The sequence below is a fragment of the Gouania willdenowi genome, chromosome 7 (genome assembly GCF_900634775.1).
Source record: "Gouania willdenowi chromosome 7, fGouWil2.1, whole genome shotgun sequence".
Classification (NCBI taxonomy): domain Eukaryota; kingdom Metazoa; phylum Chordata; class Actinopteri; order Blenniiformes; family Gobiesocidae; genus Gouania; species Gouania willdenowi.
Window position 1 is genome coordinate 26,380,779 of NC_041050.1, and position 144,179 is coordinate 26,524,957.

General features: G+C 38.1%; 4 protein-coding genes across 6 annotated transcripts; 2 read left to right on the forward strand and 2 right to left on the reverse strand.

The window, feature by feature from the left end:
• The first annotated feature begins 2,182 nt into the window (after positions 1-2,182).
• On the forward strand, positions 2,183-12,538 carry slc66a1 (solute carrier family 66 member 1). Of its 2 annotated transcripts, XM_028452431.1 has the most exons (8): positions 2,183-2,319; positions 2,844-3,037; positions 6,489-6,618; positions 7,342-7,429; positions 7,774-7,928; positions 9,954-10,046; positions 10,181-10,366; positions 11,883-12,538. In XM_028452431.1, exons 2-8 carry the CDS (start codon positions 2,847-2,849, stop codon positions 11,955-11,957), a joined length of 918 nt encoding a protein of 305 aa, XP_028308232.1. In that variant the 5' UTR covers positions 2,183-2,319; positions 2,844-2,846; the 3' UTR covers positions 11,958-12,538. The 2 variants fall into 2 exon arrangements, with proteins under 2 accessions (XP_028308232.1, XP_028308231.1); XM_028452430.1 differs by lacking the exon at positions 11,883-12,538 and having other exon boundaries at positions 10,181-10,650.
• A 17,576-nt stretch (positions 12,539-30,114) lies between these two features.
• On the forward strand, positions 30,115-43,439 carry nr1h5 (nuclear receptor subfamily 1, group H, member 5). Its single transcript, XM_028452703.1, has 10 exons — positions 30,115-30,424; positions 34,980-35,378; positions 35,449-35,589; positions 35,685-35,809; positions 38,777-38,875; positions 38,952-39,045; positions 39,305-39,421; positions 40,560-40,649; positions 41,802-41,915; positions 43,192-43,439. Exons 1-10 carry the CDS (start codon positions 30,328-30,330, stop codon positions 43,398-43,400), a joined length of 1,485 nt encoding a protein of 494 aa, XP_028308504.1. The 5' UTR covers positions 30,115-30,327; the 3' UTR covers positions 43,401-43,439.
• Positions 43,440-46,512: 3,073 nt separating this feature from the next.
• On the reverse strand, positions 46,513-68,970 carry brpf3b (bromodomain and PHD finger containing, 3b). Of its 2 annotated transcripts, XM_028452702.1 has the most exons (13): positions 68,645-68,970; positions 65,947-67,511; positions 63,938-64,094; positions 63,640-63,771; positions 59,344-59,472; positions 57,782-58,094; positions 56,133-56,435; positions 53,769-54,371; positions 52,803-52,887; positions 52,625-52,713; positions 51,464-51,558; positions 50,169-50,323; positions 46,513-47,648 (listed from the first exon to the last, which is right to left on the reverse strand). In XM_028452702.1, the coding sequence occupies exons 2-13, from the start codon at positions 67,485-67,487 to the stop codon at positions 47,465-47,467; spliced, it is 3,786 nt and encodes a 1,261-aa protein (XP_028308503.1). In that variant the 5' UTR covers positions 67,488-67,511; positions 68,645-68,970; the 3' UTR covers positions 46,513-47,464. The 2 variants fall into 2 exon arrangements, 1 of the variants encoding a protein (XP_028308503.1); XR_003674477.1 differs by lacking the exons at positions 46,513-47,648; positions 50,169-50,323; positions 51,464-51,558 and having other exon boundaries at positions 52,803-52,972.
• A 3,276-nt stretch (positions 68,971-72,246) lies between these two features.
• Positions 72,247-98,710, reverse strand: mapk13 (mitogen-activated protein kinase 13). The gene is made up of 12 exons (XM_028452733.1): positions 98,444-98,710; positions 90,874-91,003; positions 88,302-88,360; positions 84,163-84,268; positions 82,075-82,104; positions 78,739-78,786; positions 77,579-77,693; positions 76,354-76,425; positions 75,876-75,955; positions 74,294-74,372; positions 72,941-73,114; positions 72,247-72,614 (listed from the first exon to the last, which is right to left on the reverse strand). The coding sequence occupies exons 1-12, from the start codon at positions 98,554-98,556 to the stop codon at positions 72,529-72,531; spliced, it is 1,092 nt and encodes a 363-aa protein (XP_028308534.1). The 5' UTR covers positions 98,557-98,710; the 3' UTR covers positions 72,247-72,528.
• Positions 98,711-144,179: the final 45,469 nt, after the last annotated feature.

The following is a 144,179-nucleotide window of genomic DNA, read 5'->3' on the forward strand; positions in this document are numbered from 1 at the left end:
CGACAGTCTCTACTGTCAGCTGACCCTTTACTTCTGTAACACAGAAGAATAAAAAAAGATTATTCCTTTGCTTTGTGCTTCATTCATTCATCGTCTGTTGCCTATCAGGTAAGAACCAACATTCACATTAAAGATGAACTGATATGATCAACAGAGACTAACTTTATTACTGCTCATTGATCATAGAATAGATCAATATGTGTGTTTGCCTGATGATGTGATCTATAAGATTGTCTGCCACTACATTACATAACAAACAACATCAACCCTTGTTTCCTGCATGAGACTCTGATCGGCTTCTGTGTTGTTTTTCACGTCTGCGTTCTAAAAAGCCAAATTACCAGGAAGAAGGTCAGAGGCCTCCAGCTTCAGACTAATGTTTGGATTACTACCATGTGCTGCCACACAATGCACTCTAACAAGGCTTGTTGATATGTGACGGATGGGTGTGAAGAGGGTGAGACCTACTGCAGATTGGCTGCAATTACTCGAAAGCCTGCCCTGTCTTTGTTCCACTGATTTGATCTTAAACCAAGCAGCTGGTTCTCAACCTGTGGGTTAGAGCATAACTCTAGTCTTTTTTTTTTTTTTTTTTTTAATATAATTAGACTTTAACTAACATAACAAATACATGTGAACAAAAACTATCTCAAAAATATATTGATATTTTTGTTGACTAATAAAAACTAAACTTTAATGTTCACATGGGACATAATCCAATCAGAACTAAGTTTCTTTTTCTGGAAAGTATCCAATCAAAACTACTTTTGTTACATGAAGCCTTGAAACTATGCAGATCAGGTGGATAAATGGTAATTAAAGCTTTATAAATAAGCATACACTTTTGTGTTTTATGTTTTAGTCGACTATATCTGCACAGATTTAGTTCATTTAGTTGACTAAAACTAGACTATGACTGAAATAGTCCTGATGCTGACATCATTTTGACTCAAATGTAATCATCAGGATTTTATTTTAGTCTTTTGACTATAATGCTGCTTAAAACTAAGCTCTATTTTAGTCAGAAGACTTCGACTAAAACTAAAGTAATGCTCTAAATCTAAAGAGCATTACAAAAAAAAAATACAGTTTTTGTATTTTCATTTTTCAAACACCGTGATTGTGATTTTTTTTTTTTTTTTTTTTTTAAATTTCAAGAAGAAAAAAGTTTCAGAATGTTAAAGGCAACCTGTCCTCACCTAGGCAACAGTCATCACAGTCAGGGACAAATACATTATCAGCATTCATGTTAGCACTGAGAAAAATGACCAATCTGAGCATTAACACAGGAAACAACAAATAGTTTGTGGCTCTTTTGTTTGTTTTCTTTATATTTTAAATCAAGTTAAACTTTATTTAACCCTAACCCTCACAGATGCACACAAACACACACAGCCCCCCATTCACTACTGGGGGGCGCAGTTCACAGCCCCCAGTGCAGAGGGCACTACCTGAGGAAACATTGGGATACACAATTAAAACAAACATCATAAATAACAATCCTAAAACTATAAAAGCAGCATAAAAATAAAGTCAAACTACTACCTGTAAAAATGGGCGGAGTAGAATACAAAACAATAAAATGAATAAGTGATTCGTTAAACGCTAAGTTGAACAGGTGGGTCTTGAGCCTGTTCTTAAAAATATGAACATTCTTTTCAGTCTTGAGGTGCTTGGACAGACAGTTCGACAGCCAGGGCCACAAAACTGGAATGATGGGGCCTTGGAAGGCTCATATGGTAAAAGCAGTTCTGACCGATAAGAAGGCCCAAGACCAGAAAGCAGGGCATTACAGGCTCGAGAGATAATGTGGATTTTTCTTGTCATTTCTTTATTTTCCTGTCATTTTGTGTGTTTTCTGAGTCTTTTGTTGTCTTTTTCCACATCGTTGTTTTGTGTATTTTTGTGATTTATTTATTTATTTATTTATTTATTTTTAAAAGGTCATTTTAGATTTTTTTGTTCATTTTGTGTATTTCTGTAGTTCTGTGTGTATTTGGAAGCATTTTGTGCATTTACTTTGGGGGCCGCACAAAATTAGAACAAGGGCCATCAGTTCACTGAAGTCCACATTATTCAACTTTTATTTTGAAGTCTGCTTAATTTGTTACGAGCACGAGCAACGGATCACGTGAATCGTCATCTGACGCAATCATTGCTCTGACCAATCACTGCACAGCTCGAGCAAGCAGTGGTTTTCTGACCAATGGGCTGCCGTGTAGGGGCTGTTGTTTATGAGCTACTTCCGTGTGGTCGCGGCTCAGTCTGAGACACTTTGCTGTTCTTCGGACACTTTCGGACTGTGTCGGACTCACAAAGGCAAGAAACCTTTAATTTGTCTTTATTCTCTGTTATTCACAATCTTTGTCTTCATTTTGCTGCTCATTTCTCAACGTTTTAGATACAAAGGCGTTTTTTTTGGCCTGTTTACGTTGCCTTTGTGTTGCAAAAAAGCTTCTTTTACTTTTACCTTGTTTCTCTTAGTGAAAACATTTTCGTAATACCATAAGTTTTTTTTTTTTTTAAATTAGAGTCAACCTTTAAATGGTATTATTTGTTGGTTTTTATTCTATTGTTTGTGTGTAATTGTTAAATGTTCTTAACTGTACTGTATGAAAGTAGGAAATATTTTAGATGTATTACCAACAAAGTAAAAGGTGGTTGTTGTTTTTTTTAAAGTGGCTTCATGTTTGCAGTGACCTTTGAACTTATTTGTGTTTGTTGATTTGTGTTGATTGTGTGTGAACCACATCCTTCCCCTATAGCTGGATATTTGTGCTTATGATGTGAAATCTAGCTTCCTTAGTGCTGATCATTATGTTTACTGAACATGTGTCCCACAGAATATGTGGAAGGACGGTGTTTTAACAAGGAACTCCTTAGGATGGACCACTGAGGGAGACTTTAACTCCTCGTGTCCCAATGGGACCTACTGGGTGTGGGAAGTCCTTAAGGAATGTGCCCAGGATGCCAGGGACATGGCCAGTGTGTACCTGGGCCTTCTGTCTATTCTCTGCTTCATGGTGTCCTCGCTTCCGTAAGTGCTTCATCCTTTAATATTCATGGGTTCTTAACCTTGGGTTCAGGACCCCATTTGGGGTCGTGAGACACTAGGAGGGGGTCGCCAGAGGCCTTCAAGAAACAAATGATATTTATTTAAACACATTTTTGCTTATTTTTACCCTTTTTTTGCTACTACAACAAACTTGCCAGAATTTAGCCTATTTTCTCAACCTTTTCTTGCCATGTTTTTGCTCCTTTTAATGCATTTTTGCTACATTGCTCCCATTTCTGCCCCTTTTCCATCAAATATTAATGGGCGTGGCTATTGATATGGAAACGTATCCATAAACTGCTTGTCTATTCATATGTAGCACCCCTCATTGGCCAGTTTAGATCACGTGATAGGTGCACCACATGCAGGGCTTTAAATTAACTTTTTAGATCACCAGCCAGCATGGCTAGTAGATTCTTAAAGTTACCAGTCAACCAGATTTTCCACCAGCCACATTCTTTCTCAGTGTAAATAAACTACATTATGAGTACCACGGAATAGATTTAAGCATTCATGTTTCTTTATATAGTTTTTATTTTAGTTGATTGCAGAAATACATTCAAATGGTAATAATATAAACATTTAATTTAAAAACAATGTTGTAACAATGTGTAATGTGGACCTTTGGGTGTGTCGGAGAAGTTAACTTTTTATAAGGTATAGTCACATAACTTAATAAACAAACCTAACTCAAATGAAAATTGGATCCCTGGAACACTGAAGTTAGAAAGAATAGAAGTAATCACTAATCAGTCTGTAGAGAAAAAATGTTTTACTAGCATGCATACTTAATGTAAACAAATCCCACTCCCCACAAACTGTATATAGTGCACATTTTAAAGGTGAACAAATGGTTGAATACCAGCCACTCATGACCTGATGTCCATTTAGTAATAAAACTCCTCAATTTCTTCTTCTTTTCAGATCCTCTTTCATCTTAATCTTTCCCTGTGTCGGCAGCAGCCTTCCTTTTGTTGTAGTTCAGGTTTTTCAACACCCTATAATAGGGCTGGGCGATATATCGAATATACTCGATATATCGCAGCTTGTAGTCTGTGCGGTGTTGAAAATGACCATACCGTTAAACTCGCGGACTTTTTTTTTTTTTTTTTTTTTTTTTTTTTAAATATCTTAGTGGCATTATGCACAAAAGGTGCACTTAAATTTAGTGTTGTTTTGAAATGTCATCTTAATGACAACATGCACAAAAGGGCACTATTTGTTTTAAAATATTGTAGTGGCATTATGTACAAAAAGTGCACTTTAATTTTGTGTTTTGAAATGCCATGTGAGTTGCATCCTGCACTAATGTCTTGTTTTGAAATGTCTCTGTGACAATTTTGCACAGAACGTGCACTTTCTGTTGACAATTTTATGTTTGAGCCACTCACTGTTTAATAAATACAGTTATGTCAACTTTGACTTAGTTGTGATATCCCCTTTTTTGCATGAAAGTTTAAAATTGGCATATATTAATGCAGTATGATCAAGAATGTTTTAATGTAGACATATAGAATCATCATACTGGTGTGATTTTGTGCATCAAAGTGTTAATTCAAGGGTAATGCAAAATATCGAGATATATATCGTGTATCGTGACATGGCCTAAAAATATCGCGGTATTTATAAAAGGCCATATCGCCCAGCCCTACCCTATAATTATCTTCACGTTTGTTTGTTTTTCCTAACTAATTTTACTACTTAATTTCAGATCCTTTTGTTTGTTTTCTAACGTAAGCACGTAGCCAATTGTTGAATGACACGTCATGACGTGTTCATGGGAAATGTTGGATTAGTAAAACAAACAGTGTTGCCAGATACACATTACGTTTTAAAGTCTAAACACAAACAAAAACCTACAAATTTCTTGGCAGTGGTGTTTGTTTCATTCTTCACCAGCCAAAATGGCTAGTAACGCTACAGTGTTACCTGCCAAAGTCAATTTTTACCCACATTTGGCGGGTGTTAATTTAAAGCCCTGACCAAGTGACTTAAAGTTTTATTTTAGCTCAAAATTGTTTTTAGCTACCCCGCTAGCCCTTTTATTTTAGCTCTAACCCAGGAAATACCCTGAAATGTTTGTTTTTGTATATGTGTTTTTAAAGGTAGGATTTGAACCCACAGAAACGGAAGGAAGAATACTTGAGTCAGGCGCCTTAGACTTAAACGTACCTATAGTTTCTGGGGCTATTGATTAGTTTCTGTATCAATAGACTTCCAGTTTTAATGCCTTTCCTGTAAATTTTTTCAGACCGACATTTTCGGCTTTTCTGCCACTTTTAGGCCAATATTGACACTTTGAACCCTGTCTGTTTTTGGCCACTTTAATTTGCAACTTTTAACCAATTTCTGGTGGTTTTGAAAATCCAATTTTACTACCTTTGAGCCAATTTTTGCTTATTTTTACACTTTTTTTGCAACTACACCAAACTTGCCATATTATAACCTATTTTCATCACTTTTTCAAGCCACATTTTTGCTCCTTTTAATGCATTTTTGCTACATTACTCCCATTTCTGCCACTTCCCCATCAAATTTAAATGCCTTTTCTGCACATTTTTTCCACTTTCAAGACATTTTCGATGCTTATAAAACCTTCCTTTCCACCTAATGTCGCATACTGTATGTTGACCAATTTTTGTCCCTTTTAACCTCTTTACACTATATACTTATTTTTGGCCACTTTTAACTACATTCATGATTTGTCATGCCCATTATTTGCCAATTTAAACTAATTGTTCCACTATTGACATTTTGAACCCTTTTTACCACTTTTTCTGTCTTTTTTTTTGGCCACTCTAATTTGTAACTTTTAATCATTTTCTGTGGTTTTTAAACTCCCATTTCACCACCATCTTTTTTTGTCACTTTTAACCCATTTTATTTCTGATTAAAACAAGAATTTACATCTTTAAGATGACTATATACTATGGCACAAATAATAATGAACTTCCTGGATAACAGTGGATATTATTCAGATAATTACATAAATGTGATTATCATTCATAGCACAGTTTTATGTTCAATTTCAAAAATCCATATCTCTCATCTTTGTCAAAACTTCAAAAATGTGTATCTCTCTCTCTCTGAATTCTCATGCTGAAATACATGCTTTTTGGAACCTTCTCACAGGTGGAACAAAATTAAAGTATGCGTAAATAACATGATAATCTTACTTAAATTTGAAATGAAAATGAACGTAAGCAACACAATGACATGTCTGTTCTTCGCAGAATAGAAAATTGTATCCCCAAATGACTGAGAAGTAAATGTTCAAATATCCTAGTCAGCTGTTCAAAGCACCTGCTATTAGCGAGCTTATGATTAATAACTTACCCTACATCAGCCTTGGGTATTCTCAGCAGCCTTTTGTCATTAATTGTGCTGTTCTTGTGTTTATTTGCTGATTGTGGGAGTTTTCTCCGTCTTGCAGGCAGTACTACAGCTCGTGCAAAACAGGGAACATGGACAGCGCCCTCTCCATTTGGTTCCTGCTGCTGTGGCTCGGGGGTGACTCCTGTAACTTGATAGGCTCCTTTTTGGCTGACCAGCTTCCACTTCAGGTGATTTATATCACTCAATCTGTGCATGTGTTTAATAGACAAACACCAATTATATTAATGGAATTTTTTTAGCCAAATGTGCAGACTAGGAGTGTGACGATATCTTGATATGGCGATATATCGCGATATTTTACCACACGACCGATTATCGATATGCTCCCGCTAAGTATCGATTTTTTTTTTTTTAGCTTTTTCTGCTTTTTCACCAAAATGTGCAGGTACGTCTTCACAGAAAATTTGTCACTGTTTGTTGAAGGAACCAATATATAATTTACTGGAATATTGCACTATAATGGTGTCACTGGTAAGAAAGACCCTATTTTTTGTTTACAGAAAGCACTATTGTAGATAGTTATTTGTTTACATTAGTATGTCTCTTATTTACAGAAATGTTTCACTAAAATAGTGTCACTGTTCATAGGACACTTTTTCAATTTATTGTCTTTCAGAGATATAAAATAAAAATTGTATTTTTTCACATAAACTTTTTTTTCTCGTTGTGTCATAGATTATCTTAGATTGATTTCTGATCAATATATCGATAATTGCAGTATCGTCATATCGTGAGATAATCGTTATCGTGAGCCCTTCTATCGTATCGTGAGGTTCCCACCCCGAGTGCAGACTATGTGTTTCCTTCTTCTGTCAACTTTTCCTCAAGTGAAATAGTTTATTTTAAGTGAGAGAATAAAACCGACTGTAATCGTTCTGCTTCTCACACAGAAATACACAGCGATCTACTACGTGATCGCTGACCTGCTGATGTTGGCCTTGTACATGTATTACAAGTTAAGGAACAGAGCAGCAGAAAGTGAGTGTTGGCTCTTTATTTAGTTTCTAGAGATGTATGTAAAGACTAATGTTCTTTAACTGATTTCTAAGTTCTAAGCTGTTCCCTCATTTCTGCCTGATAACTTGTCATAGTAGTTTTCATCTTATCTGATCACGTTTGTCTGACACCTTTGCCTTTTATCTTTCCTTAATGTGAGGAACAATAACCCCCTGCTTGTCCACAATAATAATCCCTTCATTATGTCAGTACGTCTTCATTTATTGACTGTTTCTTCGTCGTTGCTCTTTGACCCACTGCTTTGTTTGAGGAGATGACGTGAGAAGTTGATGTTCACCCCAGGTGTTATGCCTTTTTTTTCCCAGGACAGGGGGTTTTACATTTGGGGGCTGTGCTCTGCGTCCTGGGCATCACCACAGGTTTTGTGCAGCTCCCGAGCCAAGGCTCCCAACAGGAGGGGATGATGGGAGGAGTCAGGGGTCGCTCGTTGCTTTCAGTCTCAGCAAACAATGCCATCAAGGTGAGCAAAACGCATTTTAGCATCAATCAGTTCATAGCCCATCACAAGTTTTCCCACATGCATTCAGGTTTTTGTCACATCACATTGACCTGCTTATATCTGTTTAGTGTAGTTTAGTGTTTCTCAAATGGGGGTATGTGTACCCCTAGGGGTACGCAATGGCACCTCAGAGGGTTCCTGAATGAGAGAGAGGAAATTTTAATAAATAAAAACATTAAAAATATGGGGTTTTATGCTTATTTTTAGTAAAAAATGATAATCATACAGAATATTATCAGCAACTGACAAAACTACAACAAAAACACTCAAAATAAGAGAAAAATATACTGAATATGGAAAAGAATAGACAAACAACAATAAAATACACAAAATGACACCAGAAACACACATTACGAGAGAAAAATACTTTTACCATTTCCTGCAACAAAGACACACTAAATGAGAGAAAAATACACAACATCACAACAAAATACACAAAATTAACAGAGAAACATACAAAACGACACAATAAACAACAAACAATGCCAAAAACACACACTGATAGGGAATAATTTAAATACTACCAACAACACACAAAAATGACAACAAAAACGCACAAAATAAGAGAGAAATGCACTGATTAATAAAACAAACAGCAAAACAATGATTATAGAAATTATTTTGATTAGAATATGAACTGAACCCTCACTTCCTCTTCCCTGTTCCCTTCCCCCTCACCTAGGTGTAACACTGCCCTCTCTTTTTACATCTTCCCTATAATAAAGTGTTTCTTGCCCTTCCTTAGGGAGGGCTGGTGATGGTCACGATTATGCAATAAAATGAATGCATTTATTTAATTGCAAAACATGCATTTCTGTCTTAAAAAGATTGATCTTCTTGCAGTTTTGACCTTTGACAGCATGTGCAGACAAAGAAAAAATGAAAGTAGAAATAAAAAGAACATGAACTGAAAATACAAGGGTCAGTCTTTGTCCCACATCAGGAGGGAGATGACCAGAAATAGTAAAAACTATAGAAATAAATCTATTCAGGAGTCACTAAATACTGTTTCATTCCACCTATTTACAAAATGACATTCTTTAAAATGTGTTTTATCACTCATTCATTCAATCATTATGCTCTGTAGTTGTTTTTTCACGGAATGAAGTCTGACATAAGGGGGTACTTGCATTCAGAAATAAGAGAAAGGGTTACTAGAGCCAAAAATGTTTGAGAACCACTGGTCTAGTTTATACAGTTTCAAAAATTATAGTAATAATAATAATAATAATATTTTTTATTATACAGTGCTATGAGAAAGTATTTGCCCTCTTCCTGATTCCTGATTTGTATCTTTTTTGCATATTCATCATGCTTAGATGTTTCAGATCATTCAACTCATTTTAAAATCTGAGAAAGAAAACCCAAGTTAAATTATGATTTTATTTGTTCAGAGAAAATAAAATACAAACTTATTTGATATAATATGAAAAAGTAATTGCCTGCTGAACCTAATAACTATGGTGCCCCCAATGGCATAAATAACTGAAATCAAACACTGCGGAGGAATTTTAGCCACTCTTCTTCACAGAATAGATTTATTTGAGGATTTTCTAGCATAAACTGCCTGTTTAAGGTCACATCACAACATCTCATTTGGGTTTATGTCCATTTTTTGACTTTTTCACTTTAAAACCTTAATTATTATGATTTATTAGCCATTCAGAGATGGGTTTGCCGACATGTTTTGGGTCGATGACCTGCTGCATAAGCCTTGAGTGTTTGAGTTTTAAGGCATAAACTGATGGGCGGGACTTAATGGTAGACGGTAGAATTAATTGTTCCATTAATCACAGGAAGTGCTTGACTGTTGCTATCATGTTCTCAATGAACTTCTAAAAATGTACATTTTAGTCTCGTCGGTTCACAAAATATTTATCCAAAAGTTCACATTGGGTCACAGAGGTTTGGATTTTTTCCAAAATCATTATGCAGTACGTAATGAATAAATAATGTGTTTATGATGTTTTGTCTTTGTTCCTTCAGGCTTTCACTGAAAGAGAGATCATTGGTTTCTGCATCGGCTCCATTTCCTCGGTGCTCTACCTCTTTTCTAGACTTCCACAGATGTACACCAATGTAAGTATCAGCATTTATTATTATACAGTATACACTGGATTATACTTCAGGCTCATGCTAATGCTGTCACTGAACCTTCGTTGGTTTGTTTTACTCATTTTTTAAATTCCCCGCTTGATTTTGTCTCCACTCAGTTTAAGAGGAAATCCACAGAGGGAGTCTCCTACTTTCTGTTTGCACTGGTTATACTGGGAAACACTACGTACGGTCTGAGTGTGCTGCTGAAGGAGCCCGACAAGGACCAGGCTGAAGGCAGCTACCTGATCCATCACCTGCCCTGGCTCATCGGCAGCCTGGGAACTCTCACCTTCGACCTCATCGTATCCTTTGAAAGCAGAGCCGAGCTGCTGGGCCTCAGCTCTCTCCCACTTCACACACACACGCTACATTTTAGACAAGTAATTGCGGTCAGATCATCAGAGCTCTGTACACGCACATAACATCCAATAACAAAGCTCTAAATACTGGCAGGAGTGTGGGGGGCTCCAGGGATCACTTACAGTCAAAATATTTATTTTTTTAATTTTAATTCAATTTAATTTAATTTAATTGTTTTATTTATTTTACTCATTTATTTAGTTATTTTTTTTTTTTGTTTCCTTTTTTCCATTTTTTTCCTTTTTTCTCTTTTTTCTTCTTTCTCTTTTTTGTTTCTTCTTTTTTACTCTCTTTTTTCATTCATTCATTCATTTATTTTCAATAACAGAAAAAAGAAGTAGAAGAAGAGAAGAAAAAAACAAACATTCAAAAGATGTTAATGTGACCGTAGAATCTTACTAGTACGACTCGGGACACTTCACTAGTTTAGTATGCTTCTAATGTAAACTAGTAGAGTTGAACTATGGGTAATAACTAGGGATGTAACGATTAATCGTAAGGCAGTTAAAAATCGATTCATAGGTATCAAGGTTCACATCGATGCTGTGAAAATTGAATCGCAGTACTTTTTTTAACCAGCAGTCATGGCGGCGGGCGAAATCTGCTAATACTTTCTTTCTGGCCGCCTTCTACTCTTAAACATATTCATAAATGATTCATTACCCCTTTAGCACCAAAAGAATGTCTGTAATATTAAGTGAATATCTGTAAAAGTCACATTTTTCTATTAACTCTGTCTGCTAGCATAGCATCTCTTCTTCACTGCACTTAGCTGCATGCCAACCGAGCACTGGGTTAGCATCGCCCTCTGCTGGTTCAAACAAATATCTGACGCAAATATAGTGCAGACTGTTTTTGTTTTTTTTTTTAAGGTCCAATTGTTAAGTCACAAAATACATTTTCAGTTGCACTTTAAAAAAAAAAGAAAAAAAACTGTTATGCAGTTTTGTATTGTTTACTATGGAACCAGAATTTAAATGAATAGGCTTCTTCATTTGTATTATTCCTTTATTTATTTCATTCAAGATTTATTTTTAGTTAAATTGCATTGTTTGAATAGTTCATCAAGGGATTCTTTTGACAATGAAAAATAAAAGGAAAATAGTAGTATTTTCTAGTTTTTTCCCCCCCAAACAAATAAAGGAATATTTTTCAGTCATTTAAGTACAGTCCCATTTTGTAAAATGAATCGTGAGAGAATCGTATCGTGAACCCAGTATCGTAATTCGAATCGTATCGGGAGTTGAGTGAATCGTTACATCCCTAGTAATAACATCACATTCATGCTCTATAACAACTTTCCGTTCTCAACCACAGACACAGACTTTTCAAAATTCAATGATGATCTCTGTTTTGTGCACAATGAGCAGCATTTATGTTTGATATAAAAATCTACTGTTGAGCACTGTATTGTTCTTTTTCAGCGTTTTTATGCTTTTCCTGAGCAGGCCTGTTCAGATCTCCGTCCAGTTCATCATTTACCGCAAGTCACACGAGCAGACCAGCGAGACGACGCCACTAATCCGAGGCTGAAGCTGCACAGCGGGAACACGAGAGCAAGCAGCACCTCCTCTCAGTGCAGATCACAGATCAATTCCTTTATTTTATTGCCTTTGTTTTTTATGTTTACAAATGAATCTGATTCCATGCTTCAGAGGTACTGTATTTAAATGGTCGGAGCTTTTAATGTGAACTTTCTTAAAGGGACGGTTGCAGCGCTCAGGTGTCGGACATGTGCATGGACTGTCACAATGATGTTAGACAACGTGCGGATGTCAGACACACACACACAGAGTTCTGGGAAAGGCCTGTGATACTGAGAAAGCTGATGAACATGCTGCTCACACACACACACACACGTGTCACATCTTTGAGAAGTAATATTTGTCTTTAATGTATTTTTGATTGATTTGATCTCGTGCCATGATATCAGAAACTGTGTTTTACATTTTTAGTTTATACTTGGTTTTTATTTAATTGTGCACTGGTGATGAGTCACATCCAAGTAACCGCTGCTTTTATTTCCATATTTTATTCTCTTTAATTTGCACATTTTAAAGCAAAAGTTTTATATTTTGTATAAATGTGTACTTGATTGTATTCAGTGGGTCAGTGACCTTAAAATAAATGAATGATGGAATCATGAATTGTCAGTTTTATTGTTTTGTGTTGAATGATAATATGCGTTTATTAATGCCAATGGAAATGCTGGCTTCACTCAAAAAAACTTGTCATGAAAAAACAACTAATTAATGTTGACTTAGATTACTGTAATTAGATGTGATTAAAGTCCATCAAATTAATTGATCTCAGTAAACATTAACGTAAACTCATTTTTACAGTGGGTAAAAATGACCCATTCTCTTTCATTCTATTGATGTTTGGTTTTGAAAATGTTTAAATAAAGTTAAGCTTTTTTAAACCTTTTGGGGTTTGGGTGCAACACGGGTTCGAATCCCACCTTCAAGTCAAAGTGACCTTAAGTTTTTTAAACTAAATCCAATCACTTTTTTGGTGTGTAATTAAATCACTTTTACATTGTAATGCATTTTCTGTGAGAATAACTGGTTATTGTGAGATGCAAAGAGTTTATTAGCCCAGAAAAGTAAAGCTTATTGTTTAGAGGTTAACAGAAAAGAACACGATTTTTACATTAAGAAAAAAAGAGATGTGATAAAACCTAAAAACCTGTGGGAAAAACAAAAACACCAGTGTTTAGAGCTACATTTAACTGACTATTTCATATTTACACACAATAAAACTGCTCATACTGGAGGCCTGCTCTTCTATTCAAACCTGTAGAAAATACATCAGCCTTTATCTAAAATCTACAATACATATTCTGTTTTTATTGGATTTAAGTTCTTTTTAAGGGTCTTTTAATTTTTTTTGTTTTATTCAATTGTTGAATATTCAGGATAAAATGCATGTAACCAATTGGTTTATAATAAATAGGTCAGTTTTTCTAATACCTACTGAGTAATATCACTTGATCATTTCTTTTCTAACATTCCACAATACGAAATAAATACCGTAATAAAAGTATGTATGATTAGCACTGATATCGGAATCTGCCATGTTTCAGCCAGCAGGACACACCTACTTTCATTTTTTTTCCCCTTGTGGCTTAGGTTTTCCTTTCTTTCTTTTTTCCTGCACTCTGCTTGCTAATGTGTGAACTTTGACCCACAAATACACAATATTGTAACACAGTTTCATCTGTATTTTTACAGTTTCCTGTATTTTTGGAGCTATGTTGTACATTTTTTTCTCATTTCATGTTTTTTTTTGTATGTTTTTGCTTATTTTGGTTGTAATTTTGAGAATTTTTCAGTACTTTTGTATGTGGAGGCATTTTTTTTTGTCTTTTTTCCATTATCATTTTGTATATTGTTCTGTTATTTTTGTGTGTTTTTCTCGTAGTTTTATAAAACACACCACTATTGTGTTTGGGAGGGAATTCTGTGTATTTTTTGCTGTTTTGTACATTTATGTTGAGGACCACAGTTGTTCACAGTTGTCTGTTATACAATATTGTAACACTTACACTTACAATAACATGATAATGTCTATGGCTGTCATAACCCAACACATAGCCAGTGTGTCTCTACCTGTTGGCTACAATCATGTATTACAGAGAGTTTGCCTGAATGAATAGAGAATGGTTGAATAAAAGCTAATGTGTTTATTATAATGGGATAAAAGGGGGTTAACCTTTATTTTCAGGCAGTTATGTGAGTTTATATCAGGCGTGTTCAATTTAAGGACCTTGGGCTGAATCTGGCCTACCTCGGAATCCAATTACAAATGGCAGTGGCTATCCGTACGGTTGCTGTATCAATATTTATTTGGCCAGTTTAGGCCATGTAATAGGTCAGTCATTGGCCAGTTTAGGTCATGTGACTAACTAAATCTTACCCTAAACCCTAAACCTAAACCTAAGCCTAACCCTAAAAAATATTGCAATATTGGGTTATAACCTAACCCTAAACCTTAATCCTAATCCCTAACCCCTAAAAATATCTAATCTTCCTTTTATTTCAAAGATTCTTGAGAAAGTTGTGGCAGCTCAGCTCTGTGAATTTCTTCAAAACAACAGCCTGTTCGAGGACTTCCAGTCAGGTTTTAGAGCTCAACACAGCACAGAGACTGCTTTAGTTAAAGTAAATAATGATCTACTCTGGGCTTCAGATGAAGGACGACTCTCAGTGCTGGTTTTATTAGATCTTAGTGCAGCTTTTGACACTATAGATCACTATATTCTACTAGAGAGATTAGAGAAATTACTTGGAATCACAGGGACTGCCCTAAACTGGTTTAAGTCCTACCTATCTGATAGGTACCAGTTTGTACACGTGAATAATAAGTCTTCTGTGTACACTAAAGTAAGCTACGGGGTTCCTCAGGGCTCTGTGCTAGGTCCAATCCTCTTCTGTATCTATATGATCCCCCTTGGTAATGTTATGAGAAAATACTCTGTTAACTTCCACTGCTATGCTGATGATACCCAACTGTATGTATCAATGAAGCCAGGTGAGACAAATCAGCTATCTAAACTTGAGGCCTGTCTAAAGGACATTAGGGCCTGGATGGACCAAAATTTTCTTCTTCTCAACTCAGACAAGACTGAGGTCATTGTACTGGGCCCACGACACCTTAGAGAAACCTATGCTAGCCTAACTGCCCTAGATGGCATTACTCTGGCACAAAGCACAACTGTTAGAAACCTTGGGGTTCTATTTGATCAGGACTTATCCTTCAACTCTCACATAAAACAAACTTCAAGAACTGCCTTCTTTCATCTCCGTAACATTGCTAAAATCAGATCTATCCTGTCTCAGGGCGACGCCGAAAAACTAGTCCATGCTTTTGTTACCTCTAGACTGGATTATTGTAATTCTCTTTTAGCAGGCTGCCCGAGCAAGTCGCTTAAGACACTTCAGCTGGTTCAAAATGCTGCAGCACGTGTACTGACTAAAACTAGGAGAAGAGATCACATTACTCCTGTATTAGCCTCTCTGCATTGGCTTCCCATAAAATATAGAATAGAATTCAAGATTCTTCTTCTCACTTATAAAGCCCTAAATGGACAGGCACCAGTCTATCTCAAGGAGCTTGTAGTGCCATACAATCCCCCCAGAACACTACGCTCTCAAAATGCTGGACTACTCGTTGTTCCATTTGTCTCTAAAAGTAGTATAGGAGGAAGAGCTTTCAGTTATCAGGCCCCACTTCTCTGGAACCATCTACCAACCACGGTTCGGGGGGCAGACACCCTCTCTACCTTTAAGGTTAGGCTCAAAACATTCCTCTTTGATAAAGCTTTTAGTTAGGAACCAGCTCATAGCTCATAATTAAGATGCAATAGGCATAGACTGCCGGGGGGGGGGGTCTGGCATGCTCGGTTGGAGAGAGGTTGGAGAGGGCGTTAAGAGAGAGGTCATTTAGGTTAGAGAGGGACCGGAGAGGGTCCCATTCCTCTCTCTAACACTCCCTCTATGTCTGCTTCTTCCCTTGTGTGTTTGCTCCTGTACTCCTTCTGGCTTTTGGCTTGCAGGTCCGTGGGATCCTCAGTGTGGAGTTACAGAGACTCAGCGGCTCTGTCTCCACCCTTTTCTCTGCACACACCCAACACAGCATAACGTGGATGGCTGTTCATCATAGGAATGGGATCCACACAAGGTTCCTGCTGCTTAACAGAAGGTTTTCCTTGCCGCCATGATGAATTCATGTTGGGTGTGGGATACATATGTATGTGTATATACGTATATATGCATATGTGTGTATCCATAAAATGAAGAGTCCGTCCCTAAGACTGCTCTACTGTAAAGTGTCTTGAGATACCATTGGTTATGATTTGGCGCTATACAAATAAAGATTGATTGATTGATTGATTGATAAAACGCTACGTACTTGTACTTTGGTAACCATACCAAAAGCACCAGGGGTTGTCCGTATGGCAACCATACAAATAGACACTTTAATTTCAAATCTGAGTCATTGGACTAATCTGCATACTCCAGATTGTGTGTACTCTGATTCAATGTCCAAAGTTCAAACTGATAGAGGTCCAGCGTAAAGGGGGGTGAATGAAGTCCATTTAGGAGCTGTTTCCCTCTGCTGATGAGGTTTATGGTGACACTCTTTTATGTCTTTCCAAAATGACATAAAAATACACTAAATCATTCCCAAAAACACACAACTACAAATATACACAAAAAATGGTGGCACTTTATAAAGGGAAAACAAATACACACACAATGACCCGAGAAACAAATAAAACAAACACAAAAATACACAAAATGAACCCAAAACAAAAAAAGACGGCAAAAATAAACCCCGAAATACAAGACAACTACAAATATACACATAAATAACAGAAACACTCCAAAACCGCACAAAATGAGCAAGAAATGTACAAAGCGACAACAAACGCACACAATGACTCCAAAAACAAAACGCAATGACTCAAACACACAAAACAAACACAAAAATGCAGAAAATGAATTCAAAACCCAGAAACACAACTAAAATACACATAAAACAAACACAAAATGAGCAAAAAATATATAAAACAACAACAAACATACACAAAAATAACAGAGAAACACAAAATTACAATTAAAACACAAATGCATTGTTATTTCCCATATTAAAGATCAGATTGCTCATCTCTGGTGTAGTGTATGTGTGTGTGTGTGTGTGTGTGTTTTAGTTTTGCTTTTGTAAAACAGGACACATATTAAGCATGGCTTGGCTGCTGTTTATCTTGTGCTCTAAATATAGTTGTAGTTTCCTTCTAGAGAGAAAAAGAGATGAATGTCACTGTTCCTCTCCTCCCACGTGGTTTGGTGTCCAGTGGAGGTCGAGCTCTGCTCCTGCCCTCGTGTTCTCCCTCAGCGACCGTTGCAGCGCCTTGTGTTTGACCTGCTCCCAGGAGGCCTTCCAGCCACTCTTGTTTTTCTTCATTAACAGATTATCGCTGTCCTCTCAGCTGAGTAGCCAATGTTTTCCCAATCACACACACACACACGCTAATGGTCGAAAGCGCCCACCCACTAAGGAAGGCATGTAACAGAGATTGACTAAGTGTGTGGTTGTGAAACAGTGGCAGGATGGGAGTTGGAAGAGCCTCAGTGATAGGGTGAATCCATCCATCACTAGGAATGAACAAGAGCCTGTTTATAAACATCTTATACTGGGAATGTCTTAATGAGCCCAGTGCAGCTCCTCTAAGCGGTGAAGTGTTGGCTTTGTTCAAAACAACTTCTTCAGTCCCACTTAACACACACTTTAGCACATGTATGTCCAAAGTCTGGCCCGGACATGCAATTGACAATCGAACCGGGTTGTAAATCGATTGATATGGCCCTCAGTGTTTTGTACTTCTGAATAAGATAACTTTTAGTGTTACTTTCCTGTTCACATGTTTGAATATTGAAGTTAGGATAATATGTAACGTTGCACATGAACGGACAGTTAAACTTTTTTCCAGGCAGTCTTTTTCTTCATTTATTTTGTTTATGAAAGTGTCTATTCGTATGGTAGCCGTATGGACAAGCCCCAGTGGTGTTTATACGTTTACTGAAGTACACGTACGTAGCGTCTTAGGGTTAGGGGTTAGGTTTAGGTTATAACCCTATATCGTAATAATTTCTAGTGTTCGGGTTAGAGTTAGGTTTACGGTTAGGTTTAGACTTAGTCGTATAGCCTTTTCTTTCATTTTGAGGCGTTTGAATATTTTCCTCCTATTTTCATGCCTTACTATAGCCTTTCCTTCGTTTTGGGGCATTCAATTTTTTTTTTTTTTTACTTCTTTTTATGCCTTATTATAGCCTTTCGTTTTGTTTTCAGACGTTTTAATTTTTTCACCTGTTTTTATGCCTTATTATAGCCTTTCCTCCCAGTTGGGGCGTTTAAAAATGTTTCGCCCGTTTTTATGCTTTATTATTACCTTTCCTCCATTTTGAGGCATTTGAAATTTTTCCACCCGGTTTTATGCCTTACTGTAGCCTTACCTCCGTTTCGAGGTGTTTGAAATTTTTTCGCCCATGTTTATGTCTTACCATAGCCTTTCCTCCGTTTTGGAGCGTTTGCAACTTTCTCGACTTTTTTATGCCTTACTATAGGCGTTCCTCTGTTTTGCGGCGTTTAAATGTTTTTCGCCCGTGTTTATGCCTTACTATAGCCTTACCTCCGTTTTGGGGTGTTTAAAATTTTTTCGACTTCTTTTTTGCCTTACTATAGCCTTTTCTTTCATTTTGAGGCATTTGAACATTTTCCTCCCATTTTTACACCTTACTATAGCCTTTCCTCCGTTTTGGGGCGTTTAAACTTTTTTCGCCCGTTTTTATGCCTTACTATAGTCTTACCTCAGTTTTGAGGCGTTTAAAATTTTTTCGGCCGTTTTTATGCCTTACTATAACCTTACCTCTGTTTTGGGGTGTTAACATTTTTTTTGACTTTTTTATGCCTTACTATAGCCTTCTCTTTCGTTTTGAGGCGTTTGAATATTTTCCTCCTGTTTTTATGCCTTACTATGGCCTTTCCTCTGTTTTGGGGTGTTTGCAACTTTCTCGACTTTTTTATGCCTTTCCTCCGTTTTGGGGCGTTTAAACATTTTTCACCCGTTTTTATGCCTCATTATATTTTTCCTCCGTTTTGAGGCGTTTTAATTTTTTCACTTGTTTTTATGCCTTACTATAGCCTTACCTTCTTTTTGGGGCGTTTAAAATGTTTACGCCCGTTTTTATGCCTTACTATACTCTTTCCTCTGTTTTGAAGCGGTTAAATTTTTTCCGCCCGTTTTTCCGCCTTACTATAGCCATACCTCCGTTTTGGGGTGTTTAAACATTTTTCGCCCTTTTTTATGCCTTACCATTACCTTTTTTTCATTTTGGGGCGTTTAAAATTTTTCGCCTTTTTTATGCCTTAAATAGCCTTTCCTCCCAGTTGGGGTGTTTAAAATTTTTTCGCCCGTTTTTATGCCTCATTATTACCTTTACTCCATTTTGAGGCGTTTGAAAATTTCCCCCCGGTTTTATGCCTTACTATAGCCTTACCTCCGTTTCGAGGCGTTTGAAATTTTTTTGCCCGTTTATATGCCTTACCATAGCCTTCCTTCGTTTTGGGGCGTTTGCAACTTTCTTGACTTTTTTATGCCTTACTATAGCCTTACCTCCGTTTTGGGGCGTTTTAAAATTTTTCTATATTTTTGATGCCTTACGCCTTTCCTCCATTTTGAGGCATTTAAATTTTTTCTGCCTTTTTTATGCCTTATTATAGCCTTTCCTGGGGCGTTTCAAATTTTTTCGCCCAGTTTTATGCCTTACTATATCCTTACCTCCGTTTTGGGGTGTTTTAATTTTTTCACCCGTTTTTATGCCTTATCATAGCCTTTCCTCTGTTTTGGGGCATCTGCAACTTTCTCGACTTTTTTATGTCTTACTATAGCCTTACCTCCGTTTTGGGGTGTTTGAATATTTTCCTCCCGTTTTCATGCCTTACTATAGCCTTTCCTCTGTTTTGAGGCGGTTGAATTTTTTTCGCCTGTTTTTACTTCTTACTATAGCCTTTCCTCCGTTTTGGGGCGTTTTAAAATTTTTCTATTTTTTTTATGCCTTACTATAGCCTTTCCTCCATTTTGAGGCGTTTAAATTTTTTTTGCCTGTTTTATGTTTTATTATCGCATCTCCTGGGCGTTTGAATTTTTTCCGCCCGGTTTTATGCCTTACCATAGCCTTTCCTTCGTTTTGGGGCGTTTGCAACTTTCTTGACTTTTTTTAGCCTTACCTCTGTTTTGGGGTGTTTGAATATTTTCCTCTTGTTTTCATGCCTTACTATAGCCTTTCCTTCGTTTTGAGGCTTTTTAATTTTTTCACCCGTTTTTATGCCTTACCATAGCTTTTTCTCCATTTTGGGGCGTTTAAAATTTTTTCGCCCGTTTTTATGCCTTACTATAGCCTTTTCTCCGTTTTGGGGCGTTTAAAATTTTTCGCCTTTTTTATGCTTATTAAAGCCTTTCCTCCCAGTTGGGGTGTTAAAAATTTTTTCGCCCGTTTTTATGCTTCATTATTACCTTTACTCCATTTTGAGGCGTTTGAAAATTTCCCCCCCCGGTTTAATGCCTTACTATAGCCTTACCTCCGTTTCGAGGCGTTTGAAATTTTTTTGCCCACTTCTATGCCTTTTTTATGCCTTATTAAAGGCATAAAACTGGCCCAACTGGCCTTTCCTCCCAGTTGGGGTGTTTAAATTTTTTTCGCCCGTTTTTATGCCTCATTATTACCTTTACTCCATTTTGAGGCATTTGAAAATTTCCCCCTGGTTTTATGCCTTACTATATCCTTACCTCCGTTTCGAGGCGTTCCAAATTTTTTCGTTCGTTTTCATGCCTTACCATAGCCTTTTCTCCGTTTTGAGATGTTTAAAAAAATTTCGCCCGTTTTTATGCCTTACTATAACCTTACCTCTGTTTTGGGGTGTTAAATTTTTTTTTGACTTTTTTATGCCTTACTATAGCCTTTTCTTTCGTTTTGAGACGTTTGAATATTTTCCTCCTGTTTTTATGCCTTCCTATAGCCTTTCTTTTGTTTTGCGGCGTTTACATTGTTTTTGCCCGTTTTTCAATGCCTTACTATAGCCTTTCCTCTGTTTTGAGGCGGTTGAATTTTTCTCTCCTGTTTTTGCGCCTTATTATAGCAAATCCTCTGTTTTGGGGTCGGTTAAAAATTTTTCACCCGTTTTTACGCCTTATTATTTTTTTCCTCCATTTTGAGGCGTTTTAATTTTTTCACCTGTTTTTATGCCTTACTATAGCCTTACCTTCGTTTTGGGGTGTTTAAAGTTTTTTCGCCCGTTTTTACGCCTTACTATAGCCTTTTCTTCATTTTGAGGCGTTTTAAAATTTTTCAATATTTTTTATGCCTTTCTATAGCCTTTCCTCCATTTTGAGGCATTTAAATTTTTTTCGCCTTTTTTATGCCTCATTATTGCCTTTCCTGGGGCGTTTCAAATTTTTTCGCCCGTTTTTTTGCCTTGTTATAACCTTACCTCTGTTTTGGGGTGTTAAATTTTTTTTTGACTTTTTTATGCCTTACTATAGCCTTTTCTTTCGTTTTGAGGCGTTTGAATATTTTCCTCCCGTTTTTATGCCTTACGATAGCCTTTCCTCCGTTTTGGGGCGTTTGCAACTTTCTTGACTTTTTTATGCCTTACTATAGCCTTTCCTCCGTTTTGGGGTGTTTGAATATTTTCCTCCCGTTTTCATGCCTTATTAAAGCTCTTCCTCCCAGTTGGGGTGTTTAAATTTTTTTCGCCCGTTTTTATGCCTCATTATTACCTTTCCTCCATTTTGAGCTGTTTAAAAATTTCCCCCCGGTTTTATGCCTTACTATAGCCTTACCTCCGTTTCGAGGCATTTGAAAATGTTTTGCCCGTTTATATGCCTTACCATAGCCTTACCTTCGTTTTGGGGTGTTCCTCCCGTTTTCATGCCTAATGACCTAAATTGGCAAACGAGGGACACTGTGTACGGACAGAATGTCGGTATATTGATACGGCAACCATACGGATAACCACTGCCTTTATTTATTTAAGATGTATTTGTGTTATGTGAAGAAATGAGTAGTGTGCCATTTGAAATAAAAATGTTATAAAATGGTTTGTATTTGATGTTAATGGTTCAAAGAATTTCAGGGTGAATGTATGGCCCCCACTCTTTTACGCCTTGCCAAATCTGGCCCTCTTTGCTAAAAGTTTGGACACTTCTACTTTAGCAGCTTTTCATTGGATTGTGCTGACTAATGCTTCTTCCCTGCTTTGTGATGCATGTCTGTTGTCTGTTCTGCAAGAGTAGAAAGTTAAACAGACTTTTTGTCCATGGCTCGTCTCCTTTCCACAGTGACAGTGAACATCTGTCCAGACCAGATCAGGTTCCTCATCACCAATCTGTGTGTTGTTTGGTTTCGTGGTGGGTCGGGAGGGACCCAGTCCACAGACATTTGGGTGGGAAAAGATGTTTTAAAAAGGATTCTTCTGTGTTATGTATTTGAAGAGGACTTGTTTTTAAAGGAGGGTGTCATCAGAGGAGTACTGATATATCCTACTCAAGTAGAAGTACTGTTCCTTGTTTGAAATTGTACTCAAGTATAAGTAAGTCATACATAAAATACTCAAGTACAAGTAAAACATAGCTCAATTAAATAGTACTCAAGGTAAAAAGTTCCTTGTTACTTTATCCCCTTATGTTTATTTTTGGTAATAAAAATTGCCACAGTTCCCTTGCATACAGTAAACATTTCATGTATAAACTTAAAAATGAAGAGACCAAATCTTGCTCAATTGGAACTTAATTTATTTTCCTACACAGGCATCTGTATGAAATAAAAAGTTTGTCAAAATGTACAATTATTTTTTAAATAAAATAACATCAATGAATTCAATTCAAAATTTAAAAAAAATATCAGACTCTAAGTAGAGCTACTTTTATTAACTCTAAAACTGAGAAAATAACCATCTATTTTGGCGTGGTACATTACGTTTTATCTGATTGGTCGGCTCTGATGTGATGCATTTGATTGTCTGATCATTTCATTTTTTTGTAGTTTAACAATGTCCGATGATCATTAAAAAAAAAAATAAAATTACACAGTAACAGTTGGGTGTAGAAATGTAACAAATTACTTATTTTAAAACATACTTAAGTGCAAGAAAAATTACAGATATAGAAATATACTAAAAATTACACATAAAAGCAACTCAATTACAGTAAAATGAGTACTTGTAATAAGTTACTTTCAACTCTGGGTGTCATCACTCCTAGTCCTACTTCCAACAATAGTTAGCAGTAAATTTATACTCCTCTGCAAATAGTTTAAAGGGTGAAGGTGGGTCCTAAATCCAGACCACAAAGCACTCTCTCACATGTCCAACCTAAGGCGTGCTGACCTAATCTGACCCATCATAGCCCCCCAGTGCTGTAGTATTCACAGCAGGGGTGTCTATACGCAAAATGGATTTTCCTGGTGTTCACAAACACCAGAATCCATCTTATGCTTTTCCAGCCTTTGCCTTTCGAACCCGTACCGAACCGGTTCAAACCAATCATGAGGCAGTGTTGTGGTTTAGGGCGGGATATCTGGGTGTGACAAAGGCAGAAGCGCTGAAGCAAAACTGGTGCATGCGCAGTTGAGAGGAGAGTGACTAGCCGGGCTACCGCTATTAGCATAACTCTGAATCAAAATAGAAAGATGTCGACGCAGGAGGATGAACGTGTGGAAGATGCTATAAACTCAGTTTTAGAAGAATCCAGGATTTCCCTTTTGAAAGAGCAACAGCAAGAGGCACTATGTGCATTTTTGGACGGTAAAGACTAAAACAAATCATAGTAGACAAGCGCTTCACCCAATCAGCTTCAAGCATTCTGTTCATGTCCCTCCCTGGTTCCAAAATGATTTGCCAGACACAGACCCAGATCGATGTGGAGAACTGGAGTTAGAGGGAGGGCTACACGTCAATCTGGCTCTTGCCAGGTTAGTCAATACGTCAATTAACACCTCAATCACAGAGGCATTGGTTGTCGAGCAGCTTTAAGAGCCAATCCTGTATAGCTTGTAAATTACAGCACGAATAGTTACACAATTGCTCGTCTACACCCACCCAGTGCTGGCCTCTTTGGCGCCCTAGGTGAGATTTTCATTTGCCGCCCCTTATCTGGCATTCTGTTATATACCAAATAAACATGCTATTACATGGTGTAAAATGAACAGCATAAGGATATGATGTGACCGGACGGGACTCGTTTTTATGTTACATGTTCTTTCAGAAGTAAGCCAGCAGTCGAGCAACGGATGTGTTATTTTTAGCAGGTTGAACTAATTAAGTTAGCACGATACAGTCGCTGCCTCCTGATCATTCTACATAACACTACATGGTGTCAGAAGACGTCCAGGTACAGCTAAGTTCCCATCTCCAGAGTGTTTTAACTTCTCACGGCCTGAGCAGTGGCCGGAGTAACGCCAGCGCTTTCAACGCTACAGGATAGCAACAAAGCTAAACAAGGAGGATGGGGAGGTGTAGGTTTGCACGCTGCTCTACTCGCTCAGGAAAGAAGCTGACCAGGTATTTAAGACTTTCACCTTTTCGGAAGAGGATGAAGGGGATGAAGATGCTTATGAGACTGTTATAGCTAAACTTGATAACTACTTTGTGCCGAAAGTGAATACAATTGCCCGTTTCCATCAGCGCACACAAAGGCCAGAAGAGATGGCGTAGGAATACATTAGGAGCCTGCACAAACTAGCAAACATCTGTACATTTGTACATGTCAAAGATGAAAATATCTGTGACAGGTTAGTCGTCGGGATATTAGACAATGAGTTAATTGAAATGCCTGACTTGACACTCAATAAAGCTGTTGAGTTGGTGAGACAATCAGAGCAAGTGAAACAACACGTCAGTGAGCAAGGAGCCAATGCAAACTGTACACAAGTGAGTGAAGTGGCCCATAAGCATCCACCAAACAGAGAAACAGTGGCACAATAATGTCAAAGAGCGGTTTAAAGAAGCCAAAGTAAAACAAGTCACACATGTAAACAAAGGATGTAAATGTTCCAGATGTGGTCGTATGCACGCAGGGCCGGCCTTGCCGACAGGCAACACAGGCGGCCGCCTAGGGCGCTATCTGCTGGAGGGGCACCAAACTGCACCCCCCAATTTAAAAAAAAAATTATAATAATTGAAAAAATGTATAATACACGTGGAAGACACCCTTTACAATCACTGTACATGTTTTCTCTTAACTGAATACCAATATTAAAAATCTGTACCTATATCTGCTAATCTTCTGCCCATATATTTTTTTATTTGAATTGTTCTATTCATTAGACAAGTGGGAGGTTAAGTAGCTTTTTCATGGATGGCCAAATGAGGTTGTGTTTGAAGGTGAGACATCAGGGACATTTAGGTTTGTTGTGAACTGTGTAGTGATAACTATTGTGTTATTTTGGCTTTTAGCAAAGACACTGTAGGGAGTTAAACAGTTTGTTTGATTCCAGTTTGTTGTTCTCGATTCCAGGTTTTTGTCAGCCTTATCCTGATCTGCAGAAATATTTGAGGAACACACACACACCGACAGACAGAAATTCCTTGCTTTTATAGATTTGCTGAGAGTTGATTAATTTGTCTGCTGTCATTGATGTCGAACTTCACCACTATTATCATTAGGAACTATCTAAACTGGTAATTATAGAAGCTGATCTCTCTCTCTCACACGCACACATGCACACATGCACACACACACACACACACACACACACACACACACACACACAGTGTTGGAATATTGGAATGTTAAAACATTTGAACATTGGACTGATGACATCATCACTGTAGAGGTACAACCTAATTGATGACATCATCACTGTAGAGCTAGGACTGATGACATCATCACTGAGTTTGTCGACTCAGGAGGTGGGGCGTGGGGGTGGGGCTTCCAAAGAAATCAGACATTGCACACTCTTGAACCAAGCAGCAGCCATGTTGAAACTCTCAGGTCAGTCTGGTCCTGATTTGCAGAGATATTTGAGGAACACACAGACAGACAGACAGAGTTTCCTTGCTTTTATAGAGAGATGTGTTTTAAATATCAGCGAGCAATGGACACTGTCAAGGGTGATTTTCCCTCTTTTAAAGTGACTTATTTGAACCTGCTGGTTTGTCTGACTTTGAATGAACACTAAATTTTGACATTAAGCCTTTTTTGTTCACTGTTTTATCTCGGTGTTAAATTCTCTTACACTGACATTAATTCACATTTAAATAAAAACTCATACTCTGCACTGTTATGAATGCTTTTTATTGTGTGATTTTCTTGCCGGCGGGAGTAAAGCCAATTTGGCGCCCCCTGGATGTATGGAGCCTTTAGCATTTGCCAGTATTGCCTATATAACAGGCCGGCCCTGCACCTCCCAAATGTGAGGCCACCTTTGATTTAGAATTATTATAGAAGAGATTGGCAACTTTTATCACAGCGGGGGTCACAAAACTATGATTGTCTGATCCAAGGGTCACATGTCAACATTCATGTCAGCATTTGGAAAAGTTAGTTTTAAGCATTAATGCAGGAACGATTCAAGGTTTCTGTGTATTTTTGTTGTTGTTTTGAAATATTTTCTGGATTTTTAGTGTATCTTTGTACTCGTCTTGTGTGTTTTTGGTGTAATTTTGTGGATTTTTATTGTCGACTTCTGTAATTTTATCATTTTGTGTGTAATGAGTCATTTTGTGGATTTTTGCTGTCGTTTTGACTTTATTTTTTGTAATTTTGTATGTTTCTTGCAGTCACTTTTTTGTATATTTGCTGTTGTTCTTTGTTTTTTTCTGTAATATTGTTCATTTACTTTGGGGGCCACACAAAATGAAACAGAGGACCACATATTGGGCCCCAGGCTTCCAGTTGCCTACATCTCCCTAAAGGTTTCTTCCATGTGTTTGGTGTCTTTCCCTCACAGTCCATTGAACATGGATCAGTATGTGATCGATTCTTTCAAACCTTCTCAGCCATTCATCATTACTGATATGAAAAGGCACAGATTATTGTTGCGTCACATTCCCGTTTGTTCTCCTAAAACACACATGGTTCCTCTCCTTTCCTCTCTTCTGTTTACTCTGAAGTTGTGTGTGTTTGAGATCAGGACTGCTGTCCACTGCAAAAAGCTAAAGCTGAACAAAGTGAGGCGAAGCTGGGACGCTAAAGGCAGCGAAGACCTTCAGCGGTGAGTTCAGAATTAGAAACATTATTAACTTAATAATCATCGTGCTATCACCTGAAACTCAACTAACAGCAGAGCCGTTACACATAACGTAGACAATAAGTCAGAGAAAGGCCACCTCTATCACAGTGGGGGCCACAAAAATGTGACTATCTGATCTGAGGGCCACATTATCAACGTTTACAATGAAGGCCAATCTGAGCAGTAATACAGGTTTTTGTTGTTGTTTTGTTCCATATTTTTTGTATCTTTTTGTTATTTTGAGTAATTTTTTGTTATTTATATATTTTTGAGTTATTTTTGTAGCCGTCTTTTGTGTTTTCAGAGGTTTTTTTTGTGTGTTTTGTTGTGTTGTATGTCTTTGCAGTCATTTTACATGTTTTTGTAGTCACCTTATGTTTTTTTGGAGTCCCATTTATGTGTTTGGAGTCTTTCTAAGTATTCATTTTGTGTATTTTTGTAGTATTCTTGTGTATTTTAGTTGTAATTTGTATATGTTTGTGTCATTTTTGTAGTTTTCTGTGTCTTTGGAGGGATTTTGTTGTCATTCGTATATTTTTGTGTCATTTTTGTAGCCGATGTGTTTGTTTTTAGTATTATTTTGTGTATTTTTACTGTCCTTGTGTGTGTTTTGTTTCGTATGTAGTATGAGTAATTTTGTGTCATGTTTGTAGTCATCGTCTGTGTTTTTGGAGTGATTTTGTGTATTTTTGTTGTCAATTGTATATTTTGTGTCAGTTTTGTTGTCCTTGTGTGTGTGTGTTTTTTGTCTAGTATGTTTTGTGTATTTCTGTTGTTTTGTATAGTTTTGCAAGTCATTTTGTGTATTTTCTTTGTCATTCTGTGTGTTTATGGAGTCATATTTTGGGCATGAACTATTCCTCAGTCGTTTCCATATCCATCCCTGATCTGTCAGAGCTGAGGACTTGTGTCTCTGAATCCTGGGGATCAGTAAACGCTGAGGGTGGTTATCGAGTTGCAGCTTTCCTGATAACCACAGCAGCACAGCACAGCTGGATTTATGGCCTGCTGGATTTATCTGCAGCCTTATTCTGGGAGTGAGTCAGGACTAATGAGTGCTTCGAAAGACGCCCTCCTCTCCAGCTCACGGTTCTTGAAGGGCTAGGTTAGGGGGAAACCTAGTTAGATCTAATGTGTGACACCTTGAGAAGATCCATGGTGGCCCTCAGGTGCTCCCAGTTCTGTGGAACAAAACTACTCTGGTTACATTCAGTCCTCTGTGCTTACGCGTGTGGATATGTTAATGTTGCTGCAGAGCACAGATTAACCATGTGTCCGTAGTATCCATCCATCCATTTTCTGACCCGCTTCTTAATGTTTTCAGGGCGTCTGCTGGTGCCTATGTGTTGTAATAAGAGTGGAATATTTCGTCTTTCTGTGGAAATGTCTTGATATCAAAATGGGGTCAGGATTCAAAAAAGGTTGGGAACCACTGCACTAAATACTGTTTATTTCCACTTATTTACAAAATGAGATTCTTTAAAATTTGTCTTATTACTCGTTCATTACATCATTATGCTCTATAGTTGTTTTAAAATAGTTTTCTGAACAAAATGTTGTAAGCCTGCACTCATTGGAAATATTGGAAATAAAACTAAATCTGTACTAAATGTTTGATCACTGAAGGCTGGTAAGTATATGGAATCCAACCTGTTGCTCCAGACATGAAATAAATAGAGAATAACTTTAATACACAGAGCTCCATCTATCATTTTCTTTTTTTATTTATTTTTTTTAAAAACATTTTTGCACAGTGTGTACAGTCTCACCATTTGGAGGAGCTTTTTTTCAGTGAATTCCTCTTTTGTTCTCACTGAGATTGATGTGATCCCACCGAGCGAGGCGACGCGTTCAGTGGGAATGCTCCCTGAGCAGGATCAGGGTAAGGGATGATAGGCGGGTGGGAGGACCCCATCCATCCGGGATAAGCATGCAGCCTGTCAAACATTCTGCTCAGAGGTCTGCGGCCCACGTCGGGGTCACCACGCTGTCACCTCTGGGTGGTTCAGACCTTGACCCCGTTCACTGTCTGTGTGGGGGGGGTGAAGGTCTCAGTCAGCAGTGAGTCAAACCACTGTCCAATATTAACTGCAGCACAAACAGAGCGGCGGTAAACAAAAGCCAGTGTCAACACACTCTCAGAGCCCAAAGAACAAACATGGGGTGATACATCAACGAATACATGCAGACAAATCTAAGCAGATGGATTATTTAAAACAACAGAAAAGGATCTACAGTGAGACGACTAAACCTTAGAAAACTGATTTTAAAATCATGGACTTCAAGCAGGTTTTTTTTTCTGATCTTCTTTGAAGAAAAACTTTAAAAATCTTTCAAACCTGTAGCTGCTCAAATATTAGAGTGTAAAGTCTTTTCATATGCACCAATACATGTATAAAAACCTTTTATACTAATAATAACACTAATACCAATACTATTACTACTACTACTACAACAATAATAATAATAATAATAATAATAATAATAATAATAATAATAATAATAATAATAATAATAATAATAATAATAATATCATTACAGATGCAAAATAATAATTCAAATTGGAATTTTAAACCATAAAAGACTAAATACATAAATGAATGAATAAATAAATACATTTGTTGATAATAAAATAATACAATTTAAATTAATTAAAAAGTTATAATTATTTTTTCTTCACCCTAATACGAATAGCAGACTATCAGATTATATTAATAATATCTCAGATAATGAAAGCCTGACGCTCCATCTCATCCCGTGGAGTTGTTTGGACACACTGTCCTTCCTTCAGTTAGTTGCCCTCTGACCCCATCCTCCCCTCCTCCTCTTGGGACATTAAAGACCTCCCCCATGTCATCATCATCATCACCATCATCATCATCCCAAAATGTCTCAGCTGCACTCGTCATGCTCTTTAAACCAGCCTTGGTCAGCTCAGAGACCTTTGGGTTTGAGCAATCAGCGTTTCCCACATCTCTTCATATCTGAGTGAATCCTCTGTGTAATCATCAGTGTGTGTTTGTTTATTCCTTTGCATGTGTGTGTGTGTGTGTGTTTGTGCGTGAAGGCTGATCTTGTTTTAGTAGCCGGACAGAGTGTTTCCCGTCCAGATGAGAGAGTGGACAGAGTTGGAGATGAGCTTTTCAGCCGGAGGGTTTCTCTCCACCTCGGACACTTACTGCTCCTCAGAGCAGCTCCAGTTTTATGGTGAGTTCATGAACATCAGAATCACACATCCTTCACTTCTTAACTCTCACTGCATACGTCTTCATTTTTGTCCTGTAAATAACTCATTACATTGGAATGTTATAAGAAGACTTTCTGAAAACTCAGTTGAACTTATCGCTGAAGTTCAATAAATGTATACAACGAATGAGTAAATGTGTCATAATTTAGCAGCATCACTTGGAGTGCTTTACATTCTTACAGTATTAATAATTATTAAAGCCGCAGGCGGCATCATAGGGTCCGAAGAAGTGGCCGGGGTCGGTAACCCAAAGTTGCGTATCCCAATGTTGGGGATCAGGGTTCAGTCTGATGGAATTTGGTGAAAATTGGTGGAAAAACAGCTAAGATATTGCATTTAAAATGTTTTAGCATTAGCCTAGCAATAGAATTAACCTAGCAATAGCTTTAGCCTAACAACAGCATTAGCTAGCAATAGCTCAGCATTAGCATAAATCTTGCATTAACATTAATGTGGCATTAGCATTAACCTAGTACTAACATTAACCTAGCATTAGAATTGACCTAGCATTAGCATGAAGCAAATATTAGCATTAACCTAGTATTAGCTTTAACCTAGCAATAGAATTTGCCTAGCATTAGTATTAAGCAAACATTAGCATTAACCTAGCAATAGCATTAAAGTAGCAATAACCTACCATTAGTCTAGCAAAAGCAATGATATTGCAGTAGAACAGGAAAAACCAGTATAACCAGTAAAACCAGTTAGTAGGCCTGTTTACACAGTATCAGTTTAAAACCCAGTATAAAGGAAAAAAAATGTTAAAAATCACTCAGTGAATTTGATGCAAATCCATTGAAAAATAGCCAAGATACAGCTTTTAGAATGTGATGGCGAGAATCTTCTACATATCAGTCAAACCTGCAGTTCGTGCGGTTCATCGCATTTCTTGGTTTTGTAATGCCGTCAGGTGTGTTTTCCATTCAGATTTTGGTTGTTGTTTTATGTGTTTTTATTGTCATTTTGTACATGTTTCTGATATTTTTGTGCTTCTACATTTGAGGGCCGCTCAAAGTTAGACTATAGGCACCCGGGGCCGCTAGTTGCTCATGGCTGACATACAGCATACGCTGATGACGCATTGAAAGGCTTTAGTCACGGTGATGCTTTTTATACCTACAACTTTTTGTGTTATTGTAATAGCTGATCAGAGGGGGGCGCTCTCCTGTCTGAAACATTGTTGCAGTGGTTTTACAGGCCTGTGCATTGGATTACACTTACCATGTTGTCGCCCCTTAATTTGTCCTTCAGGTGAACATTTTATCTTCCTCTATCGTTTCTTCAGAAAAAGTAGTAGCTCATGCCATTTGGCTGGTGTGTGACTGTGTAAGACAGAGGACAGTCTGGGGTGTCTTTAGACAGCGTTACCCCCCCGTCACACACCACAATTACAACAACCCACCTCAAAGTCCTATGCAGCCATGTCTGGCAGAGAGACAGGATACATCTGGGGAGAGAGTGAAGGAAAGGAGACAAACATCTGCTCTAGCTTTATATTAAAAAAAATAAAATAAACAAATAACCCTATATTTAGTGTCAGCTTTGGTTTGGCTTTTCAACTCTTTCCATTCAAGTCAAGTCAAATTGTCAAATAAGTTCATCCAATTAGTACTTGATGTGAGTTATTGATATGAGTCAGTTTTGATCACCAGCTTGTTGGTTGCAAACTAAAGAATTGTGTCTTTAAAACGATGTCAGAGGAGAAAGTTTCAGTAGCTTTTCCTTAAAAAAAAAAAAAAAAAAAAAACCTGCCAGTTTTTGAATCCTCAATTTGAGCAGCTAGTTGCTACCTCATGCTCATTTATTTTTCATAGCCTTCGTTATGTGAAGTGCAAAATCTGATGTAAACTAGTAGGTAAACATGTTGAAACGTCTGAGGAGCAGTTCTGCACTAATGTGTATACAGTGAAAAATGAGCTTTTACTTGATGAAGAAATAATGCTTTTCTCTTCACGCCCCCTGCTCTCATTAGCGACTTGTAGGCAGAAAAATACACAGTAGACCATTTACCTTCCACAAATAGAATTGTCTTCGGTTTGAACAACAGATATATACATATATATATATATTTGTCCTTTTTTTTTTTTAGAAGGAAAACGTGACATCAAAAGTGCTAGTTTACGCTATTGTATCCTCATGGAGGGAAAATTTAATTTGTTAGCATTCAGTTTGTGATTTCGATATTTTTTATCCTCATTTTGTGTGTTTTTGGAGTCGCTTTGTGTGTTTTTGTTGCCATTTTATGTGTTCTTGTTGTTGTTTTGGTATTTGGAGTTCTTTTTCTAGAGTCTCCTCACATACTGTATGTTTGCGCTCTGCCTGATCAAAGCCATCAAGTAATCCCACAGCAGTCCTGATCAACCGAGTCCAGCTGCTAGTGAAACATGTTTTCTCAGTGGAAACCAAAGCTTTATAACTCCAGCATCTGATCCAAACGCAGATATTTCAGTCAGTTCTAACACTTGACAGCCATCACAGACACTGACACTGGGAGCAGCTGCTTCCTGTTCCTCTAGTCTGGATAAATTCACAGGATCTCTCTCAGTATTTGCATAAATATTACCCCAGAGCGTCACGTGACATCCTATCCAATGGATGATCTTTGACTTTCCGACCCTTAAAATGTTCACTGTTGCAGTGCAATGGGTCAAAACAGTCTTGAGACTCTGTGTCCCACACAGAAAAACAGTCTTTGGACAAAATGATCTTTCTGTGAAGGCCAGTAAGACTTGAACCAGTTTTCCACACTCCATAAGGAAGTGTCCCATTTAAAAATGAGTATTAACCTTTAACTTCTTTGTGTACTGTTTTATCATTTGTTTTCCTGTGATTTATTGTCCTATTAATTGTCTTATTGGTATCTTTTTACTACCTGGGCAGGGACAGATGCAAATTAGCATTATTGCTATAATTTGGCATATTTGCGTCTATTGCTGTCTGATTGGAAACAAGACCATGAGCTTTGTAGCAGCTGTGAATTATTAGCAACTAAAGATTGGCCTTTGTTTTATTGTTTTTTTTATTTTTTCAGCATTCAGGGTCCTAAACAGTAATAATAAGAAGGTACACTGGGGCCATATGTAGAATTATTGTGAATTTTCAACTTTTAAATCTGTCTGAAATACCTAAAATCAAATTTTGAGTGTAAAGAAACATGCCCTTAGCTGTCATGCCGTATGTGATTTTTTTTAAATTACATAGTTATATTCACATTAAAGCTGCTATCGGGAGTTTCTGAGAAAAGTCTCAATGTCCCGCCCTAAACAGCCTCACTTCCTCCCACTGCCTCTCCCAATCTACCAGAAGCCACGCCTGCATGTGCATGGCGGAACATAACAAGTGTGCATTAGGTCACATTGATATAGGTCTATGGGTTAGATAAGAGCCAAAATCATATTTACCTGTTTGCTGTTGTGACGTGCGGCCTTGTTTCCGTGCACAGTTCCGTATTCACTTTGATTGACAGTCTCAAAAACAGGAAGTCGAAGCCTATTGGCTGGGCTCACTCGGCGATCATTTCCATTTGTATAAGGGTCTATAGGATGAAGGAGGGACTTATATACGTTAATGTATATGAATGACCACCGGCAGTAGACCATAGTAAAATACTAGTTACGTATTTTTTGCATTTCAAAAGAATTATACATAAACATAGATTTCTCAGAAACTCCGGATATCAGCTTAAATAACTTTTCCACCAGTTGGGTGAGTATAAGCCTATCTACAGCAGAGTAGTCCCTGGACTAGGCCATTTCGGGCGTGAACTCATTTTTATCAGCCTCTGCTGGGAGCAGGGTTACTTACTGGTTCACTTGGAGGTGAAACACTTGAAGATTTCATCTTCTGAGATAACTATAGACTTGTATTCGCCCCGTTGACGCCTTGAGAGCTTGAGAGTGGAGGATTCTTCTTCTTCTTTTTAATTTCCGGCAGCCTAGATCCCTCAATGGCGTATTGCTTCCTGGTATTGGCAGAAATTGCTTGCAAATGGCCCCTTTAATGGCTGAGTGTCATTGTTCATGTTGCTTCACCAATATTTTAAATCCGAAAGACTGTATAAAAATCTTTCACAGTCTATAACAATGTTAAAGATAGCTTGACAAAGATGAGCAGACTTCCCCAGACAGATGAATATGGTTTCAAATAGTTTTTCCTGTGCTAAGAACATTTTAATCTAGCCTATCTCTTTTGACCAATACTGTTTTTTGAAAGTGCATTAGAAAAACTAAAAAGCCAACACTTTAGTGCCTTTAGCTGCATGCTTGTACCCCCAGTTTTGAGCAGAACAACCCACCCTGGCCTTTAGGCCTATTCCTTTGGTTTGACTCCGTCTTTACACAACAGTTTAGATGACCCACTTTCCCTTTTTAGATCTTGGTGCCACCAACAGAAACAAACAAAACTTTGCATTTATTTGTATGTGTGAACACAGTGTGATCTGTTGTTTGATTCTGAACATTTAAAGCTGTCATAGGTGGATATATACAAGATCTGTCTTTGAATCTTCTGTTTCAGACGTGCTCGCAGACCCTCTGGGCTATCCTTTGCAGGACCCTGACCTCCAGCTGATCCCTTACAACCATCAGCAGTACAGCACTACCAACCTGCCTTTTTCCCTCTTCAACTCTCCACCGCCATCTTCCCCTTCCCCTTCCTCCTCCTCTTCCTCCACACCCCTTTGCCACCCTCAGTTCCCCTACGGCCCTCACTGTCTGGGGGCTCCCTGCGATCCCGGCCCTGAACATGACTGTGGGGGTCTCGCTCAGGGGTTTGGAGCAGTGGGGCTTTCTCTTGGGCGAAGATCCCGAGTGGGCTCGGGAGGGAAAATCCGAGGTCAGGAAGAGCTGTGTATGGTGTGTGGGGATAAAGCATCTGGATACCACTACAACGCTCTCACCTGTGAGGGATGCAAAGGTTGGAGCATCCACACCCATCACTTCTATCTGACCCACATTCTCTGAGGCTCCTCCGTTTTCCATTGCAGGGTTCTTCAGGCGAAGTGTGACTAAAAAGGCAGTGTATCACTGTAAGAGTGGAGGGGGCTGTGAGATGGACATGTACATGAGGAGGAAGTGCCAGGACTGTCGGCTGAGGAAGTGCCGTGCTGTGGGAATGCTTGCAGAGTGTAGGATGCAACAGCCTCACTTCACACATATTTAATTACTTCATAACCGTAAAGATCCCAACAATCATCATTATGTCTCATGGGATTCGTTCCAGGTCTTCTGACTGAGGTACAGTGCCAGTCCAAACGTTTGAGAAAGGGAGGAAAAGGCCGAGGGCAAGAAGAGGAAGAGAGCGCTGACAGTGGGAGCGTCACCTCTACCAGCAGACTTCCTGCACAGGTACAACACTGTGGATCTATATTCACCATGCTACATACAGATATACAGAGATAGTGATCTACCTCCATAGATCTACCTCTGATCCATTAAAGGCCAAACCAGAATGTGTCATTTTAAACGAGCCCATGGATGATGTGACCAGTGTAATAACATTAAATCTTGTGGCATTAAAAGCATGGTTACTTGGTTGTCGTTGAAAACTAAAAAAGTAGGAACTTTAATGTTGTGGTAGTCAAAACCGGTCTTAGTCTCGAGACCAAATTTTAAAGGTCTATTCATTCTTTAATCCACCCTGTATAATGACCGCAACCTTCCTTAATGTGACTGCGTGACGTGTGTGTGTGTGCGTGTGCGTGTGTGTGTGTGTGGCTACGGTGTCAGTTTGGACCGTAGAGCACAAAGGAGAAATGAACTAATCACCGGTAAAAATCCCAGTAAAACTCCAGAAAACAATCACAGTAATAAATATTATCTCTCTGGTAAAGACAGTAGCTCTAACAACTGGTAAAATGATAAACTGGTGATATTACAGCCTGTGAATGCAGTACGGGGGACGCACTTACTCCATCTCTGGGTCCTAGTGCCCGCCGTCCGATAAAGCCTGTTCCGTTTACCGTGTTTACCGAGGTCCGTGTGTGTTTAATAAGTCCGTGTGTGTCCGTGTGTGTCAGCATGTTTATGCCTCTGTCCATCCACTCTTTTCATTATATCCATGTCTCTTAAGGCTTTTATTACATAGTATCGGCTGTAGTCTGGGCCGCCGCCATCTTGGCTTATGTCGTCACCAGAGCGTCATCACCACAAGTTGCACAAGCCAGAATGAGTCAAATAACTGTAAAGAGGTCTTATATTAGTCTATTTTATTTTTAAAGTGGTGTTTTTTGTGGCTTTAGACTCCAATTACATTTATGTATATAATATGTTCCCTACAATATAAACAGGTTCACAATATATTTATTTTTAATAGTTTATGTTTCCACTGTATCCAGAATAATAATAATAATTCTCAACAAGAACTATTGATTGATTTGTCACATGACTGTTCCAGGGTTTGAGTTTGTTTTATTTAGTTTCACATCTACCTGTAGCTCTATGTTTTTTAGACTGATGACAACTTGTTTTTAGTTTTATTTCAGAAAGTTTCACTTTTACAGTTACAGCTGGAAACCTTTGTTAATTGAATATCCTAGTTACATTACAGCAACCAAATTAAACTATATCAACTCAGTGAATTAATAAAAATAACCTGTGTAAAGGCTTTTTCTAACTAAAAAATTATCTTTTGAACTCTGTGACCTGTTGACCTGCACAACTCAAAGAATCAGAATCAGAATCATTATTTCTTGGCAGAAATGCTTTTAAACACTTGCTGTACATTCAGCTGACATAAAAATATTGTTTTCAAATATGTAGAATAACTGTGAATTTATCAGTAGCAGTAGTAGTTTTAATATTTTAGTAAATTTTTTGCAGGCACCTTTTTTGTCCATCAAATGTATTTAAAATAAACTAAAATTAAAGAGAGAATGTTATTTAACTGTTGAACCTTGTCATAATTTTATTTATTTATATATTTTTTTAAATTGAAAAAAAAAAATGTTTATGGTCTCGACTTGTCTCGGTCTTGGTTTTGACTCGGTCTCGGCTCCCGAAAGTCTTAGTCTTGTCTTGGTCTCGGTGCATTCTGGTCTCGGGCAAGTCTTGGTCTCAGATAGTGTGGTCTTGAACACAACACTACGGCGCTTAAACAGATCTAGTTTTACACATTTAGCCATCGTGGTCCAGTATATTTGACCAATTAAAGGGTGTTGTTACATCAGGTGTCCTTCAACTAAGAAATATAATGAACTAAAGAGATGGGCAACGTTTACCACTGCGAGGGCCACAATAATGTGATTACCTGAACCGAGGGCCACATTATCAATATTCATGTTATAATTTAGAACAAAGACTAATCTGAGTATTATTACAGTAAAGAAGAAATTGTTTTTGTTTTTGTATATTTTTCTCCTATTTTGTGTATTTTTCTTGTTGTTTTGTGTATTTTTAGAGTCATTTTGCTCATTTTTGTTGTCATTCTGTATATTTTTCTCTCATTTTGTGGGAAGTTTTTTTCTTTTTTTCTTCTGTTTTTTTGGAGTTATAAAGTTTGTTTTAGTTGCTATTTGTTTTGTGCGTTTTGCGAGTAATTTTGTGTATTTTGGTTGCCATAATGTGTTTTCTGATTTATTATGCGTATTTTTGTTGTTGTGTTGTATATTTATTTTGTGTACTTAGTTGTCGTAATGGGTGTTTTTGGCCAAACAAGCTCAAAGCAGGCATAAAGCAACACATAACAAACACATGCTCAACAAACACAGTGGGAATGACTGTGGCTCAGTGGTAGAGTTGGTCGTCCAATAACAGTTTGGGGTTCAAATCTTGCTCTATCCAAGTCATTGTTGCTGTGTCCTTGGGCAAGGCACTTTACTCACATTGCCTTCAATGAATGGGTAGGAATTGTGCATGAATGTTGGTAGTGGTCAGAGGAACCGTAGGCGCAAAATGGTAGCCACGCTTCTGTCAGTATGTCCAGGGAAGCTGTGGCTACAATGTAGCTTACCACCACCGTATGATTGGTGTGAATGAATAAGGATTTCTGTGAAGTGCTTTGAGTTTCCTTGAAAAAAATCCAATCATTATTATTATTATCATTCATTCAAACTGGCAATAAACACAATTCAATCAACCTACCTTGCTTTTGGGTTGTGGAAGGGAAAAAGCCACATGGGGAGAACATGCAAACTACTGTACAGACAGAAAGATCCCAGGTCTCCAACCCAGAGAGCAAAAATGAATGCTTTTTGCTGTGAAAAAGAAGTGCTAACCCTGTTTGGGAGGCTCCCAGTGTCACTGGCTGCAGATCTTGTTCGAATCAAATCATGAAAATAAAGAAACTAATCAGCTTTCACATTTGTTGTGTATCAGGCTTCGTCGGCCGGGCTAACCCGAGAGCAGAAATGCATTGTGGACCGGCTGGTGGAAGCTCATCGACTGTACAGAGCTGCTGAAGGCACTACTTGCAGGGTGGGTGGGGATCATGAGTGAATAACCAGTGAGACAGCAACGTTCACGTGGCCATGATGATGTCATATGTCATCAGGTGTCGGATTGGCCCTGTCATGATGAGGGCGAGGAGCCTGCTGATGTTTCCCCACAGCTGCAAAGGCTACATCAGTTTGCTCAGACTGTTCCAGGTGAGACAGAAAAACTCTTCTCTCAACTTCCCCCCAACAGTAGATTGGTGATCGTCAAATCGTTCGTTTGATGACAAATCAGGATTTTTCTCTCTATCATTGTTTGTTTGGAGCACACATTTGTTCAGAGGATGTACTTTCTTAGAAACTCAGGTGTTTATCAGTTTTGTAGTAGATGTTCACTCTGTACTATTTGTAGAAACAACTTGTATTCCCTTCATATTTTAGTGCAGACAAGTGAAGGTTTTTTCTCTCACAGGTTTTGACCTCCTGGATTTCTCAGACCAAAGTTCTCTCTTGTCAGTCTCAGTTCTGGAGGTCATGTTCCTGCTGTCAGCTCAGCAGTTCTCCCACACGCCGACGGGCTGCAGTCCAGGTGAGCTGTAGCATCAGCCTACATCAGAGGGGGGCAACATCTATCAGCAGGGGCCACGAAAATGTGATTGTCAGATTTAAGGGCCCCATAATCAGAATAATGATCAATCTGAATCTGCAGGAAAGTGTTTTAATGTCATTTTGTATAGTTTTTTGTTTGTATATTTGTTGTTGATGAATTCATTAGGGGCCAGGTAGGCTAAGCTTCTGCCTCCACTTTCGAGGAAATCCTACTTCCCCTGGCGTGAAAAGTCACCAAATTTTGCAAAAAGGTCCAGTGCCAGAATGCCTCAGCTGCAAAAAAACAGACCAATCTTCCTAAAGGTGGAGGTACAGCCTACAAGCCTACAACTAAAGTTAAACATTTTTTAAATACACAACAAATCAATATAAGTGCTACAAACTTGCAAGCTTAACCCAAATGTGCCCCAACACTGAGAAACGTTTTGTGCACCTAAACCTTCCGTAAATTATGAAGCCCTTCATTCTGTTTTTATCAAAAATGGTAAAAGTTTCAGCCTATAACTTATCTTCTTCCACAATTATTGCTGAATTGACACTAAACTTGCTAAAGCACATCTTCACTACACAAACCATCCACACATATTTTAGATTTTTTAAATATTGAGCCTACAGTGCAACAAAATGTTTGATTATAATTGGTATTGCTAACACATAAGCTATACGTTTAAATTCATAATGTTCATTAAAAAAAAATTACTAAATTGTGGCATCATTGTAGATGAGGTTTGGAAATTATCAGAATTTTATCTCAAAAGCAGATTTTTTCTTTACCAAATTTTAAATTTAAAATTCTCTTTTTTTTGTGCGTGTATTCTTGGCAGATTTTTGTTTGTCTGTTTGTGTGTGTGTGTGTGTGTATGTGTGTGTGTTTGGAATCATTTTTTAATATATTTATTGTCCATGTGTGTTTTTTTTCTTTAAAAATGTAAATTAATGGACTCATTTTGTGCATGTGTTCATTACATTCATTGCTACATTATGTTTAAAGCAACAGTTATCAACAATGTTTGACTTCTCATGCTGCGATTCAAACTTGAGATTGATAAATCCTGTTTCTACCAGGGAGGTGTGATTAGAAAGAGCATGACAACCCTTTGTTTTCCTTCTGTTCTCAGCTATGCAGCTTTTCAGTACGTCACCACACGCATGGTTCAGAAACACAGAGTCCAAGGAGAACTCCCACTACAGGACGTTCATCAGTTCAGGTCAATCACTAACACGTACGAGTCCGTACACACATCTACTGTATGTAAAGTCACACTGCTAACTTCATTTCCATATGCTCCATTCCATGCTTCTGTTTAATAAATAAGGCCAGGAATCTATAAACAGATTCAGTTTGTAGTGTTTGTATACAGCCTACAAACACATTAGGAAAAGATCTGCAAGATAAGAAGATATTTGATTGGCAAATAAGAGACTTTTTTCCCTCCAAAACAGCATTTTTTTCCTGACTTTATAAAAACACAATTAAAGCCAAAATTCTCAACTGTCAAGATTTTTTTTTAAAATAACATTACAACAACTATAAGAAAGTACTTAGAATTACTATTGCAACAACACATCACCAGTAGGGTAAAACTAACCTGTCTCACGACGGTCTAGTCCCAGCTCACGTTCCCTGTTAGACAAAAAAATCAACTATTATTAGGGCTGGGATGAGATGCTTTTCAGTGTAATCACACGATACTTGGATGCAGATTCGATAGTAACGATTATGGCAATTTAAATTTCATGTTTTTCTTATCCAAAAACAAAAGTGGAATCGTGCACTTGTAAAAACAATATCTCAGTCATAGATCCTAAAGATAATACACAGCACAAATCAGTCAGTCGCTCTGACATTTGTTGCACATGAATCTGAACTGCACTACTGTACATGTGGTGTTAACCAATGACCACACATGATAGAAATTCAAAATTCAAAATTCAAATGAAAAAATGTATTGTGTGAACAAATGTTGATTTTGAACTTCGCCACAAAAAAATTGAGACATACTGTAAATCAATCACTTTTCCCACCACTACTTTTTCTACAACAACAGTTAATTTTTTCTGTCTTTATGAACACACAATAAAAGCAAAAATGCTCAAATGTTAAGAAAACATGAATAAATATCTTAAATATTTTTGCTTATGTTGCTTTTAACTCAGAACAGAGGTAAGCAGAACCTGCTGACACATGAGAAAATATAAGGGAGTACCTGTGATGTGACAAAATCTCTATTTATTACCTAAAGTAACAACACTAGTGTAGACAGTGTAAATGTGTGTGTAATATTTGGGTAGGGTGTGAATTCTTCACTGATCTGCTGTGAGGACTGAAATCAATGTCTTTTGTTTGTTGCTGTGATCAGGAAGTAATGAGGATCTGTTGGGACCAGTGCTGAATTTCTTCCACAGCATGGAGTCTCTGCGAGTGAGCGACGCTGAGTATGCACTCCTCACTGCAACAGCTCTGCTCTGCTCAGGTCAGACAAGCACGCTCCAATCAGAAAGCACACGGTAGCGGCAGATGATCAATCACCTCGTACTTATGTCCGTTTCAGCATGAATGTATCAATCAACCATAGATAAGTTCCACTAGTGCTCAAATTTGGAGCACATGTACTTAATTATTGGTTTAATAGTGAAGCAAAACATGTCACACATGAGTAAACCCTACATGCTCATAAGGGGGAGGGGGAAAACAAATTCAGCCTTGCTATTGGCTTTCAAAAATGTTACAACCAATCAGGGAGCTAGATTTGGTTCCTCCTACTTCATTAGCATTTGGTCTTCCAGCACGACGAGCGAATCTTTTGGCTTTTTGAAAAGCATAAATCAGTGACATCAGTGATATCAACCACTATTTAGCAGCTCTACTAGTGCTCACCTTTGTTTTACTAATGCACAAGTCGACTTTACTAGTGAAGTAAACAGTGTCACTAGCACTACTTTTTCATCACTAGTGAAGCTAAAGGTGCCACTAGTAAGCATCATTTGTTAATAAGGGGGAGGGGAAACTCAAATTCAGGCTTGCCATTGGCTTTCAAAAGTATTTCAACCAATCAGTGAGCTGGATCTTGTTATAATCCCTCCTACCTCATTTGCATTAGATCTACTAATACTACTAGTTAATCTTTTGGCTTTACCAGTACGACTAGTAGACTAAAAACATGATAATTGCTCTACTAGTGAGATATTGTATGTGTACTAGTAGACAAAAGAAAGTTTTACTCGTAAAGTTTTTGGTGCACTTGTGAGCAAATAGAGCTTACTAGTAAAGCAAAATAATCTACTAGTGAACAATTTTGTGACACACAACTAGTGATACTTTTTTATTATAGTGACATTTTTTGCTTCACTAGTAAAGTCTACTCACACACTAGTAAACCAAAATAGAGTACAAGTACTCCAAAATTTTACTTAACTAGTAACGTCTACTTGTGCATTAGTAAACCAAAATTGAGTACATGTGCTCCAAATGTGAGCACTAGTAGAGTTAAATAAAGGTTGATATCACATTTATGCTTTTCAAAAAGCCAAAAGATTCACTGGTTGTGCTGGTAGAGCTGCTTTGCTATACAAATCTACTAGTGACACTTTTTGCTTGACTTGTTAATGTATTTGTGCACAAGTAGCCAAATGTGAGCACTAGTAGAGCTTAACTAGGCCCATATGATGCACCAGGATCTTCTGAGACAAGCTTTCATTGTGCTCCACATGGCACAGACCTGAGCGGTGTTTTTCTCTCATCGTCTGCAGATCGAGCATCGTTGCAGGCGGCCTTCTGTGTGGAGAAAATGCAGGAGCTGGTCCTGGAGCTCCTGTCCCAGGTGTGTGAGGCCCAGACAGGAGCAGGAGCTTCCAGAGGAGGTGCGCAGAGGTTTGGACGCCTGCTGGGCCGTCTGACGGAGCTACGGACACTTCGTCACAACTACTACCTCTTCATCCAACAGCAGCACGGATGCTGAAGGACAGGACGAGTTGGTGGGCAAGAACGTTTTCATCCATCCTGACCCTGCACCTGGTGCTGGATCAGAAGGTTCAGGTCTCTGGTCTGAATTCTTCCATCCTGAGAGACTGAACTGGGCTTCTTCATCTCTTCTATTTTTTTTTTTAGTAAATGTATTTTTTTGTAATCACACATGCACTCTTAAACATTGCATATTGCTGAGTAATGACAGAATCAAGAAAGTGATCAAACCAGGATCCAAACTAAGATCATCATTTTCTGAAGCACCAAACAATAAAAACTATTCACTGCCTTCTAAAGCGCATTCATTCTTTACAGCAAAGTCTCAAGATGCTGAAAAACATCCTCAGTGATTCACGTTCATATTAGTCATGATAGCATTAAACAGCTGCTGTAAACAAGCTACTGTATATTTCCACACAGTGGCCGACACAGCGGAAAAAGAGCAAATCTGCTTTTGGAAAGTAAGTTTGTATGAGCGATGCGACACCAACTTGTAAACAGAGCTGTGCACGAGGAAAACTGGGCTTGTGCACGCTCTCTCTCACACGTTTAATGGGCGTTTCCTCTTGGGAGCAGGTACTGTGTTGCACATGTGCATTTTTTCAAAAAGTGGAGAGGGTGTTTCTTTTGTAAACTTGGGGAAAATCCTCATCCATACCTTTAAGTGAGTAATGCTCAACATGTGGATCTTTGTCTTAATTTTAATTATTTCCCCAGAAAACCAACTTTTTGACACTTTTATTCAATTTTTGTCCTTTCTTAAAGAAAATTTTCAGCCACTTTTTATTCAAATAACCTGTAAATACCACTTCTTTTTGTTTTTCCTTTCATTTTGCCTCTTTTTGTTCCACATTTTGCCTTTTTTCACTATTGTTTGCCACATTTTGCCCATTTAAGATACCCTCTGGTACATACTTCCTGGTTCCTCTTTATTTGGCCACCACCAGTTTTAACAGTTTTTTCTTGCCACTTTTGGGACCATTTTTGGCCACTTGTTACCATATCTGCCTCCACTCGCTCGTCATAAACATAGTAGACCGGACAGGCCCACTTTGGGTCGACGGCCCACCGAGACAATGTCCAGTATGCCAGATGGCCAGTCCACCCCTGCAGACAGATTTCGGGTCATCTGAGAATATGTCCCGCCTCTTTTACTCTAACTAGCTTTGCCTGCTTTTCAAGAACTTTTTATTACTAGTAAGTTTTTCTGTTTTGACAAACATGTCATGCATTTTATTCGTAGAGGTAATCATAGCTTGCATTTAGTTTTAGTCATGTTTTAATCAGGTTAAACAAAATTAAATGTTTCCAACCGTTGTGGCGGTTTAGATGAATGAAACGGAGTCAAGCTTTAGGGTTGCTGGTCAGATGCCGACACAGGGTGTGTCAGAGGGTTTTTGAGGAAACAGACCGGTGTGGGATTCAGTAAAAATAACCATGTGAAGATTTATTACTAAAACTTTATCACGTGCAGCAGTATTTAACGCTACTAAGTACTGGTACTAACTACATCTGTCATATGTATTTATCTTTACGAGTTCAAATCCTGGAAAGTAAATAATATTTTTTGATGGAGCTCATGGTGACAAGAGCCCCCGAGGGCACCTCACATGGTTTATGTGGGCTACCTGGTGCCTGCCTTAACCCTTTATTATCCTAACCCCAAAACCTAACCTTAACCCTAACTCGACCTAACCCCACAATATCCCTCCACCTAACCAAAAAATGCATACATAGCCAAAAGATGTCATAATTTAACAAATGACATTTAATGACAGCCTTCATGACACCTTATTCATGCTAATGACATAATAATAATGACAGTGTAATGTCGGCCTTATGTATGCAACTTCAAGTGAAGTGTTACCAGGCAGTCTGACCAGAACTGACCAGAACAGGGTTATGTAATTAAATATCACCAACATTTGCAGCATGACCAAATGTGCCTAAGATGAGCTAACTTTGGGTGTCAAAGTTAAAAAGCTAAATATGTGAAATAAACTGAGGCGGTCGTCTGAGCTGAGGTTAAATGTGTACTGAAGTCAAACCTATTAGATTTAGCAAATACACTCACTAACTTTTATTGCGACAACTAGAAATTCTTTAAAAATGACATTTTTAAAGTAAATATATACGTTTAAAGTCTGAATAAAGCAAAAATAAACGTGTTTTATGAGTTTGTCACACCACAGAATAATGTGTCACTGACCACTGGGACCAAATTTGAAAGATGAAAAAAAAAAAAATCGCATATGAAATTAGGTCTCAAACTCATGGAAAAAAAAAAGCACTTCTCTCTTTTCTGAGACGCTGGGGGCGTGTCAGTTAGAGCCGCCTCCGTGTACTGTGTCTATGGGAGAGAGCAGTGTGAAAGCGGCTCCAGCGTCGATAGTGCTTCTCCCATTGGTTTTCCAAAAGTACTCGGATCGGGTCAAACAAAAAATCTGCTACGCCCGAGTCCGAATATGTGCATCCCTCTCGGGTAGAGTCAGAACTGTGCTCGCTAGGAGTGAAACACACAATTGCGGTGCAAAAAAAGTTAGAATTTCATGGAAAATGTGGCGCCAGCGGATGCGTTTTATTCCCCCTAGTCCAAATATGTTGTTTGTTTTCGGCTACGGACCGAATTGGGTCTGCTGGAGGCCGCAGAAGTTTGGTGTGCTTCAGTAGCAGGGTTGGGTTTATGCTAATGATGGCTCCGTTATGTAACGCGGCTATGATTTCTGATCCGCCCATTAAATCCCGAACACAGAAATTTGAAACACAGTTTGTGAAGCCCAGTTCCACAACTAAATTCTAAATGGTTGAATGGCTTTTTACATGTTTTAAGGAATACATTTATGACCTATTTAATGTGTTTAGAAGAAAATGGCTGACTTTGCTTTACACGGTCTTTAAGAGGAAGAAGTAGGGATGATACATGAAAAATAAAGAAGAAAACAAGATATTAAAAGACACCTAATGCTTAATATTTTGGAAAAATCCTCTGAAAATGTAAAATAGGAAGAAACAGTGAGCGTTAATCCCTGGTCAAATACGCAGATTAATCTAATGGAACTTCTTTACAGCAACCTGCGATTTGCCTAAAATAGGAAGACTCCGATAAGTTTCTTTAAAAGATTTTAATAGAGCATTTGATTCCTGACAAAGGAAACTGGTTATAGACAAAATATTTGATGAGCAGGTAGAATACACAGGTATTAGAAGCTTATGAAGGTGTTTGTCCATCTAATGAAAGAGCCTTCGTCACAATAAATAAGTGAGTGTGGGGGTGGGGTGGGGTAAAATCGATGAATAAGTACATGAATTAAAACTGAGCTTTTCAAAGCTTTCTCACTCCATTCCTTTTAAATAAACACAATTATCTGCTTTACTCCATATAAATCTACCTTTAGAATTCTGTATTTCATAAATATTTTTTCTGTATCAAAAAGAGATTTCAAATATCAAATATAAAGAATCATCAAGGCTCCTTGTGCTGATTGCTCTGAATGCGCGCGCACACGCACAATGAAATATCGCCACGGATGAGCTCTCGAAGATTCTCACAAATGTACACAGCCTGGCTCCGCCCCCTAGTGGGCTGATTGAAATGCGCATTTTAAGAACAGCTCTGACGTTAAATTAAAGGGTCGTTGGTTAGGTCACACAAACATATGTACACAGTGATGCAGTGGCGTGAACGAGCGTCTCTGTAAAAAGCTGTGCTATAAAACATGGCAGTGATCCATACGTTAGTCTCATATAAATATCTTGAATCTCCCAAATCTTTGATTCCTTGGCAGCAGCATTAGAGAAAATAGAGGGTTCTTCTACGTGTGTTCCCTGCTTCATCCAGGGGGTGGGGGGGCACCAGACACCCCATTACATCCTTGAACGTGGCTGCAGCAAATAAAGGGAACAACGAAGGCCAACAGCACAGCTCCGCCTAGTGGTTAAATGAAGAGCTGCTTTCAACGGCCACTTTGAACCTTCGGTGGTGAGTATTGGACTTGCTGGTCTGACTCCGCCCACGTGCTCCTTTGTATTGAACGAGAAGATAAAGCCTCACTGCTACCCCTACAGGTAGTTGGAGGTCACAAAGCCGTGGTTGTGGCTGACTCGGCTCTGGTGGGTCATGGCCCGATCGTACGCCACCTGGACGGACTTGCGGATGCTCGACTTGCGGCCCTCCATGATGCGCAGCTTGTCGGCCGTGTCATCCACACCCAGGGGTGTCAACTTGTCGCGCGGGAGCCACTGCCTGCAGCACAACAGACAGAGAGGGAGTCAGTAGAACTCGGGTGTAGACTGTTCAACATGTTAGGAATTTTGTTCAAAAATAAGGCAAAATTATTATTTTTCTCTTGATGCCGTTTAATGTCAATAGGTAGAAAAACTGACTTATGGACACATACAGTGTCTGAAATAGGATATAAATGTAGTCATTATGTTACAAATTAATTCAGAAATGTTTCCAAGTACCCCCAGCAACATCCTAGTGGTACTCATACCTAGTGTTGTAGTCGTCGAGACCGGTCTTGGACTCGAGACCAAATTTTAAAGGTCTCGTCTCGGAAGCATTTTGACTCGGTCTTGTCTCGGACTCGGGCTGCCCGGACTCGGGATTTTCCCTCCAGACCGTTCGAGACCAGCACTAATTCCTGCTATTTTTAAACTTTTTTATAATGTGATAATAACACAGAGAAGAAAGGGATAAAACAATCCTTTATTCATTCTTTAACCCACCCTGTATAATGACCGCAACCTTCTTTAATGTGACTGAGTGACGTGTGTGCGCGCGCGGCTACGGTTTCAGTTTGGACCGCGGAGCGGAAGGGAGATAGAAACTTATCACCGGTAAAAAAGCCCAGTAAAAGTCCGGAAAACAATCACCAGGAATAAATATTATCTCCCTGGTAAAGATAGTAACTCTAACAACAGGTAAAATGATAAACTACGAGGACGCACTTACTCCGCTTCTGGGTTCCTAGTGCTTGCCACACGGTGAAGCCTGTTCCGTTTACCGAGGTCCGTGTGTGTTTAATAAGTCCATGTGAAAGTCAGCATGTTTATACCTCTGTACATCCACTCTTTTCATTATATCCATGTCTCTTAAGGCTTTTATTAAATAGTGTCGGCTGTAGTCCGGGCCGCCGCCATCTTGGATTATGTCGTCACCAGCGCATCATCGCCGCAAGTGACTCAAATAACTGTAAAGAGGTCTTATATTAGTCTATTATCTTTTTAAAGTGGTGTTTTTTGTGGCTTTAGACTCCAATTACATATTTCTATATATTATGTTCCCTACAATATAAACAGGTTCACAATATAACTATTTTTTAGAGTTTCTGTTTCCACTGTATCCAGAATAATAATAATATTTCTCAACAAGAACTATTGATTGATTTGTCACATGACTGTTCCAGGGTTTGAGTTTGTTTTTTTTAGTTTCACCATGTTATGTCTTGGCAGAAATGCTTTTAAACACTTGCTGTACATTCAGCTGACATAAAAATCTTGTTTTCAAATATGTACAATAATTCTGAATTTATCAGTAGTAGTTTTAATATTTTAGTTAATTTTTTTGCAGGCACCTTTTTTTCTCCGTCAAATGTATTTAAAAGAAACTAAAATTAAAGAGAGAATGTTATTTAACTGTCAAATCTTGTCAAAATTGTATTTATCTATATATTTTTTTTAATTTAAAAAAAAAATGTTTATGGTCTTGGTCTCGGCTCCCTGAAGTCTTGGTCTTGTTTTGGTCTCGGTGCATTCTGCTCTCGGGCAAGTCTTGGTCTCGGATAGTGTGGTCTTGAACACAACACTAAAGTACCAAAACTGTCCTGATAATCCTTTAACAGCCTGACTCCTCATGGGAATAAACTAAAATAAAATAGTTCACTTTTCTATTGTAGTTTGATGGCTTTTTTCTGAGTTGGTAACGTTTGTCATCATTGATTTTCTGTTTAAATACTTGAGCTTTGACTCAAACATTATTTATTGACTCTTAAACGCTGGACCCCATGCAGTTTGCATAGCGGCCATACATTGGTGTGGAGGATGCCATCACCCACCGGTCCCTGTCCCACCTGGAGAAGCAGGGAAGCACAAGCATTGTGAGAGTTTCCAGTGCTTTTAATGCCATCCAACCCTGCCTTTGTGAGGAACATGCTGCTGCAGATGCAGCTGCACTCTGACACCATGGACTGGATCCTGGATTACCTCACAGGGCATCCACAATACGTCAGAATGGATGGCTGCACCTCTGAGGCGGTCAAATACTGTTTTGGCCTCATTTCACTCTGGTTCCTGTCACCTCCAGATGTTCTCCAATGACTCTTCCATCGTCAGTTAGCAATGATGATGAAGAAGGAGTAAAGAGGTCTGATCGAGAACTTCACTACGTGGTGCAACATACGCATGTAACAATTCTCAATAATATACAGGTATTGAACCGTTTGGTATGGTATCCAGTATCCACGCTTCAATACTGACTTGTAAACCACGGTTTTTATGGTTTGCTATATATGCTCCACGATCCTCTGTCTCTCTATATTGACTTTGATTGTGTGTCTGTGAGTCAGCGCACAGGAATTATGAGGTCCCACCTCGTGAGTTAATAAGCCAATCACAACGCGCTAAAGTTTGTTGACGCTGACAACAACGGTATTAACTTTTAGCATGTCAGCAGAAATCAAACACCACTGTTAATTGATTCAATGACTGTTTGAAATTGATTTTGGGTGGATGTGATGGAATGACGTGTCCAAATGAAGCTTACCACGTGCGCTTGTTGTCGAAGAAGAGCACGAGGTAGAGTCGCTCTCCGGCTTCCTCCTGCCTTTGATCTCCTAGACGGAGGACATCTTTGGGGGGGACGGGGATCGGCACCCCGTTGTGCAGCAGGCCTTCCTCAGGCATCTCTGGGTCGATGATCTGAAACAAACATACAACTAGGATTGGGTACCAAAACCTGATACCAATATGGCACCGGTTTCGACGTAAACGGCACTAACCAGACCGAATAAGAACAAACATTTTGGTGCCTGGCTATTCTGACGACAACTGGTGTCACATGGAGTATTCTTAAAAGCCAAACAATGCACCGAGTTTGATAACCAATGTGACCCGGAGCCAAGCACGTCAACAGCAGCAGCCAGTGTCGGCCTCCCCGGACAAATTGAAGTGAGTCCCGCTCCCAGCCCTGCCAGTGTGGTGGACATCACAGTCTAGTAATTTAATGCCAACCGCAAATGTTGCATATCAAGTAGACAAGCTAGCAAACACCATTGCCATTCAACGTGTGACAACATATGAGCTATGTCCTATATTACAACTCAGTGTCCGCTGACCTTTAGCTTAATGTTAAGCTCATAACAAGTCGTGTTTGTAGACAAAGTGTTGAACCTAAGTTTTAACACCAGATTCAGAAGGCACAATTTTGCATTTACACAGGAACGTGTTACGTGTGCCGGGCATGCTACAAGTCAGGAAAGATGCCGTATATTACCAGAAAAAGCCAATATGGTGATATTCCTACAGAAAAACTGTTGAAACTGATGTAAAGTGCCCACTACACACCAGTCACAAAAGCTTATTTAAAAGGGCAATACTGGATTTCATTTTATGTTTTATATTTGTATCTATTTTAATATTTAAGGTGTTGTATTGTTCAGGTCATTTAAGATAGAGAATACGTTACCCTGGTAGTAATCTTCATATTCATCTCCAATATTATTATATTGTTTAATACAGTATTTTTATTTCATATTATTTAAATGTTGATGTTTATTTATTATTACCATATGTTTCTTGTATATATATTATTTAAGTTAATATTGTGTTCAATTTGGCATTTGGTGTGTACGGTTTCATTTTTTTTAAGTACCGGTTCAAGCAGCGGAACTTAAAAAAAAAAATAAAATACAGAGTAGGCACCGGTATCAGATTAAACCCAAACAATACACAACACTACATACAACAGCATTTAATTAACTCATTCATCAAAAATATAAAAACACACAAAAGTGCGACAGGTTTGTAAATGGAGAGCCGAGGCTGGTTTAAGGACATTACCAAAGCAGGATAGGATGGATATCCCCGACACTTGGCCCAGACCAGGTCCAAAGGATCCAACTCTGTCTCATCCTCTGATGTTTGGCTCATGTTACCTTTAACACAAACAATAGACAGATGAGTGACTTAGTGCCAATGAACAAACAGCAAGAGAATGGAATTCAACTCAAAGCCGACGATCATTTTTTATCAGATAAAGACACAGTGTAGGCCGCATTGCATTGTGGGATGTGGAGTCCCATAAACATCACTGAATCACTGTTCTCCTTGTCTGGCAAAGAAACAAGTAATCAAAGTAAGAATGAAGTAAACACACGTCTATGCATCGTCTAAACGAGGAGTGTCAAACTCATTTTAGTTCAGGGGCCAAATACGAACCACTTTGATCTCAAGTGGGCCGGAGATTTTAGGTGGGGTGAAAAAAGAAGGTATTTTAACAACCCTGTGGGATCTTCACTTAAAAAATTATCAATTTTGTAAACAATTCTTGTGTAATTCACGTGGGAAAACTTTGAGCCCCTAAATATACTGTGGAGTTTCATGTATTCTCTACCATTTTTACTGTGGGATCTCAAGGGCCGGTTTTGGCCCCCAGGCCTCGAGTTTGATACATGTTGTCTAAGCCAGGGGTTCTCAACTGGTCTCACGCCGGGACCCACATTTTGCCATGGTCATTAAATCGTGACCCACTTTTTTTTTTTTTTTTTTGGGAATTCAACCAACCAAATTTAGTTTTTCAAAAATAGCTGTTGAAAACATACATGTAATCTTTTTAAAAGCATAAATCTATGTATTTTAATGTGCAACACGCATTTCACAGCATGCCTGTCGAAAGAAAAGTTTCTTTTAAAATTAAAATAAAAGATAGTTAAAGGCACTTTTTTTCTCTACTGCATATGATTGAGAGGGAGATTTTTGGTCATGTTGATGTAATGTGATTGTTGATGATTTTAACTGATTTTACTGATGATTTTAAATGTTCTTATTGATTTTAAGCTGTTGATTGTTTTATCGTGTAAAGCACATTGAGTTGCCTTGTGTATGAAATGCACTATACAAATAACTTTGCCTTGCCTTTATCTGATAAATTAAAAAAAAAAAAAGATTGTCCTGAGCAGCTTTGAGGTTTACTTGTTGGGGAATAACGGTAAAACATTGTACCAGTGTAGTCTGAGTCTCCATTAATGATATCCAGGAAGGGAACTTTGGAAAGAGCAGGTTTCCCAAGGCTTCGTTTGGGTGGAGAGCTTCTGTAAGACAGGAATGAAAATGAAATAATCTCTCAGGTTTGATTGAAACCTGAGCAGCATCAACATGGACATCGCAGAGCATGGCTTACATTTCTTTATGAAGGACGGGGCAGGAGGGGCTGTGCTCTGAGTCTGAGCCTCCGTCTTTATGTTTGTTGAAACCATTGGTCAGCCCTGAGAGAATGAGACACACTGTGGAACTCATGTGGTGACCAAGCATGTGACAAGACGACACAAACCTGGCTCAACCTTTTCAACCCTAAATAAAGCAGTAACACAAAATGAAGCAGTAATACTAAATGAACGCATGCATTCATTTTCTGACATTGGTGTTATCGACAACTGATTCATTCATTTATGAGAGTTTATTTCTCTGTCAACAACTTGTTAAAAGCCACTTTGGAAATTCCCATTATGGTTAGAGGTTACAAATATTAATTAACAAGGAAACATAAAAAGGTTTTCAGCTAAATACTGTAAATCTAAGGCTGTGTTCACAGTCCAAGTTTACCAAGATGCATTTCAAACATACGACCAAAACCTGAGACTAAAAATTTGTTGATTCGCCATCTCTGACAGTTCTGAAAGCATTTTAAGTAAGAAAGTGACCAAGTAGAATATCAACATGAGGTCATTTGATCCATAAAACACACACACATTTCATTCCGACATTTCTGAGATTTTCAGAGTCCAGCCATTGTGCAACTGACTAAACTTCCAGTTAACTTTAAAACAAGAGCCCAGTTTAAAAAAGCGTTACAAAAAACTAATGGAAGACAAGAAGAGATGCTTTTGTTTTGAAAAGGGGATGTTTGATTTTTAGCTTAAAGCCAGTCCACGATTTTACACTCCATTCGCAATGCATCATGGGGAGGTTGAGTATGACTAGTGTGCCCACAGTGCATGCTTAAAAAAATGTCCCCATATAGTATATATCTGGGTATTTCTCTATCTAATGTGAATGCACTACATGCTAAATTTGACATCAGACTTAGTATGAGTAGTACGTTAGTATACCATTTACAACACAGCCTAAATGGATTTAATAATCTCACCACTTTCCAGTGTGTGGTTTGTTGTCTTCTCCAGCTCAATGTCTGAGCCTGTATCTCTGCTGCGGTGTGACATTTCCTGCAGGGCTGGGGCTTCGTGGCTGTTCTGGGGGGTCTTAACAGGGGTGGATGAAGGGGTGGCGGTTGGCGTGCTGCTTGAGGAGGTTGGCGCTGATGGGTTGTTGGCTGAGTTCTCGTCCTGCGGTCCCTTTCCGTTCAGCAGAGGATTTTCTCTCTCTCTGAACAGCTTAGCTCCATTTTTCGCCTTCTTGAACAACACGGAGGTTCGGCGTCCCACTCCCCCTGTGGTGGGTTTAGTGGGGACGCTGGGAAGTGCTGCGCCATTGGTTGCCGCTTGTCCTTCACTGTGCAAAATTGGGGGCGGAGTCACAGGCTGCTTCTGCGTTTTAGTGCAATCCAAAGTGTTGGCAGTGCTGTTTGAGGGATCGATGTTCATCTTAAGGCGCTTGCAAGGCCAGCTGGGAGACTGGCGCTCCCCTGTCATTGGTCTCAGGGTGGGGGGCTCCAAAGGTGAGTCCCCTCGGCGGGGAGGCGGCCCTGGCTCCGTGGGCTCCAGTGTTGGAGGTGAAGTAGATTTCAGGTCGTCTGAAAAGGGGATGATTAATCAAAGTCAGCAGCTCTCCACTTACATTGAAACAAAAGGCCAATTAATGTGATGCAGTGCAATGTGGTGGTGTAGTATTAACACTGGAGAATGGCTTCACTTGGTAATGGTTTACACTTCTGACAAGAACCACAGCCCAAAAGAAGAAGACATAGTGGCCCTAATTTATCAACCTTGCTTGAAAACAGGTGCAAATTTGTCATACGATAGGACAAAGTGTGATTTATGAAACATTCATATCTGACTAATCCCAGCATTCAAATGATTGAGTGTTAATAAATCCGGCGGCTAAATTTGATCGTCATTAACATGTTACGCTCTCAAATGTTCCTGATTCTCGATGGCCCCGCCCACTGACGTCCAACAAACAATGGCAAGAAAAGAAAGGAAATCCTCACATCTGACGTGGAACAAAACAAATATGTGCTTTTTGACAGTGTGAAAACTGGACTTAAACACATAGTTTTGCAGAATTCCTCTATTTGCAGCGATTTTCTTTTTGCTGCGCTTTTGACCCTATCGGCCACCATAAAAAGGAGCTCATGAAAACGCTCTGTGAAGGACTAGCTACCAAGCAGGTGATGTCTGCCCCCCTGTGCGCACTGCGAACAAAACTCACAGCAGAGATCCTGGAGACACACACGGAAATATGACGTTTATATTGACCTCAGTTGTCTGCAAGCTGGGGGCAATAAATAACACATTAAAAGAAATTAAGAAAACCCATAATAAAAGCCTTAAAAATTACTAAATGTTGTCCCTTGTCTGTGTTTATTATGCCTTTAACCAATTTCATCTATACTTCATAACTAATACTAATTAAATACAGCAGCACTCCGTACACTCCTGCTCAAACGGTAGCTTAGTTTACCAGAGGGGTTATAAGGTATCCTGTGGAATATCCTAGTGTTTTTTTGGTTTTTCTTTAGAAAACCAAAAAAGTGGCATCAGAATAAGATGGGCTTTTTGAATTTTGTTTTGTTTTGTTTAATTTGTTAATATAATCCATTTTGATCTGTTCTGAATGTGTCCGCTTATGCTGAAAATGAAAGCTGAGGCTAGTTTAGACTTCATTTTCAGTCTCAGTCAGGTTCCACAAATGTACGCCCAGATATGTGTACACAAGGTCAGACCTGATATCAGATCTGATCGTAGCGTATACGATCACGTCAAAAATAATAAATACCAAAGCTTGCGTGAATATGATCGTACGCCTGTCATTTGCTCAGATCTGATCGTACGAACGGTTGATAAATGAGGACCATTGTGTATCGAAGAGTAACATTATCCATTAATGTAGAAAAAGTTTTGCTCTCACGACCGCACATCAGAGACATGGTGTCATGGTGACAGGGGACGACTCTGCTGCTCTCGACTGTTTGCCTGAGCTGGCCTAAGCTGGCCTGGTGCTGACATGACATGGCATGAGTGTGCGTTGCCGATGGAAACAGGTGAGTCGATGAGTGACGTGTAGAAGGAGTGTAGACATAGAAGTGCACTGGGATAGAGGAGTAGTGAGGCAACCATGGCTAAGGAGACTGTGGGCCCCTACTTACTAGACTGGAGACAGTGGGGTGGTTGGGGTTGGTGCGTGGGGGGGGCCCTGGCTCAATAACCTGAGGACAATGTTCCGTTAGCTCATGTTCATCACGGCTCTCATTGAAAACACTTCGTGGCTTTTTAAGGTTCATGCATTCGCTCACTTTTTAACGGCTGAAACAAAACAGCTCATCATCACCCACCTTTTTCCGAGGACGAGAGCCCGTTCTCAGCCTTCATCTCTTTGTCATCATGTTCTACATCATCCTCCTCCTCGTCTTCATCGTCGTCCTCCTCTTTCGTGTGTCCATTGAGAAAGCTGTGGCGGTGTGGTTGGCCTTGCCTGTATCGGATGCTGTTGATCTCACGGCGAAGCAGGCGGATACGTCGCGTTCTGGCGCCGCTGCAACGCATGGAAGTGACCATATCCAACTTTTCCAGGAGCTCCTTCAGCTGCTCCTCCACCGTCATGTGAAGCCGGTTGTTTGGGTCCAACACACTGTCCACTAAACACAGCAAGCAGGAAACCACAGTTAGAACACATTTTACCAATCGGCATCAATCACCTGCTAATAATTCAGTATTTCCTGAATATATGCACAGACAAAGCTGCTGTCTGTACCTACTGACCCCCCAGGACAGATTATAAGAAAAGGAAAAGTCAATTTCAGCTGTTTTGGATTTTGTACTTGACAGAAGTCAGTGTTCTTTCCTTTCCTCTGCTCTCAGGAGACAATACTGAAGAAGCTGTCTTGATTTTTAGTTTCAGCTGGTTTTGTGTTGATACGTTAACTAAAAGCTGCTGAGGACAATAGGCAACTCTTTTTTTTGTTTTTTTAACACCAATAAAGATGAAGTGTAGGCCTCAGATCAATAAATAAAAGGCATTTCTTCTGAAAAGATTTTATTCACAAGTCTATCAAAACTGCAGAAATGCCACTTGGGCAGAATGAATGTGAGAGTGATTGGGTGAATGAGCTGATATGTAAAGCGCTTTGGGACTGCTTCAGAGTGGTTTTTAAAGTCTTTACACTGGCTCCCAGTCAGCCTCAGAATAGACTTTAAAGTTCTGCTGCTGGTGTATAAATCTGTGAATGGGTTTGGTCCAGAATACATCAGTGACATGATAGTCAGGTATGAACCCAGCAGGTCTCTCAGATCTATGGACACAGATCAGATAGTGGAGCCCAGAGCTCACAGTAAACATGGTGATGCTGCTTTTAGTTGTTATGCTGCAAAGAAGTGGAACAAACTGCCAGCAGAGCTGAAGTCAGCATCCAATGTGAACATTTTTAAATCAAAGTTAAAGGCACTTTTATTCTCTACTGCATATGATTGAGAGAGCGATTTTTTGTCATGTTGTTGATGTAATGATGATTTTACTGATGATTTTAATTGATTTTACTGATGATTTTAATTGATTTTACTGATGATTTTAAATGTTCTTATTGATTTTAAACAATTGAATGTTTTATCATGTAAAGCACATTGAGTTGCCTTGAGTATGAAATGCGCTATACAAATAAATTTGCCTTGCCTTGCCTTGCCTTATAATGCGCTACATAAATCAAGTCCATTTTCCATTGACCATCTTCGAAATAAACATTAACACAACATAAAATGTAGCAATCTGGCCTAAATTAAACTGGCAGATCCCTCTGATTGTAAACAGCTGTTGCGATCGGTCTACAGACAGGATGCAGAGAGATGTGAGTGCATCTATGAGTACAAATGAAAGCATGCCATTATATCAATTCTCATATATACTGTATGTTCACCCACATTAATTCACCTTCACAAATGAACACAAAGAAGGGAAAGGCAGAAGTGGCACTCTATTCCTGTGACCTACCGTCCTCCCAGGTGCAGTTGTAGAAGTCTCTTTTCTGGGGAAACTCCTGGAGGTGCATGCCTGTTTCCAGGTCCAGCCCGATGTTAGAGGCTAGTCGTTGAGCATGGCGCAGTACGGCCCCGCCTAAGTCCCGCAGTCGTAGTCCTGCCCGGTGAAACACGGTGTCTTTGGAGTTGTAGAGGAGGCAGTTTGAGACCATTAAGTTAAAGTCGACCTCTAGGTCAGCCACTGAGCGGTAGGTGTGGTTTTCCAGCTTGGATGACATTGTGGAAAAGTCCATTGGCTGGCTGATAAACTCCAGGTAGTCTGGAACCTAAGAAAACTCACAACGATTAATAAGAAGCCTCAAAGGAAATGCTTACCTTAGAATTTTTTTTTACTGAACTCTTACTTTACTTTAATTATCAAAAAAGAATAAACATATACTTCTATATTTAGTCCTTTTTTCCCCAACAGGTTTATTTTTACTCATTGCTTTTTTTCGTATTTTTTACATGACTGAGTATAATTAAAAGGCACCTGTACTTGTCATACATCAGTCAGATTTATCCCTTTCCAAAAAACAAAAAAAAAGTATGTTAAGTTTTCATTTATTCAACTTTTTTTCAGGAAGTTTACTTTGATCTCATGACATGTTTCAACAAAACTGTGAGACATCAAAGCAATCAGCAGACGCCACTGAAGAAGACTGGCAGTTGAAGAAAAAAAATTATAGCAGCTTTAAGTGAAAATATGTTTTAACTCAGTGGTTCTTTTTTTGGTTGTGACTCTTCTTTGGGATCAAAAATTTATTGAAACCCTAAAGTCATGTTTGTTATCTTGTGTTACGAGTGGCCAGGATTAGTGCACAAAGTGAAAAAATGTACCAGCTCAGATATTTTATTACTGCCTTATATTAACTAGAATTATATTTGAGAAAGTAAAGAATACAGTTGTTTGAGATTGTGTGTGGTGTTTTAATTTGAATAATAATAATATTTTTAATTAACTTATCAGTCCTTTTATTTTATCAATAACTAGACATTTCAGTCAACCCCATTTGAATTCTGGGTGACCCCACATGGGGTCATGACCCAAAGGTTGAAAAACACTTTTAGCTAGATATTATTGAGATTGATTATTTATTTATTTATTTTAATATTACACTGGGCTCTTTTTTAAGTTAATATGTTGGGTCAGAGAAACGCTGGAGGATATGTTTCTTATCTGATAGATCCTTGTTGATGACACACTCAAACGTTATTATCTGCCTGCATTGGATGTGCTATTGTGCACATGAACAGCTTTAAATTATGAGAAGATTATTTTTCTCATGTAATCAGAGGTAAATAAGTTACGGTAATATTAATCAAGTAAAGAGCTTAATAATGTGTTGAGAAGTTACTTTTTAGCTACCATCTCCAAGCAGTAATACCAGCACTTTAAACTCCCTGATTGGCTCCGAATATTCATAAATTTTTTTAAGGCATGTGTGTCCACAGAAGTGAGCAAACAAAACAACTCAACTAAGAGCTAAGATCAGAAAGATGAACATTGTTTTGAAAGAGTAACAAATGTCTGACCTCCTTAATGTCAACTGGCTGTGCAAAAATGTGAGCTGTGTCCTTCTCCAGCAGTTGCTCCAGAGTAGAGCGTAGCAATATCAACATCGGGGTCAGCTGCATCTCCAGAGCTGCCTGCTGAACTTTGACCTGCAGTTGTCAGAGAAAACATCCATAAACACCATTTTCCACAGAATGCTTACAAAAGGCGTCAGACAATATAAAAGATAAACATAGGTGGGTAGTAACGAGTTACATTTACTCCGTTACATGTACTTGAGTACCTTTTTGAAAAAAAATTACTAACAAGAGTACATTTTTGAGGCATACTTCTACTTTTACTTGAGTAAATTTGTGATTACAACCAGTTAAGTGTTGACAATCAAATGTGTGACTTTCGCCTGTGGCGAAACTTCCAGCGTATCTGTGACAATGGTGGACATTGAGCAGCACTCAACAACTTTGGAGGAAACAGTCCACCCCTGGCCTCATATAGAGTCCACGTTTTCTTTCACAGTGTGCAAGAACAACAGTTATGTTATACGTTGCTGCCTTTGCCAGCCGAAACAAGTCGACATTTCTGCATACAAGAACAAAGAACTCTCACTTTTAATCTACAGAAGCATGTCGCTGTAAGTTAAACTTTTTTCCCAAGCTAACGCTAGCATCAGTCAGTCTTTTGCCATTGGCTAAATATAAACTAACTGAGAGATGGAATAATTGATAGGCCTTGTATGTTTGATGTTGAAACAAAAATGGCTTGACCTTAATACCATACTGTTCACTTTAGGTAAGAATGAAACCATACACATCATTGCACTGACTTCAAACTAACAAAGTCTACACACTTGAACACCGGAGCTCAGGCTCCACCTTCGATAAGCATAGAAAGAGTGAGAATCCATTTCTTGGAAGATAATGGTGAAAAACAATTAAACATGTATAATTTTAACAATTTTACTGTTATGTTTGCCTCTATTATTAAATTATCTTTTAAATCAGAACTGCCAACTTTGGTAGAAAAATAACCTTAATGTGACACCTACAAATGTATGGTCACAATTTTTGTTTTTTGTAAGTTTTTTTTAAGTAGTAGGGCCACATTTATTGCAGTTTAAACAGCCTACACCAGAAGGTGCAGTTTTCCAATTCAGCCTCAAGGAGGAAGTGTTGTCCCAGGGGAGCATTGCTTAATATTCAACTATTTACCAGGATACACATACAAGATGTTACTGCGGTGTGTTGTGTGTCCCTTGGCATGTGAGTGTGATAGGATAATTGGGATAACAGTCAGACCATTGGGAGAAGAGATATCAGATATAACAGTTTCAGATCTGGATTTAATTGATTTATTTTGTGATTTGAACAGTAAACAAATGTCGGTGGTTTCGCCAGTTTCATTCTTTTATGAACTACTACGGATAGTAGGTCAAATTTCCTAAAGGCCTTCCAAGAGAACGGGGAGAAAGAAGAGGATGTCATTGAAGAGCAGGTTGACTCTGAGGACACAGGCATGGAATACCATCTTCCAAGACATCAAAAATCTGCATACCATCTTCTCAATTTAATGACAACTGTTGATGTGGAGACAGTGGGGGCTGGGAATGAGCAATGCAAGAGGCTGTTGCGTTCTTTTATGGCAAAATGTAATGCCCTGTGGAACAAAACCAGTCGGTTAACTGTGGCCTTTGAAACAGTTGATTGCAAGTCCAAACTGCAGTTCCTTTGACCGAATCAAACCCGTTGGAGCTCGCTGTATCTTGCTGTAGACCGAGTTGTATATATCCACAACAAACAAGGAGAAAGTGCCATTCGCAATATGTGCTCAGCATTAAAAATCAAAATCTAAGTTTGCCAAGCACTTTGTCACCACCACCCTTATGATGTTGTTGGACGATTTCTAATATAAATTGATTTCTGTTTGTTGCTGGACGATTTCTAATATAAATTGATTTCTGTTTGTGTTGTAACATCGCTAAATGGAAAAGTGCCACAGTTGTTATATGTTGATATAATGGGATGTCAATGCACATGATATTCCAGTTATTGAGAATAGCCAGCTACCAGGCTCCTCGTCTTTGGAACCAGCTACCAGTCTTAGTACGGGAGGCTGCTACTCTCTTCACCTTTAAGGCTAAACTCAAAACCTACTTATTTGCTAAAGTGTATACCGTATAATAGCATTAACCTAACTATCAGGAACAAAGCCCTAAAGCTGAAAATAGGAAATAAAAACTAAGATTATATAGTAGAACACCAACATTATATTCAACTTTGATATGTATTTTGCGCTATAAAAATAAAGTTTAATTAAATTGAATCACCTGATTATGGTTACAGTCCCACAGATCGCAGACCTGTTTATTTGGCAGGCCTAACATATCTTCATCCTGCATCTCATGCTATGCAGCTGCTACACTCATCAGCTATTTGAATCTTTCTTGTCATAACACTAGAGCTGTATTCTAGATCTTAATTTGTCTATTCACCTTTCAAAAAGTCTTAGCTACTTTTTATTTATTTTTTTCAATGGTGATGACCATTTATGTTGCTCATGCGCACAATTGGGGTCATTGAGGTCAATTAATATGTTTACATCAGCCATAACAGTATCAAGGAATAAAAATACCTAGATCAGAAACTGGAATATTAATAATTATATCAATGATGAGTAACAAGTGTCAAAATAGTTATTTATTCCTGTACAATCTTCTGAGATTTTTGGCTGAGTATGCTGCTGTAATGAAGGCTGTAGCGGCAGCTCTCAACATTCTTCAAGGGGAGACACAGTCCATATGGGGTTGCTTCTTCCAACCCTGTTCCACTTGCGAGATAAGCTGAAGAAGCTGGAGCCCATTTGCAAAGTGTGTAAACCTTTTCTTGATGGCCTGCAGCATGGAATCAGTAGGTGCTTTGAGGACACCATGAAAGAACCTGAGCTCATCGATGCAGCTGTGCTACTCCCCAGATTCAGGACTTGCTGAACCTTTGATGAGAGCATCATCAAATCGATTGCATTAACTTGCACTGATATTATTCTCCTTGAGTTTTAGTTTGTCTGACATAAAGTAGGCCTATAGCTAGATATGCCAACCATGTTGGAGTAGAACCAAATGAATTCAGGTAATTTACAATAGTACCGGCAGTTGGAGGATCCTCAGTAGAAGACTTCAATGTGTAGTCATTGAACTCTTTACACTTTCAATTCAAAGCATATTTAGAGGTAAACCAGAAATAAAAACGTAGTTTGGTCACATTAACTTGGCCTCCAAACCTGACTCTGATTCTTTTTACCATGCAACAGGCCTTAGCTACATCAAAGACCACCTTGCTAGTGTTACCAATGAGGCAAGCAGCAGCCAATCAGTTGAGTATTACTTTTTTGCTTCTATGAAGTCAGCAAAGTCACAGGTGGGAGAGCTGGAAGTATACCTTTCATGCCCACCAACGAAAGGCATGGCGCTTTTACACTTGTTCCCTCAAGTGACGCAGTTGTCAGTCAAGCTCAACACCGGTCTGCCTGCCTCTACAGCATGCAAGAGACTTTTTAGTCATGCTGGGATCCTGCTTGGGACAAATCTTGAGAATCAATTCCTGTTGAAATTTAACCGACACTTCAAAAAGTGACTCATGCCTAAAAAAATGCAGGTTACCCTGGAAAGCCTGAACTTATGTCACTCTTAGGTTTTAACAGCTATTTTTATTTTTTCAGTACATTTATCAATATACAATTAATATTGATACAAAGTAAATAGGAATATTAGGTACAGCATCAAGAGGAGGGGAAGGCTTGAAGAGGGGATGGAGTGGTATAGAGATGGGTGACGAGGAAAGATGTGCAGGAGGGAGAGAAGGGGGAGGGTGATGTACAGGAGGGAGGCAGAAAGGGTGATATAAGGAAATTATGTAAAGGAGAGGAGGTGAAATTGCTTTAATTTGTCACAATTTCCTTACAAAGCATTTCAATGTTTAAGTTCTAAGAATAGATTTTGTGATTTTGATGTTTTTGAATACATGTTATTCAGTACCTGAGTACTTTTTTACTCTTACTCAAGGAAGTATTTGGGATGACTACATCTACTTTTACTTGAGCAAATTTCATTTACATGTAACAGTCCTCATACTCAACTCAAGTACCGTTTTTGGCTACTCTACCCACCTCTGGAGATACAGCAAAATCAAACCATAAAAGTGCTGTCAGTATAAATTGTAGGATATGCTGTCAATTTTTGTTAATACTTCCAGATCAGGACAAATCTGAAACCATGGAAGCATGACTAGTTCAAGCCAAACAGCAAACTCCTCTTCATAGTTTACCTGCTCTCGTTTGAGCTTCTCCCTCTTGCGAATGAGCTCCACCAGCAGTCTGGCCTTCTCTAGATCGTGTCGAAGCTTCTGCCAATATCTCAGAGCTTCTCTTGCAGCAGAAACCTTCTCATCCACTTCAGGCTACAAAGAAAAGTTAATTTAAAAGCTGAAACACCCAATAAGTACAGGTATGTATGTGTAGAGATGTACATGCAGGTAGGCCAAACATTATTTCACAGAAGATTATTAAAAAGCTGAATTTAAAAAAGAAATTGAGGAAATGTCGAGCTTTGTGTCCTGTTCTGACCTTCTCAGTATTCCTTTGGGGTTGGTTGTTGGAGTGTAAAAGCCGAACCAGCGGCACTCCGTTCCTGGACTGACGCTTCAGTAACCAGTAGCTATGCAGCCGCTGCATGAACTTGTTTTTTCTTTGCAAAATGACTCCCTTACAGATGATATTAAGTCTGTAACACAAAGGAAGAGGAATATTATCAACTAAAGGAACAATTACAATACAGAGCCGTTGGAACATCTAACATTCTTTACTAAAACTAACCAAACTTCTGAAAAATCTTCAGTGACAAGTATAGAAATTATGTTGTTTGTAAAGCCATTCAACTGTTTTACCAGACAAAGCATGAAATTATTTGTAAATAGTACAAGCAGAGTATGTGATTGAGGGTAAATGGGTCATTTTTTGGATGAAATGATTAAATTCATGATGACAATGCTCACATCCTCTTTCACACCAAGAGTAGAACCTTCAATTATCCAGGGTTTACCCATTTTCCACGTCACTTTACACTTTTACGTTTCGGTTCCATTTCATCATCTTTCCCCATGACTTTACTGGCTATTAAACTTTCTGAAATCGTTCCAAACATGCAAAATAGATTTAATAGAGCCAACTTATAATTGTAATTTGAAAAATCTGTTGCTATCGTAATCATAATTAAATGGTAATTGACTTTAGATAATTGACTTTGTAATTGTAATTGCCATGAAAATTCTATAAAAATTGTCACTTTAAATTTTTAACACAAAACTGGTTAACCACGCTACAGTTCTCTGTACAGTTCTACACATATGTAGTGAACAATAATTAAAATATGTTTCATATCAAGCTTTCACACATTTTACTGTTTAAAACATTGAAATCGAGGGGTATACTGACACAAAAAAGGCTCAGACGCTCACACCAAAAATATTAAAACCTAGTTTTCATTGATTAGGAAGCCTAACAGGGTAACCAATAGATTGGAAAGAAATTAGATGACAGATACTTGTTTTTAGTGTATTTTTCAGCTGATTTAAGACATGGGTTAAAACTGAGCCATTATAAGAAATGCTAACAGAAAGCTTAGACAAGAGGAAGGTTACATTTTATTACGTTATTTATTTCAGGCTCAGTAACTGTGATTGATAGTAATTGAACTTTAGTGCTGGTCATTGTAGTCGTAACTGAATTGTAATTGAACATGAATAATTGAAAACAAAATTGCAACTAGACAATGTAATTGACCCTGACTACTGGTATTAATAGTTTTATATTTTATATGCTGAAGATGATTTTCAAAAATAGAATGGTTCTGCTGAAATCACGCAAGATTTCATGGTAAAACAGCGACATTGGGCACACTGCTAATCCTCAGCCACACGTTTAATGGGTAAAATAGCATTGAAATGTGTGATATGATCCCAAAATATTATTTGTAAAACCTTTGATTACCGCCCACCAGAGAATCACCCTCACGTTTTGTATGAAACCTTGCACAGTTGTGTGTTTGGATATGCTTCTGCCTTGACGTGTCTCCAGTTCAGCTAATACACCAACAGCTAAACCTGTCTTTGTACCAGAGTCTTTAATCTAAAAACATACTTAAGATGAAGCTCATACACCATCGCTATGTAACTCATTACACATAGTGAGAGATTTTAAATGGGATTATCGTTGGAATTGGGCAAACTGATCACCTGTTTTCCAGTGAAAAATAGAGTGAAAATGTGTGAAATTGTCCAAAAACATACATGTGATACATTTCTGTCTCATTTTGGTGCCTTTATGAGAGAGAGAGAGAGAGAGAGAGAGAGAGAGAGAGAGAGAGAGAGAGAGAGAGAGAGAGAGAGGTCTTATCGCTTTTTCTATTTTAGTACATGAATTCCATTTTCCCCATCCATTCTCCGTGATCATGGAAAATTGGAAGTACAAGTGTAGCATTTGATAACATTATTCAATGTCTTGCTGTGATCCCTTTCAAAATAAATGTAAAATGCAACAAAAAAAAGTAATGTACTGAATAGGAAAGACAGCCTGACCTGCTTTTGGGTATCTGAGGCACTATTACTTGTGGTGAAGCAGTGAGTTCAGATGTTGATTCATTTGTTTTCTTCCCTTTCTTTGAATCCTCAGTAGATTTTCTGCCTTTTTTTGGTGTTGTTGGTCCCTCTTTGTATGCGCTACGTCCTCTGCTAGCCCGGCCTCTGCTGCCCACCACTCGGCCCTCGCTCTCGTCATCAGACCCAGTGTCTTGCCCGAGTGGAGAATGAGCCTCACAGAACGCCGTCTTCTTCACTGAGAACGTGGTCCCGTTAATGTTTGTTTCTCGCACAGGATCTATCTTCATAAACAGGCCGGCACGCTGTGCACATGTGACGTGAAATGCTGTGTAACAGTTAGCTTTGTGACACTGAATTGATGCTCCTCGGCCTTTCTGCTTGCAGAGGTAGCACGTTAGTTTCCAACGAGCTGGGGGAATGTTAGCGACTCCTTCCACTGGTTCTAGAAACACCGTGTTAGCGAAGCAAACTTCAGGAATCCATATTGCACACACGACGTGCGCCCAGCGGCCGTCGCTGGTTTGCTTGAATGCGCCGCCACGATTTGGACACAGAACACAGTCAACAGGTCTTTGTGGAGACTGAAGGCAGCAGCGACATAGCCACTGGCCCTCGGGGATGTAGGGGACTCCGTAACACTCCTGGTGCACAGCCAGGTTGCAGGAGTCACAGAAAAGAATGACGTTGCTGTTGAGGCACTCGTCATCCAGGCACACACAGCAGAAGGCATCGTCGTCAATACTGCTTTGAGAAGGCGCCCTGCTACGGGCTTCTCTGTACGCTTCCTCCTCTAAGCGGTCCACCAGCAGCTCAAACGTGTTGGGCGCCACAGTGGAGCGGCCCTCCGATGTCCGGCCAGCATTAATCATCTCCAGCCAGGCGGTGTCCTCATCGTCCATGTCATATTCTGCCTCTGCTCCGCGCTCCTCAGGAGAGCGCTCAATGTAACGATAATAACCTGCGGGCAGAGGATCCGTCTCCACTGGCATGAAGGTTTCCAGCACGCGAAACTTAGGTTCAGGGAGGCTCATTTGCTGATGATGCAGTGTTTGGGATTTGTCAGGTGTTTGTGGGTGAACATTGGGGCAACGTTTTTTTGGAGGTGGAGAGGTCTTGATGGAGGTGGTTTTGGAGTCCTTCCGACGGCCTCGAGGCGTGACCGGTTTGATGGCAACGCTCACCGGAGACAATGGCCGCTCACTGTTCTCCTTGTTGCTGTTACACTCACTAATGTCCTGTGCCATCATCTCATTGTCACTTATCACCTCTAGAGGCTCCAAAATAGAAATACGGTGAAGTCTTCCCTCGAGCTCCACCTCCACAACCTTCTGGGCCTGTGCATACGTCAGAGTTTCTCTGTTGGGAGACGCTTTGAGGCCGTATGGAGACGGCGATCTCTGGCGAGAAACCAGATGGCCAGCAAGGGCCCCGTTGGACTTTCTAGCCTCAGATCCATCTCCTCCTCCTCCTCCTCTTCCTCTTCCTCCAGCCACAGGACCTTTTCGACGTGGTTTCCTCATCAGCCACTGGTCACACTTTCCTTCCTAGAGGTTAGAAAGTAAAAACAATGATCAATTAGAAAGTCTCTATTGGAAATTCCTTGTTTATATCTTAAAATATTTTTACATTATTATGACTATATTCAGATATGGTAAAAAAAAAAATAAAAAAAACACACGGAAAAAAATGTACTGTACAAAAGTTATTGCTTAAAAAATGTAATTTTAAGCTATTTTGTATTAAAGCTATTAACAAAATGCAGGATCACATTGATACTTTGTTGCTCTTTTGTTCACTTGGTACTTTAGGATTGATCCAGAATTTGCTGATACTTTCTATCTATATGCAAAGGAATACTGAACTTCCACCTTAAGATGTAGGTGAATTAATTTCATTATTCTAGTTAGTAGGCCTGACCTGGGATACAATCCAGTCTACTGTGCATTTCTAAACAGGAGGATAAAAAAATAAATATCTGCAGTGTTAGAAAATCAGGGCCAGGACCACCTGTTATCAACACATTATAACCTCTATAACTTTGAGGGGGGGAAAAAAACTTTAATAAACTAAAAATCAACCGTAGGCATTTGCAGTGCTTCTAAAGCTAAGCGTTAACCTGTTCTTTAAAAATTCATCAACAATCTGTAAATTGTTCTCGACTTTGTCCATATAACTCACGGCAAATAAAGAGAGTCACAACAACCCTAGAGTTCTATCCAATCAGCGTTCAAAAAGCTTTGACTGATTCACAGTACAGCCAATCAGCTTTCGAGAAGCGTTGACCGATCTACAGTACAGCCAATCAGAATGGAGAATAGCGCGGCCCAAACAGATCGGTGTCCTTATTTCAGCAGTGAGATGTCAGCCATATTTACAGTTTAAAACACTTTAACGCCTCTACTGCGGAATGACATTTAGCAAAAGTTTGTTGATGTTGGAGTTCTCAGTTACATACCGTCTCGATCTGTCAACAACTCCCCATAAATATGACGAAGCTTTTACCAGCAAGGCTCCGAGAAAAATAAATTTCTCCTTCAGCTAACCTGCTAACTTTAGAGATGGACTATTATTAAATCGAGTAGAAACACATCCAGAATGATCCCGTAAAGGTATAATAATGGGACTGATGAGCTCAGAGTTGTGTTAGCGCAAACTGTCCAAGTGTGAGTCGCCTTACCTTTTATGACAACAGTCTGACAGCAGCGCGACAGCCGGGGCTGCCTGAAGCCGCTTACAGTAATGGTTGCACCGCTGTCTCGATGCTAACCACCACGGCTAGCCTGACAGAGTTTTGTGGAGCAGCCGGTTAATTTAGCTTTATTTTAAATCCCCCCCTTCAACACCGCACAGCGTTTGGAAGTCTAGAGATTGATGTTAAGCCTTTAAGAGAACAACACACATCTGTTTGATCGGCGAGGCGGCGACAAAACTCGCTGTCGACCTAATTTTGATAGGAGAAAAACACTAGCCTGCTTCGGCTAGTTGACTAGCTGTTTGGAATTCAGGGAGCTAACAGTTAGCAATAGAAACACTAACAGAGAGCTTCCTCTGATAGATTTCAAAATAATGTGCGTTCGAGGCAAGAGTTTTTGCACAAAAAACAAATAAATAAATAAAAACACCAAACCAACACAACTGACGGCCCGAGGGCTAATTTTGTTTGCCCTCCCTATCCCCTCAAAGAAAAATAAATAAATAAAAATAAACAAATAAACGCAAATGTCAAATCAATAAAGAAACAAATTATCAATAAAACATACATTAAATTTCATAAAAATGTAAGTTGGCAACAAATTTACGTACAAAACATAGTAAAATATACAAAACAACAAAAATTCAGAGAATGATTTATAATACACCATGTTGCCATACAGTGTATGTCTTATATGCTTTATTACAACCTTTTTACACACAAAACAAGAACAAAAATGCACAAAAATAACAGAGAAACATTCGGGCTGGGCGATATGGACCAAAACTCATATCTCAATATTTTTTCCTCAAAATAGCGATATACGATATAAATCTTGATAATTTTAAAATGAAGTCTGACCAGAAAGACAATTCTGGCTTCTTTTGCTGATAAAAATGCCTCACAGGCACATTTATTAACAAACAGTTGCGCAAAATATTTTTTTTTTTTGCTCAGGCCCTGAAGTCAATGCACACATTGTCCTCAAAAGCACACAAGATAACGAAAAAATATACAGGACAACAAAACAACAATAGAAATGCACAAAAAAACTCCACAAACCCACAAGATTACAGAAAAATACACAAAAATGACTTGAAAAACACACAACAACAAATTGACTTCCAAAAGACACAAACCCTTTCTTATTTGATGAAAATTTAAGATTCCAAAACATCAAGACATTTTACATTTGAGTTGCTACAACCTAGAACAATACTGTGGCTTATCTTGGTACTTGTTTAAGAATATTTCTCAATTAGAGTTAACTTTAACACCAGTTAAAACATTGTTTAGCACAGGTTCAAATATCGTTTTAGGTTAGCATTTTATTCTGAAGGTAGAGGTATTCAGTTCCGCTTAGTTGGCCGCTCGCGGGGCTTCTTGACCACACCAGATTGAAGCAAGTTTAGCGTGTCCTTCTGACGTCACTTGGCCATGATTTTCGCGCGCAAGCTACTTCACACTATCAACAACAGCTCAGTCTGACCTCAGAGCAGCTACATGTTAATGACACATTAACAGTACTATAGTGAAATCTGATGCTAACCAAAAAAGAGTTTTAAATATTTAATTCTGCCAAACATGAAAATCATCTGCACTGTACACTCCACTGAAACGGCTACATGCCTTTTTATTGAGAAAATAAAATTTTCTCTTGACAAGGGTGGAGTAGTAGGGGCAGTATTCTTAGATCTCAGGAAAGCTTTCGACACAGTAAACCACTCTGTTCTACTTTCTAAGCTCTCACAATTTAACTTCTCTCGTGACACTGTGAGCTGGTTTGAATCATACCTGTATGATCGTACTGTATCTGTATTAATTAACAACAGCAAGTCTGAGTCTCATAGGCTAACCACCGGGGTTCCTCAGGGCTCAATATTAGGGCCCCTCTTATTTAGCCTTTATATTAATGATTTGCCGACTGTCTGCTCTGAAGTTGAATGTTTGATGTATGCAGATGACACCGTTGTATTTGGTCACGGTCGCTCCAAGGACATTGTTGCAGATAAACTTACCAAAGCAATGACTCTTGTCACTTCCTGGCTGCAGGAGAACTGCCTGCAGCTAAATACTTCAAAAACTGTAGATATGTTTTTTAGTAAAACCAATAGAGCCTCATCTAATCCTGACATACTAGTTGCTGGAGAAAAATTACAAATTGTAAATCAATACAAATACCTTGGGTTAGTTATAGATTCTCACCTCTCCTTTAAAGCCCATATTGACAAATTATGTAAAAATATCAAGTTTAATCTAGCAAATTTCCGCTCAATCCGAAATGAAATGTCAACTAAAGCTGCAATAATTTTTCTACATTCCATGATCTTCAGCCACTTTAACTACTGCCTAACAAGTTGGTCTCAGGCAAGTCAGAGTGCAAAAAGACCTTTGGAAACATTATACAAACGAGCCATTAAAGTCTTGGATAGAAAACCAAGGCAATATCATCACTGTGCAATCCTAAAAAAGTACCACCTTTTAAATTGGGACAGTCTCCATAGATTTGCGGATTTGAGTCTCATATACAAAATAACACATGATTTGGCCCCAGCTCCTCTGGCCAAAGAAACAGCTCTGAGCGCGTCACTCGAGGCTCTGTAAGAGGCGATTGTGTCATCCCTCTGCGCAGGAGTGCTTTCAGTCGCTCGGCCTGGTCAGTTAGGAGCGCTGCTGAGTGGAACTCAATACCTGAGGAGGTTAAACAGCTAACCACTTACAAGGCCTTTATAAAAAAAATTGAAAATTTGTCTTATTAACATGTACGTCTGCCAACATTAAAAGTCGAGCATGTTGCACTGCATTGTATTGTACTAGATAACGTAGCCTTTTGAACACGTGCTTTTTGTGTGTTTTAATATTGTAACAGGTTTTTTGTGTGTTTTAATATTGTAACTGGTAATAACAAGAAATATTTATTTTATACACTTCTTATTTTGCTGCTCCTTTTTAAATTGAAGTTTTGTTTAGTGTATCTGGAATTTGGAGCTAAAAACTGCCTTTTTTCTTTTGTTTACAGGAGTTATTCTTTGTCATAAATTGAGGAAAATGATACCTTATTTTCTGTTACACTGCTGTGATATTCTGTTATCTTGTGTAAAAACTGCTCAATATTTTAATTTTAAAATGTTCTTTAATTTAGGTCATTGTTCAATGTGGTATTGCAGAAAAACTCACTATAGAAGGTATTTACTCCAATATATGAGTTATTTAACATTTACCTATATATAAATAAAATTAAATATATAAATATAGAACAAACATTATATTAAAGTATATATATATAAATAACATAATATGTAAACCCATGTAAATTTGCGATGGTAAAACAGGGGACGGGACCCGGATAAGCAAACTGCTTCTCTCGTCTCCTTTTTCGGCATGTACAAAAAAGAAAAAAATGAAAAAAAAAAAAAGTGAATGTAACCATGTCGGAAATAAACTGAATAAATAAATAATAAATAAAAAAATAATAAATATAATTTTTACAATATATAAACAAACCTTCCGCCGCTAAACATCAACAGGACTCAATATTTGAATTTTCTTTTTTTAGAAACTTGCAACACACACAAATGAAAAAAAAATGTTGTCTCATCCTTTTTTATTTGCAAAACAATAATACAGTACATTTTTGCACATTTATTTACTCACAAATTATAGGCAGCACATATTAGTGATAGAGAATATGTGACACATAGACATTTACATTTAGGATGCAGTTGCACACGCCAAAAAAAGTGATGACACTGTTTTAAGAGAATGCAATCACTCTCTTCTAAAGAGTTATTTGAAATATAAAAGTATCAGCAGTAAAAGGGAAAAGGTCTCTTGGAGGACCAGAGGTTTGAGTGTGTACATTCAACAGATCATGGAGACATAGTCAGAGTGTTTTTCCTCTTGGAATCCCGTCGTGGGAATGGCACAAAGCTGTCCACCTCCTTATAACACAACCCTGTGAACAAAAAAAAAAGAAAGCTCTGTGTCCATAGCTACAATCCCTGTCATCACTGGAAGCATTTATGTCATTTTGATATGAATTATTTAGCATCACATTAACAGGCCCTGTAACAGTGTGTTTGTGCAGCTGTTAATCAACATCCCACTGTTAACCTTGTCTGCTGTAAGCCCTGTGTTTGGTTTTTTTTTTTGTTTTTTTTAATTAAATCTGTCTATTCACAGTGAAAGGCCTCATACTGTGATACATTTTGGATTGCACAAGTCTATTCTCTGATTAAATGAGCAGATTTCACAGCTTTCTTTGCTTTATTTTTAACTTACGCCTCCACTCCTCCAGGGCCAATGTGGCGTTGTCACGGCTGTCATCGTATGGCGTCGGCTCGGGGAAATCTTCAGGGTCTCTTAAGCTGTCAAAGTAAGAGTGCTCCAAAGCAAGTTCAGCCGTCGGCCTCTCGTCTCCATCGAGAACCAGCATCTTCTCCAGCAGATCAATACCTACAGGGAAATGTGGTGCCAATCAATGTATGGGCTCAGATTTGTGCAACTAGAAACTGAATTTGAATAGTTGGTATTGAATTTGAAAGTAACAACTTGAAATTGAATTTACTGTTTTGAAACTGAATTAGTAACTTGAAATTGTTTTTTTTCCTGTTGATAAAAAAATCATCTTAGTACATTCCACAAATTCTATATATTTCTGCTTCTCAAATTCAGATTCACTGCAGCAATTAAATTTCATTACGTGGAGACACGTCATGTCCGCGAGGTTGAGCAATCAATCACTGATTCATGGAACTCCTGTTTACATCTGCAAAAACTCCTTTACGGCCCATTGAGGGTGTGACCATATACATATATACACATACACTACCAGTCAAAACCTTTAGAACACCCTCATTTTTCCAAATATTTATTGAAATTCAAGTCGTGCAAGTTGATCTAAACAATCTAAAACTGTTCCACAGCAATGAAGGTTGAATCAGCCTTGAAAGCTGGTGCTACACATTTCTACAGGTGTTCCAACTTTTCTTGGTTACTTACAACTTCTAGCTTCTTCAAAAGCAAAGAACAAAAAACAAAACAAAAGGGGTACATTAAAGGAAAATAAAAACAAAACATTGCAAATCAACAAATGAGGTGCATCAGGGCTCCCATATGAGTTGGGCATACAAATTATATATATATATATTATATATGGTCACACCTTCAACAGGCTGTAAAGGAGTTCTTGTAGACGTGAACAGGAGTTCCATGAATCAGTGATTGATTGCTCAACCTCGCAGACATGACGTGTGTCTCCACGTAGTGAAATTGAATTGGGTGCAGTGAATCTGAATTTTAGAAGCAGAAATATATCGAATTTTTGTAATGTACCAAGAAGAATTATTTTCAACAGAAAAAATACAATTTCAAGTTACTAAAGTAATTCAGTTTCAAAGCAGTAAATTCAATTTCAAGTTGTTCCTTTCAAATTAAATACCAACTATTCAAATTCAGTTTCTAGTTGCACAAATCTCAGCCCATATCAAGCCTTTGTCAGAAAATATAAGGAACGTTTTTTTTTTTTTTTAAATGCAAGTATTACAATATATTCTATTGAGAACTGCATTCTTTTAACGGTGTTCCCATAGCATTACTCTGGAACTGGAAAAACTTAGTAAGCGTTAAACTTACCTTTTTCGCTGGCTCTGGGAAACAATGTTGAGAAGTCTTTTCTGGGATAGCGAGGAAGCTTCTTGATATACGTTCGAGCCTGTTTCAGAGATAAAAACAGAGAATACTTCAACAAAAAACTTTAACACAAACTGGCATCAAAGGTTCCAGTTTAAAGGAAAAAGGGTGGTGGGAAACGTATCGGTAGTAGTCATTTTAAAACAAACTCATCCATATCACTTAAAACTGAACTTTTAATTTAAAAAAAAAAAGAAAGAAAAACATGTTTTTTGTGCTAGGAAGAAAAATATATGGGCTACAAGCATTTACAAAAGAAAAAAGAGGTAGGAAAAAAAAAAACCTCTTAAAAAACGAAATATTTCAGATCTTTTCTGCATCACAGCAAGAATTCCCAGGGAGGGAATACTTCTTGAACCTTTTTGTGTGGAGTTTGCATGTTCTCCCGGTGCTTGCGTGAGTTACTTTCTGTTCTGTTCTTACCTTCCACAATCTAAATCATGTATTTTCTTTTCACAGGAGTCTCTGAACTAACAGGAGTGATTGTTGTGGGAGTCTTGACATTGTCTGGCTCTATGTTAGCGTGAATGTAGCGACAACTTTACCAGTGTGTTCCCAACTTTTCTCAACCGGCTTAGATTTCACATAGCGCGTGTGTATTTCAGGGCAGCAAGTTAACTATCAAATATTTTTGGTAATCAAGTAATGGGAGAAAGTGTAATTTTGCTTAATTCAAATTGAATTCTAAACATACAACAGAAAAAAGGACAGATCGCCTAATATTAACCAACCAATTTGTTTCATTTTTATGAAAAATGTAAATTTTCACATGCGTCTATTTATTTATTTGTTTTTATGTTTAGCAGGATTACATCAAAAGTACTTAACAGATTTTGGCAAAATGGTACCTAAAGAATAACCTTAGGCCATGGAATATTCCATGAAATTTTGGAGGGGATCTGTGTCAAACTGATTTCGGATCACTTTTAAAAATCTAAAAATCTAAATTTAAAAAATTAATATCTGAGTTCATAATTGAAAGATCTTTATGAAATTTTACTAGTTACAGTATGTCAGGTTGGTTCCTTAATTACTTTACTGAGTTTCATCCTGATCGGATTCTGATTGAGCTTTTCATAACTTTAAAAAATTAATAAATAGGGTGTCCATACATTGTGACCTACAGTATGGTTATGAATGGGATAGAAATGTCTTTAAAGTGTGAATGATCATGGTTCCATGATCAGGATCACTGATCATGGAAGAGAAGAGATTCGGTGCTTCGCAAAGGTTTGAGCCCTACGTGTATTACAAAAAAAAAACCTAAGAAGACAAATGCAAACATGGTAACATATATATATACATACACATACAAAAAAATAATAATAATATACAGTATATATATATATATTTTTAATTTCAAAAGAAATTATGCTTTGAGAATTAGAAAATCAATCAATCATCTGTGTAATCGAGTTATTTGAGAACCTGGAGGAAGCGTTCCAGCCTTAGTGTATTTGTAAATCAGATAAGATTTTTTCTCCCCCCTCTGTCTGTTATTATCAATCCAACTCCTCTCACCTACCTCAGGACTGTCCAGTTTCTGTATGAATTCTGGTCCAGGCACTCCAGTCACTTTCATAATCTGGGTCAGCTGGTCCATGTCTGATATCAGTGGAGTAACAATTAAGGACCAATGAGCCGGCCCCAACAAACACCATCTCAGAGTGATTGTGTAACATGGAACGATAAAGGAAATTAAAATAGGTTCGGGTAAACTGCGACTCTCAATATATAGACAGATCTATAACACTAACATCCTGCAAAGATTCATAATTTTTATTCTATTCAATATTACATGGTAAATACTGTCTTTGTGCCTGATTTATGGAGCTCGTCATTATACAATTTTCTTTTCGTCACTACTTCATAATTGAACTTTACACTTGGTGTAGATTTCAGTCGATCTTGAGAGGGTCCTTTAAGAAATGCACAGTGTGATTCCATCTCTGTGATTCAGGCATCAGAGGTTGAATGAATAGATGAATTAGATGAAAGGATACAGTCTTTCCCTTTGAAAAGTGTTTTTCCATTGATCATTTCAGCCATGATGCAGCCCACGGACCAGATGTCCACTAAAAACAGTGAGAAGGGAAAAACACGAGTAAGAACCTCAACTAATCATCCATCACATGGACTTTCACAAATGAGGAAAGTGGTATAACTTGACACATCATGGTTCCTATTTACAACAGGGAGATTACATTTGGGGAGTTCAGAGCGTGAGCCTGAAGGATACTGTTCTGTTTAGGGAAGAAAGATCATATATAATAATAGAGTTTTGTTGGGTTATTTTCTTAAAAAGTCATTTTAATGCAGCCAGTAGTTAATAAAACCTGTTATACATGTTGCATGTCTGATACTTAGGATTGTGATTCTGGTCGCTTCCCTGGAGCCAGCATCAGCTGCGAAAGCTGGCCGAGGTTTACAAGTAAATGCAGACTTTAGCCATTAGAATGACCGGAACCACCGTTGTGTTGGGTCACAGGATGTGCCAAAACACCCACTACGGTGGTAATGGTAGCTCTGGGCATACTTACATACTTACTCTGGGTATAACCTTTTCAACTCAAGAGAATATAAAATTGTAAATAAACCCTAACATAAATAAGAACAATTCTTGCAAACTGAAGTGCAAGAAGTGCCACTGCAAATAAATTGCAAAAACAGGAACTGACAATTATTCCCAGTATAAAAATACAACCAAATCATCATCTGTGCATGAACTTTGCATTACAAGTTTTTTTTTCTTTTAAACAAGAACAGCCTACACAGCTCAGATAAGATAAGGACAATGTTCTTTTTCAACATTACTAGCATGTCTTCTTTTTCTGGCAGTACATGAGACCTTAAACCTAGAAAAAATACATACTCGCTTCGGACAGATGTAGCAGTGATGGTCATCGCAATACCACGATACCACTTGGACCATCAATGATAAATCTTGTGATGTTTTAAAATCAATATGTCTTGTCACACAATTTATCATCTTACTCGTACACTGTCACTTTTCACTGAGAGTGAGATAAATTGGAACACTCACTTGTTTTGTGCTGAAAAATCAGAGATACATCCTTGCTTATGAAAGACAGGATTTATAAAGCTTGCTGAGTCATAAAGTACCACACTAGTTTCTTTCACATGTCAAACAACGGATAGAGCATCGTCAATCCCACACAGTACTGAGGACATCATTGTAAGGACATGTAACAGCTACAATTGTCTTGCCAGTCTGCGTGTAGTGCATCCAGTTCAGAATGACCTCAGGTGCCCGGTACCAACGGGTCACCACGTAGCCCGTCATTTCAGCATCAGTGCTGCGAGCCAGCCCGAAGTCCAGGATCTAAAAGAACGACGATGACAGAACGACTGTGTCTGATACAAAAGCACCTCATGTACACACATGCACCTACATGGTTTGATTATCACTGCTTTAACCATAGAATTAATAATCTAATGATACTGGACATGTATAATCCTTTGAACTCCAATTCATTTTATTTGCATTTTTTTGTAATATTGTTATTTGGACCTAAACCAGGGGTGTCCCACACATTTTAGTTCAGGGGCCAAATACAGACCAGTTTGATCTCAAGTCGGCTGCCAATTATGGGTGGATAACAAAACAAGTAATTTTCAATATTATTGTGCTCTATGCACTATATGTAATGATATGTACAGTATGTGAGGAACCAACAATATCCAAGCAATAAGGGACAGATATAAGTCCCTGCAAGATTTTCAATTAAAATTTTCTTCATTTTTTGACCAATAAAAATTAGTTATAAATTGTAAATAAATAAATTTGGGGACATTTTATGGAATACTTTGAGGAAAATTGCAGGATTTTGTAAAAAAAAAAAAAAAAAAAAAAAAAAACAGAGCTCTTCCGACAATTTCAGATTAAAAATGACTGCCGTCATGGTAAATGAATCTGTGAGCCTTAAAAATATTGTGGAGTATTAATGAATTTGTACATTTGGAGGTACTGAGTTATCTACAACTGATTTTGTAGGTAATTCACACAATTCATGTTTTCATTGTCATTTTTAGTTTCTCCTGCGGGACAAATTAGATGCTCATTTGGCCCCCGGGCCTTAAGTTGGACACGTGACCTACACTGAGGCACTGTCAAAATGTTTTTAAAGTAATGTTTATGATAATGTACGCATCATTACTGTTTCAGATACATTGTCTAAGTCAATTCTAATCCTGCAAAATCCTTTGTGAATTAAATATGGTCTTCTGTCTAAACAGGGGATGTAATAACTCAAACCTTTGTGTATCTATTTCATGTTTTATTGTGAAATTCACAACACTTATGATATTTTTTCACATTCACCAAATCATTTTACCCTCAACATGGTTCTAATGTCATAGTATAATACCTTTAGTTCGCAGTCTTCATTAACAGCCAAGTTTCCAGGTTTAAGATCCTGGTGAGGAGAATAAATAGAGTAATTAGCAGAACATTCCAGTGATTATGCTGCACGCTCTCGCTCAGTGCAGGAGCGAATAAATCCTGCTGTTTGTCTCGGGGCCGAACGCTGTGGCTGTTTTAGAGGTTTTTGCTGAGTCAGCACCGTAACATAATGTGTGATAAGTGTGCTGCAGAGAATGACAACGTTGGTAACACTTCTGTTGATTTAAGAAAAACACGGACACTAACAGATTAACACTTTGTTTTAAGCTCTACACACAAACACATGGCCCACTTTTATATCATATTGCTTCATTACAAAGCAATCAACCATAACATTAGGACCACACCAAGGCTCATTGATGTTTATAGGGAGCAAAGGCTAGTTTGTGTTGCTGTACAACAAACAACCCTTAAATAACTGTGTTGTCGAAGGGTCTCAGTAAATGTAGACTAAACCAGCGATCCTCAACTGGTGGGTCGGGACCCAAAGGTGGGTCGCGGACCTGTACTGGATGAGTCGCGGACAGCTAGTCAAAAATAAATAAACACTTAATGTCTCTCAAGTTGGACTTGTCTTATTTTGAAAGAAACTTTTGTTTTGACAGGCATGCTGTGAAATGCATGTTGCACAGGAAATAGTACAGATTTATGTTTAAAAAAGATTGTATATGTGTGTTTTCAACAGCTGTTTTTGAAAAACTTGGTTTGGTTGACTGAATTCTAAAAAAAGGTGGGTCGCGATTTAATGACCATGACAAAATGTGGGTCCCAAGGTGAGACCAGTCGAGAACCCCTGGACTAAACTAAACCAGCTGAGTCAAGTTATAGAAACATTTATTTAACACAGAATGAATCAAATTATGTGTAACTGCACTATTACTGTAACTATCTCTGTGTTTGGGGCACAAAATACTGGTAAACTGTAGGTCGGACAAGGGCAACTGGTGGCCTTGCAGGTAATTTAGTGAAGCCCTCAAAAGTAAATGCACAATATGATACCAAACACTCAAAAATGACACAAAAATGCACAAGATGATGACAAAAATACATGAAAAGAACAGAAGAATGTACACAATGACAACAAAGAAATAATAAGAACAAAAAACACACAAAGACAACAGAAGCACTCAAAATGAGAGAAATTATTTCAAAAACACACAAAATGACATTAAAAACACACAAAATGACATTTAAAAACACACAAAAGCACAGAAAATTGAAAAAAAAAAAACAGAATTACAGTAAAAACACACAGAATTACTGTAAAAACTCACAAATTCACAACAAAAACAAAAAACAACAACATAAGCATGTAAGATGTGGAAAAACCAACAAAAAAAATACAAAAGACAATAATAATGTTCAGATTGATTAGATTCTAAACGCTGATGTGAATTTTCATAAAGTGGCCCTATGATGAAAGCTTCCCATCGCTGTTGTAGGTTTTAAATCTATAGCAAACATTCTTAGATTCCCCTGTTTTAATATAATATTGATTAAATTCTAGGTAATTCAACTGAATTGAAAGCTGATTTTGGAAAGTACTCTACAAAACAAAAAAAATATTCACTGAGTTTGTATGTATGATCATTTAAACATTTTAGTTTAGTGGTGATGAGGAAGTCTTTTCTACAATGTCAGTGATAAAACACTGGGATAAGTTACCATCTGCTGTGTTTGTCTGATATGAGTTTTACACAACGTTATAAACCAACAACAGAAAATGTAAACTAACAAAACAAAATAACGCTCCTACTGATAGCACAGCTGTTATTTAGTATGTAAAAACCACAAGTCCCTTGAGTTTCTAGTGTCCTAAAGATTTAATAACAGTTGAACTAACATTGAATTAAAATGTCATTCTCCTGTTTGCTCGCCAATCTCTGTATTTTCCTCTAAATGTAGAGTTGAAATTTTTTCCATCTCTGTCATATGTATATCTGCTTATTTATGTACATTTTTCCTTTCAGCCAAGCGCATCGTTCAAATTTATCTGAAATGTTTGCTCTGTAAACAACAACAACACTGCTGATAAAGATTCTTCCTCTTCCTGTTCAGATAATGGCGGATAAATAACATGGGAGAACAACAATAAAGAAAACGACATTTTGAAAACAATAAAAGATTGTTTTCAGTAATTCAGTAAAGCTGTTCCTGAAGTAACACGCCACATGAGACCTTTATAATGGTTTACACGTAAGTGCTCTCACTTATGTATACCCAGCAATTATAAGAGTGCAATCAAGAAATCAAAAATCAGTTAAAGGAATAATTAAGTGTAGTTCATCAAGCAAAAAAAAAAAAAAAAGGTAGTAACTACTAATTATTAACAGACCTGGAATTGCCCCTTATGTCCTTGTCTGACACCACTTTCCCCATTCCTCAGGTGTTTGCACTGGTGCTAATGGGTGTGGCTCACAAGCTCAGGACATGCAGTTACACATCAGAGTTAACTCATCCTACCAGTTGGGGCAGGTTTGATTTGACTGGTTACCAATGTTTAATGAATTGAATATTCCCAGAGTACACAATGTAAGATTTAAGGCTGCATGCGTTACATACATTACACCCTCGCCCCCCAGCCATGTGTCTTCTATTTTAGGTTGTATGAAAAGTGCTTTTTATAAATAAAGTTTGCTTGATTGATTGTTTAATTAAAGCTGCTGGAAACAATGATATTTTTAAATCAGATACAGACGTACTGTATGCCTCATACGTCAATAAATTAAAGATCATTTGCTCAAAAAAAGATGGAAACGGTTGAAGGTTTCTTCACGAGACAAGGAGGACAGTGATCCACTTCACACAATTGTTGCTAGTTTGTTCCCAGTATTCCCTGTGATATCACATCACTCCGCGAGACATTCAACTTCGGCCGGATTCAGATCATTCTGTGAAAACTTCAAAATAAACTCCCATCCATTGTTTTGGAAATGTGTTGGGAAGTCATTTTGGCAGTTTTTGTCGGCAAACACAAGAAATCATGGCAAGAATTAAGTAAAAACACTTCGTTTACGGGTCTCTACATCCCACAATGCAATGTGCAAAACTTTTCTGATAATGTTAATAAAAGAGTGTTTGTTAACACTGTTTACTTTTGAGCGGCAATTTCAATGTTTTAAGTTTTTTTCCAAGCAAATGATCTTAAATTTATCAATGTTTTTATGTGAAATAAAAAAAAAAACGTCTTCAGCAGCTATAATAGCTTTAGCTTTATGATACGCTGCACATACTTGTTTGTCAAATATCAAACACAGTTTGAGTTTCTTGTTTCAATGCCAATATAAAACACTGCACTCACCCTGTGGATGATTCCAGCCTTGTGAATGTACTGTAACGAGAGACAGAGTTTAGTAAACATGCTACACTGATGGTTGGATTGGCAAGTTTGCATGAAGTAGCATTACAAAATAAAATAAAAAAAAAAAATCCAACATTTCCATATTTTATCATAATATTTTTTATTGTGCCATCCTATTTCCTTTGTAGGCAACCGGCTCCAGTACACCCAGAACAGGGACTAAAAAAGAGCATATAGATAATCTGTACTCGACAGTATATTTCACTATTGAAATGGATTTTTTTGTTCAACACCACATACCAGGTTGCCTTTCATAATTATGGACTTCAGAAAGTGCTGTGAATGAAGAGGAAAACTTGGCTCACTTTGACCTCATCCTCATATACTGATATAATTAAATTATGGATTACAGTTCCTGTCTTATTGATGGTTATACAATAAACCAGTGATTCCTGACCAGTGGTACAGGAGCACATTGAAGAGGGTACTCAGAAACACTTACCAATCATTTTAAAATGATATTTTGAGGCTGTTTGTTTGGACAAATGTACCACTAACTAACAACACTATTGCTGAATAAAATACAGTCTTTACTTGTAATTTACTCAAACAGGATTATTCATGCTGTAGATGCCATTTAATCACACTTATTTACTTATACATATTTTACAAATGGAGACGGTATTCACTTACTTTTGAATTCATCATAAATGAATGGGACTAGTTTGAATGAAAAGACGCTGCATAACAAACACCTGAAGGCATGATGACACGAAATGACATCACTCAAGTATGCAACAGGCCAGGATTACACCTGGTTAATACTAAATGGAGGGATCAACTATTACTTGTAATTGAATAGGGAAGACTTAGTGTCAAATTAATTTTGTTTTATAAACAAAAAAAACCATTAACACTTTACTTTCACTTAGTATAGCAGAATTACAGGCAGTGGTAAAAATAAGATGACCAGTATATCTATAAATCAGGAAATGTGTCCATGTTTTGAAATAAAATGATTATTCAAGGAGCCTGTCGCCTATCTATCAACTATACTATAATAACTATTTTATCTACCAGTTATTGTGATGACACTGGCTGTGTGAGAGTATTTATAATAGATTAAAAAAGTTGTGCAATACTAAATTACGCTATGGATGGATGGATACATAGAATTCATCACTGTATGTTTTTATTCTATAATGCTCAGGTACAGAATATACTTTATGCTTTTTACATATTTATAGTATTAAATATTTTAAATTTTTTCCAAAATTGTATTTAAGTGCGTGTGATATGACATTCCTCATTCCTGGAGTGCACCTTAATTTCGCTGTATATGTTGTACAATGACAATGAAACTTCTATCTATCTATCTATCCATCCATCCATCCATCCATCTTCATACCCGCTTATTCCCGTTTTATCAGGGTCGCGGGGGTCTGCCGGTGCCAATCTCCGGCTCTCATAGGGCGCTGGGCGGGGGCATCTATCTATCTATCTATCTATCTATCTATACTCGTTAATAAAGCATGAGAGTTTAATGGTCCAATAACTTATTGGCAAATATTAACATCTTTCTTAATTTTTTTAATGTCTTGATAAGACAATTTGACCAGATAAGTGAACAAGTAATATTACCCCGCCCCTTTCATTTTTTTACCCTGTTCGGCCAGCGCAGCTACATGCTGAGCTAACTAAAATATGTATGATTGGTTGGAAACAGCACATTTAGTTTATATTACTAGGTTTGTGGATGTGAAGGAGACATTTTTAACTTCCTGAATCCTCCTGTGTTGTTGTTTCCATCCTTACAGTTTAACTGCTGCATGGCAAGGATTATTGGATTCTAGTTTGTACTTTTAGTCAAAACATTGGCACGCACACAAGGGTGGCAGTTGGCTTAAATACTTAAGCAATTATTAGTATGCTCTATTGTTTTTTTGTTGTTGGTTATCGACCTTAGAAGTATCAAATTGTCAGCTGTCAGGTCAGTTGAAATAATCCCCATTGTAATAAGTGCAATAAAAATCAGCACTGATGGCCTTTGAACAGAATGCTCAATGGTTTCCTCTACAAATTCCTCACCCTGAGTCCACAGAGCATCTGGTAGACGAGAAACTGCACCTTATCCTCTGAGAGGTGACCTCGTACCTTGGAAAGGTCAGTAAACATGTAAGGCATCACCAGGTAGCTGAGAATAACAGACAAGAAAAGACAAAATCAAGTTCATCTCTGGTAAACATTCTAAGGAACAAGAGAGCGTGAGAGCAAACCTGATTTCTACACTCTAAGAGCTGTCAAACTCATTTCCACCCGGGGGCCAAATAGAGTAGTTTGATCTCAAGTTGGCCCCAGATTTTAGGAGGAAAAAGAGCAAGTTCAACATTTCTATGTCCAAGTTAGCAATTCTATGTCTAGCTGATATATAACGCACTGACAATATCAAAGCAAAATGAATGACAGATATGAGTGTTGGATCTTCTATTCCAAATTCTATAATTCTTTGAGCAATTTTTGTGTGGTGTTGGGAAATTTTGTGGGATTGCTGTAAGAAGTTGCAGGATTATAGAAGACTGGAACATTCTATTGACAAACGTGATTAGATTGTGATTAAGAATGAGGGCAGTCTTGTGATTACGGTACGGGAAAATAATGAGTAAAGTCCCCACAAATACTGTGGAGTTTCATTAAAGGAGCACAAAGACATGGATGTACACATTTAATCCTCTCAACTCTACAGAACTCAACACTATAGACTCCTTTGTAACAAAAGGTTAAAGCCTCAGTACAAAAGTGAAGCACATTAATGAGTCCATGTGTGTAAAGGCAGATTTCACAACAAGTGTACATTCGTTCCACGTGGACATTATATTTTAGTTTTTATTAGATGACAAACATATCAATATATTTTCATGTAGTTGTCAGTAGAGGTGTGTATTTCCTGGCATCTGGCGATAAGATTCGTATCTCAATACATACAGGTCACGATACGATACGATATATCCCGATATTAAAGTATAAGGCAATTATTGTGATTTTAAAAAAAAAGAAATTTATATATGACTTAAGAAACACCTAATCTGTAAATGTGTACACCTGCATGAGAACATTATGTATGAAATATCTTTGATTAGCATATTTTACACTCGAAACATAGGCTTTAACATGCCATGTGCCAATCAACTTAAAATAAAATAGCATACAATCTGCCTGTGGTTTTTAAACCAACTTTGACTTTAGTGCAACTTAACATTCTTTTTAGATTTTATTGAAAAAACACAAGCTGGTCAACATGCCCAGGTTTCAGGGCACTTCTTTGTGCAGTTACAATGTCCTGAAGTGGAAAATACTTTTCTGATTAAATAAAGGTAAAAAAAAAGTAAAAAATAAATAAATAAATGAATGAATAATATATATATATATATATATTTTTTTTTTATTAAAAAAAATCGATATGGATGCATTTAGAATCGATCCAAGAATCACGTGACGCAATATATCGCCAAATCGTTGTCACTCACATGTATTTTTTTAAATTAGTCATAGTTAATGAAAAGTATGACGATCATTTTTAGTCAACAAACCAATCAGAACCAAGTTTGTTTTTTGGAGGAATCCAATCAAAACTGCTCTTGTCGTAGGTGAGACAAGCCGTAAGGCGACATAGACTTACATATTTAGTCGACTAAAATCTTAATGTCATTTAGTTGACTAAAACTAGACTATAACTAAAATTGTCCTGATAACTATAGTTTGATTACAAAAACTAAGTTCCATTTTAGTCAAAAGACTATGACTGAAACAAAAATCAAAAGTTGCTGTCAAAAATAACACTGTACAACAATCCTTGTTGAATAATGTATGATAGTTATGATTATGTAATCAAGTGAATGATTTATGGGCTGTTACCTTAGGATGAAGAATGACATAATACCTTAAAAATAGAGAGAGTAACTCGAATGCTTCCAGTTTAAAGATCCATTTGAACCAGAATACTTTCTATGCCTTAAAAACAAAATACAATTTCCATTTGTTTTTACACTGCTTTTGTTATTCTAAACCACTCAGTTCTACTGCATCGCCTTAAACACAGTTATCATTATTGGTACTGTTTTACTGGTTTGCCTCCTATCTCACAGATCAAAGTTTTCAGTGATGTGCTGTCAGGGTAGGCAAGGTAGGCAGTGCCTACCCAAAGGTGAATTGATATTTTGATTATTTGTTTTAATTATAATATAATTATAAATTATTTATTTTTCCATTTCCAATAGCCTACAGTGCTTATAAGTTTGACAGTGTCCGCATTTTGTGCGTTTCATAGTCCAAATTACTAAACAGCACTATTTCCTGGAACAGCTGCAGTCTTTTTTTTTTTTTTTCACTCAGCTGTAAGGCAGAGGGAGGCCACGCCCCCTCCCAAAGGTACATTGCTCCTCTGCCTCCGTTCCCATTGCGTGTTTTTACGTGTTTGCGCATGCGCAGTCAGGTCCCCAAGATGACAACCATTTACGTCCAAAGGCAGCTCTCTACGCTGCCTTTGGACCGCGCTATGCTAAATGCTATACGTAAGTTCACAGTACATGCCATGTGACTGCTGCTGCTACGCTCTAGCTAGTTGGTGGGAAAACACTACAGTCACTATGACATTATGATAGATAAACTTTTTCAGTTTCAGAGTCAATCAGAATCAACTGTAATGATCATGTATGTTATACACACAAGGAATTTGACTTGGTGAACTGTGCTCTCTCTAACAATGTAAACATTAAATAAAAACTAGAAAATATATAAACAGTAGTTAAAGACTGTGCAAAACTAAATAGGATAATAATATAACAAGATAATACGATGATAATAATAATAATAATAATAATAATAATAATAATAATAGTGCAGTAGTACAGTGATGAGTAGTGCAAAAGGGATCATGAATTAAACATGAGTTAATTCTATTTCAGTATTTACAATGAAGGGTGAAGGTGAACATTTAAATTAAATAGTATATATGTTCATGCACATTCAGAGTGACAGTGTATTCCAGAGTTATTACACAGCAAGTCTGACACTCTTTGACTGTTTAGTGTTGATCAGAGTGACAGCCTGGGGGAAGAAACTGTTCCTATGGTGGGTTGTTTTGGCGTACAGTGATCTGTAACATCTGCTGGAGGGGAGGAGTTTGAACAATTTGTGTCCAGGGTGTGAGGGGTCTACAGTGATGGTACCTGCCCATTTCCTGACCCGAGATAGATATAAGTCCTGGATGGGGAGCAGTTCGACACCGATGATCTTTTCTGCAGATCTGATTATCCATTGTAGTCTGCGTCTATCTAGTTTGGGTGCAGATCCAAACCAGACAGTGATGGAGGAGCACAGAACAGACTGAATGATGGAGGTGTAGAACATGATCAGCAGCTCCTGATGCAGGAAGTACATCCTCTGCTGTGCCTTTTTTCTGATCTTTAAATGTCTCAATAGTTGCGCTCCTTCCTTCCACTCTGAACCTCTTTTATCACATTAATCCTCACGAACCCTGAGATCCTCCAGCAAAGGGGAAAAGGGGACTCGGGTAAAGCAGATTTTCAGCCCTATATCGCCTATGGAAAAGCCTGCAGAAAGCCTCAAGGACATAGGAAATATTGAGACTTCTAAATCTAAACTGAAGACCTACAGTACTTTTCTTTTTTTTTTTACCCTGGCCTTTAATCGAAATGCTTTCTTTTACAGTTTTTGTTTTTACTGTAATTTATTTAGCTTATTTTAGTGTTCATCTTATCATATTTTTGATTCTCATTATTAGTACTAACATGTATTAATTTTTACTCTCTTACTGTTTTTAATTCCAGTGCCTTCCATCATCACTGGTCTTTCCAAGACCAACCTCGGCACTTAATTTTTGTATCTCTGTGTTTTTTAAATATTTGTATTAACTTGTGTAATATTAAATACCCATCACACAATTTTAGGATTAGGATTTTTTTTCTTACTTTAACTTGTATGACATGCATGAAAAGTGCTATACCATTGATTTAAATTTTTCATGCTTTTCCAGACTCGTAAAATTCAACAGCTTCATGTCACAGCATTCCCTCATGATTCTATCAGAAAGGTGAGAGGAAGATGCATGTCCGAAAGGTTTTTCTTCTTCTCGTCAGTTTTTAAGAAGTTGCTGCAGGTGTGTACTGAACCTGCGCTGGTGTTTGATGATGTGTCAAAAAAATACTCACAAGTCCTGGAAGTCATCCAGGCTACAGGCTGGTGTAAACACATTCAGAAGTCCTATCACCTAGTTGGAAGAGAACAATAAGACATCCTGTAAGTGTATTACTATAACGCACTTTTTTAAGTTTACAGGGTTCTCACCAGGAACTTTTTACAGCGTAGTTGGATCCCGTGGCGCACGAGCGAATGGTGCCAGCGCCAGTGTTGTAGGGGGATCTTAAGCATGCCCCCCAAAAAACTCTGAAATGTATAACTCGGAAACCCTATTTCCTGCATTTTGAGGGCCACATTTTGTAAAATAAAAGTTTTTTTTAATTTTTTTATTCCTTTGTTAAAGCCTTATTTGTGGACGATCGTGGCTCAGTGGTAAGGTGGGTCGTCCAGTAACCGAAGGGTTGGGGGTTTGAATCCCACTTTATCCAAGTCATTGCTGTTGTGTCCTTGGGAAAAGCACTTTACCCACATTGCCCCGTATGAATGGGGATGAATTGTGCATGAATGTTGGTGATTGTCAGAGGGGCCTAGGCGCGAAATGGCAGCCATTCTTCTGTCAGTATGCCCCAGGGCAGCTGTGGCTACATTGTAGCTTACCACTACCGGTATGACTCATGTGAAAGACTGGTGTGAATGAATAATGGTTTCTGTACGCGCTTTGAGTCTCTTCGACAATAGCCCTATATAAATCCAAGCCATTATTAGTATTATTACTTTAAAGGGGACATAATATTTTTCACCATCTCCATTTGTTCTAAGAACCCCAAAAACATAGTATTTGAGGTTTATTTTCCCAAACTCGCCTGTTTTCCAGAGTTTTAGCCTCTGAAAAGTGACTTTCTGAGCAGTTCTAAAAACAGGCTATTTTGGGCCTACTTAAGCATATTCATGAGTAGGCATGTCTGTAGACGCTGACTCCACACAACAGCTGATCACTAGCGATTTTCTTTCGCTATCCCTACACTCTTGTTATTGTTTTCAGCCAAAAAAACTGCACATTACAGTAAAACACAATGGCTATTTATTGTGATTCTAAGTCCGACAAACACTGTTTCAGGGTGTGTGCGCGGCAGCAGCAGAGCGGCGGAGTCAATCAGCTGAGTCAGCCATTTCAAACACTCACCGGAGCTGCCACGACACTTTCCTGTCATCCTCTCCACTGCTTATTACAGGAATAGTCCATTTAAGGTGATAGTCTACTGTTTTGTCCAACTGCTGCGTCGCATTGGTTCAGAAACACGTCAGATCATCTCAAAGGCAAAACAAGGCAGTATAACGGATACTAAAAATTGAATGATTGTAACTGCTCTCTGGGAGGGGTTAAATGCAGAAAACACATTTTGTGTAAGTAGCTTTACACATATGACAATAAAGTAATAAAGTATAATATATCTTCTATATTAAACCGCAGTGTTTGTTTTAGCAGTTAGGCAGTTTGAGAGGGAGGAGCTCACGTTCTTATATAGGGTGGGAGGAGCCAGGATTGTCAGGAGGAGGAGTTTCCGCTAGGTGACGTCAAGTAGAAAGAAAAATCCAACTCGCCCATTTGGAGCTAACTTTTTACAAAATGTGGAATAACCAGGGAGGGACGAAACAGAACTTTTTTTAACTTTGACCCTCTGAATGAGGCTAAAGGGATGAACATCACTGTAGCAACACAGTGATATACTAGATATCACTAGAAAGTGATTTTTTCATAATACTGCCATTTAAAGCCAAACGTTATTTTAGAATTAGTGAAGGGTCATGATGAATGGAGTTAGAGAGTTACTCATGCTTGGTATAGGTAGAAAATATTTTTTTTTTCTTCCAAAGACTGATTCGAAGATGCACTTTGGCTTCATAACTCCATTGCTCGGCCCGCCTAGTTGTCGGCCAATGAGCGTAATGCGAGTCACGTATAAACAGGTGACAATTACACAGTACCCTCTTGACACATTGCCTGGGTGGGCGTCTTGGTATAAACAGATGCACAAATGGGTGTTAATTACATTGTTCTGCTCTCCATGCTCTAAGACATAATAAATTAGTTATTATGTGGGACCCACGGTAATATTGGGACTGTTATGGACACGGGGCCCCCCATCGCATTAATTTTATATTTTTCTGTTGTTTTATTTACTTGATTGTTTCTGTTTAGATTATGAAGCACACCATTTATATTGGACAGTGATTATGGGTTACAAAGTGGAGGATGCACACAGTAGAGCTTTAGCCAGGCCATAAAAAAAGACCTGAACCAACCTGAACCGACAGAACACGGCCCGAACCAGTTTCAACTGACACTATTCACATCCGTGCGTGCATATGTAAAATGATCAATTGAATTATAAACATGACAAGCAGTTTTATGTATGCTAAGTCCCTTTTGTGTCCAAGTGTGCAACAATTATTATGACGGAACCGATTAAAAAAAACAACAAAAAATCCGTCCTACGTTGCCAATATCACAGGATAGGGGATCAAAATCACAGCGTCGGGGGCCCCGATGTTCAACTGGCGAGAACCCTGATCTATGCACACAAAGACTGCCCTCCTTCTACTATAAGTGACAGGAAGTAAGAAGGAGTTCAGTGCACTTACATTTTCATGCTTCATATGTTTGAGGAGTCGGAGCTCCCTATAGGCTCTCTTGGCAAAGATTTCTGACTGGAAAGGCCTGTGGAGCTTCTTGATGGCCACTTTCTCATTCGTCCTCTCATTTATAGCAGAGCTGAGGAGAGTAATGGGGAAACAAGTCATTAGCTGGGTGAGCCTTCATCATCCACTCTGATTCCACTCTCCACCAGCACAAGCCTCAGGTTTCACTTTCACTCAGACAAAAAGAAAACACCTTTCCGAGTAGTGGTATCACATACAGTAGGAGGAGGTGGACTGCGGCAGAAAAACCTGTTTAAGAGCCACATCCAATTTTATAGAAGACATACTAATTGTCACACAACATACATAATGTTTGAACACACATGTCTGTGTCATCAAAGTCATGAGCAACTGGCAGCCCGGGGGCCACATGTGGTCCTTCTTGGTCTAATTTTATGCAAATCCACCCCCCCAAAAAAGTAAACGTATAAAATGACAGAAAAATACACAAAACAACAGCAAGAATACACAAAAATACTTCAAAAACCATAAAAAATTACAATCGAATACACAACAGGATAACAAAAATTGTTGTGTCTATGTAAGAGCTAGAATGTTCCTCTGTCTGACTTCACTTTGTTTAAAAAACAAAAGTCTATCTTAGTTCACCCTGAAAGTCACATTGCTCTGTGGCATTATACACTTGGGATACGCGTTCAGTAAGAAAAGTTTATTTTGTCTGTTTTTTCTTGTTTACAATGACACTTTTTGCTTCAGATGAAGCTAAAAGGCAAACATGGACAACTGGTGGCCCGAAGGCCTCAGTCTAATTTTGAGTAGCCTCCAAAGTAAATGAACAAAATGACCTTAAAAACACCTAAAATTAAAGAAAAATACACAAAAAGGGTAAGAAAAACACACAAAATGACTACAAATATTCACAGAATAGCTGAAATATACAAAAACAAGAACAAAAATACACGAAATGAGAGAAAAGTGTAAAACATGTCAACAGAAATAAACAAAAACACACAAACCCTATATGTTCTCTCCTGTGTTAATGCTCAGATTGGTGATTGTTCTAAATGCTGACCTGAATGTTAAAAATGTGGCCCCCAGATCAGACATTCACATTTTTGTGGCCCCCGCTGTGATAAAAGCTGACATCTCTGCTCTAAGGTAATAATATAGAGACTTTATAAAACAAGAATACTGAAAATGGTCGAGGCCATATTATAACCCTTTTAAGGTAATACTGATGAGCCCATGAGGAAACTGAATGCACATGATTTCCTAAGTCAGCCGCTCATCAAACAGTCTAAACATAAGTACTGGTTTACCAATGCCACATCCTCGTGAGCTATCAAAACAGGTTTACCAATGTACGTGATAGATTGTTTTCATCCATGCTCATGTTCCTCTATGCTGAGGCAGAACTGGGGAGTTTTTCATCAAAGTGTTCTTAATAGAGCCAGGCCTATGGTTTAAACCGGGTTTAGCCAAGCCGTCCGTGACCACGCTGGCTTTTCTGCTTTCATCAAACTCTTCTCAGCTTGAAGAGGAGCAGCTGAGCCAATCCAGCTGACAGTGACAGCTTAAGTGTAAGACCTATGAGATCGATCACAGATTTAATAATCAAAGACGTGAGGGTGCATGTGCTGCAGCTTTCAATCTGAATAAACAGTCAATAGAAACCAATGCTGAGACCAACAGGACGTGACATCATCTGTTACTGAGCAGTGAGAAAAGAAAAGAGAATAAAGGACGGATACAACTTAAAGAGTAACTAAATCCCTGCTTTTTGCTGATCTGCCACTTGGGGGGAAATTAAAAAGTTGCCTTGATTATGGCCGTTACTTCTGGAGCAGTAAGACATGCCCACTCAGGCAGCTGGTCAGTGCTGGCAGTGATAGGCCGCTGCCAGCTTAACTACTACACACAACCCACAAGCATAAACACAGCACACACAGCCCCAAAGGCGCAATATTACTCACAAACAGTCCCTGCTTTACTCCCACCATTAGCCTCAGAACACCACAGCCTCACATACACACACACACAAATAAAGACACACACAGCAGCGAGAAGTAAATGCACGTTCACTCACACGCAGAGACAGACGTGGATACAATTTTTTTGATTTCCTAATCAGAAAAATTAAGAAATTTAGGTTGTAAATTAAGAAATCAGAATTTTTTCTGATTTTTCTTAATCAGAAAATGTAAGCTTCTGTGAAGTTGCTGTTGCACTTTTCCCTAAACCTGGGTTAAAGCTTAAAATTGTTGAATGACAGAGCCTCATTTACTTGTTTTTTGGGATTGTTCTACGTATTTTAACTCTTGAGGACAATCACAGCAATAAAGTTTCACTTTTGACAATATATCTGATGTCTGCAGTCATTTTTGTGTGCATTAAAAAATAAAGTAGAGAATCGAATCGAAACTCAAATTTTTCTTTTAAAAAAAAAAAAAAAAAGCGAAGATTTTTTTTTTTTAAGGCAAAATCGCCCAGCCCTAGTCTGTACATACACACACAGCTTGATGGACTTTCTGATTAGACCAGAATCTACTCTTTATAGAAGCACAGAGTCAAAAACATCACCGCTGCAGCGGGCTGCTTCACATAGAGCATTACTTCCTCATTGAGGGTGTCAATCAATGCTCATTGAGGGCACTCCTCTCAGCTTTTATAGGAGGGGCGGGGCCTACTGTGAAAGTTTGTGATCCAAAATAATGATCCAGTTAATCCAAATAATCTGTCTCAGCCAATAGGAAAATTAAATTGTAATAGCCAGGGTTCAACCCAGGGCCGTATAGAGAGAGAGTTGTCACAACTCAGTTTACTCCAATGGTTTGTTTTTTTACAGCAATGGCGGCTCATGGAGCCTCACATTTTGTCCCGGAAGTGAGCAGTTTACCATTGTAGCGCATTGAAGCTACAGCAAATGAGAGAGTTTGTGATGCACTTTTGAAGATATTCAAATAATCATATTGGTTATTATTATTATCAGCGTATATAAACCCATTAAAGTGTGGTGTTTTTTAATGACCCATTTTTTAAAGAAAGTTCAAATCAATACATACTGTATACAATACATATAAACACATTTTTTAACCAAATTAATCTTGGCCTTAACTATGTCAAAAAAGCAGATAAGCTAGCTTCTATAGTGAGGAATACAGATTTTAAAAAAACACAAAATTCAGAACAGTTACAAAAGAAAGGTGCATTTTAGTTCAGGGTGTCAGAATATGGAACACTCTAAATGATGACATCAATTATTAAGCTCCCTTAAATAGACAGACAACTTGACTCAAAGAAATTCACAAAATAAACAACAAAAATACAGAAAATTACTCCAAAAACACATGGAAAATAAGGAAATACCAAATACACAAAAAATGACTCCAAAAACACACAAAATAACAACAAAAACACATAAAAATAAGGATATACCACATAAACAAACAAAATGAATCACAATTAAAAGAAAATTCAAAGCAATACATACTGTATATAATACATATTAACACATTTTTTAACCATGTTTAATGTGTCCCGTACTTTTTAATGAGATGATCACAGTCTCCATATTATGTCTATATAAGGATACGTGCGTATCCATCGCCTCCGTTTACTGCAAGATATAAATGTCCATTCATTGATCAGAAATTAATAATGAGAAAGCTGTGAATACTGTAAACTGTACACTGTAAAAGCTGAAGCGCATGCACACTCATGTCTCTAATCATTAAATCGGTGATCGATCTCGTGGACCTTATGAAGACGAGCACTTAAGCTAAACACTGTCAGCTGGCTTGGCTCAGCTGGGGAGCTCCGAGGTGAGAAGAGTTTGATGAAATGGGTAAAGCCAGCGTTGTCGCGGATGCTTGGGTGAACCAGGTTTAAACCGTATACCTGGTTTTCTTAAGAACACTTTGATGAAATACTCCCCTGGTCAGAAGCAGATTTGACCACAGACTGTGTTTCCACCGAGGTGTTTTCTCTTTGATGAAACAGCTGTTCCAGTTAGATCCCGGTTTAACTAAACCAGACCATCAGGTTAAACCTGGAAATAACCCTGAGCTAAATTTGATAAAATACCCCCCTGAACAACGGAGTTGATGATAAACAAAACAAATTATATATATTTATAATAAAGTAGGTTAAAGCATATGACTCATGTTATGTAACATTCTTATGCACAACTGATGAGAGTGTGACCTCCAAAATACTGACATTTCTGCTGTTTTCACAAATTGAAGGTGGTTGACAAAACAATGGCGGATGTTGCTATTTTTGCTTTCCACAGAAAAACATGAATACAGACAAAAATAAGAGTGACATCATATCATGGGGACACCGTAAACAAAGCAAAACAAAAAATGTCGTCAAGTGAATTCAATAAAAACACTCCCTAAATAAACGTTTCTTCTTAGGCACTGTATTCACATTCTGTTATGGGACTCCAAATCCCACAATGCAATGTGCAAAATTTTTCCCAACATCAAGTCACATGACCATTCGCCAACAAACCAATTGTTTATGATGGAGTCAAAAACAATCTCTTGAGCGGTAATTTCTAACTTTATGAGTAAATTCTACTGTTTTTCTGGAAAAAAAAAACCTTCGATTTATTGATCTATGAGGCCTAGACTGTGTATTTAGACTGTCTTCTCTTCTTCTTTCATCCCAGCTAGACTGTTCCTCTGTTATCTCGCTCTAAGGGGATTCCCAGTTTTACCATCAATGTGTTCAAAAACATCCGAGTGCACATTACTAAAACAAAGAACTAGAATCATTGGTTAACTGAAACTTAAACAGTTAATTAAAAGGAATCATTGTGCTGCTCAATAGGCAGAACACCACGTTAAACAAGGAAGCATTACTTCCTGCCGTTGGAAGTACAACCAATTTTAACATTGATTCCTTGTGTGGCCCGGTTTATTCATCACTTGTAATAAATTGGACTTCACCTTCACCTGCAGAGATTTTTTAATTCTGGTTAACAAGGAGAAAGTGAAAAAAAAATCCACCTTCAAAGCGGAAGTGGAGAAAATTCAAGAAATGTAATGCAATTTTATGGAAATGATAATAATAAATTCTTAAAGTTTATTACTAGTGGTGTCCCAATACAAATTTTTCACTTCTGATACAATACCGTTATTGGATGCTTGGGTTAGCGGCACTGAGCTGGAGAAGCCGCGCCTCCAGGAAGCTCTCTGCCGTGATTGACATGTAAACAGACACGCCTACAAAGGTGAGCATGCCAGCGTCCTTCGCGCAGTGCTATGTATGTATTTTCTAAAATCTATGTATGTACCGGCGAACACCCCGCCCTCACGCTCTGTTTCGTGTTTATAAAGCAGCATGAGCTTGGCTACGAAGTCTGTGTCTCATCTATAGAGACGCCCACTCATGAATATGCAGAAGTAGGCCGCAAATCAGCCTGTTTGTGTAGAGTTGCTCAGAAAGTGACTCTTCAGAGGCTAAAACTCTGGAAAACAGGCGAGTTTGGGAAAATAAACCTGAAATACTATGTTTTTGGGGTTCTTAGAACAAATGGAAATGGGTGAAAAATAGCATGACATGGGATCTTTAAACAGAAGAATATTCTGCTATTGAAAAATAAAAAACAAATTACAAAAACCTGAAAATTAACCTGAATAAATGCATTAAAAACAATAACAGAGATTTTAGATGCAGGCTGATATAATCCGACAACCTTATTTAAAAGGCAAACCATGCACCACTAAGTAAAAATAGAATAAGGCGACTGATCTTCATTTGACATCATTGCGTGTGGAAAAATAAGACATGGATAAACCCTAATAAGTCCTGTTTGGACAGCTACGTCTCCATTCTGAAACATTAGAGGAGGGCTGTCCTATACAGTGATGTCATAACAAGGTAATGACCCGTTCAGCCGCTAACATCCATTACAGTCAGCCTGAGAGGTCAATGGAGCAGTGTGGAAACGTGTCTGCTTGTTTGATATGTTCTCCACTTCATGGGGTTAATCACATGCACAGTCAAGGATAGTTTAGTCTAATTTCTATAGAACAAGGAAGTGGAGAGATGCTTGACAGCATGGCTTCATAAACACCAGGAATAGCTGAAAAAGGCCTATAAGGAAATAAAGAATCATCCCATTTAAGCTGATGAACTGGCATTTTTACAATTTCAATATGCAATAATGATTTTTGTAGTGTTTTAACGTGGTTTGGTTAGTTTTTGTGTGCGTTCTTGCCATTTATTTTCCATGTGATGGGAATTGATAAGAATTTAGCGATTCCGATTCCATTATCGGTACTGCTTATCGATTCGATTCCTTACCGATTCTCTTATTGATTCTCATTGGGTGAGGGAATGACATAATACAAATGGGTTTGTTTGCTTTAAATCTTTATTATCTTATCTTTGTCAATTTAATTCCCTGCAGGGAAATCAGCTCTCTTTTAATCCACCAGGTAGATTGTTTTCACTGGATAAAAATATTTACAAAAGCGCTATACAAAATTGATGAATTATTATTATGATTATTATTACAACATATGATACATTTTGGCAACAAACATTTGAGAATACAGGGCTCCTTTTGAACTTGAACAACTTCATCCAAAACCAATTCAGACAAAAAATGCTCTTATTGTTATGTATTTAAACGGTAAAGCTTTAGTTTACATTGCTATAAATGGACCTTCAGAGACGCCGTCCCTGTTGTTACACATGACATCATCAGTTGTGTGTGAAAGAGCAAACTAAAGACAACGATCAGTACCAGTACGTCTTCCGTGTTTCATTACTTGTTATGAGGACATAAAATGGTGACGAGGTTTGTGTTCTTGCGGAAGTTTGTTGTTTTCGGAAGAAAAGTCCGTGCAAGAAGCAACTTTAGCGCAAGTGTACAGAACCCGGAAGTGAGTAGCATAGCAACAGAGACACTACAAAGGACAATACAGCTGCGGGTGGAGGAGGTGGATTCTCCACGGTGGACAGCAAACAACTATATGGAGCTTCACTTTGTGCTAGCATAATATACAGGATCTAGAGGAGTTTATTGTTACGTAATACGGATTACTGGGAACCGGTTCTTTCTGAGAACCGATTTTCGATTCCCATCCCTAGTCATGTTTGAGTTTGGATTTTGTAAAAATTCAATAAAGCATTATTTTATTAAGTTAATTATTAAAATACTGAACATGAAAGGGTTTATCACCACTCAACCCATATTAACTTATTCATATAAGTATATGTGTTTTTATCATCTCCAGTGCTGCCACAGTTACAGCCCACGAAAGCCCAGTGTAATAACACTGCGAAGTGTAAAGGGGGGTGAGATGCTGCTCTGCTTATGGGGGTGTTGTTACATAACATCAGGCGCTCACCTCTCCAAGGAAGGCTGATAATGACATCACTATTAACACACGCACGCGCACGCACGCACGCACACACACACACGCACACACGCACACACACACACACACACACACACACACACACACACACACACACACACACACACACACACACACACACACACACACACACGTTTCCAGGTGAACTCACTCACCAGACCGAGCCGTACGCCCCGGTTCCGATTTGCTTCAGTCGTGTGTATTTCTCCGGGACCTCCCACACAGTGCTGTTGACTTCCTGACGGGAGAAATGTGCCCGAACCTCCATGGCGAACAGGACAATACGGAACTACGGGCAAACTTCTCCGTCCCTGTGGCCGTGGGCTCTTTTCTCTGTGAAAGGTAAATCAACAGTGACTCCTGCTCAAGTGCGACGTAACGAAGGCAGGGTTCTACTTCCGCTTACATATGTTTCAAAATAAAAAAAGACTGAACAGGTGCTTGACAAATCACTGCAGCGTCGGAAGTGACGTTTATTATTGAGACAAAAATCATGAAAAAACGACATATGCTCGTTTGTAAATGGAAAGCTAATTATGGACATATAATTTGATACAAAATGTTATTTTTGTTATTTATGAAAAAAAAAAAAAAAAACCTGCCTAAAAAAACCCTTGGTGATAACCTGATCTTACTATTAACAGAAACCTACATTTATTGTATTCCAATCACTTTTATCCTCATACAGAATCACTTTAAAGCGCTGCACCAACTCTAAAGCTGTGAAGACCAAATAACTTTGTACTGAATTTGAACTGTATTTGTAAATCATATATAGAATTATTTTCTCTTTCTCTCTTTAATTTATTTTCATTTTCATATGTAAATTATTTACGTGAAAGCTGACGTACATAACCTCTTGATTTGTTAATGTCACCTATTGTACATTGTATCAAAAAGTTTAAAAAAACAAAATCAAGGCCTGGAAATTGCATTATAAATTCTGTGAACAAAGAAAATTCATATTAAAATCTTACACAATATTTATCCAACTAATATGGATTTATCAATTTTTTTTTTTTTTTTTTTTGATATTTACAATAAATGTTTTTGGAAATACGAACCCAAATCCCTCACACATTTATTTTATTATTGTGTCCATTCATTAAAAAATTAATTTAATTGTAAATGTATTATTATGTACTTTGAACTTAACAAATATGATAATGATTTCATTGTGAACCTGATTTTTTATGGTAAATTTTACATACACAAGTGTAAATTCAACAAGTCCTCTCGCCTATTTGCACAAAAAGCATCAAAACTGTGATTATGTACGATGACATCTTTGGAATGGAATAGTTATTTATGTGCCCTTTTTCTTACTTTTTTCTTTCTCTCTTTTATTGTATGATTCTTGTTTGCTTATCCTCTTTCTGTGTTTTTTTGGATGGAGTACACTTTGGATTTGTTGTAAATTAGCATTTTCCAATAATAATAATAATAATAAAATAGAAAAAGAAAATTAGAAACTATGAAAAACAAAATGCTTTAAAACATGTGTCAAACTCAAGTCTCAAATCTGGCCCTTTGGAACATTGTTAATTTTGACAGCAATTTTTTATTTACCGGTAGTTTTAGTCAAAATGAAATTTTGTTTCAGTCAAAATTTAGCAAAGGTGAAAGTAATGGATTACAAGTACTCACATTACTGTAATTGAGTGGTTTTTATGGGTATTTGTAGTTTTTTGAGTATATTTCTAAATCAGAAAGTAAAGTAATTCGTTACATTTCTACACCCAACTGTTACTGAGTAAAAAAATCATTTTTGTGATTAATTTTTTATTTCCGTTTCATGGCACATTGAACAAAATCCATATGTTCTTAGCCATTTCTGATCAACGCCCAGCCACTTTCTTTGTGTTGACCTTTGACAGCATGTGCAGACAAGAAAAAAAAAAAAAAAGTAGTGTATCCTGTATGCTTCGGCCAATAGGGAGCCAATCTGAGCTGTTGGTTGATTGAAGGTGTGGCTGGCTTGACGTCCACGGCCAGCCTGAACTTACACTATGGTTAATTTTTGATTGCATACCTTAGTCGAGGAAAAACACGTCAGCAGGTCAGGAGCATGGGACTTGGCCAACATGGACAGAACACATCACCAACACATGATCAAGTTTATCCTGATGAGGTTCTTATAATAGTTTGTAACACAGTATATATTAGTAAAATTCTCTTCCAGTTCTAACTATTTCATAAAGAGTGCATAAACACCTGCTTTGAGAAGACTGAAACTTTTCATCATTGTGAAATGTTTTAATCAACAGGAAATCATGCACACATGATGTTAATCCGCTCTAACTATTAGAGCTCACATAACAAGAAAGAGAGCTCACTTGCTGAAACATGTCAAGTGTTTTCTTCAACCCCCGCATGCTAGGTGTTACTTGTCATGAAGAATTATGGATCACGACAGTCTGCAGTAGCATAATCACACCTACGGAAGAGGAAGGAATCATGCTGTAGAATGATTATGGAGGTTTAGGCTGTGATTTGTATGAAGTGTATGATTCAACTTTTGTTTCTGGATAAGGAAATTAAAAACATTTAAATTACAATTATTGTTTCTGACTGTAGTAATGTGTACACAAATGTCACATTTGCACTATGAAAGACAAATAAATAATACAAATATTAAAGATATAAAAGGATAAATATATGAATAAAGCGTTATTTGATAAAACTCCAGAACTCCGTAAATTGAGCTTGCACCTGAATAACGAACGACTGAATTCAGAAGAACAATAGTGAAGTGTTTTTTTTTGCCAAAACGTTTTCCAACATTGATTCTGATAAATTCCTGTCGAAAATGTTCAAATATGCACTTTTACTCACCAATAGTTTTATACAGAGATGGACTTTCAAAGTAGGGACCACAAAAAAGTGATCATATGATCCGAGGGCAATGATATCAACATTCATGTCAGCATTTAGAATAATGATCAATCTGAGCATTAACACAAGAAAGAACACATTTGTTTTTTGGTATATCTGTTGTTTTGCGTGAGTCATTTTCTCTATTTTCTTTCATTTTTGTGTCTTTATTGTTGTTTTGTATATTTTCCTCTCATATTATGTGCTTGTATTGTAGTTTTGTGGATTTTTTTTCTCTTACTTTTGTTTATTATTGTAGTTTGTGTATTTTTAGGTAATTTTATACATTTTTTAATGTTGCATGCTTTTGAAGTCATTTTTGTGCATATCGTTTTGCATGCCGTTTTCTTATTTTTGTTTGTTTTTGAGTTGTTTTGGAAGTAATTTTGTGTATTTTTGCTTTTGTATCGTACATTCGTTTTGGCGGGCCGCACAAAATTATACGAAGGGCCGACTCTGGTACCCGGGCCGCTAGTTGCCCATGTCTGGTCTTATGTATACCAGGTAAGTATACCATTGTCATTATTATTGTTGACAATTTTTTCTGATTACTAATACTCATAGTAGCTCCTCTGGGTCATTTAGGGAAGTTCAGACAGTTTTCTCCTCAGTAAATGCTTGGTCCTAGATTTGTCCAAAGTCTTGCCTGAAAAGATCCTATTGTGTTCATTGTGTGGATAAAACTCTTCATCTTTATTATTTCACCTTATTCTCCAATCTAAATAGCGGAATCATTAGGGGAGCAAAGATATACTAAGTTCACAAAGTTGATTAAATGGCTCGCAATACCTGTGCAATATTTTTGGGGAAGGACAAAAGACACAGAAAATTGCAGTTGGAAAAATAACCATGCTTTTTATTTTTATTTTACCCCCCATTCCCTTCATGATACCAATCGTATATCTTGTCGTACAATATATCGTCCTTCTTTTAGCAATCATCATTGCAAAATCTCTCCTACGTTTACAATTTACAATCATACCCGATTGTAAATTTGATTTCTGTGAGATGAGAAAAACATGTATTTAGGAAAGATTTGAAAAGACAGGGCACAGAGAGCTAATGCACACATACAATGAATTAAATCACATTCACTCCTAATTTAAAGACCCGTCATACATGCCTTTGGACTTTGAGAGAAAATCTGTGAGAAAATCATAAAAAAAACCTCCCTACAGAAAGACTTGTGTTTAAACGTCTGACTTTGGAGTTGGAAAATAGTAAAGCTGGGAACAGTGCAGATAAGATGACTTCATGAACAAGTTTCACTGAATATTCTGTCTGTAAGGGTAAATGTATCCACTTATTGATTTTTGTTTACATTGTGAACTTTTAGTGACTGAATTGAAAACTAGAGAGTGGTGCAGTTAAAGTCAGACAACGTCCATCTCTTTTTAACATGTAAAATTTTAATTTACAGCATAAAATCTATTATAAACCAAAGCGTTTTTCACCTGGCTCAGACTCGCACAGTCTAAATGTAAAATGAACAAAAGAAGCTAAAAGTTTCTCCTCTAAATTCACCTTCAGCAGTTTTATAAAACTTTGAATGCAATTTCACACCCCCACTGTCTCTTTGTCCTTCTGTGATGTTTAAATATGTGTAATAGCTTTATTAGATCCACTCTGCCACAGCTGCACATTATAGGTAAGGTGAGTACGTTACCTACAGCCTGCTGGCTGATACAGCTAAAATTGAGAAATTCATTGTGACAGACATCTGCTGTTTGTCTGCTGGTGCCAATATTGATCATAAATGTATTCAATCTTGTCAATGCATTCTATTCTGTAACCCTATTGAGGTCATTTCCAAATATAGTTTCCATCAAGTGCTTGGATGAGGCCACAGCTACTCACTATAAATATCAGTGAAATGCCAACAAAGGTGAAGAAAGTAAGAATGAACCAAAGTTTCATTGCAAAGGGTGTGACTTCCTGCCCAATCACTTTCAAAATGCTGCAAAGGAAGGAAGTAAAAACAACAACAAAAGAACAAAGTCATGCCTACTTATCATTTACATGTCTACTGAAGGTAGTTCGGTCAGGATCACTTTAGTCAAATAGCTTTATTTAGCATGCATTTTAGATTTGGCGGTAAGGCTCTGTTCTGGGACCTCTCTGTCCTTTCCAGCAGCTGCGTGGAAAGGCCGAACTAAAAGGAGCTCACATTCACTTTTCAATGAGCTACATGGAGAGGCATAAGCAGAGAGAGCGGTCAGCAAGACACCCTGGAACACAAGCACAGGCAATTCAATTTTATATAGCGCAAATTACGATAAAGTCATCTCAATACGGTATCAAGATATAAAATTTTTGTAAGAAAAAAGGAAAAACCCAACTAATACACATGAACAAGCATTAGATAAATGTACAAAGATGATTACGTTTGACTAGACATGGGCAACTGCCGCCATCTGGAGGCCACATGCAGTCCTCTGTCTAATTTTGTGCGGCCCCAAAAGTAACAGCACAAAATGAGTCCAAAAACACACAAAACTGGAACAATTATACACAAAATGATTTAAAACACAAAACATACAAATTGAAACAAATATACACAAAAATAAATCCCCAAAATAAACTAAATGACAAGAAGTATTCATAAATGACAGAAACTACACAAAACAACCACAAAAATAGAAAAGAAAAATAATTTGTTCTTTCCTGTGTTAATGCTCAGATTGGTCATTATTGTAAATGTTGACATGATTGTTGATAATCTGGCCCTCAGATCAGAAAATCTAATTTTTTGTGGTCCCCACATGCTGCCCTTGATTTACCTGCTTGCCCTTGGCGTCCAAATTAAACACACAAAACACCAATAACAAGACACAAAATGAATCCAAAAATACACAAAACAATAAAGAATATACCTGTACTTGAATCTTAGCTGACAGAAAACTTACAACACGGTCACAAAAAAATAGACCTGTGTTACACTCAGATCGGTCATTATTTTAAATGCTGACGTGAATGTGTATAATGTGGCCCTCACATCAGACAATCACATTCTTGTTGCCACCACTGCAATAAAAGTTTCCCATTACACGTTACACACAATATTTTCCCTTTCAAAAGGCAACATTGCACATTTGGTGTATGATCCTAAAATGTTGCAGAGCAATGTGACAGATTGGCTGCATCCCAACCCCCACCTTCCAAAATCCTGCTCCACACTTTGAATGCTGGCTTCAGTTCTAGCTTAGTTTGGATTAACAGTTGGAGGATGTGGAACAGTGACGAAAAACCCTTAACCAGGATGCAGTTTAATGCTTGAGTACAGGCCCACAAGATGGCGCTATTGCCATGTATTGAGTTACTACTGAATGGCGCATGAAGCACTGTTGTGGTGAGTGCAGCTTTGTTAGATCATTCTCAGGGATTTTACTATGAAATCTAATCAATTGCCTTTAATTGCAATTGTTATTTTTCAAAAGCCTCTATTTCCTCATCAGATTGATATTGATTATTCTCACAGTTTCTGTTTCAGCTCTTATTGGTTGTCAACAACACAATTTATTCATGCACACAGAATAAATCACCAACACCATATCATTGCAAAAATAAAACACATTTAAGAAAAAAGCTGAAATAAATCATTTGTATTATAACTTTTGTTAAATAATGGCACCAAATCTTGCTCAACACAATGCATTACAAAATGTAGTGGTTTCAACCAAACCAAACTATGATGAGGGTTTTCTATGAGGTGCACAAAAAACAGGAAGATATTTGAAGGTTATAAGTGCGCATGTTATAAAAACAAAACAAAAGATTCCCTGAATAGCTAACCAACTAAAGCGAATCTCACGACGAAAAAGGCAGGCATTCACAACAATCACCACACCTTAGATACAGGATGGGCATCTTTTTTTTTAAATCGGAGGCCACAAAAATGTGATCACATTATCAATATTCATGTCAGTATTTAGAATAATGACCAATCTAAGCATTAACACAATAAATAACAAAGGCTTTTTGTGCATGGTATCACAATTTCCGCATGTTTTTTGTGCTGCAGGTAACAACTTTATTCCATGCTGCTTATCACAAAATGTTTTTGTGCTGCGCGACACAATTTAATTTTATCCTGAACGGTAAAAAATTGTGCAGAGCTGCTAAGAGCGAACCGCAAACCACCTGTTTATGTCAATGGGATTTATCACCTTAATTATAACTCATCAAGCTCTGTCAGCTTTGCCAGTTTAACCAAACCTATTCCTCTTTCACATTGAGCCAACTGCTGAGACACACCAGTTGCTCTACATTAGCAGAGGAGAAAGAAGCCCTCCTTTTCTGAATCACATGTCCTGAGAGGGAGAACAGTGTCTCACAGGTCACAGTGGAGGCAGGAGAAGAGAGATATTTGCGAGCAGCGGGTGCTAATTTACCGTAGGAGTCCTTTCTCTTCAGCCACCACTGCAGAGGGCATTCATCCATCTCAAGTTTAGATTCTGACTTCAACATCAATTGGATGGTCTCTGCTTCTACGTCCGTGTCTGATTCAGACACTCCAGAGCTGTTTGCCGTAGTCTGCCGGGTCTGCCTGACACCGAACCCGGATGAGTCACTTGTAGATGGTACATTAAGGATGTGTTAAGTGTGTGTTTTGAATTTTCCAATGCTAGCTCAGGCTGTAGCAGCATTAGCTACAGGAAACGCAAGTGTGTCCTCCTCTTCTGTGAGAAAACGGCGCACTGGGTGTCTACGGCACATTACTTCCTGTGCTCTGTATGGAGTTTATCATTGTACTGCGCCTCGGGATGGAGTGGTGGTCAAATTAATTGATGCGTCACTTAATTTTAACGCATTAATATGAATAAATTAACGCAAATCGATAACGCGCTAAGTTTTCCGGCCCTAATTGTTTTGCTTGTTTTGTCTGTAGTGTATGTTTTGTCCTTATATTACTATGTTGTACTTGTGTATTTGTAAATATGTTCTGGGACCCCCTTGAAAACAAGGTGATACACCTCAAAGGGGCTTATCCTAATGCATAATACATTTCAATATTTAATAGGTTACATTGCAGGCAACAGCTTTGCTAACATTAAACTTATTTTTTAAGTTATAAGTTAGGGTTTCTAACTTTTTCACCTCCCATGCATTCTTGGTACTTCTGTTTTATATATTATCTTGTTTTTATGATGCTCCCATCTTCTCTCTCTCTCTCTCCCTCTCTCTAAATATTATTATTTCATTTAGAGAAGACATGCACAGTGATTGTAAAGGGTGTGTTTCACGTTTATTATACCTTTTTAAATTATTATTATTATTATTTTCTTTTTTGGGGGGTTTAATTTGGCACCCCTCCAGCAGATGACAGCCTAGGCGACGGCCTGGGTTGCCTGGCGGCAAGGCCAGCCAACATTTTGCAATGCTCACAGTGAGAGAATAACAACATGATTAGAATTGTAGGGCAGATATTTAATGACACATTAATACGTTTATTAGTTTAGGTTTCGGGTTCCCACTGACCGTATAGTGATTTTGTACAGTGTCAATTTGTATATAGTAAAATAACATGGCGTGTCCTCTGTTTTTGCTGGTGGTATAGTTGTACTGACGTGAAAGACACAAACAAGTCCACCTACAGTAAGCACTCATCACTTTACACACACACTCATAGAGTTGTGCAAACACACCACATTGTGAGAGGATGTGTGCGCTCTATCCTCTCCATCTGCCAAAATCTTGTCAGGCAAAATCTGACTTGACATTTTCCCAACATCGAATCAGCAGACGAAACAGGCCCACGCACTGATGGAAGGACAGGAGGGGGAGAGAAGGGTGAGAGGGGAGAGCATTGTGTTTCACCAAAGGCCAAGGCTGGAGGAAGACATCTATTTGCCCCTCGTGCCACCTGAGCACACCACAGCATTAACCTAATGAGTCTTTACATTGTAATTAAAAGTTCCCTGCTGAATAATACTCTGTTACGCTCGGCACTGAAGGAGAATTAATTATTAGTATCAATCAATGATGGTATCTGTGGGTGTTACTTGGTTAGGGAGGTAGACAGGCAGACAGTGGCATTTAGCTGTGATTAATGAAGTGACCTTCCCTACAGCCTTGGCTGAGATTGAGAAAAATCTATTCCATTTCAAAGTGACCTCCGAGTGGAGATAGCTGCTTGTTGGAGCACCCATATACTCAGTATCCATGCAACAAGACACAATTGCAGCATACACATGCCCTTCAGTGCAAGTGCCACAAATTCAAAAGCCAATGTCAGAAGGCATCACGTCTAAGGGTTCTCGCATGTTGATCGAGGTTGAGGCGTTGTGCACGGATGGCATTTCATGAAGCCTAAACATGAACCGTGAGCTGGTTTCAAATCAGGCCGTTGGCAGAACATAATATTATTCTATGAAACAAAACTCGTGAAAAAGTTCAAATATTTGATCCTATTATGTTTTTTGCACAAGGCAGGCTGAAACATAGTTTACTGTTGGCACCAGATAACATAGAAAAATAGAAAACAAGAAGACATAGTCATCAACATCCCCCGCCAGATTGGTGGTCATTATAATTCACAACCTTGTCCTAAATGTCCTAAATCTAAGAACTTAGATGTATACATTAGAAATTATTATCATATCGGAATATACAATTACTAACTATGTTAAACGGTTTCTAAGAAAGGCTGTCCCCTTTGAAGATACTTTGAACAGAGTAAAAAAAACGACACAAATGCAATTACTACGGAAAAAATATTAGTGCGTTTCTCATTTTCGAACTCATTCAATTCATGCCAGTCTAAAATTAAAACCAAAACAGGTCATCATTTTTCAGAAACCATATTCCTATCTGTGCATGAACTTTGTGTTACACATTGTTTTAAAGCATCAAACTAGAACAATTTATACAGCCCAGATTTAAGATGTGGACATTTAGTTTTTCAACAATATTAACAGGTTTACATTTTCTGGCAGAAATTGACACCTTTGGACTTTGACGATGGGCTGTGTTTGAAATGGCACACTCCATATACTACAAACTCAATGAGTATATGTGCTACAGTATATACCATACAGTGACGTGCAGTCAGGGTAGGCAGGGTAGGCAGTGCCTACCCAAGGTTGAATTGATATTTTGATTATTTGTTTTAATTATAATATAAATATGAATTATTTTTCAATTGCCGATAGCCTACAGTATCTATAAGTTTGAAAGTGTCAGCATTTTGTGCTTTTTATATTCCAAATGACTCAACACCACTATTTCCTGGTACGGCAGAGATGCTGCCCAAGTCTCAGTCCTGTGCTGTAAAAGGCAGGAGGAGGCAGGAGGAGGCCACACCCTCTCCCAAAGGCACATTGCTGCTCTGCCTTTGGCCCTCATAGCCTGTGGTTATGTGTTTGTGCATGCGCAGACAGTTCTCCAATATGAAAACCATTTACATAAAAAGGAAGATTGTTACGCTGCCTTTGGATGTAACCGTGCTATGCTAAATGCTTTACATACGTTCACATGCATTTCGAACCTACAACTACAAAAACCAGAAGCACACTGAGGCTAATTGTCTATGTTGATTTGCCACCTTTGAAGTGACCAAGTAGAACATCTACTTATATCAACATCTGGTGATTTGATCCATAAAACTTGCATATACACATTTCATTCCGACATTTTGGAGATTTTCAGAGACGCGCCATTGTGCTACTGACAAAACTTCCGGTTAACTTCAAAACAAGAGCCCTACAAAGGAAAGCGTTAAAAGCTAATGGAAGATGACAAGAGATGCTTTTATTTTGAAAAGGTGATTTTTAGCTAGAAGATGTTCGAGGAAGATTTTACATTCCACTCATAATGCATCATGGGGCAGTTGAGTATGATTAATGTGATTTTTGTTTCAGTAATGCGTTATATTACTGTTACTTAAAAAAGGAATATATTACAGTAACTTGTTTCTTTTCTATTGCGTTACTCCCAACACTGTATATTGTCACACTATATATCATCCCACCCTTAGTATTTCATCATAATGGAAAAGCCTGAGTAACTTTGATCTTCATCACCTACTTTCTTAATGTCCCAACTGGGAAAAGGGTTTCCTTGTCGCTTTGTGATGTTTAGCTGCACCCTTGACCACTGCAGTAAATGGTGTCAAGATATAATTCTCTGCACTGAATAGTGAGAATTACAGACTACTGCTGAGAATGTATAAAATGACTTACCAGATAGTCTGACTCTTACAAGCAAAATCTTTCCAAAATGCTCAAGAAGGCCATGTTAGATCTTTAGATGAATAAAAGAATAAAATCCAAGGTCAGCCACTGAGGGAAAGCCAAAGTAAAATCTTCAGAGTAGAAAATCTGTAGCAAAACTCATAGGAAAAGTAAAATTCATTCATTCAACATCTTTATCAATGCAGAGACTCCTATCAACAAATATTTTTTGTATTGTCAGATAAAACCAATGTGGAAGCCATGTAAGCACTGGGAGAACATGAAAACTCCTCAGAGATCTTTGGTCCTTCTTGTTGCAATAGTACTAAAATCAAAACTAAATTATTACGTACTTACATATATACGTATATAAACAACAACTATAAATCTCAACAACCAGCATTGCATGTTACACATAAAGTAATAGTATTTTTTTTTCATTGATATAATGGCATTTAAATATTATTGAGATCATTATTAACTTAAAGGTGGAGTCTAAAAACCAATCCCTGCCATTCTATCCGAATGGAAAGAACCAATCAGATGTCTTCATATCACGGCCTTCCTATCCCCCACTCTTTCTCTCCATTCTCCTGGGTGCACACTCACATGCAAGACCGTTCCAGGAAATATCGATGACAATCGAGGATCTGAAGGCCCCAAAAGGTTGTCTTTCTATTGGACAGCTCATTGTTTGTTCTTTTTCAGGGTGGATTTGTACTTTTTATATCGGATACGCGTTCAAGCTTATGGGGACGCAGCTTTGGACGGTAGCATACGGGAGTAGGAGGAAGGGGCGGAGCCTAGAGGAGGTCTTGCTACCTTTCCAAAAATGTGGACTACACCTTTAAGCTTTTCATCATTTTCAAATGACCAGTGGATATTAACCCTCATTAAAAAAGGTGCAATTAGACTGGAATCATCTGTGCAGACAGCTGTCATTTAGACTGAATAATTGCATCAGTATTTAATAGGATTCACATTAGGATGGGAAAGTTGACTGTCACATTCAGAGAGCCATCTGGTTCTTTCCTCATCGGCCCTAACATCAGGTCAGTGCAATTCACCCTCTAATGAGCAGAAAGAGGATGATACATTAGTTAGAATAACTCACCAAGCTTTGCAGATGTTGCCATTGTTTTCATACAGATTGATGTCTGTTAACAGATAGGAAATGCACACAAATAATGGTAATCCCACTGGTCCAGCATTACATTACATTGCATTGACTCTTGATTCAAAAGAATTGGACAACACAGGAAATATAATGATAGGAAGCTTGTGTGTTTATGTGTGAACAGAACGACAACCCATCAACGACAGAGAATACAGAGCTTTATTAGGAAAGGAAATAGACATTTGTGTCTGTTAATTTTTTTTTATTCTTTATAAGTTGAAAAGGTCATACCCAGAGTAAGTATGTACCGTAAGTAGGCCCAGAGTTACAGGAAATAGAATAAAAGCATAGTTATTTTTCCCTTTCCAAAATATCAAATTGTACCTTGAACTGTGTCGACCATCCAATTCCCTGCACATAACCATCAGGACTGGTGGCCAGGGCAGCTTTTAGCTTACGCAAGCATTTCACACAAACCACAGGTGCACAAACATTCACTCTTCTCCATTCATTACATACATTTACATAAATACACTACCGGTCAAAAGTTTTAGAACACCACACTTTTTCCATTTTTTTACTGAAAGTTATTGTGTGTATTGTGTTATTGCACTCTGAAATGAAAGCATAAAACAAAAAGGCAACTTGAGTTGAAAAATAAATCATGGAATCCATGAATAATACTGTTCACCTGATGCTGATGAGGGTCTGGTACCACTGTGTGTTCCAACACTGTTTTTATGCAGACAGAGGGGGTTGGAAGGAACCAAGAAAAGTTGGAACACCAGTAGGAATTAGCACCAGCTTTCAAGGCTGATTCAACCTTCATTGCTGCAGAACAGTTTTAAATTATTACCCCACTTTGTGTTCCCTGAAAAAGGCCTATTTGTATAATTCTGAAATGTACATTATTTTTCATTTTTGGCTAACCAAACCCTTTTTTTTAACCTTTGGCTGTTCGGTATTTACCTTTGTACCATTTCAAGCTATTCATTGGACTTGCACGACTTGAATTGCAATAAATAACTGGAAAAAGTAGGGTGTTCTAAAAGTTTTGACCGATAGTGTATATAAATGGTTCTACTGATTTGGACCCACGGTTGAAAACGTGTATGTGGTTTCCCCCACAATAGCCAAAGAAAACTGATGTCCATTGAATGAGAACATGCAATCAGTACCGCCATTCATCTGTCTATTAATGGTGTAAGGTAGTCTGCAGGTGAGGCACAGAAATTTTCAGAGCTAAACAATCTAAACTACTCAAGTCTTTGTGCTCCAGGCTGTCACTACAGCAAGGAGAGAGCTCCTGTTTTATTCCAGATTACCACCAAGTATCAAATGCATGTCATTATATATTCAATGGGCCAATGATATGTGTGGTGTGCACTATCCTTCACGTTATAGACGCTTCGTCTACAGGTTTTCCTTCTCTATCATATGATCAAGTAGCTTTGTTAGAATGTTGCTACATTCTGTAATATTCACTTACGTTATAACCATGTTCTCAAGGCTCCACACTGATGTGGCTCAGTAATAAAATAAATTGCTTATGAGAGATGCAGATGAAGATTCAAACTGATAATAAATGTGAAAATACTCATAAAATAAGAAGCCGGTATGAGTCTCTGCTGCATAAGCTGAAGGGCAGAGGGGGAAACTTCTTTTTTTTAACAGATTAAAACACATTGTAGACCTCATAGATCAATAATTGGAAGATAATTTACTCACAAAGGAGGTTGAAGGTTGAAATTGTAGCACAAAAGCCTGTTTTGATCTCCACTGTAAACACTTGGTTTGTTGACATTGTCGGAAAAGTTTCGGTCATTGCAGTGTGGGAAGCGGAGTCTCGTCGACAGATGCATTGATGTGTTTTCACTTTGCTAGATAAGAAGGACAGTGATTCGTTTACGTCATTTTAGTTCTAGTTTTTTCCCAGTATTACTCGTGGTATGACCTCACTCTGCAAGACATTTAATTTCGGCTGGATTCAGATCTTTCCGTGTTGACCCCAAAATGAACATCCGCTACTGTTTTGCAGCAACTTTCAGTTCATGAAAACACCAGAAATGTTTTGGGAAGTTAGGAGTTTTTGGGGACAAACACAAGAAAGCATGGTAAGAATGAAAACACTTCTTCAGTCTTCAGTAGCTTTAACTCATGGTTTTTTAGGCTACCCTATAGCTTAGGTGTTTGGTTATTTGCAGTGCACTTTGATAGTATGACTAAACCTATGGATACAATGCAAAAACACCACCAATATGTACTGTACTGTTCATATTAAAATGAAGGCTTGATTACACAAATACCAAAAACATTGGTTCTACTGGTAGCCTTGTTTTGTACAATATTGCATTTTTAAGAGACTGGGCAAATGGGCTCTTGTTTTGAGCTTTAGATCTATTATAACCTTCACATCCTTGTAAAAATTCTATGATGTGATTGGAAAAGCAGCAGCAACAGTGGCCAGAGCATAACGGAGCCTCTGAATAGAGATGAAGTGTCTAATTAATAGCTTTTCAGATGGTGAATAACCTCATTTGTCTGTTTGGACATATTGGGAAGAAAAAAGAAGCTCTGTGTCCATAACTACTTGTAATCCCACCCTTAATTCGTTGGTCTGTTTTAATTTTTCCAGCAATATTTTCTAGTTTTGTGCATACATTAATCAGACCTCATAAGATGGATGGCTGGGTTGTTTCAGTTCCAGAAATTATGCATTTCATTTCAAAGAATTTATGGACAACACAAAGGGAATTGAGGAAGTGAGCCATAAACTTACTCTCAGCATATTGAAGAAGTCATTGATTGATGATAAGTGTAATTGTATATGACAATGTAAGGATGGGGATTTTCTTGAGTTTTGCTTTCTGCATCTGCACGATGATGGAGCCCATTAGCTCTCATTATGCTTGTTGAAGGAATTTACAAACATTGAAGCGTGTCAGGATTTTTTTTCTTCTAAAGTGAAACTTGATTACAAGAAACCAATGACTTGTAACATCTTTGTGTTCTGAAAACTTGATCTGTCATCTCTGCAAATAGAGTTACAAGTACATTACAGGTCCTTATCTAAGACTTCTGTCGGAAAAGCACACAGGCAATGGGAACACAAAAACTGACGCAATGTGTCTTATAAGCAAAGCAGCAGCTTTCATCTAAATCAGGAAAAACAGTGCTATTTGATTTGTTTTAGAACTGTAAATGGTGACTGGGCAGTGTGTGCGTGTGCGTATGTGTGCGTGCACACATACGAATGCGTTAACGTCCAGGCTAAAACGTGTTACTTACGCCTGTCATGACTGTCCTCGCTGCCTGTCATATCAACTGTGAGGTGAGAGTGATGCGTTTTGTCTGTCCGGCTCAGTGGCCCAGAAGACCTGTAACCTGTCTCCACACACACACACGCACACACACACACACACACACACACACACACACACACACACACACACACACACACACACACACACACACACACACACACACACACACACACACACACACACACACACACACACACACAGATATTAACGTCTTTTAGTTTAGTTAACTTCAGTTGCCAGTTGCTCTACCCTGAAACCAACATAATGTAAACCCCAAGCCCACGCTGATACGGATTAAAAACATTCATTGACAGCAGATATAAATACTAATGCAGATATCTGCAACTTTTATCACAGCATTTGTCAGCATTTAGAATAATGACTAATCTGAATAAAGGGTTTTGTGTGTTTTTGTTTGAGGCATTTTTCTACCATTTTTGTTGTTGCTTTGAGTATTTTTGTTGTTTTGTGGGATTTTCAGTCATTCTTGTTTTCATTTTGAGTATCCTTATTATGTGTGCTTTCGTCCTTAGTATTTGTGTTGTTTTCTGTTTTACGTGTATGTTTTTTTGTGTGTTTTTGGAGTCATCTTTGTGTTTTTTGTTGTTGTTGTTTTGCATATTTGTCAGTTAATAATTTGTGGGTTTTGGAGTTATTTTGTGTATTTTTGTGTGTATTTTTCTGTAATTTTGCAACGTTTTCTTGAGTCGTTTTGTTTAATTACTATAGAGGCCACACAAAATCAGACCGAGGGCCACATGTAGGCCCAAGGCCGCCAGTCGCCCATGTCTGTACTGATGCCTACTTTACTAATACAGAGATCTATTTGCAGACCAAACACAGAGCCCTGTGTTTGGTCTGCTGCTTTTCTTCATACATACATTTCCTTGAGCATTAATATCAAATGTACATTATTTCTGCTTTCCATCCAACCATAACAGGATGCTTTACTTGAGCATAGTTATGTTAACAAGAACAATAACAAAGTACAGTATACTTTTGTTCTCTTTAGGGGATCAACAATAGAGATTTCACTGCATCATTGTGAAAGGCTTGGCAGAAAATGAAAATGAAAGCGACAGGATGTCTTTACATCTGTTCCCAATTTCATTAAGTAATTTCTTTGCCCTTATGTTTGTAGGTGAAATATTAAAAGAAAAAGGATTATTGATTTAAAGGTCCCATATCATGCTATTATCAGGGCTATTTTAGTTTTAGCCCTCTGAAAAGTCACTTTGTGAGCAACAAGCTGATATGCGGCCTACTTATACATATTCATGAGTGGGCGTGTCTATAAACATAGGACCAGAGGATGGCCTGCATACATAGACTGTAGAAAATACATACATAGCACTGTACGAAGGACGCTGAAATGCTCACCTTCTTGGGCGTGTCTGTTTACATGTCAATCACGGCATGGAGGCACGGCTTCTCCAGCTCAGTGCCGCGTCATCAAAGTGGGAATCACTGTCAATAATATCATAGTTTCTATCCTTTTCGCCAGCTTTAATTGTATAACGTTTTAAGTACCAGTCACAACTTGGCCAAAAAGTAGTCATAGAAGTCTTTTTATATCTCATCCTCTTTCATCTTGTTATTCCTCATCTGCACATGCTGATGTTCTTCATCCAAACCTTTGCTTTCTGCCTTGGAACAGATGAGCCCACCCGTACTTATTCTGTTTCCCTCACCTCCCTCTCTCCTGTCCATTGGCCCTTGTCTAAGTGTGCATGTGTATGTCTCTCCGTGGCCCAGTATGTTAGTGCCAGCTGACCTGAAGAAACCCATGACCAGTGGTCCAAGGCTAAAATGATAAATCAGAAGTCTCCGCCTCTCCTGATGCATCTCTTTATTTTCCTACTTTATTCCCTTGCCCAGTATTTGTACATCATACACATTAAATATATATATATATATATATATATATATATATAGAGATAATACACACAAAAACCTTTAGCATTCATATTTCACTTGAAATTTAAAGTTTCATAGTCAATTTTCAAATATTTATTTATCTAATATATTCAAATTTGTTATAAAAGCAGATAAAAAAAAAACCTATCTTCCAATTAATTACATTTTGCCTTTCGTAGTTTGTTTGTGCCTGTGTGGTAGAAGTATCTCAAAGGTGAATACTGCTGCACATGATAAAGTTTTAGCATTAAATTACCATCTTTAAATCTTTATTTTCACTGAAACATTGTGACCAATGTTGTTAAGTGTTGCAGATTTGGTGTATCTGTTATATTTAATATGATACATATTTAAATATATTATTATTTAAAAACACAAGGTAGATTTCTGTAAAATATGACATTACATTTTACAAATGATACATGTTTTACGATTTGTTAATAGTTGTTTGTTAGCTCGTTGAATAGGAAGATAATCATTTTCCATGGAATGAAAATGAATTTTCTCAGAAATGGAAGAAATACAGTGTTGCATGTTGAAACTTAAACATTACAACTTTTTAAGGTTACTGCTATCCTTGCTTATTGTCTTTCTCTCTAATTAAAGTGAAACCATAAACATTTAGTATTTAAGAAGTGCTTTTTAAACTGGTAGCCCTTCAGACTATTCAGTACTTGTAAAGTAACTCACAATTTCAGAAAGGTTGGTGACCTCTGCTGTAGGATGTCCATGTGTCTACGGTTGAGACTACTTTACTGCTGCAACCTGCCATAGATTATACAGGGTTGAAGATGAATAGACAGACGGATGGATGCATTTAGGAATGCATGAATGCATTGGAATAAAATAGTCATGTACATTTGCATATTTACTTGCATCAAAATACATCTCATTCTTTTACAAATCCTGCTCTACAACTTTAAAATGTTCTCTTAAGCCTCTGTGACTGATGTGAAAACTTGAAATCCCGAGGTGCAAACATCCCCCCCCAGAAGTGATCAGCTTTGCATGTCCCCAAAATAACCATGCATGTCAATCAATCTAATAAATGTCTAATTCAAAGCCTGCAATATCCATGGAGGCCTAATGAAACAGTTTGCAAATGATTTTGGGAGAAACATCCCATGTCCCCATTGACTTTGGCTGCAGCTTTGCAGCGCTTCATGGGCATCCATGAATCCCATAGAGTTTTCATTAACCACATCTGGTCCCAGTCTTTATTGGGATTCATCAGTGCAAACTCTTTGGTAATTAGAGAGACCGCCCTTCATGTCGCATCAAAAACATGAGTGATGGCTATTTGTAATCTTGTGAGTGCACGTGTGTTTATGTGAATGTGTGTGTGTGGCAGGCTATAGTGAAATCTGATTAATGATGCTCATCTTAGCCTCCCTCGGCTGTCCAAATGTAAACAGAGGACTCAACTGTTTGCTTGCAGTGTAATTAGTCAGTGCTGACAGTGCTGACTCTCTCTCTCTCTCTTTCTCTCTCTCCTTGCCTTGTCAACAGGACGGATACACACCCAGCTGTCAACAAGCCTGATAGCCAGCACTGCTAGAAAGGTTAAGATTTACATAAAATATAGCAATCTGCTTACACACTCTCCACATCAGACAGATTTCACATTACTGTTTTTTTCCCTCCATTTTCCTCCCTTTGTGCTCCCAACCTGTATTATCACTCATTTCTAATACATGCTGTCGCTCTGAATGACTCTCACTTTCACAAATGCAGGCAACAATGCATGCATGATTGAATGCACACTCATACACACCTACAGCTGTAAACATCCCTCTTTGTTGGGCAGGAAAGACAACAGAGTAACAATCATCCGTCACCGTCAAGGTAACGCAATTCTAGTACAAGCTGTGTGACAGATCACATATATAATGTATACGTACCTTATTGTTTTATTTCAGGAGCGCTGAACACATCTTGGTCATCAGCCAGATAAACACTTCAAAGCCATAGGCAGAGATAAGATTAGAAAACTATAATAAATCATTGCTTAATTTGATTACACATTTCTCATTAGTTTTAGCCTTTTGAGGAAAATTGCATTTAATTTTAGCCTTAGACTAACTTCAGAATTATCTATAGAGGTTTTAGTAGATAGTTAATTTATCTTTACTATAAAAGAATAAAACAGAATCTTTATTGTCATTGTTCATCAAGTATACAACGAAATTGTATAGTTCACTGCTTTATAGATATAGTAAAAGAGGAATACATTAATATAGTGTTAGATATAGTTGGAGAAGCATGCAGCCTCATTTTTAAAACATTGTGTAGAATCTGTACTTAAAGTGTGCGTGCACCAAAAATCAGAAAATGTGCCAAAAAGATATTTAGATGTATTGAACCGTGCAGAGCTCACCTTCACGCACTTTTCCCTTTATAAATCACAGCCCAAACCAGAAAAACCATTAGAGAATGAGTGTTCATCATCCATTATGTTGGAAGTGTCTCTAGTCTTAATATATGTACATTGCTGGCTGGTGTGCTGCCTTGGAAACCAGTAGAGATGTCAGTTTGCTTATTTATGGTTACAGTACAAAAGTCACAAGCCATAAACTGTTTCACTGTGTTGCTGCTTTATTAGTGAAAGAAAGCAAGTAGTTGTACAAAGCCTCAATATGGTAGATTGCTCTATACAGCAGTCACTTACTTTATTAGTAAGTGTCCTAAAAAATATATCGATCTGCAGGAACTTGCAGAATTTCTAAAAGATCGGTTTCCATGCCAATTTTATGATGCTCGTCGATATGGGGGGCCTCTGAGCAGGAGAAGATGCCAAAATAACTCTTGTTGGCAAAGCCTGAGAATCACTCATTAGATATGAGAGCTGAAAAGATGGTTGGACTTGGCTCCGTGTGGGGAAGGGTTTCTGTTTTTCAGGTTGAGTGGTCAACATGTTCTGTTGAAATGTCAGCTTCATCATGTGTGCACACACGCTAGTTGGTTTTCACATTAAGGGAAACTTGCCCTTGACATTTTGCAATGCAGTCAGTAACCCGTTTAATAGGCACACTTCATCATCTGAGTGTAATGCCACCCACTCTGGCCAGTGAGTCATATGTGAATAAAGAGTGAAATGTGAAGGCAGGGTTAAGAGGTTGTTCCTGTAACTTATTATTGTCTCTCTCCACACACACATAGGATGCGTAGCAGATCAATACATGGGAGAAAAACATTGATATGGTGATAATCATCATTCCACACATAATAAGATAGTCGATACGCTGGTGCTAAATATTGACAAAAAATGTTCATGTCTGCATTTGTCATTTTGGTTGACACTACACATGACACTCTTCTTGCGACAACTACGCATGTTTTTTTCTGTCAAAAAAATTGTATTGATAAAGCAAATGTCGATGATCCCTAACAGTTTATAAACTGTACCCAGGGGTAGACAGGCATACGTGGGCAGCCGAACTGAAGTGGGCCGGTCCCCTACATTTATTTATTTTTTTTGACAAGCGATTGGCAGACATGGTAACATGTGGCCAAAAATGGTCCAAAAGTGGTAAAAACGTGGCAAGAAAAGAATGAAAAGTGACTCAAATTGGTCAAAAACAGTCAAGAGTGGGCAAATAAAGAGGAACCAGGTGGTATGCATTGGCAAAGGGTAGCTTAAATGGGCAAAAACTTGAAAAAAAAAAGAGGCAAAATGTAGGAAAAAAATTAAACAAGTGGAAGTTAGTGGGTAAAAGTTAGCTTATTTGGATGAAAAATGGTCAAAAAAATTAAAGAAAATTGGATTAAAGTGTCAAATAGAAGGGAAAAATTTATTAAGCTAGCTAAAGTGAAAAAAAAAACATGTCAGAACATTTTGAAAAGGGACAAAAATGGGACAAAGGAAGTTGCAAAATGGAAATGTAAAAGGGGTTCAAAAGTTTCCCCCTTTAAAGGTTTTCTGGGGGATTTATTCAATTAAAATGAAGACAAAGAGCCACATGTTGAAGATCACCGACTTAATAATGGCTTTTACATGGTGTGTGCTGATAATGTAGTCGGCTGGTCTGGACAGAAAAGGCCAGAATGGAATTTCTTGGCAAATGGAATCCACCCCTGACTGTACCTGTATTTTATTCACTACTGATGTCAGTGTGCCCCTAAAAACTCTGCCAAAATGACACTTATGGTGTTTTCACGGATTCAAGTTTGAGCCAAATCAATGACAGATGTTGATATTGTGGACACGGAAACATCCGAACAGAGGCCAAATGTGTCGTTTTGTGGGGTGACGTCTCACGGGGAACACCATGAACAAACCGGAAGAAACATGGTGTTAAGCCAATCACTGACTTAAGAAGAATTAAGTAAAAACACAAATTAGATATCAGAAATGAAACTTTGGACATTCTATGGGACTCCCAAGCTCACAATGCAAAGCACAATACCTTTCCGAAGTCACATGACCATTTGTCAACAAAGCCATTGTTTGTGATGGAGTAGAAAACAACCTTGCGAGCACCAATTTCAACCTTCCTCATTTGCCTGTAAGTAAATCCTCCCGTTTTTTTTTCGGAAGAAATACATGTGATTTAGTGATTTATGAAGCCAACACTAGGTTTTTATCAGTGTTCAAAACATTTTTAGCTATCGTTCTCAGCTGCTTTAAATTTATTGTCTGTCAGTGACCGTCACCAGCTCTCCCTAGGAAGGGTGAGGTCAACGTTTAAGGGAAAAGATGTACATAAAGAGGGCAGTGTTTCAGCTGAGTGATGGAGCAAATAAAAGGATAAAGGCTAAGGGAGGACAGGACGATTTATTCAATTAGATAAAAAAGAAGAACCTGGTGGTTTGTCTGACTTTTAAAAGGCAATTATGCACTTCTTGTTCGCTGTTTTATCTCAGTTTGCGTTAAATTCTCTGAAACTGACACTCAATTGCAGTAAAAAGTTTTTGTCTTTGAGACAGACATTCCAATACGTTGTTGTGTGACTTTCTTGTAATATATCAGTTATGGTAGAATCGGTATCTATACATTGTGTATTGCATCACGAGGTACCCTGAGATTCCGACCCTTAGATATGACTGCATCAGTAATGTCTGTCATGTATATTACAACCACAATCATATGGTATGAGTGCAGTTGTAAATCAATGCCAGTTTTGATCATCTCTCGATTTTGATGCAGGAACGAGTTGATGGATTAATCACAGAAGTGACACTTCAGCTAAAAATGAGCCTCAGGCAAAAATCACTCCTCTAAACTGAATTGTTCATGCAGACCATATAAAAGGAATTCACCTCTTGTGCAACAAAAAAAGAAAACCTCATGTACAATTAGTCTGTTGTTATGAATGCCAAAGTGTGGAAATGGAAACAGCACAACATTTAGGCTCCTCTTCAACTTTGATATTGGTATCGTAGAACATATATTTTTTTTTTTTTTAAAAATGAAAAAAAGATGTAATTGTTAGCTTACAGAACAGTTTAGGTTTCATTTACATCAGTATCTGACTTAATGGAACTAGTGGCTTGTGAGTCAGTCCAGAAGTGATCACAAAAAACATTGTGACAACAACAAAAACAAAGCTCCATGGCTACAGTTTGTTCAAAGGATTAAAGATGTCCACAGTAATGATTTTCCTCAGGAAGAGAAGAAACAAGATTATCCAAGGATGGAATGAATCAGCCAGTGCATAATAATCCGTAGTAATCAATATGTGTTTTCCGCCTACAGATAACATTTGGGTTTTTTTTCCAGCTCAAAACTGCCTATAAAAAAGAAAAAATTATACCCGTCACTTAGCTTTTGAACATTTCAAGTCAAACAATGTAGGTTGCATATATTGTATTTTACTGATTCATAAAGAAGGATAAAAACACATTTAAGACCATATGTTTACATAAAAGAAGCACAGTGTGGTTGTATGAAGACATCAAAGGGAGGAAGAGAGAGTGTAACATGGTTAAAGCATTAAAATTTCACAATAAAACAAAAGGAGATGGAGAACTTCTTGGTGCACCATAAAAGATTCCCCAGGAGCTAAACCAGCATAACACCAAAAACCCTTTCACCAACTACACACTTTCTCATGTGTAAGTCCTAAGTTTAACCTTAAAACTGGAACGCGTACCAGCCTACCGTAGTGAGACTGGGAGCTGGTTCCCTAAGTGGAAAGCCTGATAGCAGAACACTCTGCCTCCCATTTTACTTTTATACAGTATACCCTAGAGACACCAGTAAACTAGCTGACTGGTATTGAAGCTGGGACAATAGGGCACTGACAAGTCTTTAAGATTTACTGCAGCTTAACCATTAAGAGGTTTGCTGCATGCTTACGCGATAATTTAATTTAAAAAAAAAAAAAATTCTAATCATTATTTTATTCAACATTGTTTTATATATTCTAGATTTAGCAGGAAGCTAATGAAAACGAGTGAATACTGGAGAAATAAACGTTCTCCTGCTTGTATCTTTTAGTTCTCTGGCTGCAGCATTTTGGATGAATGGCAAACTTTTTAAAGAGTTACTGGGACATCGTGACAATAGTAATACGTGTGGATTCGTTTTTCAGCGTCACTGAGTCAAGATGTTCCTGATTTTAGAGTTTCCACCTAAGTGGAAAAAGGCAGTCCCATAAGACTTGGTTGATGTGAGTGATGTGAGATAATTTTACTGTGGTACTGAGTGCCAGAGTAATGCCATCCAAAGCTACTACTTGCTCTCAGGAAACAAAAAAGGAGGACGTCTTGGAGGCCAGCTTGAAGTTTTAGCAACTGTTATGTTTAATCTGCTTTCAAAGATAAGTAGATCTGTCCATTCTCTTCTTAACTGTGATAATTTATACTGTACTGTACATTGATTGTATTGCCCAGTGGAAGCATATAGTACAATGTAAAAAGTGTTGGTCCCAAAATAGAACCTTGTGGAACTCCATAAGTATTTTCACTTCAAATTTGATCTGCTCTCATTTTGGACGGAGCGGCTAAGCGCCTCGTCACGTCCCACAGAGTGCACTTCTCTCTCTCTCAGAGCTGCGGGTGAGCAGACGGTGCGCACTCACACAACTTGGCTGCGGGTAATACAGCGGTGAATGCGCCAAGTATAAACACCGATGTGCTCCTTTGGAGTGCGCGCGGCCCGCGAACGGAGCCAGGCATAACGAGCCCTTCACTGAGTGCGCGCTCATATTGAGGGCATCAGTTAAAAGGAAGAACGTGCTGAGCTCAGTGATAGAGCGTACACGCTCATCAGAATCAGAATGGAGGAGTCAGAACTGATGGACTATGATACCTGGCCAGATGTTCAGCTGTGATTCTCCCAGGGCAGGGGTCTGCAACCTGCGGCTCCTGTGGCCCTTTGACCCTTTGAAATGGCTCCCTATAGCTTTAAAAAAAACTATTGAAATAAATAGTTATTTTTTCTTACAGAAGCTATTAATGATTAATGACAAATAAAATCAAGATATAACAAATTGTTAACCTAAAAATAAAGATAAATAAAAATAAGATAATTAAACCAACAAAAACACTAATCTAGAAGAAAATAGAGATTTTAGTTGTGTGGGGACACATTCATTTAACCACCAATGTGAATGCATGTAAATATTCATGCTTTATGTGTGGCAAGAAATAAGCAATTAGCATGTGTTGACCACATGACCATGTGTTATCAAAATCAAGTTACTTTTTGTAGCGTTTCAAATACATTAACTATATATTTTTTTCTTTATATAACATTGTGTTCATGTAAACTAAGATGCATAAGAAGATACTGTTTTATTTTTTGATATCAGTTTATTTAATTATATTTTAAACTGTTTTGAAGTTGCTATTTACATGATGATCAATATAAATCAAATCAAATTATATCAAACATTATTCTATATCATTTTATCTGTATATCATTTAATACACTGTATTGTTTTCATTGAGATGGTATTTTTCCGGCTCCAGGAGGACTTTAATCTAGGTGAGATTAGGCAAAATGGTTCCTTGTAGAGTAAAGGTTGCAGACCCCTGACCAGGGGAAGAGGGTTAGGAGACCCCACTATAAGAGCTGGACCCTCTGAATTGAATTCCATGGGGTGAAGCGATGCAGATACTAAGTTGGTTATGCTACTGTTAAGTTAATTCAATTACAGCATTTCTGCAAAATAAAAAAGCAAAATACATATAACCTGTTGTTATGCTTTGCTGTTATTTAAAAAAAAAAAATGTTACGTCTTCTTTTAGAATTATTTAAAAGAAATGACCTGTTATTTCAGCCACTGCTTGTTGCAGAAAAACTTAATATTGACACCAATACCTGAAAACGTTTAGCAAATATATCTTGAGTCATTTTCAATCTTTACTTCATACAAAACTACGGTACGCCAGTTAAGTCAACTATTCATCAGCATGCATGTCTATGCTGTATACTCTCCCCACCCCTGCTCAAAAAAAAAAAAAGGAAAAAAGGGTGCGACCAAATGTAGTGCTAACTTTCACAGTTGGTCGCACCAGTGCCACCACTGGAAAAGTTAGTGTAGAGCCCTGCATTTATATTCTCTTCAACATCCCTGATGTTGACAGATACACTGATATCTGGAAGGTGGCTCAAAGTCTATCACAATGTTGGGTCGGAACCTGACAAATATTTTAGGATTGTGGAAAGAAAATGGATAGCGCTGAAAAAAAATTAGCACACTTGAAGAAAACTTGAAGGACTTAAGCTACAGTATGAGGCAATATTGCTGATTTGCATACTGATAAATCATTTAATCTGCCAAATTTTTCTTGTTTTGTATGTTTTTGTTGTTGTTTTCCATGTTTTTGGAGTCATTTTAAAAATTTGACATCTTGTGTATTTTTCTTGTAATTTTAGTTTTCTACACTGTTGTAATTTTGTATATGTTTCTGTTGTTTTGTGTGCCTTTGTTATTCTGCATTTTTTTTTTAGTTAAAGCTTGGTATAATTATGTGTATTATTGTTGTATTTGTGTGTTTTTCTGTCATTTTGTGTATTTTTCAAGTTTTTTTAATATTATAAATTCCTGTGTAATGTAATGTTTAGTTTGTTTTTTTATAGGGGGATTTGTGTATTGCATATTTTTGTATTGTGTTGGATTTCGTACTCCTTCCGACTTCTTGAAATACAGTTTATTGGGGTATTTGTTGGGCTGCATAAAACATAGGGCCCCTAGTTAAACAGTTGCCTATTTCTGTTCTGCACAGTTCGGAATAAAACAAAGTATCTGAACATATGATAAGCAAACCATGGTAGAAACTGGGCAACCAAGGCTGCACAGTTACAGAGGTAAGTATAAATGTTATTACCAATGGATTCATTGATTTTTATTTGGTTTTGAATTGATCTGTTGGTGTTCATTTATTAAATTATTCATGTTATTGTAATAACCAAGTCTGTTGGGTTTATTATTTGTCATATGCTTGTGCATCATATCCACCATGCTATTTCTTCTGTGTGATGATAAATATTTTAACAAAATCCAAACTAAAGTAAACTTCCGACTACAAGCTGTTTGAAACTCACTTTGACACATTCCAACACAGACTTGAATGACATCTCAAGTGTATGTCTGCTCCCTTATCTCCTTTCTTTCCTGTGCCCACCACTTTCTTAAAAACACCCAGCAGACACCCCCGCTGAGGGAGAGAGACACACACACAGAGAGAGAGGGAGAGAGAGAGAGAGAGAGAGAGAGAGGCATTAGTCAACATTTTCAGTGAGATCCCTCCCTGCTGATGCTCTATCCACTCCCATGAATGCCAAACAGCTCCTTTATTATCTCTGCATTTACATGATTTTTCAGGAGCAGTTTACGCCTTACTCCCAGTCCTCCACGCATCCTTCCACCTCCCCCTCTCCCTCTCCTCTCTTCTTCTGCTTTTCCCTCTCCACTTTATCAAAGTGCTGCATCATTACACTGAGTATAATCTCAATGCCCTCCTCCCTACTTCAACCCTCCAGCCTCACCCCTTCAAACATTTTGTTTTAGATTGTGTTCAGTGTTAGAAGAGGGAGTAGTGGTGAGGTGGATGGTGTTTTTCTACCTTAAAATGATAATGAAACCATAAGGAGGTGGATAGTTGCAAGGTTTGCAGAGAAGAAATGGAGGCAGCAGTGGTGGGGTAGGGGGGCTGATTGGCTGTGATGGGCGGAGGTGCGGCAACACCAGCAGCATAAATGACTTCTTAGCAGTGCAGCGAGATGTGAAGGACAGTCTGACGTGAGACGGTGTGGCAAGCAAACTAATGAGCTACACATTTCACATCGAGAAAGAGAAAGGAAAGGGGAAGGAGGCTGAAGGGGCAAGATCATGACAGAAGATGGAGTGCTGAGGGGGAAAAGGAAGAGGATGAAGAAACGATGGAGGCGAAGCCTTCCATTCGCAAAGTTGTGCATAGACTCAAGAGGGCAGAACAAAGTCGAATGCAGGAGGGAAAAGAAAGGGCATGAAAAATGACCTTTGTTTGACATTCTCTCATTTCATTGTCCTTTACTGACCATCAAGACTAAAGTTAGCTTTGATTGTAATTTCTCATCAGAGTGCTTTGTTCTGTCATATTGCATTCTAATGACATTTAGGAATTACTTTTATTTGAGTGCTAATGAAATGGATGCAAGGAAAGGGTTTAAAGGTATGTACATATCAGCAAAAAGCTTATATTAATTTGGGTGGAAAGCATTAAGATCTAATACCAGTAAAGCATCCGATTTGTATCATGCACAGATTTTTTTTTTTTATGGACTCTCATATCAGAAATATGTTGTTTATAAGGGTGGGACGACAGACAGAGTTCATGATACGATGGACAATAATGGACACAGGAAATCAATATGCTGGTTTGGAAAGGAGAAAAGGGCAAAAAAGAAAAGAAAATGTAGTTGGAAAAATAAACAATGCTTCAATTTGACTTTAAATGGACATATTTACTCTGGGTATGACTTTTTAAACTTGATAGGTATACACAGTATATTATATATATATATATATATACTGTATATATATATATATTCCAATAAAAAAATGAAGACTGGAAATTTGTGCCAGTTTCAAATTAAAACCAAATCATGTCATCATGATAGTATTTAAATTATGGTAATATTAGAAACAATAATAATAAGAAAAACATTAAACTACAAACGTCTACTGAGCCCAGATTTAGGATGTGGACATTTGGACGTTTGGGACATGTGTAGCAGGTGTATGTTTTCCAAATGGATCGTGTTGCTGAAAGCATTTTTCCAGGTTTCTTTTGAAAAGGAAGAGATTTAATAATAATATGTTGGGCTACACAGCAACTTGGTAGTAACAATTACCGAGCAACAATAATAATATGATAACACGTCATCGACTGCTATCTTACAGAAGTCAAAGCAACACACGCCTCAACAGGTCTCTCCTTTAATTGTGACCAATGAAATCTGAATGTGCAGCAGTGGTTTCTACAGTCATATGTTAATGGTGCGTAGAAACCATCCCATGACATATACGTAAAACCAACACACGTTTAATTGACCGATTTAAAAGCTGCTGCGTTTTTTTTTGTTTGAGACCATAACTGTAACTTACAATTGAAACCCATGTCTCCTGTATGCCAGGCAGGAGAACTTCCAGCAGTAAGCAGATCAGTTTACTGGGACAGAGGCAAAGAAAACAATCCAGTTACCAGGGCTGGGATGAGGTCAGAGGTCAGTTCAGTTTACCAGGGTATAGACGAGAGAATGTGCGGGAGAGACAGGCAGGCTTCGGTGACAATCCGGCCAGCATATAGTGATCTGCAAGGGCTTATATACTGGGTTGCTTACTAATGATGATCAGATGAGGAGGGGGAGTGGCTGAAGAGAGTGGAAAAGTACTGGGAGCAGAGAAGCCAGTGAGCAGAAAGACAGCACTGTGAGACTAAAGGTGTTTCCATTGTATAATTAGTTGCTCACATCCTGAGGTTCAAAAGGGCTAATGTTGTAATAATCAGCTTTTCTTCTCATCATCTGTCTAGTTATCTCCCTTCTCCTCCCACTGCTGTGTCACACTGATATATTATGCAATTTAAGCCCCACACTTTTCCTTTTTTGGCTTAGATAGGAGGGTTTTTTTCCCCACTGTCTCTTCTGATTTCTTCATTATTATAAAAGTCCTACTTTTTCATGCCAAGCAACCTGGCAGAGAGGCTAATGGCTTTGACTGCTAATCCTTTATTTAAGGATGTTTGTGTGCACATGCTTTTTGAAGCTGCTTTTATCGCTCACATGCATTCACACTTCATTCAACTCAGATATCTGTTGATGAGTTGTGCTTCAATCAGACAGTGAACTGGTTCATTGCATGTAGCCATAACGGTTCTGTTTTGCAAACATACATTTTATTTTCTAAGGTTAGTATAGGTCCACCCACATTTTTGGATTAAGATCCATTGCAATAACATGAACAAAAGGTCACCCAGCTTATATGCACGCAAGAAAGCCTCAGCAATGCTGATCTTTAACCTTAAAGCAGTGACTATATCCGTCACCTCATTACTCAGGCGGATTCATGTTCATCCTTTCCCAGTGTCCCCCTCTAGGCTTTTGGAAGCACTGTTTTATTTTGGCAGCTGTGTACAGGAAGTTACGACCTTCACTTCTTGTTGAGCTGGAGTGAGAGGGGGCAGTTCATAAGCTGTGCACAAAAAATGAAGCACCCTGTCGGAAACACGCTGTCGAGTTCAGAATAGTCCAACTGTATTGAATGCAGGAACAAAGGTGAGAGAAAGCATACAACATAAATATAGTTGGAGAATTTTAACCTTCAAAGACTTTAGAAAAAGTTTTGGGAAGTTTTGATTACTGCATGGCTGCTCTGTTCAGAAACCACCAGGCCCTCATTTTCTAACTCGCTTTATTCCATTTGTGGTAATAAAATGTAGGACAGTATTTAACATACACAGAACATAAAGCTAATACAGTCTGAGACAGCGACAAGACTATCATACAGCTTACAATCAAAAAAGTAAACCTAAATGCTAAGGGTGTAACGATTCACCCATTAGATCAATGAATCCATTTATATTCCTACGATCCAACTACATCAATCTGTGTTTGGCAAGTTGGCCTTCTGGATGACATTAATCAATCTAAAATCATTATGCATTGGATTTAAGTGCAGCAGATTTTATATGAATGTGTTTTGAAGGAGCTTTTAACAAACAACAAATAAAATGGAGAAGCCGGCGAGCGAGAAATTGATCGTACTATCTTTGGGGTCCAGTGTGTGAAACACTTTGGCTTTAACACAGTCAGAGATATTCTAAAGGAGTTGTTCACTGTGTTGACAGCAAGGCCCTTCTGGCAGGAGCAGCACATGGTAATTCAACTCAACTTTATTTATATAGTGCAAATTACAACAAAGTCATCTCAGTGCGCTTAAAGGTATTGTGGACGATGATGAGCTTCTGGGTGGATCATCAAGACTATTGGTCCTCCTAATTGTCAATCATGTTTACGAAAAGCCGTCGTACGTGCTCGTGCTCGTGCCCGGTGCGCACCGAGTCCTTTGAAAATGGATTTTCACTTACCGGTGGCGAGTCTGACGTAGAGGGAAAAGTGCAAATCTTCTTTTGGTAAGTAAGCTTGTATGACCGATGCCGACTCCAACTTGTAAACAGAGCTGTGCACGAGGAAAACGGGGCTCGTGCACACTCTCCCGCACACGTAGGCGTGTTGCGCATGCACATTTTTTTTCAAAATGTGGAGAGGGCGTTTCTTTTTTAAACATCGTCCACAATACCTTTAACAAAATACATATACGTATATGTAATAATAGTTTTAGCTCTGCAGAAGCCTCATGTAAAAATCATGTTAAAAAGAAAAGTATTAGGTTTAACCACTGCTCATTTACCTGAACAGATCACTTAATTTTTGATATTAACATTGTATTAATTGTATGCATAAAAAACAAGCAGAAGAGTGAGGTAAACCTAATATGTAATTTCATTGAAAACATATTGAGTATTGAAAAGCAGAACAGTTTACATCCTGTTAATTTAAACTGAAGTGTTGGTTGGGCTTTATTCAAATAATATGTGAATACATTTGACATAAAATGTTGTTTACTTGTTTATGTTCATAATACATTTATCCTTACAACAAACATGAATCTAGGAAAGTTCAACTGTACTGTACAGTATTCAGGTATTTATTTCAGTCACACTGGTTGAACAAGCGGGTCTGAAAAGGGATGAATGGATGGATGGATGGATGGATGGATGGATGGATGGATGGATGGATGGATGGATGGATGAATTAATATTTTGGCTAAAAAGTTACTTAATTGATTTCAAGTCACTGAATTGTTTTGGATCCAATCGTTCAAAATGAACCAATATCGTCAGTGAATCAAATCGTCAACAACGAATTGTGTTTCGAATCTAATTGTTGCTAAAACGTATTGTTACACCCCTACTAAAGGCTTTAATGGTAACTACGGTAGTAATATTTACACAGTGCTGGGTGGTATACCTGTTCAAAACCCTTCCTGAGTTGTTATCTTGTAGGGTAGCTGCTGGTTGCAGCATCGTGCTGCTCTGTCACCTGTTATGTTATGCGAGCCAAGGTTATTATAGTTAACTAAAATGAACAAAAAATAGAAGGAAAAAAACATTTTTGTTAACTGAAATTGAATTAAAATGAGTGTTTGAAAAAACATTAACTAACTGAAACTGTATTGTGTATTTACAAAACAAACTTGAACAAACTTAAATTATAGCGATAATGTCCTTCATTTTCATCATTGTAAATGTGTCTATTTTATTTGGCTCTGCTGGTTTACGGCAGCTGTACAGAACTTTGTGGTCTGTGACGTCACGTGTGGACAGTCTGCTCGCGGCAGCTTGCGTAATAGCTAATTTGAGCAAATTTTGAATGTAACTGTGTCAATGATAAAAGTTGTTTTTGTTCTGCTTGGTTTATCGTTTTTACCGTGCTATTATGTCACTCCGATTTCCGGCGTATCCATGTGTTTCCATGGAAAGCCAAAAATATCAATGTGCGCCATCGTTTTGTCAAAAACTTTCAATCCTTGAAAACAGCAGAAATGTCACTTTGTCTGTGTTTTAGGGGTTACACTGGCATCAGTCGTGGATTTGAATCAATCGCTCCCAATGCTATTGTCATAGCTTTGTGTAATAAAGGAAAGATCATATTGAGGACAATGGGCAAACTGCTGCTACTGATAGTGATACTGGAATATAAAAAGTAAAGTAAAACAATAGTTGATGAAACTTTTTGTACAACTTGCTCTATACTTATAAACAGACTTCAGCTCACTTCTTTTGTACTTACGCTCTGATGAACCCCAAACTGCACGAACACATGTCTCACAGCTCGCATCAACAAAAAACAAAGAGCAAGGCTTATCTGAAGTCTGGAGGAAGAAGAAGAAGACCTGCCATGGCTGCCGGGGGCGTTAACCGACGTCTGACAGGAGGAGGTGATGCAGCTCATCTAATTGACTACAGCCAGCTTCTCAGCACCCAGGGCTGCTGCTGCTGCATCCTACACCATGTTGCATTGATCTGATGGAGACAATGTCTTTCTTCACTCATCTTCCCTCTGAAATTATTTCTTCACTCTCTATCTCTCACTCTCTTTTATCCATAGCCCCACCTCCTGTCCTTCTTTTGGCTCTGCTAATCTCTCCTCCCTCCATCTTACAAGTTGCTATTTCTTCCCCATCAACTTATTTCACTACAAGGGATCTGCACCAAGCCATTAAAACAGATGGATGATGATGAATGGTGATGTAAACAAGACCAGTTCCTCTTTTCATTCTTCCTTCCTTTTCCATGGTCTTGACTTTGTTTCCTTTGATGCACTTTTGAAGTTAATGAGAGAGCCTTCAGGGGAGTTGGGGGTTCCTTTCATATGATTAAGGCCAAGAGCTGCTTCCCTGGCCATCGAACATCAATAGAACAAACCCTGAGGGACACCAATGGGGTTGAACTTGAAGAAACAATGTTTTACTCAGAAGTCAGTAAGTTTCCACTTGTGGGAATCCAATAAAGATACTGGATACTTGTTAGAGATTCCATCCCACCAGTCGCCTTTCTCTCTCAAAGATAATGATGGGATTTTTTGTCTCTCTACTTGGTTTATAGGCTGTGAAAGATAAAGACCCATGGGCAGAGTGACATGTGGCAATTGCCTTTGAAGGAACTTAGAAGAGGCTTTTTAAATAAAAAAACCCCACAAGACCTATGGACTCCCAAAGGTGTCAATTACAGTCGACTCTGCTTGATAAGATGTATCAAGCAGAAACCTTGCTCTCTGCATGATATTGCTTCTTCTCTTGTAGCACTGCAGGACAGTTCGGTTTTTCTCACTTTGAGAAAATCAAGCACCACCTGCTATTTGATGATAGCAATGATGCTAGTACCAGGGACTCCAGGGCAGTGGATTCCCTAAAGTTTACTAGTGGAGTATCCAAACAATCTGTTGCAGCAGACCTACAGTTATGCTCTTGAAAGCACTTCACAGGAGCTATTATCGTAAATGGAGTAATTGCTTTACTAGGGCCTCCGAACTTCCGAGATCAGGGAAAACAGACGTAAAATACCTAATTCTCTTCCTAAAACAGAAATGGCACTATTGCTTTTGTTATCATTTTTAAAAAATCAAGCAGAAATTGCAATCTGACACTGAATGTGTCTCAAACATCAAAAAAATCTCCAATAACACAAGATAAAGTCCCTACATTTGTCACTAGTCTCTATTAAAAAAAAGTTGCTAAGAACTCCACAGTTGTGCATGTTCATGACAATACCAGTAAGGGACAGTAGGATTCGAAACAAGGAGGGGAGAGTGAGCGTTGTTTCTACACAAGTTTCACGATTCTACATACTGCAGCTTTAGCAGAACAGAGCAATGGTCGTGTATGTGCCTTGACAGGCAGTGGAGTGTTTATACCCCAGCATCAAGTAGCCCAAGCAGAAAAGAAGGTCATTGTGACATTTTGATTTTGTCTTAATAATAAAAATCCCCAGAGCAAAGAATTGTGAGTTTGTGGGTAAAAGCTCTAAAACCAGCCTTCATGAATGTCCTTTTATAACATGCGTGAACATTTCAGATGGACAGTGAAATGATGTTTTATCAAGGGGAGCTTTATCAGTTTATATAAACTAATGATAACTAGTAGATCCAAAAATGTTGATTGTCCCTGTGGCTTAATATTGGCTTTTTACCAAACTGTACCAATGACTAAACAGAAATAAAGCAACGAGGAGTTGGAAATAAGCTGCTGAGAATAAGGATAATTAGGATGTGTGTAATTATTGTTCACAATTCATTTTTATTTAGGCCCTTTTAATTTATATTAAATACAATTACATGAAATTCAATTCTGGCATAATGCGGTGCCAGAAGTATGGCTACCCTATACCAATCATACTGTACATCACTTGAATGCTAATGCAATTTATCTTTTTTTCTTGTGATTTGGAATCTGAAAAAAATATTATAATTATTGTTAATACTTTTGTATGTGCCTATTTGCAGCTCATGAAACAGTATTTCTGTTTGAGCTATTTACAATGTATGTCGTACAGAGTAAAATGATGAAAGCTACCACTAACTAATATTAATGGTATAATATTATCTGGCCCAAATTCTGTCATTGTGAGTAATTACTGCCTAAAACATTTTCAGATCGGAGGAACGGTAGAAAACTTTTCATCTAATAACGTTGTGGAGTGGAAAAATATGAATCATCCATATTCCAACATTTTAAAGCTTGTCAAATTCGGGACAAGACTAAGACAGAGCCATTTTTCTAAATAGGACAATTACTGAGATGTATGATGATCATCTTGATCTTCATCTCATGAGACATTCTCTTCCCCCCAGTGGTTACCCTCTAAACCGGTGACTAATGCAGTTCTGGACGGTGATATAAAAACAATACAGCTGATTTGGACGTTTAGGGAGACACGGATACCTGAAGGTCAAGTGGAAAAGGAGGGGGCAGTCAATTTCAAACAACCTTTTGTCAAGTCCTTATTGAAATTCATCAATAAAAATGGGCTGCCCTCAGCCTTTTCAGAAATAAAATTGTCATGCTAATTCTTTTTGATTGCCACAATGGAATGGCAAACAAAATGAATGGCGGTGGCCAGATGCGCTCGCTGAAGCGGAACCCAAGATATTTCATACTGAATTACCCTTGATCGACTTCCCTCATGGATCCCGGTGCAAATTCCGATCAAATGGCCACATGTGTGGAATTCCAATCACCGCTTTGCAAACTCATCGATTTGCATGCGAAAAAATAACACATTAAAAATCCAGATAAATGGCACAACTGCTGAGTGGACCTCTTTTATTCTCACACTGTTTGTTTATACAGTTTGTACTTTTTAGATAGTGAATTAAAATTATAATTTAGACCAGTGGCTCTCAAACATTTTTGGCTCAAGTACCCCCTTTGTCATGTTTCTGAATCCAGGTACCCCCTTTATCCGACTACAACTATTTATAAACAACTATAGAGCGTAATGACGGAATGAGCAAGTGATAACACACATTCTAAAGGATCTCATTTTGTAAATAAGTGGAAATAAACAGTACTTAGTGCAGATGTTTTTTTTTTTCTAGAATTAGTTTTTGATAAAGAATAATAATTACAAAATTTCAAAAATCCATTTTAGTTTTTCAGAAAATTCAGCCGACCCCAAGTTTGAAAAATACTTTACTGGCTCCTGAGTAGATTCATTTCTATAGTTTTTATAATTTCCGGTCATCTCACGCCTGGTGTGGAACCAAGACTGACACTTTATTTGTCAGTGCCGTTGTGTACCCCCAGGGGTACACGTACCACCATTTGAGAAACACTGATTTAGACAATGCTTATCACTGGCGACTGTCTCCTCCTAGACCTCTTCCTTCTGTAAATACTTTTGACATTTCATATGAAACCACTACTACCAGTACTCCATTTTCATATCACAATTGCATTTTCTCCTTAACTCTCTATACATTCCAAAATCTCAAGTCTTCAGCTTAACCATTTTTTTTAGTTTAAATTTTGTCTTAAAACTTCAGCTCTGCATTAGATATATAAAATAATGACTTTTCTCTAATATTTTCATTTACTTTACGTGTCAATCACAGGAGCAGAAATGAAACAAGAAATACTTTTCCCTTAAAGTTTATGTTGCCTTACATTTTTATCCATCTCCTCTAAAATCATTCTCTCTGGTTCATCATTTCTCAGTCAGCCTCTAGTTTGTCTGTCAGCCTCGCTGTCATTCGTCGGCATTATCCGAAGGACCTCGGGGTATTGATTTGACTCGGCTTAATGCTGTCACAGTGATGGAACACATGGGATTCACACATGAAATCTTGACCATCTCTGACTCCTACAACACACACATGTAGGAGATCATGTCTATGACAGATACCACAACACTTTCTAACTACAGGAACAGTGCAGGGGCAGGGCTTCAGGGGGGGCTTAAGGAAGCCGGGCCTCTACCACGGCTCTGGGGAGCTGGAGCTGGAGCTGGAGCTGGAGCCCTCCCATGACTTGTGCCCAGAGTAACATCACCCATCATGCAGATTTACACGTGGGTTATATAGACCCATTTTGTGCATACTAAATTAGGTGCATGCGCCTGCAGGCTCGGTGCAAAACTGGTACTGCTGAGGCAATGGTGCACGGGAGCGGGCAGAGCGTGATCTCAGTCTGGATCCAGTAAAAAGTGACCATAAAAAGCTGTAAATGGACTGATATGCAGACGTGGGATAGTGAGGAGGAGACTTCATGTAGAGATGGAAACTCATCCTTTGAAACTGATCAGAATATGTGAAAATACATGGAAACCCTCGGTAACAGGAGTACAGCAGCCCGCCTACCTGCCCTCATAACAGGTAGTTATAATCATCTATAGACTTCATGCTTTTATATTTTCTTTTGTATAAACACTGGGTTATTCTATCAGATATGTATAAATGTCTGGCCAGTGAACATCTGGCCAGGAGCACACATCGGATGACCACTTGTTTTCAGGAATGCTGCATAGATCCCACAATCGTTCACCTGTTCTTAAAGTGAGTTTCCTTAAATAAGCGGCCGCGTCCTCAGGTAACAAGCTTTCTACATACTACGAACTATTTACGAGCCTTAACAGCGGTTCATTCATTACCATTTTTCAAAACTTTAAGAGTCACATATGTAAACAACATGGTTTCTGCACCGAGAATGCTCGCACACGTCAGTGACATGTCCCGCTGATTCTCTAAGTTCAAACTTATTAAAAACCAGTTGAGGAGCACAGTGGGACAGGGGAGACTGAGTGGACTTGCCATGATGTCCATAGAGAATGAGAAAGCAAAGAAAATGGACATACAGAGAATCGTGGACAAGTTCGCAGAGCACAAGACTCGTTGTATGCCCTTCAAATAGTAGTGAGTAGGTCTAAAGTACTTCATTTTGAAATAGTGTTTGTGAACATGTGGGCCGCTGTGTCAGTTTTACTAAACTAAGCTTGTGGGTGTCAAAATGATGCGGTCGCTATCCGTGGTGCTGAACTGCTTTGAATTTGTGTTGTTTTGATATTAGTGACTAATAAGTGATTAGAGCCTAATGTTTTTGTTGTTTTCTTGTTTTGTTATACTTCATGTCCTTTTGATGGACTTCATAATGACATAGTCGGTCTTCGTGGTGCCAAAGCTTGTAAGCCCCGTTGTTGTGGGGGTGTGTATGTTGTAAAATGATGTTATCATGAGCTTCATTATTTGGGTTTAAAGGGCCCGGCCATTTGCCCTGCCCCCTCTGATTTGTTCCACTAGTGGAACAGTAAATATCTCCATTTGTCCTCCTTCCTCTTTCACAAACTGACAAATGGCCTGCAGGAATTTAAGACAGGTTTTATTTTTTCTTTATAACTTCACTCTGGTTCTAACCGCTGCTGCCCAGAGCTGAAGCCACCCAAGAAGCAAGACTGCATGAGCACACGCACACGCACACACGCACGCACGCACGCACGCACGCACGCACACACACACACACACACACACACACACACACACACACACACACACACACACACACACACACACACACACACACACACACACACACACACACACACACACACACACACACACACACACACACACACATCCTGAGCTTAGTGAGCACTTTTAGTTTTATTGTGTAAATAGATTTAACTTGCCTGTTTAATACATGTTTATACTTTTACTATTTGTTTGTGATTTATGCAAATATGCAATATAATAGGGTTTGTTATGGAGAGTAGATAGATTGAGAAGAATTCACACCCTGGACAACAAGTATATTAATAACTAATTCAGTGACTTAAGACACTTTAAACTCTATCCTAAGTGGCACCTCTTGGCAAATTAATTTAACATTAATAATAATTAATATTATAATTCTTGTCTAACCCCTTACACAAACATAGACACACACTCATCATGCATGCCTGAATGCACGTGTAGTAGCTGGAGACAGCACATGAATGCACTTGCACTTGTAGGATGTGTATGGCTGGTGTGACTGATCACACAAACAAGCACCCACATGCAGTAATGCACGAGCATGCACACACTTTAAAATGTTAGTCACATACACACACACACACACACCATCCTGACACCCTCGATCTGTCTCAGCGTAAACCCAGAGGACCTCGTCTTGGAGTCAGGCAGGCCGGGACAGGACTCCGAGCTCAGCAGAGTTTGAGTTAATCAAAAAACCGGCAATGACAGATTGCCCGCAAATACAACATCTTTCTGAAAGTGTATTTATTACATGGATATGTTTGTTACTTTTCAGGATATTTTCTTTTCTTGGTGAAAGAAGAACTAAGTTTGTTTTTCCTTGGCATAATCTAGGTCAGAGTGCATTTGAGCTAAGCGCTTGAGGGTGCCGTTACTGGAGTTGAGACTTTTTTGGCAGAAAAACAGAAACCCAAAGAAGAAGCTCTCATCTATGGGTCAAAACAAGCTCTTAAGACTGTGCAGAAACTTCTGCCTTTTCCGTTTTTTATTTTACAGCATTCAACAATGGAGCAGCAACAAGTTGTCGTGCTTTTGGTTTTAAAGCCCTGTTTTGCGAGAACCAAAACTGGCTTACTGCCATGCGCCAGTTTTTACTGTCATGCATCAGTTTTTTGTGTCATGCAACACATTGTCCCAGAGTGTCTCACAGTGTCCTACATTGTCCCAAAGTGTCCTACATTGTTCCACATTGCCCCAGAGTGTTCTACAGTGTCCCAAAGTTCCCCACATTGTTTTACATTGTCCCAGAGTGTCCCACACTGTCAGCGATGGTGGGGGAAAACAACCAGGATAAAGAGTGGCGAGTGGAAGGAGGGTGAGTTTTTAGAATTCATAATTATTGTAATAATATACATATTCTCTATGTCGCACACACACCAAGACGAGATGCGTCCATATTTACTTCTGTTTACAAGAACTTTTACAAACTTTACAAAAATAACCTTTTGCATTATAAACCATCTTTTGATAGAGCATGCAATCAAAATTCACTAAAGGTGAGACTTTTCACTATTTTCAGTTATAAACTGCATGATATTGAAACCGTCAGGTTGACAAACGGAGTGTATTATCCTCCAAAAAGTAACAGTAGTGACATGAAGGCTGCAGCGCATTGGAATTTGTTTTAAAGTCACTCAAATATTATTTTTAACAGTAACGTATTACTTTTTGATTGAAGTTATTTGTAAAGTAACTGAGTTACTTTTTGGTTAAAAAACTAAAAACAGTAAGTTGTTTCATATTGTCAGTAACTTGCACAACACTAGCTATGGCAGAACTGAGACACAACTATGAATAAACTCACTTGTTCTTCTTGTTGTTGTTGTGTACACTAGTTAAAATCACAACTCCTCTGTTATTCGTGAACGGATCGGGCTGAAATTTGGTAGTTATAATTTATGGATGTGTACACATCGACGCTCTGAATGCAGCGTTTCCCAAACTGGGGGCATATGAATGTATAACTTACCAATTACTTGGGGTGGAAAGGTAATGGCAGAGCAGAATAATTTTTATTCTGATGCTGAATATTGTAACGCCCCCTACGGGAGGGGCGCAAACCCAGTTTGGGAACCGCTGCATTTAAATAATAAAGATAACTTCATATGTTCTGGGAAGTGACATTAATGTGGCATAAGAAATTGTGAGACTGTCCTAATTGCTAGGTTTAGCTTTAAGACAATAATTATTGGTTTTTACTAAAGAGAGTTATAGAGAAGAGACTGGGAGAAAAACAGAGTAACAATTGAATAAACCAAGAAATAAAAAGAAAGAAAATAGGACATCGACTGAAAACAAGCACCCTAACTCACAACCCTATTCATTTATAAGTAAATAACAATCATTGCCATTGAGATTTTTAGGTTCAGTGGCGTCCACTGAAAATGTAAAAATACACAATGACTAGTTTTATTTCACCTTCTGTACCTTTATTGAAAAATCTAGTTAAAGAACCACAACAGTTGCAACAATAATGACACTTGTTTCTTTGTCATTATTAATGCATCCATCGTTTCTTTTGATCATAGAAGCACATATAAGTGACTCTTGTCCTTGAGCAGAGCATGTCTTGTTTCTGATCACTAAATCTAACAAGGCTACACACTTTGATGCTATTATATTTCCCTGCTATTGCTCTAATAAAACAGATAATTGTTATTTTCTTTGATTGTGTGCTGACTCTCCTCTGTGGCTTCCTGATCTTCTCTTTGTGAAGGGTCCCAAAGGTGATGTCGAGGCCAAAGGCTATGAGCGTTCAGATAAACAACCAGATTCCCTGCAGTAGGCCTCTTAATTGTCTGGCTACAGAGGTGAAGGGACGAGCGTAAGACAGATTTGGCAGGAAGCATTTGTTGGCTGATTTGACCCTGGTGTTAAATGGTGTCGTTCAACCTCCTAAAATTCGATAAGAAGTCTGTCAGAGTGCATGAAGATCTATACACTCATCTGGGTGAATTTCCTGCTGCGTACATGGGTCTCTAACCTCAGATTGTTGTTTTTCAGCACAGTCCCATGATCCTAATGCCTAAAACTCCTCATTATTTACTTCAATTTCCAATGTTACTTGTACTAATTGCTATTTGCACTAATCTCTACAGAGCTACTGTGTCTGCTGCTTCAGTTTATTGTGTTCATGTTTATAGAATAACACCAAACACAGTTTAGGCTGTTTTGGGCATTTGTTTTTAACCTACAGGGTAAATGTTTATTAAAAAAAAAACTGGGAACATTTTTTTTAATCAAACAAACACCAGGAAGGATAAACCTACTCTATATGAAGTTTTATTAGCTTCTGACATCATGCACAGTTCATTTTATTTTTGAGTAAATTTGTGACACAAGGCGGAAGGGGGGGAGACACACTCTCACACACACACAATGACCTTTATGTAACAAGCACTGCGTTTGATTGATTGTTCATGGATACTGTTGTGAAACATGCCTTCAATAACAAAAATAAAACAAATATTAAATTACAAATGGAAATTTCTTTGAATGCTTACTGGCATTTCTTTGTGGATCTGCAGGGTGGAAATAATCAAATTATTTATTATGTTGAACGAACAAATGAGTAAGCACTGATCAGCTGTAACAACGTACTACCCCAAAAGGACAATATTGGATTACTGTGTAACAATTAGCAAAGTGACCCCTCCCTCTCCTGTCTATATTACATTCATGCACCAATTGGGCAACATGAAGCTTACAAAATAGTAAATGACTCCCATAACTTCTGCAATGCAATCAATATTTCACCCCACTTTGTCGTCACTTCATGAAACTGATGACTTCATTGGATAAATTTGGCCGCAGCCCCGCTCTCTTTGAGTCACTAAATGAGCTCAGTGAAGAATGTTGTGCTCTTCTGCATAAACGCTCAAAGCAAAACAGAGTTTATTAAGACCCATAAAAAACAACATTAAAATTCACAACCAAGGGAGTGCAGACTGACCCCTGCAGAATGATAAAGTAGCTTGTGATGCTCCAGTAAAATGAGCATTTTATACCTTCACATCCCCTTCCTTCTATCCAGCCTTCCCTACTGCCAGCCTAAGGCTAACTCTCCAATACCATCCTTTGGCACAACAATGGACCTTGGTCTGAGAGGAAATGTTGTCAGATGGTGAATGACACTTAATTTAACCGCATGCCTGCTTTTCACATTCACAAGTGTTAAGTGGCTGCATTTTTTCTTCGACTGAAGCAGGAGTGAGTTTGACATTGAAGTGTCTATTGTTGAAATGAAAACCTGAGCCAGGAAAATCAAAGTCAGAGATCTCTTTGGAAATCTTGCGGTCGATTTAAGTTTCTTTTGGCTTACTAGGCTGATACCTTTGATTGTGTTCTGCTTTCCACTTACCATGTATAAGAAATTATCTGTACCCAGTGTTGTTCAAGCTATCAAGCTGGAACTGTTGAGAACAGTCGGATCCCTATTGTTAGTCCAACAGATGGTTAAACACATTTCTAGTGACGGGAAGGAACTGCCCATAATATTAACTAATATAACCCTTAAGGTGCATTCATACTGAACGTGACTTCAGCGACTCTGGCGACTAGATTACATTTAAAATCAATGTAAATGACTCAACATTCCAGTTTAGTCCAAGTTTAAAATTTTGAACTTTTCAAGTAAAGTTCAATTGTCAATCGGATGCTGCACTGAGAGGGCTATACATTTCTTCAATGTATGGAGCCAAAAGGAAAGTGGCATACTAAGTATATTTCGAGTGAACTTATCCTTTAGTAACTCTGTAAGTTGAGCATTTAAACCGTAAGTACAAGTGGCGCTGTCTATGATAAGTGTTTTAGACATGGCTGTAGAAGAAGTGTGCAGCCCTCTCAGTGATGCTCCGTCTCTACAGAGACATACTATTGCCCGGTTGTCACATCACTGGAGCAACAAAGCGAGCAAAAAGCGCAACTATGTTCAAGCGACTCATCGTGGGCAACTATAGCCGCTAAAGTCGCATTCGGTGTGAACGCACCTTTACATAACAATAGCAATCTATCACTTTGTATAGCCCTGTCTGTGTCCCCTTTACTCGTCTCAAGCTGAAGCTTTGTAAGAATCTCATTCAATGACGATTTGCTTCTTAACCAGAGCCCCCTGTGAGTCATCAATAGCAACTAATTATCACTACGCTAAGCTAATGGATCAGTAAATGGATTTTTATGTGGGCATAAACGCTAATTTGCTACACTGCAGTGCTGTTTAACAATGCTGTGTTTAGCCAGTCGATCCGAGCCTCAGGGGTGTGTTTGTGTGTCATTAGACTTGGCCAGGGATACATTATGGACCTGGAGGTCTCAGCAGCAAAACAGAACACGGATGAAGGATTGTTGTCCATCTTTGCCCTAATAGTTGTACACAAGAGGAGAAACATTTCAGGAGTGCACGAACGATCAAGTGTCAGGTGTTGCTTGATAGACGTCGCTTTCCAAGGCACCTGATCAATATGGAGGAAAAAAGCATTCATTTTTCTTTGGTTTTTGTTACTTTTGCAATTCTAATTGTAATCACTGCACAACATTTTTTATGTTTAGTTATTTACAACTAAACAGATCATTCACTGAGAAGAAAAATATGTACTGTAAAAGATTGAAATTGAAGTTCTGTTTTGATCTCTGCTGTAAACTCTGAGGTGGACAGAACACCTTAAATTGAGCAGTGGGTAAACCACCAAATGCAGAGCAGTTCCTACCAGTGGACGCGCACTGTAGCTGTTCCCACTCAAAGTTCTTGAAACTAAAATATGGCGCTTAGGAGCCCTTCCATCTTGCAAATTTGACGTCATTTGGACGGTGGGAGGAGCCCTGGTAACACGCCCCGCCCATTTAGCGTACTGTCCTGATGACTTACGTAGCCCAGCTACGCCAAGAACATAAGTATCTTTCCCACTGGAAATTCTTCCAACGGCTTGTTCAGATGTTCAGATCATAGTTAGTACAAAACCACAATATATTTAAACTCAAATATCTAGTTAAAGGGCGTCTCGGCTTTCCTTCACGACGTAACTGCTATTTACAAAGAGAGCTACGCAAGATCCGCGACTGTCAATCATTGTCATATATGACGTGAAAATTTTTCAACCTCAAATAACTTATTTAAAGGAGACATATCATGCTTTTAAATCCTTCCTTTTTACATATGAATCATACAGTTGTGGTCTATATAAAGCGGAACTGCAATGCTTGGGTCTGAATTCCTCATTATTATAGCTCCACAGGCCCCTTTTCTACCCCTTTTCTGATGTGCTTCTGAGAGTAACTCGTTTTGGTGCGGCCTCTTTAAATGCAAATGAGACACTTCATACCCCGCCCCCTCTCCAGGTTGCAGAGGTGACACTCGGTTCAACTCCACCCATTTTTGTAGTTTGATAGAAGAGATACGATTGTCTCACGGCGCAGAAACTTTTTATTCAGACATTATTTACAAAATGTCAACAACTGAAGACTTGTCCATCCAGCCTTATATGTTTGAGCCAGAGTCAGACCCAGCGGAGCGAGATGAAAATGAAGATGATGAACCTGCAGAACCCTAACAAGTGAGCTAACACAAGCACCAAGCTAAAGGTAGCGCCAAGCTAACGTCACGAAATGCATTTTAATACAGTCTAAAACGGCAAAATGAAATGACTAATGAAAACTTTAGACTTAAATAAATCACGTAGGCCAAATCATCAAGGATCTAAAATGAGCACACAGCGCTAACATGTGAAGACGGTGCAACTGCTAATGCTAACAAAACAATGACAGGGACGTCTTATCATCACACTTTTTAGCGTTATTTACAGCTTACCGAAGTGCTCTGTTCATCGTCTCCAAAGATAGAAGGAATTGAACCCTCAATCAGACAAAGTCTTTTGGCAAATCCTTCTTTATACTGGCGAAGCAGTCATCCATGAAGTGCTTCACGCACACAAAAATGACCTTACCTACAGATGTGGGTACATTTCCGTGAAAAATAAAACTCAACCAGGCACTTTGAAAAGGTTCTGATGCTGGGAGACGGTGTAATGAAGCGTGTGGGTTACTACATCCAACAACCGAACATTTTGACTTATCCTCTAGTAACTTCGGTATCCTGGAGCTTGGACTACAAAATAAAAGCGAGAAATAAAAATGGTGGATTGCTCGAAGTGTTGGGCCTGGAGTCGATGTCCCAATTTGGCAGTTCCGCTGCAAATACTGTGACGTTATTGTTCAAAAAACGTATTAGAGAATCGAAACAGATTGAAAAATATGACCAAAACAGAATATAAAGATATCAACCTGAAGAGACTAATTTGAACTTTTCTGTACTTCTAAACACTCTAAATATACAACAAAATACATTTAAGGGCTAAAAAAGTGGATTTAGCATGATATGTCTCCTTTAAAACGAACTTCACAGAAAAATGAGCACTTGAAAACAATGTAAGGTGATAATAACCAATGATCACAGCAGAGTTTAGGTTTGGAAATAAA

Bases quoted from the DNA above. Each gene is read 5' to 3' on its own strand.
- slc66a1 (XM_028452430.1), top strand. From the start codon at position 2,847: ATGTGGAAGGACGGTGTTTTAACAAGGAACTCCTTAGGATGGACCACT. The intron at 7,430-7,773 runs GTGAGTGTTGGC...TTTTTTTCCCAG, and splicing joins AAGGAACAGAGCAGCAGAAA to GACAGGGGGTTTTACATTTG. The intron at 10,047-10,180 runs GTAAGTATCAGC...GTCTCCACTCAG, and splicing joins TTCCACAGATGTACACCAAT to TTTAAGAGGAAATCCACAGA.
- nr1h5 (XM_028452703.1), top strand. From the start codon at position 30,328: ATGAGAGAGTGGACAGAGTTGGAGATGAGCTTTTCAGCCGGAGGGTTT. The intron at 35,810-38,776 runs GTACAACACTGT...GTTGTGTATCAG, and splicing joins CCAGCAGACTTCCTGCACAG to GCTTCGTCGGCCGGGCTAAC. The intron at 38,876-38,951 runs GTGGGTGGGGAT...ATATGTCATCAG, and splicing joins CTGAAGGCACTACTTGCAGG to GTGTCGGATTGGCCCTGTCA.
- brpf3b (XM_028452702.1), bottom strand. From the start codon at position 67,487: ATGAGGAAACCACGTCGAAAAGGTCCTGTGGCTGGAGGAAGAGGAAGA. The intron at 58,095-59,343 runs GTCAGACATTTG...GAGTTTTCTTAG, and splicing joins AGCCAGTTGACATTAAGGAG to GTTCCAGACTACCTGGAGTT. The intron at 54,372-56,132 runs GTGGGTGATGAT...TCCCCTTTTCAG, and splicing joins GCTCTCGTCCTCGGAAAAAG to ACGACCTGAAATCTACTTCA.
- mapk13 (XM_028452733.1), bottom strand. From the start codon at position 98,556: ATGGAGGTTCGGGCACATTTCTCCCGTCAGGAAGTCAACAGCACTGTG. The intron at 88,361-90,873 runs GTAAGTGCACTG...TCTTCCAACTAG, and splicing joins AACATATGAAGCATGAAAAT to GTGATAGGACTTCTGAATGT. The intron at 77,694-78,738 runs GTATTATACTAT...TCGTTCTTTTAG, and splicing joins ATGAAGACTGCGAACTAAAG to ATCCTGGACTTCGGGCTGGC.